Here is a 115,950-nt window from a genome sequence, read left to right on the forward strand (position 1 = left end):
AACATTTAATATAAAAATAGTAAATTTGGGTGGGCCAGGTCAAAGCAGAATGCTATTACAGGTTATAGTTTCTTAAGAGGCCTACTCCTCAGTTTAGGTTATGCTGAAAAAATTCCAAGTCAAAAGTTTTACTAGCTGTCATGAACAATGAAAGTTACAGTCTTTAGAAAAGCTTGATAAAGGAACTCCTCACTGTGGGAACAGCTGTTTGTCTAGTCATGTCCAAATAACTTCTAGTAAGTCCAGAACCTGTGAAATTACACTTCCAAGCTTAATTGTATGTAAACAGTTGGACAGGATAAAAATTGTGCTTGAAATTAAAGAAGCTAAAGAAATAATTCAGGATTGTTTCAAGTTTGTGTTTATGTCATGCTACTTTTATTTTCATTTATGACTTAGATAATAGATGCGGTGGTATAGGGTTTTGAGGGCCAAAATTTTAATATGGGGCAACAGTATGCTAAACATTATTTTAAAGTGCAAATAGCTTTTAATAGCTGTCACCCTTGCCACAGTTTGGGGAATAGTTTTGGAAATAATACACATTTCTATAGAAGAGTATGTTGTAGAAGAACTTAGATGGGAAGGGACCCCTTGAACTCACCTGGTCCAAACCACTGCTTGAAGTGATTAGATCAAAGTTAGATTGGGTTGCTTATGGCTTTATCTGTAGTTCAAATTAATATTTCCAAGGGTGGAGAATGTACAACCTCTTATGACAATCTCCCTCATGCATAATTTTTTCCATTTATTTTTGTCTGATCACTGTGAATCAGTATTATAGAACAATTACAATGGCAGTGTAAAATAAGTTACTATACTTTTAAAGGCAAGTGGTATTCTTATCACTATATCCATACATTATGTAAAATAGAACAATAGAACCATTTTGTGTATGTTTCTTTTGAATTCCAGTAGGACTCTTGATAGCTAAAATTTGTAAATGCATAGAGTCTTGCTTAAATAAAAACAATTTTTTTTTAAAAAGTATAATGTTTAATGACATGGAAAGTTGATGAATATTTGTTAAATCTTATTCAAGCTAAATTAGCAAATCAAGTAATATAATCTAGTTGAGGTTTGTCTGAAAAAAATAAAGAAATATTTGTTTTTTACTGTTCTTTTTTTTTTTTTTCCCTCCCTGTTTTTCCAGGCAAAAAAGCAGTGGCAGACAGTAAGTATTAAATACCTAATATCTTCTTGTCTTTTCAAATAAGTGTAATAAAAATTAGCTCAGCACATTCTGTGTAAGTTTGGGGGATATGTTTAAAGACTACTTCCAAATATGTTGTTTTGATTGCATAAATGGTTTTATAACAGTAGTAGTAGTAACATCTGCAAAAGTGCACAGAGGCTATCTCTATCTTAAATTGTCCTTTGCATAGGTTTTAGCAGTAGAATGAAAGTTGTATGCCGTGATTGCAGGGAGGAATTCTTTAAGTAACAATAACAACCATTTAATGGAATTGCATGAATCATCACTATCTCAAGAGTTGCTGCTATTTTACCTGTCAAGAGACAATTAAGGTCAAACTTGTATTTTGAATTTTTATTTTTAGGTCTTCTATAATGTTTAGGTATTTGTGGATGTTTGTTTTCTGACATCATATTGGAATTTTAATTTTTCACAAGTTGCTATATCTCAGTTTAACTTTTTACACCACGTTAGATAGCCCATTTGCTCCAGTTTACTTTGTGTACAGAAATATTACTGACGCTTTAAAACGTGTAATTAGTGAAAAACACTGCCCAGTAGACTTAAGGATAATAACATAAGAGTAGAGTTTTGCCTATAGTGCTTTAAAACTTGTGAAAGAGGATTTTTAGTACTGGCAAAGTGTAGGTATGTAGTTTGAGGGGTTTGCTTTTATTTGACAGGGCAGCTGAATGTGCCAGTTCTAGTGCTCAGATGTAGGTACAGTTGTCCTAGGTTCTGAAACTACATTTCTGAATCGATTTGCTCTACTCTTTGAACAGTCTAAATTGTGTCTTTGTTTCAGAGTCCTCTGGTGCTGGCCATCATTAAAGACCTCTTCTGGGAGTATGAATTTGGTGATTAGTCATCTTTACTGTAAATGAAGCAAGTTACAACCATAGGGAAGATAATTCTAAAACTGTATCTGATCCATCTGGTGTAATTAGAGAAAGAATAAATCCATTGAGCAAAAAGGAATTAAACATGTTGGACAAAAATGATGGAGTTTATTGCAGCATAATTTTTACAATAAGCATTTTTTGTGTCTACCATTCTTCTAAGTTCCATGTTAAATTGTTTCAATAGTACTTTGAAAAAGCTCAGATTTCTCTAGCTATACTTAATAGAATTAGCCAACATTTATTAAAATAGCATCAAGCTTCTCTGTTATTTTTTTCCTATGGATACTTTTCTTGGCTAAAACTTTTAAGACTTCATTTACTTTCAAAGTGTCATTTAATAGTGTGCAAAGTGTGAGGACTTAATTCACAGCTTTTTGTCAACTTGTGGTGCAATAATTAAAGTACAAGAAGTTCTTTTAAAAACCTTCCCTTTTTAAAAGAGTTCTTAGTTCTGCAAGGTTTAAGAGCAGAAGTTGTGTTCTTATTGAAACACCATACAAAATGTTTGCAGATGTTTTTAAAAAGCACATCAGTGATAGCTTTTTTTTTTTTTTTAAATATTCAGTGGAGCTAAGGAATTACTCTGAGAGGTTCTACCTTTGGTCACAAATTCTGCAAAATAATAACATGCCCACATTGTGTGAGAAAATTGATGTTATGTGGGCCCTCACCTGCCATTTGAGCTTATGAAAGTCTCAGAACCTAAAGGAAATAATGAAATTGTGCATTGTGGCAGCAGTTAATATGGACATGTAATTGACTTCAAAGAAGTCAGCTTCCTGAAAATTCAGATGTATGTATTACTAGGATGGGTTGTCAGTGTTTATTGCAGATAGCTGCTGTTAGAATACCAGCTACAGTGTTACTTTATTTCAGTGACTCTAGGAACCTCTATTATCTTATAAAAGTCAGTTTTCAGAACTGTACACACCAAGTTCTACACCATGGATGCATAGTGTATAAAATCAAAATTTTGCTTTGTGTCATGTTTGTTTAAATTTAGCCTAATCTACTTTTGAGAGGATTAAGCGGCTTAAGTAATTTTAATGACTTAATGCTTACGTACATCTTTTTAATTACTTCATTGAAACATCTTAAATCTTTCAGCTTGATTAAAATGTGCTTTCTAATCTCTCAGACTGCAGTATTTGGCCATAAGTTAAATATTTTGTATTTGAATAGTCAGAAGTTTGACAACCTAACCTGCTCATAGTACCCATTCTAAATGTTGTGTTGCCTTGAATTTCTTCAAAATGTATGCTTCTGCTTAATAGCTATAGACACTATGAGTAGAGTAACATTACCAGTCAGATTTCTCTGAGAGCTTCTTTTAAAAAACACATACAGCATTATTTAGTTTAGAAAGATGACATCTGTCTTTCCTGCCTTCTTGACGTTTCCACCTTGCAGTTCCTTGTTGTTGCATCTATCTTTGATACATTTGAGATGATTATTTTATCACTTTAGGAACTTCTATATGGGTTTTTCAGTGTTTCCTCACTGCAGAAAGAACTCACTATTTGTTTCTTTACATAAAACAAAAGCATACAGAAGAAGGGGAAAAGAAAATAAAAACCAGAAGAAAGTGGAGCCTCAAATGAACAGATACTAAATCAGTGGTGATTACAGGGTGGATTCAAGTTGTGGTATAGTTAATAAGTGGTTCAGATTGAAAATTTATGCCAGGTGAGGAACTATATGTGTATTTGTAATGCAAATTTATGATCACTAAGTTACAGTTCCTAAGATGCTACACACACTTTAAATGACCTGCTTTAGGAATTTTCTAATTACAGAGCTAAGGAAAACAAGCTATGGAAAAAAACATTAATCACTGCAGGAATTGCCACACTTTATCTAGAACCTAGCACACTGGGGCTGAGCTATACCCACATGCTGTCTGATATCCTGCACGTTAATTGAAAAGCAAGGGGGAGCTTCTGCTAACCTGCCTGTGGAGCACAGTTAACTGCACTTCTAGGTAAATTTTACCTACTTCAACTCTTACTGCTTGACATCTGACTTACTTGAGTTTCTAGTAGGGACTTATCTTAAGTACATCTGGGCAGTAATGTCTGAGTTATGAAAGCTACTGAAATATCTGCAACTGGTTATTCCATTAGAGTATCTCTGTCAGAAATTTATGTGACGGTTGCAGAAAAGTGCCATTTCTTACAGTGAAGTGTGGGAAGAGTAATCACGGTTATTTTGCAGCACTAACATCTGGAGTGTAGTCCTAGGTAGAGAGGCATTGCAAAGGAGTGCCCTTGAAATGAATACTCTTCATTTTAGATATGCCTTTTTTTCTAAATTTAGCTAGGGTGATTGCTAAAGCTAAGTGTAAAAAGTTTTTCCTGTTCCAGGTAAGTGTCTATATAGATGAGCCTCAGGTCCCGAACAAACCCATTTTCTATGCAAATTACTATTTAAGATCCAGATCTTAATCCTAGGAGGTAATACTCACCATGATTCACAATTAGACACTAGCAGGGGAAATGCTTACTACTCATTGACAGATCATGCTGTTTTCATTTACCTGCTGCCTCTTTATATTGCTGATGTTTCTAAAACAAAAGGATTACATTTAAACTTTGTGTAGTAAAATAGTTCAGCATTGTTCGTAAGTTCATTAGTTGGCTGTGATCAGACATCAGCAATAAAAACTCTGATTTTTTTTCTATCTTTGTAGTGTTAATGGAACAAGAAGTTCCAGCAGGGCTTGAAGAGCCTCATCCAATTACTGCATCACCATTTTGGCCATTTGGGGTATTTTTTGTGTGTTTGGGGTGTTTTTGTTTGTCTTTGGCTTGGTGGGTGCTTTTTTGGTTTGGGTTTTTGTTTTGGGGTGTTCTTCATTTTTGTTTGGGTTTTTTATCAATGCACAACATGAAAGCAGCAGTAGGAAGATCTATTAATAATGACAGTGCTAATGAATAATAAAGATGTGGTCTCGTTACAGTACAAGTACTTCTGTATTTGCCCCTCTATGCTGGGACTTACTTATGGCCAGGATTTCTCATTGATCATTGTCAGATGTCCTACAGTTAGAAATCTGAGTATTGCATGCTAATAAAGTATTAGATTGCTGTAGGGGAGCAGCAAAATACAGTCAGAGCCAAGGAAACATTAGTCACAGGGCCCAACCTACTTAACCTATTGGCTAATGTGGATAAAAATACCCCAAATGTGTATTCATGATAATTGGGAGGATGAGTAAAGTTGCAGGAAGTGATCTAAAGTAACTAAAACAGCTGAACTAGTTTCCTCTGTATCTGAATCATGATAGCGAAACACTGTTTGTAGTACAAATGCAGCCTGATACAGAGCTAGTATCTCTACGTATTGTACTTTCAGACCCCAAGGAAGGAAAACTATCAGGTGGTTGTTAGACACAGGTGATTGTGTGTGACATCACCACCAGATGGCTGAAACGAAACTAACTGAGGAAATCAACACCTGAAATCTCTATTGTTTCATTCACGGAAATCTGTAAAGCCACTTGGAAGGAAAGAATAGTAAAGGGAAATTCCCTTAGGCATTAAGTATGTTAACAATTCAGTAAATGGAGAAACAAGAGGTGACAAGATAGTGCTTGAACAGCAAACACTTCATACTGTAATTCCATGACCTTTAGCAACTAACATTTAGCAGTTAATATTCTCTTTGTAAAGCTATGTGACTGATTTGGTAATTTATGAAGAATGTGTAAACAAGAAATTCCTGTAGTCTGCTCCACTGCTGCAGGCAAACTACTTGGAAACAGTTACTCTCCCCTAACTCAAACTGACCAGCACAAGAATTGGTTATTTGAAAGTTTTAATTAATTTCTGCTAAGGGTCTGTGGTTTAATAGTGCAAGTACTCTGGCAGCTGCACTAGCTTGTGGAGTTTCAACACTATACCAGTGCTTGCTCCTTACATCTCTGCCAATACAACTATTTGTGAATCCAGTTGGACAATTTTTCTTCTTTCCAGGGGGTTTTCTCCTCTAAAAGGGCAAAACAAGCACTCAGGGTTTGTTTTGTTGGTTGATTTTTTTGGTTGATGTGTTGGTTTTTTTTTCTGTTCTAATTTGGATTCATCTGATCCTGTGTACAGCAAAGCTACTTTCTAACTTGCATTACAGCATAAGAGCGTTACTTTTTTGGTGAGTGGGGACAGAAAAATCAGAATTTCTGGCTTCCCCTTTAGTCACTCAGCTTTTCTAAGCCATCTTCTACTTAATTTCATGCAGGTTTCCTTCTCATACCCAGCTATGCACATGATCAAAGTATTGTCTCCCGTAAGAACTGTCATCACTGTCAACACTCACAGGAATAAAAAGAATACAGGACTCCACCCTGTATACAAATCAGAAATGTCAGCTTGTGCTGCAGCAAAAAGGCAGAGCTTTGCTTCCTTCCTCTGTGACAGCACATCACTTTCTCAAGTTTATAGTATCAATTAATTGAAACAAAGGAACAAGTAGGGAATAGGGAGAACAATTACACCACAATATCCTAATGCTCAATACTTGCAGGAAGAATACTTCTAGTAATAAAGGACACATTTGATAGTGGTTCTTAAAATTAAATTACATTATTGGTTATTATCAAATGAAAATACACTTTTAGTTTTTATGACCTTCAAAAACCTAAAATAACTTCTCAAAATTCATGAGACCTTTAGATATTTTATATTTGTATCATCACAGTAACTTCAGCTATCTGCTGGAACAGACAATAGAGATTTCTTCAGAGCTAGTGAAGTGTGTTTGCTAGGAAATGATAATGGGGATTATGTGGGTGGTAGAACCAACAGCAGTATACTGAATGAATCCCATCTGTGATGACTGCTTCTGCCTACACAGATTTTTCCTGCAGTATCAGTTGTAGTCTTCATCTCTTGTTTTAACCTGTTGCGTTTAGCATACTTTTGATATAAGAATTGTTGCAATTAAGGAAGAATTTTTTAGGTATGAAGTAGAAACTGGTTTTGGGAGGTATTTCATATGGAATGCTACATAAACAAGCAAAATGGAAACAACTAAACCAAATACAACCAGAGTATTATGAGAGGGAAAAGGAAGGATTAATAAAGTGAATTAGAATGTGAACAAGCATATGATACAGGATCAAGGAGACAAGGAAGGGTCCCCTTTTTTGGAAGGGTCTAACCAAAAGGATTTCCACCTCCATAATCAACTCCATTATTTATCTTGAGCATGTATATATATATAACAGTCTCAAGCTATACTTTTTTTACAGCATTATTGACTCTTTACTCCTTTCAGGTACCTTCTAATGTAATGTACTCAAACTGTGTCTTATACCTGACATTACAGTTATCTCTTTAAATACTCTTTATTTTGTATTCCACATACTCTATCATATACAGCTTGAAAATTCATTTGGCCCCAGCTAAGATCTCAAGACACTTCTTTAATCTGCAAAAATTTAAAGGATGCATTTCTTTCAGCAAGCTAAGGATTAGAGTCGAGCCAATTCTACAAAGGGTCTGACTCTTGTTTCAGTAAACACCAAGACATAAATACTTTTCATACTTTTGATTTAGTTAATACTTTTGGAGTAATGCAACTAGGAAAGGAATCTTGGTAAAAATATTTTTACTTTGCTTTCAAATTATGTATTCTTACTACAGCTAACTCTCACACCTTTTAAAATCAAGACTAGTAACTTAAACATGTATTCAGGCCTGTGTAGGATATAAACAGAAGACATGGAAAAAAATTTGTAGAACTTCTACATAGCAAGTGGAAGTTATTTTACCCTGGGCTGAAGTTTGTCCATTAATAAAACAGATACAGGGTTTGAGCGTGAGACATAAGCAACAGACAAATCTTTAAACCAGCATCTAATCATCCCTAAGGGAGTTGGTTATTACTGCATGTACTCCTCCAAGATGAACACCTTTCCAGGCTTTCAAATCGTACATTCAGCTGCATATTATGATACCTTCTTTGAATCGTCAACCTGAAAGATTCTAAACACATTCTGGTGATATGTTTTCTACTGTCACTATTTCTAGGGCTTTCCACAGAGTATTTTTCAATAGAATTCCATCAATGCTGTATTCAATTCTCTCTTTATGGTTACATTCTTCTGTTTATGCAGTTAAGAATTGCAATAACCTTTGTTGTAGGACCCTAAGAGTAACATTTATTCAGAAATATGTTTCTGGAAAGAAATTTTGAGGTAAGGTATTTGGGGCAAAATCAACTTATCTCAATGTTCGCAGGACTAGAACAGCATTACTTTACCTGGAAAAGCAATATTTATACAAACAGCTAGAAAGGATGAATCTCAAATATTAGTGAGGCATGAATCCAGTTATTTTGATTTGTAACATGGAAAAAAAAAATCATTGCAGATGTCTTGGATTACATCTGCTGGTCAGATTACCTGAGTGCAGCTGCTCTTCTATAAAAAAGCACTATTAAAAAAGTGTGTGCAAGATAAAACCCTCAGATTCACAATAAACTATGTACACCTGTATAGAGGACAGCCATGATTTGACAGTTTTTGGTAATCAAAAAGTCGCAAAAATCACCTAGGGCATTAGCAGAAACCATGTCTTGTTTCATGGGTGTAACTTTTATTTAAAGAGATTCAATACTCTTACTGTATCTTTGGAGGAAATGTACCTTCTGTAAAATACATGGTAAGTACACACACACAAAATGGGTAAAGAATGTTATTTCCAATACTGTAGTCTTAATGTAGTTATTTTAATACTAAATAGAAACAAATCATTTTTTTTTAAATACACATTTAATTTAGACTACAGGTAAGTGTTCTTTGTCCCAGAGACACTTTTTTCTCTCCAATCCTCCTTTGCACACTACCTTTTCTCTATAATTGCAGAAATCCACCTTTTAGCGTATCCCAGACTTCAGAATCAAGCAGAATAATTTTCTAATCTCCCTTCCAAGCTGTAATTCTTCAAGTTCACCCATTACCAGGTAGAACAGCACAAAGTGGGAGCCCCATTACATTATATCCTCTGCATATTTTTTTCTTAATTAGAGCTACGTACCTCAAGTAAGCTAACCAAGAAAAAGGCATTCTAGACCAAGACACATTTCAAATTAGGAATTGCTGGGTGTGAACATGGGAATAATACAAATTTAACATGGAAACAAACCTGCATCTGATCCAACACTAAACATAAGAAAGTAGATTGTTTTCAGTTACAGTAAATAAATTCGTTGCCCAGCTTAAACACAGGAGTGATGGTTAACAAAAAAATTGAAGATTAGCCACCCACAATTTTTGTAGCATGGGCTAAAACCCAAGCATCTGTTACAGAATTCTGCATTACACCCTTAGCTGAAATATTTGAAATCACTTCATATAAAAATTGTTAAAAACATTTGCATACTTGATTTGCTTAAACGTGGCTGAAATACTCAAGAGGAGTGATGTTTTAAGATGACTGGACTTACCTTAAAAGATGACTCATCCCTCTTCCCCTCAAACTTTAGCTAAGTGGTACACCCAAAGCAAAGTGGCATATGAAAAAAAGTGTGAGGAACGGACTTGCCAGTCTATCCCTCACTAATTAATGTTTCAACAACCCATCATCCAGGTAGTCACAGATAATTCCACTCATCATGGGTATATTGAAAATTTAAGAAAATAGATTTTTGTAAAGAAACATCTTGAGAGCCCACATGGTTTTAAACCTAAAGGTACAAGCAGAGAAGCTCTCCCAGGACATCTAAGCTTTTGTGTTCTCTCTTCGAATAAGACTTAATAATTTCATCCTGAGAAGTTACACAGAACAAGATTTTTCCATCTGTAAAAATCATGCCATGTAATCTGTCTTACAGAGCTGTATCTTCTGTAACTAGCAAATAGTAACTACCTATTACGAGAGCATATAGCAACACATTTCAATTGAGACCACAGCATCCTCCACTAAATACACTCTTGTGTTGGATTAAGCATATATTTCTTCATGTTTAAAGAAATGACATCTCTAGTCCACAAAGCACAGAACTGAAACACATAATGCATCAGACAGTCAAATTCCCAGCAGTGTACACAGCTCTGCTATATACAGCTCAGATGGCTTCACTCCTGCTTTAATTATTATACTCCTTTTCAGAATGATGCACTGAATGGACAGTGCTATGGAAACTTTAGAACATGAGTCATCTAGTCCAGCATACATTACTTTAGAATATTACAAGGTAGTGATGAAAAAGTATCTTTCTTCTCTTCACATGTCTCAAATACTGTATACAAAACAGACATCAAAGCATTTCCTTTAGATTACTATTTCTGGTTTATCTGAACAGGTCTAGTGGGGTTTAAAATACATTGGCTATATATGAATTGAAACATGGCGGTACATGACTATTTTTCAGTATGAATTCCTTATTGTTGCAGTCTTAGGAAGTCACCTTGATTCTGGAAGGAGGTCACATAAGGTCACAGTAACTAATTAAAATACCTTTCCTTTAAATATACACAGATCCTTCATGCAATATTTCACTGAAGATTTTAGACTGTGAAACTCTCCTTGAAATACTTACTGTTTTTATAATCTTATGTCTGTATCATCTGTTACCTAGCACTGCAACTGCACGTTTACTGCCTGGCAAACTAGAAGTACTTCATGACCAACCTTCTAAAATCACTTACCTACTCAAGGCCAGTTCCTCCTGCATTACAGCAAATGCAAAATGTAATTTTTGGAGGAATGTTTTATCTTTTAAATCCACTTACCCATTTAGAAAGGATACATGTTAAAAAATCTTTTGTAATACACATACATGCATCCCTCCCTGTCCCCCTTCCCCCACCCCCCACCCCAAAAAAAAAAAAGCTTTGTAGAGATTTTATTCAGCTATTTGTGAGGAAATGCATCCTAACTGCAGACACCCAAAAGTCTGATCTCTAATCTAAGCTAGTCATCCAGGCTCCATCTTAAATCAATAGAAAGATAGGCACCTTCAAAGACTTGAAAGAGATTTAGATAGTGGGAGGAGTATCTCAGCATGGAATGGATTGCCTGTGCAGCTGCTCCTCTCCCTTCCCATCCCAGTTTATCTACAGAAGGAGCCTACAAGACTGGTAAAGAATATGTGTGCAACTTCTAGATTACTAAAATAGGATAAGATGGATCCCACCCTGAATGTTTGACCTCTGCCCTGTTTCTGGCTATAAATAGGAATACTGGTTATTTAAAATAATACCACATGAAAAGAAAGTGTGTTAAATTAATTCAACACTTTCCTGTGACACCTCCAAAGCCTGAAAACATTTTCTTATGTTCAGAAAAGCATCATAATAAGTTACTGCAAAACTTCAATCTCAGAGCATATGAAAGATTACTTCTGCCCCCCCTTCTGTCTATGCATGAAAAAGGAGAGATTCAGACCTAGTAGTTTAAAAAAAAACTTTCAAATACATTTGAAAATTTTGCTAGAAGATACTTAAAATTTTAACGCAAGTAATAATTGGGATTTCATCAGAAGCACTCCTGAAAATCTCATTAGTCTCCCACCTGTATCTTTGGGAATATCTGCTTGCCCTCAGAATAACATTGTGCATGATCAAATAAGAGGCCTGGTGATATTAACTGCAGTTAATAACCCTTTTTCAAAGTAAATCTATAAAGATTCTTCTATAGGAGAAGCAATGTTACCACATTTGTTAAATACTGGTTGGGTTTTTTTGTTCCCTAATTTCTGTGGGAAATTAGGAAAGGAAGAGACAAGTGGTTGTTGTTTTTGGGGGTTTGGGGAGGGGGGGGGGGTGTTTGGTTTGGGATTTTTATTTTTGTTTGAAGGGAAGCAGCAATAGGAGTAAAAACAGACTTGCATATAAAGTACATATTCTATCCTTTGAAGACATTTCCTCTCAATCCACAGTATCCAGTCTGTCTGGTTGCTGCCTTAGCTGAACCTGCATTTGCCAAAAGCAAGGCAAAGCTGACACTCTTATACTAGAGGCCATGATTCCAACAGAGGCATTGCATGGAGGAGTGCCTTCCTTCCCAGTAGGATGTGTCTACACCACATTCTCCTACTTTTCATTGTCAGCATTCCTGCTCTTGGAATAGAAAAGCAACAGTGGGGTAATATTTACAGTAATTTAGGTTTTATTACCCATCACTGAAAACAAGGAGAAGTCAGCTACATAAAGTATACCTGCAAAAAAAAATCCTAGACCATCATTTAAAAATTGCTGGCAAAATAATTAGCTGGGTAATAAGACTGTAATTTTTAAAGTACATGTGTTACAAAAGGTGCACAATACCTTTGTTAAAAATCAGAAATTCACCATAAATAGTAAGAGGACAAGGAAATTTCAATTCACTGCCATTATTTTGTTCAGTAGCGTATGAACTTGTTCGGGTTTGGGTTTGTTTGGTTTTTTTTTTCCCCTTAGCATACATAACTACCGGCTCTAAAGTATCAGTCTTGTTTCCAAAGCTGTATGCAAGGTAAAATTACAGTTTACAAGACACTGAGTGTGATCATAGTAGTGTCACTGAGTAGCACTCTGAATAGTACTTGCAAAGTAATTTTGAACCAACAAAGCATAATCTTGTGATGCTAAGAGATTATTTCCACAAGACCAATTTATTAAGTGCAACAGAAGCTTTGACCCATTGCAAAGCTGATACCAGAGCCTACAGATACACTGACAAGGACCTGCAATAAAATCTTAGGCATGCATGTTATTTTAAGAGAACCTACACAATTATGTCATAGAATCTTGTATTAGAAGTTTACATTTAACATACAAAATTCGAGATTAATCTTACTGCTTACCTTCAAGCACTCACACACAAAACCACAAACCCTAAATTCCCCTCAAAAATTTGAGAAGTTGTGATTCTTTTTCACTTCTTGCTGTCACAGTGTGCTACAAATAAAGTAACAAAGACTGGGAAACGGCCATTTACAGAAAGAGTTGAAGCACTGGATGTAGTTTGTAGGTTAGGATTTAAGATTCGACAATATGAAATCTGTCTACAGTACTAACATATGGTGATGTTCTGACTTAACAGTTGAAGTCGATTTTTTTCCAAGCTGACTTTCATCTTGCTGTTGTAGCTCTACAGAATGAGCGACCAGCAGATAAGTAAAACTAAACCTTACTTTCAAGAGCTAATTCCTGAAGTAGTTTGACATCAGGGTCCTGGGAAAAAGCACCTTTTCTCCTGCTGTTATGGGGAGCTTCGTACATAACATTTCACAAATAACGCACGAGTGAAAAGGACAGTAAAATAAGGATGACGCTAAACGTGACGTTATTCTAGCCACAAAGAACAGCTAGGCACCGAAGGGGGCTTCCGTGGACCGAAACAAGCTCTTGGAAAGCGCGCCCACCTCAGTTCCCAGGCTGACCCCACGGGAACACAGCCACCCCCGGGTTCCCGCCCAGCTTCCTCCGCAAGGTCCCGCGCAGCCAGCGTGCAGCGCCCCATTTATCCGTGTCGCAGCGACCAGCTACAGGGGCCGTTCGCCCGCGCAGCAGGGAGTCGGGAAGGGCCGAGCCGCCCTGCGTTCCCCGCATTCCAGGAGCGGAAAACGCCCAGGGCCGCTACCCCTTCTTCCACCTCTGGGGCCCGCGAGCAACCCGTTCCGGGCAGCCCGCCCAGAAGAGGCAACACCCGCCAGAGGCCCGACCCGGGGACAGGGCAGCATAACACCGGGAGCAGAAGACCCCGCCCGGAGTGGAGCCGCAGGAAGAACCGGCGGGACGTAGCCTACGCGAAACACGGCGCTGGGTGGGACAGAGGGCTCCCAAGGCAGGTCCGGGAGAGAACCCACACCCACCACGGTGGTCAGAGGCCCCCACAGCGCCCGAGATCACGTGCAGCAGCCAAGCGCACATCCCTCGCTCCCTCCTCCCCCACCTCCACTTCTCACGCTGACCGTGCGCGCACCGCCCGCCGCCACGCCCCCGGTTCTTCCCGCCTCGGCCAATGGGGCCGTGGCGGCGTTTAACCCCTGGCTGGGCGGCGCGGGCGGAGCGGAGCGGAGCAGGAAGCGCCGAGGGAAGCAGGCAGGGAAGGAGGGCAGGGAGGCCGCCGCCGCCGCGCAGAGGCGGAGAGGAGAGTGGGGGTGGGAGCCCGGCCGCCGCCTTCGCCTCTTCCTTCCGCCCGCCCGCTGTGGGGAGTGAGGCGCGCGGGAGGCACCTGTCACAGCCGCCAGGGTGAGTGCGGCGTCCGCCACGGTGAGAGGCAGCGGCGGCGGCAGAGGCCCGGCACGGCGCGGCGAAAGCCTCGGTGGAGCTGACTGAGGAACAGCAACGGAGATGATGCCGGTGAGTAGGAAGGGGTTGAGTCCGCATCGTCACCTTTGTAGCCTGGCGCCGCTCTGCCGGGCAGTGGGACGCCTTGCCTTTTCCTGCGGGGCCGCTGGCAGCGGATGGTGTGCACGGCGCCGCCGTCATCCTAGCCCGTGTCCCGGCCAGCCGGGGCGGAAGGCGGCGGTGCTGCGTAGGTACCGCCGGTCTGCCTAGCGGGGCTAAGGCTGACCTCCGCCACCGCCACTGTCGTTTGGGGAGGGACAGGACTTACTCCCGCTTCTCTCCTCAAAGGGGGGCAGCAGCCCCTCTTTGCCGGCTGAGTCTCTCTCACCATTGCACCGGCCGTGACAGGTCGAGGGCCACGTTCCCCCGGGCTCTCCCCTCGCGTCTGCCTGTCAGGACTCCTTCCCCGCCCCCCGGCGCCCTCTTGTGCCCACGGCAGTTTCGGCAAGGGACAGAGGGGAGCGCAGGTTTCACTGTGGGGCCGGCGGGAAGACCCCGGCTGCTCGCCGCCGAGGCCCGATGTGAGGCGTGGATGCGTTTTCTGTGTTTGTATGAGTGGGTGTGTGAGTATGTTTGTTGTTTTTTCGGTTTTGTTGGTTCCCCCCCTCCCCCCCTTCCAAACACCGATTCATCGCTGCTCGGGGGCGAAGAAGGGTTAAAGCAGTCCTGGGGCAGGCGGCTCCGGCCTTTCGGCCGGTTGTCAAGCGAGTGCAGACAGGAGCTTCATTGCAGCCTCGCCACCTCTGCGGGCAAGGAGATCTCCCTCTTCGGTTCCAGCCACTTCTTTTATGAAACCGTCGTTTATCGAGGATAAAACCTTTCATTTTCGTGCAAACAAGCTTTATTGTCTAATGTGACAGAATCTCTCTCCGTTTCCTTCCCTTCTCTTTCCCTCCCCCTTTTTGCTGTGGGCTGATGCAGTGGTCAGAGGAGAGTTGTTCTTGATGACTTCCCTTTATGACAGGATCCTCTGAGACCGAGTAATAAACAATTACATTCTTTTTGTTGATTTCTTGCAAACTCTTTTTGATCTCAAATGTTGGGTTATGAGATAGTCCATATAAGGGAGTATATCCTGTGTTTTCTCTAAGTCCAGTAAAATTAGCTTTTTATTTACAATTCCTCTGCAGTGTTTGCCTGTGAAGCACTGCAGCAGAATGCTTCTCAGACTATTAAAGATGTCTTTTACAAAATTTCAGTGCTCTAACTTTGCTTCATGACTGAGAGGAGTAAATAAATACCTCAGATGCAAAATTTCAGATTGAAGAGTACAGATAGCATTTAAAAAACAGATATTATAACAGACTAATATGACATGCTTCTTAACTTCCAACTGCTAGCTACCAAAATACGCTGTTTATACTGTATAAGAATTTCAGTACACTAGGTGTACTAGAAACAAGCAACAAAGTTTACTGAGTTAGAGGCTTGTGCCATAAACATATGGATGCTAGCTTGTGAAAGCAAAACCAAGGTGACTGTCAGCTTTTTCAGCTTCCATTGCAACTTGGGTTATGCTTTACATTCATTAAATTCTTAAGGAAAACCTAGCATGTTAATGACAGTCTAAGTCAGAACAAATGCTTTTGCTTCCCATTACTAAACCATGTGCTGGGTTTCAAGCTAATGCAACAACTGTAGCGCAGTGATTGACTTTTTTTTTTATAAAGGTAATTTTTTACCTATTTGAGTATTTCTACAAGTGTCTTGTGTTAACTTCATGGATGTTTCAATGTAGCAATTGTTTGTGCTTACGAAAAGGTATTAGGAGACTCAAAACTTTTTATTATGTTTTTGAAACACACTTCAAAGCATTTTTGATACTGACAGCTGAATTTTAATAACAACAAATTATCTTGCTGCAGTGGTAGTAATGTTGCAGATTAGAGTTTACTCAGTCTGAATCCTATAATAAATATTTTACTTTTCTGAAGAGCTTTTAGGTGCTGTTATGGACAGAGTATTAGGTAGTCAGGAATATATATATTTAAATGGGCACTGTGAATGGTGCTTTAGTCTTCCAGTTTCACATTGCAGCTTCTTTCTTTCTTTTTTTTTTTTTTTATGGGAAGGATGGTAATATTCAACATAAAATATGGCAATATTCAACAAATATGGCAATATTCAACATAAAATATCAAAATAATGTGAACATATGGCTGTAGAACTGGACTTGAGATTTTGTATTCTGAAAAGAGAAAAGCTAGTGATCCAACTTGTTATGTGAGGGAATTCCTTGAATTCATATTCATAGAAGCTTTTTTCCTTTTTGTTGTTGCTTTATTTTGTTTTCATAATTTAAAAAAGTATATAATAGCAAGAGAAGAGACTTTAGTACTGTTAGATTCAAACTGTTGTAACAAATGGGTATTCATGTTAACAAATTAAAAGGAAAAGTTATCAGACTTTTCTAGATTATTATGACTTGCTTTTATCAGATTTGAAGTAATTTACACCATTTTTGATTTTTTTTTTTTAAATATTCTGTACAATCATTTTAAAGTATGAAGTCATATCTGAAGCACAGAAAATGGACATACTCGTTTTCCTTTTCTGTGTTTTGGTGGTAGTGATTTATTTTTTTTTCCCTGCCGGCCCCGCAGCGAAACCTGCGCTCCCCTCTGTCCCTTGCTGAAACTGCCGTGGGCAGTTTTTTTGTCTGAAAGGTGCTGTGATCAGGATACCTCTCTTCTTTAGCATCCTTTTCATAGAAGTTCACAGAATTACAGAATCACAGAATTGGTCAGGGTTGGAAAGGGCCTCAAAGATCATTGAGTTACAGCCTGTCTGCCGTGGGCAGGGACACCTCACACTAGATCAGGTTTCTCAGAGCCACATCCAGCCTGGCCTTAAAAATTTCCAGGGATGGGGCTTCCACCACCTCCTTGGGCAACCTGTTCCAGTGTCTCACCACCCTCGTGGTGAAGAACTTTCTCCTAACATCCAATCTGAATCTACCCACTTCTAGTTTTGCTCCATTTCCCCTAGTCTTATCACTACCCGACATCCTAAAAAGTCCCTCGCCAGCTTTCCTGTAGACCCCCTTCAGATACTGGAAGGCCACAATAAGGTCTCCTTGGAGCCTTCTCCTCTCCAGACTGAACACCACCAACTCTCAATCTGTCTTCATAGAGCAGGTGCTCCAACTTACACTACTTGTCGCTTACTCTACTTGGCTTTTGAAAAATATGAAAATAATTCTATTCTTGGTCCTGAACATATTAAGCTTCAAGAAGTAATAATGAGGTAAGCTGCACTTTCCTCACCTATTGTTTTTTTTCTTTGCTGACAAGGCACATCCATCATAAACTCTTTCATTGCCTTCAGGATATAGGGACTGACTGTGTGTGATGAGCTTGCGATGCTACACTGAAAATCACCTCTACTAAGGAACTTAATAAAAGAGATGCTTTAAATATGCCTTGAATATAGTGATGTTTTTTTCAGTGGAAATAAAAGTTAGTATCTGTTGCATTCTTAGAATAAAATGTGCAAACCCAGAACTATGGGGTATCCTTTTCAAACAGGAAATCTTTTGGGTTGAAACAGCCACAGCTGTATTTTGTTAGCAAAAATAAATATTGTGGATATAGCTCCTCTTTCAGCTATGTAATCTATAACCTGTTTGGAGAAGCCTAATTGTATTACATGCACACACACACACTCACGCACACACTTTTCTTCTTTTTGTCTTTTATTCTGATGGAAGAAAGATGGAAGAAGGAACTGCTTCAGTTGAGAAAGATGTAACACTTCCTACTTCCTACCTGGATTTCAAGTATATTCTCATACAGCATGTATGAGCTGTAGAGGGATAGAACTATGTAAGGTCTGTACACCATCAATAAAGCAGTAATAGAATGCGATGGTAGATGCTGTGTGATAGACTGACTCTTTTAGAAGGAATAGTTAGTATTTAATATTCCCCTAGCCCCTACTGCTCCAGAGGTTTTCTGGGTTTGTCTTTAACTTAACTGGGAGAAATTATTACCAGTGAGGTTAGAGTCAGCATTTATGTTTTTGGACACATCTAGAAGGAACCTTGTGGAACTTTGTGCAAGGGTTAGAGTCAAAGACTTGTTGGGTACATCTTAGGTGTGTAGGATTGGGTGGTTATGTTTGGTGCTTTAATAGAAGTGTGAGTGGAAGTTTGCGGAGTTATTTGTTTTGTCTAGTTAGTTTTGTGTGGCACTGCAGCGCTTCCACAAAGATGACCATGACTGATGCATATTTTATCTTCAGACAATATACAAGTGGATCTCAAGTGTTACAGTGTGCATTAATGTCTTAATTGCTACATGCATTCCAGACCTATGAAGACAGATGACATGGCTGATAAAATACAAACCGAAGATGTGTATCTGCTGCAGTAGTTATTCTTGAATAAAGCTATCTTCCAGGTGATTTAAGAAAAAGGGGGGGTTGTTGTTTGGTGGTATCTGTTTTTCCCAAGTGAGTACACATTTGTTATGTATTCAGGCTAAAACCTTTCCCCAAAGTCCAAAGTGGGCGTTGCTTCATCCCTAATGTAAAATGAAAATATTTTCAAGCCAGTGTACACTGTTCTTTTCCTTTAGGAAGGCCACCACTAATACAATTCTGAGTTGTAAAGTCTAAAGGAAGATGTGTCACTTTGATACACTTAATATTAGGAATTTTCAGTGATGTTGAGATGTAATATATTGCAATTAATTCAGAGCTGTATAGTTAACAAAAATATTATCATCCTTATTTGCTGAATAAATCTAAACTGACTGTAGAGAATAATTTGCAAGTTTATCAGCCATTATTAGTGAATTACTTATTGCAACAAAGCTTAAAGGCCATTTCATGTATTTTTGGATTGTGTCACTGTTTTTTTAGGATGACAGAATAAGGTGTATTCTGTGAGAAAAATTTGTTCAACGGTTTTATGTCCACAAAAAGTACTATTCATAGGCTTCTCTGAAATAGGATATTTATATCTAACAAATGAGTGGATTCTAATGAAACATACGAGAAAATTTTGAGGTAGAGGATACTCTCAACTTTCTCTTTGTATATTGACATAGATGAGATTGTTGCCTATTGCAGACCTGAGATGGAAAAGGTATTTGACAGAAAAATTCCATTCTCTTAGATTGGTTTATGTTAATCTAATACATCCAAATTTGATGTGATATATATTATAAAAACCTAATGTAGCTTATTCTTTTCCTGATATTAAGATTACATACAGCTGTGGAACAGCTTCCATAATATTAAGCGTTAACCATACTTAAGTTGTGCTTAGTATCAAAGCTCATGTTTAATATCTTTTTAAATGTTCAGGAGTAGGATATATCTAATTTTTATTTTTTTTTTTTGTCTTTATAAGATGGAGGCATCTTGAAAAATAATTGAGGAGGTTTGAAGAAACAAACAAATTATTGTCTAATTGGGGGGGGAAGGTGTCTTACTCCCTTTCCATCCTGACTCACTGTTGGAATTTACAAGTCTTATGTGTTTGCCTAAATTAAAAGCTTAGTATGACTGCACATTAACTGCTAGTACAGGATAGCTCACAATACTTCAACTCTAATTGAATATGCTAGCCTGAATACAGGAGATTTATTCTTGGGCTTGTGTCGTACCTCAGCAAAGTGAGATTTTAAATTTATTTTTTTTTCCCTAAGTTGGTAAATAATATTATTAGGTGATTTCAAAAAGCTTCAAAATAATTTTTCACTTATGAACAGCTTTTCCATCTGTCTGGAATCCTTTGTTTCTATGATCTTTTTAGTTATAAGGGTGTTTTTTTGTGGTGTGTTTTTTTTTTCTAAAAAATACTACAAAATGTTAATTTTAACACTTGAGTTTGGTACATTTTTTTTCTAGTAGTTTGGAAATCTGTCATTAGAATCAAGCTTGGAAACGTGTAATCTCTAATGTATTAGGCAATATATTCATGGAATGCACTCAATAATTTTAACTTTTGAAATATTTTTTTATGATAGCCTGTAATAGAATTATATTGTACAATAATAGACACCATCTTTCAGAAGCAGATTTGTGTGTCAAAAGCAACAGTGCTAACAGGAGGGCAAAGATAATTCTATAATTCAAAGGACAAGCAAGAATATGAACTGCTGAGTGGAGGAAAAGAATAGTCTTGAACATCAATTTTCAGCCACTTCACTTAGATTTTAGGTCACTCCATTCATTTTCTTAAATCTTGCTTAGAAGCAAGTACACGTCACCTTGCTTGCTTTGGAGGGGGTGGGTTTATCGTTGTGGTGCAGTAGGATGTTGGAGCAACTTAATTCCTTTCAGGGCTGAGGTTTCACAATAGGGATGAGATGGGTTAACCATTTCCTGTGGCCAGGGGAAGAGGCTGTTTCCTCTTCCTCGCTGCTCATTCCCACCATTTGCTTTGAATGGGCTGCACTTGATCCGTCTCAGTAAATTGATACAGGGCACTAAAAATGTAAAAAGAAGTTGTGTGCAAAGAATGCTGAAGAGATATATGTGCACATGCATATATATAAGTATATAAATATATTGTACCGGGCTAGTGCATAAATCACCTTACATTGTGACTGTGGTATTGTCTGCGTTGGTACAGAAGGAAGCAAACTGCTTGGCTGACACTGATAACAGAGAAGGGGCCAGGGAAGTAGAATTTCTCCTTTTGGGTATTATTTTTTTATTTTATTATTCAGTTTAGTTTATTGTGGAACTGGAACCCAGACAAAATGTTTTGAACTTTTCTTCTCTGGCAATTTAGCAGGTGAGTATAACAGTGAAATGAAATTGAAGATCTCTGCAGTACAGTAACATTGTTACTTCAGAGCTAAGTTATAGTTTTGCCAGTTTTCACATCTTTATTTGGTATCCAGTAACACTTTACATTTTCCCTGAAAAAGAAGAAAGTAAGGGATATTAAGTTTTCTGGTAGACAATAAATCTTAGTGGCAGTTGCCACACACACACCACCCCCACTTGCGGTATTGCATTCTCTCTGATTTCTGCCCATTATTTCTTCATATGAATGAATGAATATTTCTTCCATATGAGTCTTCTAAGATTCATAGTGTAATTTAGCCTAGTTATTCACTAGTGGAAGTACAGTTAAGTTTTTTTTTTTAGTTCCCAGTTTATTGCTTTGCATAGCAGCAGAATTCTATTTATGTGTGAGACTGTAGTATAAAACTGTTTTATTTAAGGAATTCCAACTTCAGCAGGAAGCAATCTAATCTAAACTTGCATATGTTGCAGACACTGTATTTAACCTTTTACAAAAGGATCTCAGCTTTCAGATGACTAAACTATTGTTTACAAATTGACAATGGAAGAAAATGAGGCTTCAGTTTTGTGTAGGTGATATGGATGTAACTGCAAAGACTGTTGTAGTCCTGCCTCCCTGCTGCCTCCTCTCTTGTATTGACTCTGGTATTTATCTGAATCTGTGCTGAGCTGTTTCAGTATGCGAACTCAGCAGGAAGTTGTTTGCCTTTTTTTCTTTGCCAGGATACTTTTCTGCCAGCTGAGCACACTGAAACCAACTCGGTGTGCTGGAACCAGCACAAGAAAGGGCAGAAATGCGTAGATTGCAGGAAGGATGTAATCATTTTTTTCAGTTTAGATTGTTGGGATTTTTCAGCCTTAAACAACTCTATGGTGGTGAATGAATAGGGTGTGCTATATCTAGGTAATTTTGGTGTGTAGTCCGTGTCCCAGACAGTGAAGAAGGGTAGCTTCCTTACTCTCTGAAACCAAAACAAGGAAATCATGCAGTGCCTGAGGTCTCTGCCAGGTTGATCAAGGAGAATTTCACCAATCCCAAATCTCATGGGTCGCTCCCATGTACACACACAGAGTGCATTGACTAGCATCTGAATTAATTCTGTGTTCTACAGTCCTGGGATACAATTTTTGACACTTCAAGACCAGCAAACCTCATTGTCCTAAAAAAACCCATAATGTGTCTGTCCAGACCTACTAAGGTGAACAGCTGAGAATTGGTGAGAGTTACAGTATTAGATAAAAAAAGGCAGTAGGCAGGGCTGCATTATTAACTCATAGAGAAAAGTGTTGTCTGCATTGCATTGCCTGCATCTTAAAAGGGAAAGAAATAGGGCAGAGTTTGCTGTTACCATTAAGTACAGGCTTACCTGCATGTAAATATTTTCTTTCAATTTATCAAAGAAGCTGGGTTAAGTCTTTGTTTAGAATAACAGATACAGTTTAATGTTTTGAGTTGAATACTTTGAATGCACATTTGCATGAGAAAATCCTTTTCTAATCCTATTTCCTAATGCAATTTAAGTTTGTGATTTAAGGCAGTGCTGCATCTGTTAGCATTCTTACTTCTGAAGGTGATACTTTCAACATAGTTACGGTGTTTTTAACATAGGCTCTTTTTTGTTTTATACCCTTCCCCCCCCCCCCCCCCCCCCCCCCATGCTTACTACTTAGGAGGGGAAAAAAAATAGCTTCAGAAAGTGTATCTAGCTATCTTGTGAAGTTGTAACTAGTGCATTGGTCAAAACCTGACTTGAATCTATCCCATCTAGCCAAACTTAAGGGTCTTCAAATTACTTGAATTCAAAACATTGTCATACAATGTCTTTAATAAATGTTACTAATATGTCTGCCTCTTCCTTTGAAATGGTATAGAATAAGGAGAGGGTATTTGTACATTGTTACGGTTTAATTGTTGTCTGTAATAAAATGGTTGACAGGCTGTTTGCATTTAGAGAGAGAGGAATGGGATTTCTGGAGCATCTATTGTGTGATGATGTGGGCAGCATAGGAAGCTAGTATCTCTAATAAGTTTATACAGTTCAACTAGTGATTACTTGCCTAAAACTCTTGTTACCCACTGACAGCTTAGCTGAATTATTATTTGAGCATCTGAGAAAGTACTGGACCAACAGCGATTTCTTACAAATCCTGTCAAATAATTTTTGTGGTACCTGGGTATGATAGATACTTAGTTTAGTCAAATGCATGCTTAGAAACAGTCAAACAGGGTTCTTAGTATTAAATTTGCTATTCAGATATATTGACAGAGAAGTGGTTTGATTTTTCCTGCTGGTATTTAAAACCAGCAAGTTCTTGGAAATGAAATTTTGAATGACTCTGCAGGCTAATGAATGGGTTAATTACTATTCAGGCTTCAAACAGTTGGACTATGTGTGTACTTTGGGAGATGACTGAATTCTTGAAACAGTCTTATAAAAATAAACTATGAAACTCATCTCTGCATGCAGCTCTGAATGCCTCAGCATGCCTGATGCTTAATTTTCTTACGTACAGCTTTACTGTCCCAAGTTATCTAAATTTTAGAAGATCTAGGCTGTAAGTCTGAATCATGTACTTCTGATAGTGGGGGAAAAAAAAGATCTGTAGTGGTTGACCTCCTTTACACTTCTAAATCATGTCAGGATCAAAGCAATTATTTTAAAATGATGTCACATGGATTGGTGTCTGTTCTGGCACATATCCCTTGGAAACATTTTCAGTCCCTTTTTCTGAATAGCTTCTTTGGTGCAGTGTACTTTTCATTTTATTGTGATTTATCACCAGTTCAGCAAGAGCTTTTTGGATATTGGAATATGCTATGAAAATGCAAGCTTTACATGGAAACATTTCAGATTCAACTTTATTATATGAAGTGTCCCAACCCCCTCTCTCTTCCCCCAAATTCCTGACTGCAGCACAGCACTTTATTTTCCTTTTTTTTTTTTTTTTTCCCAAATCAGATGAAGAGCAGTAGTATATGTTTTTGTAGAACTGATAGGAGAACAGTTGATAAAAGATCTTACATAAACCCCAGCCCCCTACCCATATAGGTATCAGTTTGCCTAAGTGGAAATAAATAAACCTGTTTCATTAATATTATTAATTTTCAGTGACCTGTGAGAAATTTGATTTATTTTTTTTTCCCCTGGATTTTAAATTTTTTTATTTTGCTTTGCCCAATGTGATCCATGGATTTTTGACTGATCCTACTGGAGAAACTGAAAGAAAATAGAGAGCAAGCAAAGAAGCTGTATTTCTTAAACGTTTGTATGTGTGTAAATTGTATGTAAATTCTAGTACAAAAGTCTAGGTCAGTTTTCATGTGGAAGTAATCTTGTCTGTTTAAATTAATTTTCCACAAACGTGCAAGGGCTTAGCTTTATAGTTAACATTTATAGATTAAACAGGAGGAGGAAAGAAGTGAAAATAGTGAGAGGGTAAGATGGGATAGCAAAGAGGAAAAAAGTTCTTAAAAAAAATATGCCTTAATTTAAGGTTAGTGTTATCCTGCATGTGGGATTATAATTTATTGGTTCTGAACTCCCGGTTTTCCTTATCCATTACTCCGCTGTGTATTCTTAGTTGCTCACAATGACCAATTTTAATCCATAGTTTTATGTTAAGTAATTTTGCATTTTGTATTGATATTTCATGTGAAGTTGTGTGCATTGTAGGAAACTATACTTTCAGGTTTACTTTATATTCTTTTTCCTACATCATTCCATGTGGTTTTCAGGAGTTGTGAGCGTCTTCATGTTTAAATGCTTTAGTAGGATCATAGACTGCATTTACCTATTGAATAATTTACATAAACTTTGCTAAATTTATATAAATAAGGTTTGCAAAGTACAAGCTTTGTCACACAGAGCAAGTCCTCATGGAGCATAATGTTTTTTACATTTTGTGTAGGTTTGTAACAAGTTACAGCATGTACATAATACATAATCTCCATTTTGAACATTCAAAACATCTTAAAATTTTGGGGAGAAAAATCCCCTTGTTTCTTTAATTGAGAATTTTGAGGCAGGTAATATATCAAACAACCTGAGGCTGTGGTATACTCATCTCTCTACATATATTCTAGATTTATATTTACCTCCCTAGCAGTAGCAGTTACAAATCAGTCAGCCAGATAACTTCACTGGATCAGATAACATGGAAACAATACATTGACAGTCTACATGAGGGAAAGTAAGGGCTTGCACTGGGTTTCCATTGTTTATATTATTTATCTGATTTAACAAATGACACACAGTTGTTTTCGGTTATTTCAGGAGAGTGGAGGGCAGGACAAAAGGGAAGTTCAGTGACTTGTTTATTTTAGTTCATTTTCTTCTTTTGAAAGAACCTAATTACCCAATAGGGATGGCAGGCTTTAGAGTTGGAACATCCCATACACATCTATCTACATGTACGTGTCATACCTTTCTATTGCAAATAAGGCTTTGATAAGTTCTGAGGGTTTGTTTAGAGGAATTCAGCCATTGGCCATAGTTGGAAGAGTGGCACCATGTGTATTAATATAGGCTCAGCTTTTCCTCTCAAATATTTATTCATGTGATACAGTTTGTTTTTCTAGCAGATAAAGATACAGTCTGGTTTTGGAGAAGAACCAGATTAGATTTTTTTCCATCCTTCTAAAAGCAAAACAACTTTTCCCTTTTAAGAAATATCCTTCAGTTCATAATTTATTTCGGATGCTCTCCATTAGTAGCAAGTCAAAATTTTTAAATCACAGCATTTTATAAATCTGAAATTATTTTGCCAATTATGTTCTCAATAAACCTCTCAACATGATACATGTTTGCTGAGGAGGAAGGAATACTGCATGGGATCAGAGTGGTTTTGTTACAGAATATATTATGTGGGGACTGGACTTTCTGAATGTTGAGGCAGGCTAAATACAGTATCTTGCTAGCTTTTTCATCTTTGTTGATGCTTGTAGGGAAGGATAATATAACAATTCTGTGGCTTTCAAATGAAGCTGAGAACACCTTATTTTCCCTTCCTGCAGTTAGTATGTGAGGTGCTACACAAAAGATCTAGCTCATGACTACATCTCTTAGCTATGGGTTGTTCAGGTTTTGTTGATCTTTAATAGCATGGTTGGATTTTGTTGTTGTTTTGTGGTGCTGTTTTGTGTTGTTTTTTTTAGGAGGGGGTGTTTTGGGGTTGGTTATTTGAGTTTTGTTTGTTTTTACCTCCTTGGGTCACTTGCTCACTCTTTATCTCCATTTTCGCTATTATGGGAATGGATCAGGCTGGAGAATATGCTTTGCTCCAGTAATTGTAGAGTAAGAGCTAAATGCAATGTTGGTGCCACTTCTGTCTGTTCCCCCCTCTGGATCCTGTATAGCGTTGACAGGAATGAAGATAAACATTCACTGTCCCATGACATGAAGAGGCACTCAGAAACATAGTTTACCAGTTTATATTCTCTGCTGCTTGAATTACATCCAGGAAGAAGACAGACTTCACCAAGAATGGAGGAGTATTTAAACTATAGTATTTTTAGGCATAAATACATGGTGGGTTTGTTGTTGTTTGGTTTGCTTTTAAGCTTGTTGGTCATTCTAAAACATTTTCCTGTTTTAAGAAAATGTGTCCTGGGAATGTCTTTTGATAGTTGTTAGGATTATTTGCTCTTGGAACTTCAGCTCATTGTGTTGCTTCCTTCAGCAGGAAAATGACTTCTGTCACTTTTAAGATAATCAGAGCCTTATATATAAATTTAAGATGAATGCTTAGTGTTTGTCATTATTATAACAGCAAACAAAGATTACTATTGCACAAGAGAATAGCAGAACTCACCCACTGCAACCTTGCCTAATTAGGTGAAACTTGATCTAGCCTATCTTGTTCCTGTCACAACTGTGGCCTGTCTTGTTTCTTTAGAACATCTTATCACTGCTCGTCATTACTGCTTGAATTCATATGCCAGTAGATCAAAAATACTCCATTTAAGTAGTTTTTCACTGTAGTTACTGCACAGAAACTTCTGTTAGTTTTTAGGTCTACACAATATTTTTATATCCACTGCTATTCACAACTGTCCACATGAAGAATATTTTAAGGATGGTTCTTCAGAATATTGTAAAAACATCAAAAGAGAAATCTTGGCTACCAGACAAGACTGGACTTAACTCTAAAATCTGGACAAAGGACAGAATTATAAAAAAGAAGGTGGGATTACATTGTTTTTTGTGGGTTTTGTTTGTTTGTTTTTCTCTGAAATTAAGCATTTTGGGATTTCTTTGTAATGCAAATACAGCCTTACAGTGGGTTAGAGTGGGCATATATGGGATTTTTACTTGAAGATCAGAGATGAATGCTTTATATGGGTTTCTTCTGTACGTGAAATGTCTGAAATCTTTAATTTTACTTCGCATAAGTTATTTGACTTTTTAAATTGTTCATGGGGTTTCTTTAATTAATCAAAATTGGAGAACTGAGAGTAAAACAGAACAGCTTTTAGTTTTTTCATCTGCCATTAAAAAAAGAAAGTAATGCACTGGGAAGAGTAATTTTCTATTCCATGTGATTTCCACTTTGATGGAAGGAAAACTCTGCAAATTGCCTGTTGGATCCCAAAGGATGCATTCACTTTTCACTTCTATTTTTGCCAAGCCAGATAACATTACATCTAATACTGAATGGTTGGTATTCCCTGAAAGCAATACACTAAACAATCGTTATTTTGTTAATACTTCCCACTCAGTGGGAGAAGTCTGTGGCAGTTCCTTTTCTTTCACTCTGTTCAAGGTAAGAGTGGAGCTGATTCCAGCTGCAACATTACATATGGGTGTCTTTAGATTTCATAAAAGTTGTTCATTGTTTATAAAATGAAAAAGTGATGCTCAGTGCTGCAAGTCACCTTTATTAATGGACCTTTATTAAAGCACAGTATCTTTAGCAGAAATGCTATAGTGGCTGGTTGGTTTTGTTTTCTGGTTTTGCTTTTTGTTGTTGATGGTGGGTTTTTGTGTTTTGTTGAAAAGCTGTAAATGGAAATAACAAATGCCTGCCTTTGTATCCTGTACTTTTTTGAGGAGATTGTTTTCAATGCAGTAGTTGGGTCAGGCTTTTCTGGAATTCAGTGGATTTTGGATGACTTTGCTGTAGCAGTGGACAAGGTCGAACTGAAGACTATAGAAACACTAGTACCTCCCTTTCCATAGCCTTGGCCAAAATATTTTTAATAGTTTGAGAACATTCAGATAGAAACAGATTGTGATAGAAATTCTGTGGCATGCTTTTGTTGCATGAGGGTTTTGAAGATTAAGTTGTCTTTCAGGAAAATTAACCCAAACCCTCATGCTTAGTCCTGCTCTTCAATTTTGCCTTCTGCTGTCAGTGTGAGCTTTCTTTTAAAGTAACTGGTGGCATTGCTAATCCTTGAACAGGACTTCTCCCCATATCCTGCCCACACAATAAAAGTAAAATACTAATTTTTTGTTTTGTTTTGTTTTAGTGGTCTGTCATCTCATTCCTGAGTCTTTGGGGAAGTATCCTGTTTTGTAGAGTCTGGGGATTTAGAAGGTTTTGTGTGTGCGGTGTATGGGATTTTTGGTTTGGATTTGTGGGTGGTGGTGGTTGTAGTTTTTTTTTAAACCTTTGCTTTTGATGAATATGACTGGAAAGCTGAGATTCTTGAGTAATAATAATCTCTGAGGCTCAGTCATCTTGGATTCATCGAGTTTTGTTTTAATTTATTGCCAGTTTGCCTAAATTAACTGCAAGTTTTACAGCACTACAGTTACATTGTTCTTCAATAACGCATTTTCTGTAATGATTTGGAAAGTAAAACATTTAACAATATTTTAAAGAATACTGTTCATATCAGCTGATGAAACTAAATGCACAGCTAATACTTTAAACCTGTTGTTCAACGCTTGTCATGCATTTGATGTATGACATGCTGGTTACCTTGGCAGTTATGAATGGCTTAGACCTTTCAACATCAGCACTAGGTTGTGTTTGTGGTCCGATACGATGAGATGTGGTTGTGGCGTCACAGCAATTCCTCAGTCCTTTTCACTGGGGACTCTGGGGTCGCACCTGACCCTGCACTGTGGATCTCCATTTAATTCTTTCAACCATTTGGTTTGGAGGACCCTGGGTTGGAGACATGAAGAACAGTAGAAATGTGGGCATCATGTTCATATTTTATTGAAATGGAGCTGTCAGTTTATGGACGAATGGACTTCAGGAAAGGTGACTGCATCAGTCTATGTTTTATTTTGATCTGGAGTGTTACTGTCCCCTGGACTTCTGAATTTTCCTGCTGATTACTAGTGTTGCATGCATTTGTAAATGCAGTATCTACTGCAGTTTTCTAAGAAGACTTTGACAAGATTCCATTGTTTAAGAACTTATCCTATTAATAGGCCTAAACAACTACTAAAATATAGTGAATGGTATTTGCTAGTTTCTAAAATAGATTAGCAATTTCTTTTATTTAATAATCAGCACACATTCAATGTGTCTGCTGGTTTTTATTGGTTTTTCAAGGTGCTTTTGATAAATCCAACTGAAGTTAGATGGGCAGTAATAGATGAGGTTTGTCATCCTAAGATTTACAGGCAAAAAATATTCTAAAAGATAAAGAAATCACCAAGTGTCAGAAAAACTCTGGGACTTCTTCAGAACTCCTTGGTTTGAAGTTCTGTCATTTTTTCTTGGTTGCTACACAGCAAAGGTTCATTTGCAATAGTCCTATAACAGATCAGAGAATACTCATTTGCAAGGTGGAAATATTTACTTCTATATATTGAGTTGTCTGCAGTCTTTTAAAGAGTGAAACAAAGCAAAAGTTCAAAGCCTTGTTCCAGAAAGAAGAAAAATACCTGTTTGTAATATCTGTTGCATGATGGGGAATTGTGTTCAGCAAGAATTTGTCAGTGTACCTAAAATTATCTCTCCATTCTAAAGTCTCTTACATGGCACCTAGTGTCTTGACAGTTCTTTGGTAGAATTACTTGCATCAAGGAGCAACAACAAGATCACTTGCTGTTTATCTAGATGTAGCAATTTAGGAATCAAGCAAACAGATAATACAATGCAGGGATGTTGAACATACTCTGTAGCAAGTGCCAAATTACATTTTCCACCAGAAAACATAACAAGAGGCATGCTTTATAGATTTCTCTAACTTCAGGCTGTGTTGCTTTAATGATGTTAAGTATTGCACTTGGACAGCTTTCCTTTTAAATTAGTAGCTTTATTTGTAATGCATCCTCTTTCACTCTTTTAACTTGTCCCTTTTCAGCTATAGCTGTTCTCAGCTCCTGCTTGCTTTTAACAAACATCTGAATCTAAACAAAGGCATTCCAGTGTTGTGAAAACCAGCAAACAGCTTCTATAAAGATAATGTCTGCAGAGCTGGCAGTGGTTTACTACCATGGATTGACTGTGGCTCCTAATGTAACGAAGTTCAGCCTAAATGTGGTATAGGGTTATGTCTAAATTATTGTGTCACTCTTCTGTTTTAGGGCAGTGTTAGAAACTTCATATTTGTTATGTCAGTTAGGTTTTTTTAGCCCTATTCATATCTTGCACCTCACAGCCAGTAGAACACCCATTGGAGTCTGTGGGTTGGTTGTGTTGTTCACACAATTGAACTTCTACCTGCTATTGTTTCCATTAGGTACTGTTTTCCTAGAGCTTTGGTAGTCTTTCAGTTAACTACTGCAATACCTTTAATTTAATGATCTGTGGATTTACCTTGTTTAGTTGAATATATTTAAACATGTGATGAGAATTGCTGCTTCCTTCCTCTATCAAAAATGTTGGCTTACTTCTCTGCCCTGCAAAAAGCCTACCGCTGAAAGAATAAGACTTCAAATTCCAAATCTACACTTGGTGCTATAGCTTTTTATCTTTCAGTAACAAGAAAATGTGGCAAGTATCCTTTTAGCAAATAAACATTAAGTAGATGTGGGTTTTTTAAATAATCTGAATCCTGTTGAACACCTGCTGTCACATGTAAAAGCTTGTTTACCGAAGAGGGCAAAAGCTGCAGTCCTGAAAGTTCTGAGATGAAATGTCTGTGTTTTTGGTAAGATTTTAAAGCCACTGCATACATGTGGACCATATAAATATGCAGGAAAATCTTGTTCAAGGATTTCTTGTAATGCTGTGCTTCTACGGTTCCACCAAGAGAATTAATTTCATATCCCATCACTAATTCTGTTGGTGTAACTATTGTCTCCTAGTTATTTTTCTATAGACGAGTTGTCTTGTGCAGAACCTGATGAAGGTGGGTCTCAAGATGGGTCAGTTGGACTCTTTTTTTTCTTTCTGTGATTGCAAAATAGAAAGTTAATACCACTAGCTTATGAAAAAAAAATGCATTTGTGAGATAAGTATAGTTGAAACACATTTAAGCAACATTATTTATTCTAAGGTTTGATCAAAACTGCAAATGCTGTCCAAGAATAATACTAGCTTGTTTGTGAGCAACCTTTTATACATTTATCAATAGTGAATTTAATGGTTCTAATATTTGTTAGTAGCCCATAGCTGAGTGCTATACATTTTTGGCATCTGAGACTTGCTCCCAATTTTGTGAATTCTTTTGCAAGCCATATGGAGGAAGTTGGCTTCAAATTTGAAAGTGTAGTAGGAAACGTGCTGTTGGTTTCACAAGTCTGCATTTTGGCAGAAACCTTTACTTATTTTTGTATTCTTTGCAAGTTGAAGTCTGTTGGTTGCACTACCTTTGTGAATTTTACTAATATAGTCAAAAGGCATCACTAGGCTTTAAATTTTGGCCTGAACTCAAAGTTCATAGAGCCTGGATATGAGGAGTCTCGTTTAGAAATACAGAAACTGAATACAGTTATTTCTCACCCCATATGTAGTGATGGGACAAGAGGGAATGAATAGAAGCTTGGGGTGGGTAGGTTTAGACTAGATATTAGGAAGAAATTCTTTACAGTGAAGGTGATGTGACACTGGAACAGGTTGCCTAAGGAGGTTGTGGATGCCCCCTCCCTGGAGGTGGTTCAAGGCTAGGTTGCGTGAGGCCTTAAGTAACCTGGACTAGTGGAAGGTGTTCCTGCCCATGGTGGGGGGGTTGGAATTAGATGGTCTTTAAGGTTCCTTCCAACTCAAACCATTCTACAAAATCTATGGATATGGGAAAGAGGAAAAGATGTAAAGAGAAATAAGTGTCCTGAAGAAAACCACAGTCACTAATAGTAAATTTGCTGTATGTTGTGATGCTGTTATTTGAAATAAGACTTGTATAGCAAGAAATTCTTCAACAGACCTATTTTTCAAAATAATAGCTTTATTCTGAAGGTAAATAATTACTGGAACAAGTGTGCTGGTGAATAACTTGTTTATTAGATGGACTTTAAATGTTTCTTTCTAATACAGGGAAATGAAAAAATTTGATCCTGTTACTGTTTTTCTGGGCTTTACATGTAATAATCAGATTTATTTGTGATTTGTTCTGAAATCTCAACAGTAGAAAGAAATACTTACGACTTGAATCAAGAATGTATCTTTAGATGGCTTTAATTAAAGCAGCTTTGTGATTATAATTTCATAGTTTGGTTTCTTTTAAAATACAGTTGTTTAAAGCTTCACCTGATTAAGTTGAAAATCTTAAAAAGGGACAATGTGCATACTGCAAATAAAATTCTACCTTAGTGTTTGAAATGTACACCAAGTATTTCTGCAGCTGTAGCTGATGCAAGATTTATGTAATGGCATGAATTCCAGGCAAGCAAACTTGCATGAGATAATTGATAACTTTCTCTCGCCATTCTACACACAGAGCTGTGTGTATTTGTATGTCTCATGACCAAAGGGATGATGTTTCACCTCTTCACATTTTCCTTGCATCTAATTTTTTAATTTTTATAGTAACTGAAAAACTCAGTCTTACTCAAAGTTCATATTTGATGATGGGGCTTTGACATTTCAGTAAGATATGAGTTTGGACATTTTGGATGTAATTCTATTGTAATAGCATCTTAAGTATAGCAAGTCCCTGGGACTCCTCAGTCACCAAAACTAAGGATGAAAGTAAATAAAACTTCTTGGGAGATGTTGAGGTCTATACTATGTAACAGGGATTTACTTTGCTGTTTGTTCTCTTCTTGGAGTTGTAGGCACCATTAAGTGCTCTGAAACAGCAAAGCACAAGATCATGAATAGATATTTTGGAACACTTTTTATTAGAGGAAAACACATGGTGAGAAGATAATGCCTTCCAGTTTCCATGAAACAGAAAGAATGAAGTAGGCATTTCTAACAGAAATAAGTTCTGTACTTTAAGTTCATTGTGTGTAAGCCTTTTAATGATAAATATTTGATACATTTGAAATGTCAGATCACCCTTTTTCTGTAAGAGGCATTTTGTGGGGTTTTGTTTTTTCTTACTTTTACACAATGAAATATAGGTTAGCTTATAGAAAAGCAAAGGGAAAATCTACTAAGACTAAATAGCTATGTGTGAATTCAGCCGTATTAAGTATCCAGTAAATTCTTAACTCCTAATCACATGCTTTATAATTCTTAAATTGGCAGAAGTTATTAATATTAAAAGATCTATCATCTGCTCTGCCTTCAATATCAGGTAGGCATTACTATATCTAGATTTGGGCAGTGAGAGCAGTGGATAGCACAAAGGAAAACATTAATTAGTTTTATTTTCTTGGATTTTTTTTCTTAACCTTTTTTTTCTCTGCTTGAATTATCTTACATCTAATCTTTCACAGATGTGATTTTTCTAAATTACTTTGTTGTTGTGGACATGGAGTAGGTTATTTGTAGGAAAAGTAATGAATGTCTCATCCATTTTTGCCAGGAACCCTGGTTTCATTGGAAATGTGGGGTTTAGTTAAAAATTGGTTACATGTAAGGCAAAAAGCTGTCCAAATAATTTACCACCTTCATCCTCAGGACTGGCTGTTTCTCTTTTTCTAATTGAATATGTAACTAGTACTATAAGAAAATAATCTGGAACTTGTTTTAAATTCTAATGTTTCAACATGTCTTGATACAGTACTTGTCTGATTGCTTAAATAATTCAATGTTCTGGGAGTAGGGAGTCCAGGGTACATGGACTGTGTTATGGTATTTACAACATTTATTGTGTCAGCTGTCGGAGTTATTACATTAATTTGAGCATAAGGCAATGGAGGTGTGGGTGTATAATTTATTCTCAAGCATCAGTGTTTCTGGTCTTGGTAGCATGAGATAATAGTTTGGTAAGATTCATTTTTTATCTCACATATACATTGTTAATGAGGACCTAACTAATTGCATACTTGTTCTTTTTAATTTGGGATGTTGGCTGAAGATAAAAAAGTAGTGGTGGTGGGGTTATTGGTTGGTGGATTTTTTTGGTGTGTGTTTGTTTTTGTTTTTTCCAATAAGATTGTAGAAAAATGATAAGGAAAAGACCTCAGGAGTTGGAGTTTTAGCATTCTAGGCTATTTAATAAGAAACAACATGCATAGCTGTCATCTTCTGTTTTCATGGTGGTGGTCTAGTTAGGCAGAGAAGATTTGCATAGAGTACTGATTCTGAGATTGTCCTAGAAGAAGGTCATCTGAAAGCTGAGAAATAAGTGAGATGACAAGAGTAGTTTTGAAGGCAGGTTGTGATGTTGGATATAGCTTAGCTACAGGTTGTAAGGAGGTTAAAAACAAGAGTAAGAAGAAATGAGATTTCATGAAGGTGGATATTCATGGAGGTTTGGTAGCAGAAGCAGTAAAGAGGAACAGAGAGGTAACATTCATTTGTGGGTTGAGAACAATGAGGGAAATGTAAGATTTGGAGCTTCGTACTCATTGTGGAAAAATTACATGATTTAGAAGCCCTGAGGTGACTTATTCATGAATGTTAGGTTGAACTTGTTGTATAACATTGTGTCCAAGTATTAAAAGTTTGGAATGATTGAACTGAGAGTTTATCAAAAGAAATACTACAGTGGTTATGATCTTACTCTTTATACAACTGTTCCTATTTAGGAATCCAATTTAAAAGAGAAACCAAAGGGTTTATCAGTTCTCCTGTGTCCTAATGTTTGCTGAGAATGTTTTTCATAAAGCAAATTTACTTCAGTGGGTGTAGTATATATTTAATGTACATCTTTCACTTGTATTCTTCAGGAGCAGATTTCCAGGCTTTATCAATGCTTCTTTCTAGTTTATCACTATGAAATACCTCTTACTTCCCCATCACAAATAGGGACAGCTATGACACTGACTTGGAAAATTGAATTTATATGACAATATATTAATAATGCTCAGTATTTTGAATCTTCTTCTGTATGTTTCAGACCATTTCACAGCACATTGTTTCAGCTCCTCTGGTATTACTCAGGCAATCTGTTAAAAATAAATCCTTATTTAACCTAGTTTGCATGATGAGTAGTATGACAATAATTGGCTACAGCACCTTGCCCTCCTTATTAGTGAGATACATTTCTTTGGGCTGTTTTGCAGGTGATGTTGTGAGTGACACCCAGCTTTGGAGAAGACAATACTGGTATGCTCTCAGTTGAGAGTAGAAAGTGATATAGTTGAGTTACCTCAGATTTTGACTGGGTCTTGCAAAGGGGACTGAGTTTATATAGTGGTTGAGGTCTGAATTTATGGAGATTTGACTGATATATATGGGATAACTCACGCTTCCAAAGCTTTTCTTTCCTTTTCAGCCTGTTTGCAGATGTGAACAGATAATCTTGAATACAAGAAACAAGTTTCCTGGGCCAGTGTTGTCTTAACAGCAATAAAAAAATAGCAACTTGGGAACCTTGTAGTACTAACTGCATGGTGTTAAGCTGCTCCATTTATCCTTTCATAACAAGATAACAGGTCTTTTAGACAAATTATAGAGTTGGTATGTATCCTGTTATGACCTCAGTAAAGCCAGGGTCTCTTGATATTCTTATAAGGTTTGGGAAACTTGAGTTTTATTTCAAAATTGCTATCAGTTGTTATGGGGAAACTATTTAGAATACTGACATGATAACTCTGTCAGACTGGTGGTGTTTAACTTGCTCAGTTTACTTGATGGGTGGAGTCTAATGGCATGAGATTTAACAAATCTAAGTGCTGGGTTTTACACATTGGCCACAACAACCCCATGCAGTGCTACAGGCTGGGGTCAGAGTGGCTGGAGAGTGGCCTAGCAGAAAAGGACCTGGGGTACTGGTTGATAGTAGGCTGAACATGAGCCAGCAGTGTGCCCAGGTGTCCAAGAAGGCCAATAGCATCTTGGCCTGCATCAGGAATAGTGTGGCCAGCAGGAGCAGGGAGGTCATTCTGCCCCTGTACTCAGCACTGGTTAGGTCACACCTTGAGTCCTGTGTCCAGTTCTGGGCCCCTCAGATTAGGAAAGATGTTAACTTGCTGGAATATGTCCAGAAAAGAGCAACAAAGCTGGTGAGGTGTTTGGAGCACAAGCCCTATAAGGAGAGGCTGAGGGAGCTGGAGTTGCTTAGCCTGGAGTAGAGGAGGCTCAGGGCAGACCTTCTTGCTGTCTACAACTCCCTGAAGGGAGGTTGTGGCCAGGTGGGGGTTGGTTGCTTCTTCCAGGCAGCCAGCACCAGAACAAGAGGAAACAGTCTCAAGCTGCACCAGGGGAGGTTTAGGCTGGACGTTGGGAAGAAGTTCTTCATAGAAAGAGCGATTGCCCATTAGGATGGGCTGTCCAGGGAGGTGGTGGAGTCACTCCATCACTGGAGGTGTTTAAGAGGAGACTGGATAAGGCACTTGGTTCCATGGTTTAGTTGATTAGATTGTGTTGGGTGATAGGTTGGACTTGATTATCTCAAAGGTCTTTTCTATCCTGGTTTATTCTATTCTGTTCTGTTCTATTCTATTCTATTTATTCTGTATTCCTTAAATTTAACTGCAGAGGGAGAACAAAAGGAAGGAAGAAAAAAATATTTTCTGGCTGGAACTAGTGGATTTAAATACTGTCAAAGAAAGCTTTGTCTAGACTAAGAAACTTCTTGCAAAGAGAATCCTGGATTTCTGATTTGGATGGTTCAAGGAAGTGGTGGAATTTCCATCATGAAAGGCTTTTCATAACAGGTTAAACAAGCATCTCTGCAGAGTAGTGTATGTATAGTTAATCCTGCCTGAGGCCAAGAGACTTCATTAGATGACCTCTTAAGGTTTCTGTTGTTTTATGTTCATATATGACTCTTCTTTCTTAAGTTTAAGGTCAAATTCCACTACTAGATTCCACATTGGGTATTTATTCTGTAAAGGATTCCACAGCCACTGAATATCAAGGCTGAATCTTTTACAAGGGAATAATGACATTATGAGCTGTTTACAGCAGGTGGTTACAGGCACTTTCAGTATTATCTGTAGCTGCATTATGTGGCTTCCTCCTAGCTTCTACTGTAGCTTTTACTGCAGCTTCTTTTAATGCTGCTGTTGGAAAAATGTAGTGAATTCTAGTGTATTTACAGTCCTGGACGACTGCTTGTTGTGTTGAAGTGTAGGTATTTGAAAACTGAAGGACACAGTGTATAAACTTGGCAGACTGAGAGAGAGTAGAAACTTTGACTAAAAGAAGTCTGGAGGACTGATGAGGAGACCCAGCACCTGAAGCCTTTGCTTTCTTGGAATTTGTCATGTGCCTGCTTCTAAAGGAGATAGACTGCACTTGTTCAGTGTCTAGCTGTTAGTAATGCACATCTCCAGCTTGGCACATCTGTATGTCCCATATATAAAAGTATGATGAATGGTTGCAAGAATTCCTTATGTAATTGAAGCACAACCTTGTTAAAGAGGAGAGTGCTCATTTAATGAAGAGCTTTTAAATAATTAGCTTGAATCTTTATGGTTAAGTATGTGATGACACATTTTATTTACTGCAAAGATCTGAAAGAACTTTGTTTGCAGACAAAATGACTGATTTTTTCCTATTCTCTAGGGACATCTATTATTGTGGTATCTTTGTCCTTTAAAGATCACATTCTCTCTGTTTGGTCCCCATGAGTGTACAGAATACTATTGTGGCTACAGATGGGAAATTAGAGTGCAGAGAGAGTTGTTAAAAGTATGTTTAATTTTAAGCAGGAGCTTAAGGTCAAGTATCTTTCAGAGGATTTTGTGTAACATAGAAATACTTGTGTTTGAATGCAACCTTTTTTGTTTCATCACCAGAGTCACTCATGAAAAAAAAATGTTATTTCAACATCATTGTATTAGGAGTTTGTTCCTTGGCAGAATGTTTTTTTTGTCTTTCCTTCTTAAAAGCCCCTCAGCTACTGTGTGCTTCCAGCTTTTGCAGTAATTTGCATGAGGACCTACAGAACAAAGCTATTGAGGATACTGTGTAAAGTAGAGGCCCGTGATAGGGGGAATGTAGCAAATGAACATATTATTAATGATCACATAGTATGTATGCACCAAGGGTGTTAGGCTGGGTTAAGCTAATATACACAGTTTTTTGAGTGTTTAACTTTGCAGCAAGTTACACCTGCTAGCATGAAGAGGGATGGGAATGTCTCTGGGTATCTATATTTGTGCACACATTTATTTAGGGTGGAGAAAGGAATTTGAACAGAAGTTTACATTGACCCAGATTAGCAGTAGCTCTTAGTGCTAGGCTTTTTCCTTTACAGATTTCATCCCACTTTTTCATCTATTTCCCTTAATGTCAAGTCATCTTGAATGTTGTTAAGGGGGGAGGAGGGGACGGAAAGTTATTTTCAGTTTTGTGGCTGCTTTCCAACTGGAATAGCTGGGAGCAGTTACTAGAGAAAAAGTAATCTTTTGATGTTATAATTCTGAGTGAAGAGAGCACGCTTAGTACTGCTGTGGGAAGGCTGCATGTGTGATTATGGTGGGGGTAGTACGGATAGAAACGACTTTTCAGAGGGTTTTAGTTGTAGCAAGTATACTAAGCAAATGCAGTCCCTTGAAAAATATAATTTTTTTGCTTCTCTCTTTTTTTTTTTTTTTTTTTTTTTTTTTTTTAAATCTGAGATTTACCAGTTAACCAAATGCTTACAATTCAACCAAATGTAACTAACTGTGTCTTCAGGCTATTTGCCAAAATGACAGTCATCCTGCAAAGGGTTGCCTACCTGTAAAGCTTCAGGTTACTTTGCCAAAGTATTTATCTGTAACATTTAAATGCTATAATTTCAGGCATCAAACACAAAATTTGTTCCTTCCATCCTAGTATTATTTTCAGACAGAACTAAACCACTTCAAGTGTTGTTTTTTTAAAGTCAATTCAATGCACTGTCAAGAAAATTCCACACAAAAGACTAAACTTTGGCAAAGTTACAAGGAACTGAAAACTACTTTGACGGGTTGTGGTAACAAACCATAAACATATGTTTCCATTTTCAGGGGGATTATGAATCTTACCCATAATTTTATTCTTGCCATTTTAAAAAATATTCTGTTTTTTTTTTCCTTTTAGATGATATTAACTGTGTTTCTGAGCAACAATGAACAGATTCTGACAGAAGTTCCAATTACACCAGAAACGACCTGTCGTGATGTAGTAGAGTTCTGCAAAGAGCCTGGAGAAGGAAGCTGCCATCTGGCTGAAGTATGGCGTGGAAATGGTAAGTAAAATCTTCAGTAGAAATTGATTTAAATATATGTACAAATGATAGAAATGGTAAGACTGACTTTTCAATATTAATGATTTCAAATTGTACTTTTTTTTTTCCTAGCAAACTGTTATGCAAAGCATGGCAATTCAGTATCTGTAGAGATGAATGCAATTCTTGACTCTTTTTTTTTTTTTTTTTCCTTCTCTGTTTTCTTCCTCATCCTGGAGTTTTTGGTAAAATGCTCCTTTAATATGTTACTAGCTTCTAGTTCACTTTTTTAAATTGCATAAACCACATATTCAGTATCCTCATTTTAAAGGAAAGGAAAAAATGGGGGGAAGAAAAGGTGGGGAAGAGGATATTTTCACTTCTAGAAGCAGCATATTTAAATGAAAGTATGGAATCTTGGTGATATTTTTCTTACAGTCAGTGGGTACAAACCACAACCTTAATTCTTTCCAATCTTATTTCATCACTCTTGGGCATGTGAATACAACCTGGAATTTAAGAATGAGAATACAAATTTTTTCTTTCCATATCATGAATAGCAGACGTTCTGCAGACAGAATTGTGCCAGAATTTGACACAGTATCTCCAGCTTCTTCATGAACATTTCCTTTCAAAGATATGTCAAGCTCCCTTGGGGCAAGTGGTAGTGCCCATATCCTATTTGTGTTGCAATTTCACACAATAATGGAGTGGGCAGTTCTTTCAGGAAATGACAAAACAGCCCTATTATAAATTCTGGTTTTAGACAGATTCTTGGGTTTGCGTGTAGTACAAGCCCCCAGGTTATAATTCATCAACGTATAGATGTGAGTAGAATTGGTAGACAGGTGAGAATAACAGGCAAGTTCTTATCCCTCAGTTACTAAAATCACCCCTGTTTAAGCTGCTTGTGTAACCTGTTTTGTTTAGTGACTGATAAGGTCATAACTTGATGTTGAATTCTTACATTTTTCATAGAGGGGTGTTGTGGTTTGACCCCAGCTGGCAGCTAAGCACTACACAGCTGCTTGCTCCCCCTGCTTTTGGACAAACACATTTGTCCAGATGCTTTGCAGCTTTTGAGTGTTAGCAATCTAGACTGTTTTCCTCCTGGGGGAACTACTCATTCTCTTTTCTAAACTTTTCTAAGACTGTAAGGGGAAAATGTGCCTTGAGGTAATTCCCTAATTGGGTGGGAGCTCAGAGTTTAGGCAGTAGTGAGAGAGGGAGATGTTAAGCATGTCTGCAGTTTCTAGGAACACAAGATCAGTTCATGCTTAGTTAGAAACTGTCTTTCAGAATAAAACTTGCAGGGTTAAAACTTTATTAAATTGGAACTTATATTACAGAGAGTCTGTGATGCCAAGTGCATCACAGAAATTTCTAAAATGGGTCTGCAGCTTGCATTTAACAGCATTCAAATATCCTTAATGTTTTCCAGTCACTTGTTTGTGAAGGTGTAACATAGATGGCCTTACTTGTTATTCTGCTTTCATGATACTGTGAGGGTGAACCTCTTAAAAAATGCAGAGAATGTTGTCAATTAGCTTCAAAGAGTGACTGGAAACTGGGACGGTGATCCACAGCATCTTTCTGGGACACTTAAACCTTGCAACCCTGGCAAGTGCAAGCACATGTTTTCTGTAATAACTTACAAGATTGAAAAAGTATTTTATCTAAAGCTTAAAGTTTCTATAAAGTGGGAAATAAAACTTACCCAGAAAGCAGGGATGGAGAGACTAAGGCTAAATTTTGGGTACCTACCCTGTGAACCATGTGTCTTTAATCCCATTATTGTCAATGGAGATCTGGATATTAACGTGAATAAAAGACAGAGATCACTGATTTCAGCTAGTTATCTATTTGATTTTGAGCATTGGAGCTCACGCAGTTTTCTGAAATAGACATCTATGTGCAGATAGCTAAGTTTAGGAGCAGAACTCTGCCCAAAGCTTCTACCTGTTGAATGGGCTTGTCAAACTTCAAAGATGTGCTTGTGGCTCCCAAGTTTGTTTTGTTGTTTGTTTGGATTTTTTTAAACTTGCATGAAGAAACTTTCACATATCTAGCTTCCCTGCTGAATACTCAAGGTGATAACCACATAGACCTATTCCATACAAAGTGTGGAACCACAGAGAATGAAAAGCAAAAATTACACACTTGTGCATGTTTCTGGATTTTTCAGGATCTTCTACATACTGGTTTTAAAGTGTCTCTGGCTGGAATTTCAGCACAAGCATTTTGTTTGTTATCCTTAAATGTAAGATATTGTTAAATGCAAGATCTGCATGGTGGTGGCCTCAACTACTTTCCCTAAAGTCTGTTGTACAGGAATTTCTCAGTGAAACAACCTGACTTTTTTTTTTTTTAACAGGAATAAATATGACATATTTTTTGTCAGCTACTCTCAAGGGCTACACTGAACTCTTCCCCTGAAGTTCTCAAAAATAGTTTTGCCTGGAGCAGAATAGAATAGAATAGAATTAACCAGGTTGGAAGAGACCTTTGAGATCATCGAGTCCAACCTATCATTCAACACTATCTAATCAACTAAAACCATGGCACCAAGCACCCCATCCAGTCTCTTCCTAAACACCTCCAGTGATGGTGTGACTCCACCACCTCCTTGGGCAGCCCATCCCAATGGGCAGTCGCTCTTTCTGTGAAGAACTTCCTAACAACTAGCCTAAACCTCCCCTGGCGCAGCTTGAGACTTTGTCCTCTTGTTCCTGTGCTGGTTGCTTGGGAGAAGAGACCAACCCCCACCTGGCTACAACCTCCCTTCAGGTAGTTGTAGTCAGCAAGAAGGTCTGCCCTGAGCCTCCTCTTCTCCAGGCTAAGCAACTCCAGCTCCCTCAGCCTCCTCATAGGGCTTGTGCTCCAAACCCCTCCCCAGCTTTGTTGCCCTTCTCTGGACACATTCCAGCAACTCAACATCTTTCCTAATCTGAGGGGCCCAGAACTGGACACAGGACTCAAGGTGTGGCCTAACCAGTGCTGAGTACAGGGGCAGAATGACCTCCCTACTCCTGCTGGCCACAGAGATCTGGTGTAGTAAAGAAGAGTCCAAACAGTTAAATGCAACAGTTACAACAATAGCCAACTTAAATTATGGTTGAGTGGGAAGTGTGAAGCATTCACAATGAAACTATGACAAGTTGTGCCAGTGGAAAAGTTCTGTGGGTTTTTTTTCTCTCCCATTGCACTCTCTGACCCATAAGCCCTTATCCTTATGAGATGTCTACAAATGTTCTTTCAGAGGACGTTTGGGAAAGTAAAGTTCAAAACTAATACAGACTATCACGGGTTGAACAAACACTCCAGGTTTTGTCACAGACCATAAGTGGTCTATTTTCTTTGTAGTCTAGCCGTGTTGCACAGATGACAAATCAGAGATCTCTGTCCTCTTGTGAAGGTCCCTAACTCCTCTGTCCTACAGGTAGCCACAGCCTCTTAGGTAGCCCAAATGAATAATAGTTTTACTCAAATTCAGAGCAATGAGGCTTGTAAATTGTAGTTTTATCATCGGGGACAAAACCCCTGAAAATTCCTGTACCCAAAATCTTCCCCATTTTCTGAACTATATCAATCTAACAAAATAATGCCTCTTCTAATAATCTTCCTCTTCTGACCATGTATGTATAAATAAATGAGAAATACTTAATTTTATTTTTAGAAGGTGACAGAGGGCATTTGTCTTCTAGAAAAATGTTACTAAAATCCATGGAAATTTGGCTCAAAAAATTATATAGGCTTTCTAGAGTTCAGAGGATTATAATATCTTAGCAATTGGGAAAAGGTGTGCATTTGTTTTTTATGTTAGCTTTTCTTTGCTTTTGTGTGGCAAAAAAAGGGTTGAGAAGCTTCCCAAGACTTGTAAAACACTTTTGGTGGGGTTTGTACTAGAGTTAAAAAACTCATTCTTCTCAGAGCTGCGTGACATAAGCATTTGGTTTATTTGCATTTGATTTTTATATTCCATTCTCTGTTCCTGCTTCTTTTCTGTTTCTTGAGATGCACAATAGTTGAAAAAGTCAATAGCATTTACGCCTGGTATGTGAGTACATTTTGCAGCACCTTGTACTTTGTCAAGTTGAAGCTTCCTCTTTTTGCACAGATTTTTCATGCTACAAGTGAGGGAGAAAAAAGAAAAGGGGAAAAAAAAAACCTAAACCAAAAACTACACAGAATAGTCTTTCATTCCCCAGCTATTGCAAAAGCAGTTCTTAAGGAGGTCAAAAGACAGGTGTGATGCCAGGAACTCCAAAAGAGAATGGATTTCAATCTGTAAATCCACCCAGTACTCAATTAACTTCATTTACATCTGGCATGCCCTTCAGCAGTTGGTATTGGTGTTCCTGAATTTAGTCTTAACATAGAGGCGAGTGACTGTGAAAGAAATAATTGTTTACTACAAGTGTACTATTGCAAACCTGAGGGGGATAAGTCTCATTTCTGATCTTGAAGGGAACTCCCTCATTATGGAGATAATCCATTACTTTGTGTTCTGGTTTCATGTATAGCAGACACTAACATGTTTATTACAAATAGCAGGACAGTTGTAATCAGGATAAAAGCAGATTATGAAGTCTGAAGTTTACATTGTTTTAAATAGTGGATCCACGGTTCCAACAGAGAGGATTTTGCAATTCTCTTCTAAAACATTGATACAGTATCTGTGGTTTAGTCTTTCAGGGTCTTTCAGTCATTTCAGAATACTTTAAAACTAGCTCATCCTCAAAACTTTTCCTTAAAAGTAAAGGTGTCAAGCTTAATTCTCAAAAGTCTTTCAGAATTTTCATCCAACTTTAAATCTAAGGCAGTTTTTGCAATTAATGATGGATATGTGCATATATCATGGTTTTACACTTAGTTATTAATGAAAAATAAGAACTCTAGATAATTTTGAATGTGTTGTTAAGGTATAGGGGTCTAGTCTGTTGGCTATTACTCTGCTCCCATTCTCCTATTTCATCTTCTCTTCATTCTCTTCTATTTAAACTTTAAAATTAGTGTTTGGAATACTGTTGTCAAAACAATCATTGACAAATAGGCCTGAAGCTATGACTACTGGGAAAAGTTTAACTGCAGGTTTTGTTTGCTTTGGGTTTGATTCTTAAAGAGTTAGTATTTCCAGAAAATATCCCGTTATGCTTTCTTAACTTACAGCAAACGTAAGATTCTGTTTTCTTCCTGCAGTTTTTCTGGATTTGAAGGATACAAACTGAAGGAAGGAGTGGGGACTTCTATTCTCATAATGAATTGTGTCAAATATTAATTTCCATTTTCTCTTGCTCTTTCTTTTCTGCATTTGGTTCATGTGGTTCATGCAGTGAATTGTCATTCTTCTGTTCTCAGTTTTGGTGATGATGATGTTGCTGTTACTATTTTAACCTGTTTTCTGTCTAATTTAGGGCAGCATATCCCAAACTGTTTTTTGTGGAAGACTTGCTAAAGCAGTAGGAAATCTTTCCTGTTTCTCTCTATGATCATGTCTGAAAAATATTAGCCTTGGTTCTTCAAGGTACATTATGTAAATGAAATCTTTGATTTTTTTTTTCTTTTTTTTCCCCTGACTCCTAAGATCAGGGCCTTACTTTTAATGGGAGACCAGCCTAACCAGGAGCAATGCTGTAGCCACTCCTCACCATTCCAGGTTTAGCCCAACCCTGTTCAGACATCCAGTTTCTTGGTACTTTGTTATGAAGCTTCAGTTCTTGCTAGGCTTACCTTTTTTTATTTGGGAAAAATCCCTAAAGATTCTTATCTTCTGTGTCCTAAAGTCTCTGAATGAAAACATTTAAGTATTTTTACACTCTATGATCTTTAGAAGACTCATGCTGCAATTTTAGTGGATATGCTTCAAAGCACTTGAAACTTTAGGAGCTGAAAAACCTGAAAATCATGTTTTTAAAATGCCTTTTCAAGCACTGAGTGGTAATAAGCCACTGACCTTACTCTTGTGTGCATAAAAACTATTGACAGTGTTTCTTGGGGTCCACTTGAGTGACAAACAGGAAAAATATATTTGGTTTTGTTTTGTGGGTTTGGGTTTTTTTCCTTTTTGTTTTGTTTTTAAGGAAGACAGATAACCAGTTAGCTGATTAATATAGTTATCTTGTGGCTTAAATGACCCTTCTCCATTGAATGCATGTTGATACAAATATGGCTGAACTGAGTTAATCTCTGTACCTTTTTGATATGACAGATTTTGACAAGATGCTTTATTGTGTTCAATGCATTGTGAATCAAGTAATGAAAAACGTGTTTTTCTTTATGTACTATAATTAAGTATCCCAAGAGTATCAAGATATGTATACATCTATATTGTTCATAATGCATATAAATTTAGATAAAATTCTTTATAGAACCTGTATTTGTGGTGTGGGTTTCCCATGCTTTCCTCAAGGTACTTGTTATATCTTGGAATCATTCTGTTTTCTCATGTCAAATAGGTTAATTACAAAATGGATAGCAAATTGTTAGTGGTGCTTTGCCTGCTGGGAGATAACTGTGGTTTGGGTTTTGAGGGCAGAATGCATTTTGCTTTTAAAAGTGAAGGCGACAAACTCTTTTTGGGTTTCCATCCATTTTGTAGTAATAGTGGTTTGACATGGTGTTGCACATAGGAAAGCTAATTAAATATCTTCTAGTATAACTTCATTCTGATTAGGAGATATCTTCTAATACCATGCTTAGGGAGATTTTCTTTAATGAGAACACTTAAAAATAAATGCAAGTATAATAATGGAAACAGTGAAAACTTTGCTTCTGAAATGTATTTTAATTTTTAAATACTAAATGTATAGGATGCATCCTCTTAGTAATAATATATTTGACCAATTTGGAAGAAATAACTACACTATGAAAATGTTTTACATTTCTTTGGGTGGGAAAAAAAGATGACGTACTGGCGTATAGAACTTACCCTTTATTTGTTGAAAGATTTGACAGTAATTCCACACATACTAGAAGTTAATGTCTCGCACAGTGTATTGGAGTGAGAACACCTGCTCACATTCTTAGGAGATGAAATGTCAATATAATTATAAGGCTTTTAGTGTGAGTGGAAAACTAGAGGATTAAATTGAATGAATTCTTTTAACAATAGAACAAACTATCCATCTTGGTGGTGATGGGGAGCAAGGGTGCAAAAATAAGTGTTAGGATAAAGAATTCCTAAATTAGGGTTTGTAAACACTGGTATTTTTTGAATAGTTTTGCACAGTGGCTATGTACTGCTGTTAGGTAGTGAGCTATGTTACTGTAATGGGCTAGCTTTTAATACAGTGCAACTGTTGTCTCTTGGTGCCTGTTTCTTTGACTTTGCATAAGATAAAATGCATTGGATCGATTTAATTGGTACTAGAAAGGATGATGATTGTTAAAGTTCTATAAAACTTCACTTAACTTAAAATAGTTGTGATAATTTTTTTGTTATTGTACTTTTAGAGCGTCCCATACCATTTGATCACATGATGTATGACCACCTACAGAAATGGGGACCACGCAGGGAAGAGGTGAAATTCTTTCTTCGTCATGAGGAATCACCAGCTGAAAGCAATGAACAGAGTAAGTGCACTTATCCTGTAGTATTGTTACCTAAGTATATTTAAAAGGTTTCTCAAGTGAGCTTGATTATCAGTTTTCAGTGAACTTTAGTACATCGATGTAATACAACTTCCTTATACCAAAACCATTTCAAACCTTCTTCAGTGGCACATTTATTCATGTTCTCAAATTCCCTTCTCTAAAGTAATTTCTACCAGTCTGAGTAATATTTTTGTAGTTAGAGTAGTTTCTATTTTCATGATACTAACCCAGAAAAGTTAGTGGGTATTAGAGGCTTACTGCATTATTTTCGTACAGATGTATTTAATGATGGTGATAATTTGCACCCTGAAAAGTTGTTGGTCTGCTTGGTTCTACAGGAAAAGTGTTTATATAAAACAGTGCCATATTAAGTGGGGCTTTCTTAAAAGACTGGAATAAGAAAAAAAGAAAGATTTCAATTCTCTGATCTAACTTGTATAGACTGTGCTTATTTGTGAAAAGACTCGAGACTCAGTCATCTCCTTTGGGCAATACAAATCTAATGAACGTTGAGAAATTTAAGATACACCTGAAGCTACAGTCTCATGTTCAAGGAAAATGTTGCTTCTAACCATTTATTCAAGGATTTTAAATTAATCATTGACCTATGGATCAATTTGTAGATTGAAGTTCTTTATAAGGCATTAGAAAAGAGCTCTCTACTACATTCATTTATAGTGTATTCAACTGAAGCTACTGCTTCTTGTGGACACAGAAGTAGGGAACTTAAGTAATCACTCTCAGTACATTACCTTTCATGCCATTGTTGCCTAAACACAATTCAGAAAACTAGAGCTGCAAGTCTGTACTTTTAAAAAAGAAAGTTTGTGAAATAAAGGCTTTATTTCTGCTGACTACATTGTGTGTAAAGAATAACCTAGTAAGAAAAAGTTGGAAGTAGAAGAATAAAAATTCACAGCTAAAAGATTTATATAAAAATTCTTGAAAACGAGATTGAAGAATGAAATTTTGTTGACAACTGAATTTTTCACTAAGAGTGATACTATGCTTTTAGGTGGACGTCAAGCCCCAAATCAGAGAAACGGCATAAATATACCTGTGGAGAAACGTACAGAGAATGGGGTATGTAATAATTTATTACCTAAAGATTTTGGACCAATTGCACTCATATATTTTGAAATTCTTGTTTTTCAAGACCTATTATGGTGGGTACTGGTGGAAAATGCATAGATCTTGATCTGTTTTGATTGACTGTTTGGTTTTGTTATAAGGTAAATAGGAGAATATGGGTTTTTCATTAACCACTCTAAATTTTCTGTCTAGAAATTAATTTATGTGATAGGAGAAGCCCCAAGAGTATTACTAAAGTCTGTGTTTTCTAACCTGCCCAACTCCGTATTACTCACCATTTGTGAAGGAAAAAACCAACATTATTCTTTCATCCTGTTATTAGCTGTCCAGACATATTTCTTGATTGATTTCTCTCACTGGTATTGATTCATGACATAACCTCATATGTTAAAACATGAGAATGTATCCATAGATTGGGATGTCTTCAGATGCTGGTACAAAAAGTTCTATACCCAGAGCCACCTCTTTATACTATTTTTATGTACCTAGTTAATTTCTACACTATTTTTTTTTTCATTAAAATATTACTAGGTTTCTAATTTAAAATACATATTGCATTACATAGCCAACTTGTTTGGTGGCTTTCAGTGAATCCTGGCTTGAACATTCTCTTTTACAAGAAAATATGATATTTCTCTTTCAAAACCACAATGGATTAAAAATCTACTCCTGAGTTGAAAGTTAATTTACTTTCTTCTCTCTCTTCCTATCCTCAGTGCTAATGAAAGACTCTACAGAGCATATTATGGTCTCTTTTGCTCTGAGCTGTTCTGCTGCCTTTACTGAGACACTACAGCTATGGCTATATTAAAATATTTTAAAATGTCCAAAGATTTGGGCTCACCACTTCATAGTTGTATTGTCTCTGTGAAGCACTGACAGTTTCCAGATATCTATTGTTTGATAATTGACATCTAAAATTCACATGCAGGCACAAAAAAATAGGCAGCAACGAAGTTGTTCAGTCAGTTTTCAGCTCTTGGCAAATTGTTTTGAGTATGGCATGTGGGCCTAGTGGAGGCAAGTTTTTCACTATTCAAAACAGTTAATCATGTATTGCTTTCTACGTTCCTTTTCTGTAGAGAGCACTAGCTGATATCCACTGCTGCATGGATCCGTTTATCCTGCTTCTATTGTCATATTGACAATGTAGTGAGATCATAGTGCTATAATGTGCTAAGGGAACATAACTCTTTCATGACCTCCACTGATCTATTCCTCCATGTAAGTCATAGCACATACGCTTCATGTGAGATATTATCTTTGGAAATTAGGACTGGTGTGTGCACTATGGCTTTACAGCCTCACTTCTTGGCAGCACTAAAGTTTATGATAGCATGTTTCCTATTTAGGTCAAATTGCTATCAGTTTTTATGAGTAAAGCTCAGACATGGTAACTTGATAACTTTGTGACAGTCAGTATAATTTTTTTAAAGCATCAAATATTTGGTCACAAAAATAAATTTATTAGGGAACTGATAACTTAGATGGATATTTATCAGGTTTAGGAAATTATTAAAACACAAGAAAGACTAAAACCCAATGGGTTTATAGTAGTGTAAACTGTGGTGGGTTTTATTCAAAAAAGATGCAAATTAGGTTTTGAAAGTATGTAAAAATAAGATTTTTTAAATTTTTTTTTTAAATTATTTTTTTCAGTTGTGCCAAGTTTTAAATCAGAGGGGGAGGGGTAAATAGAGGTGGCTTCAGGATCAAGGATTTAATCAGCTTACACTTACGTAATGCATTAGGCTTATTCATTGTTACTGGCATGCTGAATGTTAGACTAGCCCTAAAATAATGCAAACCAATGGAACATTGAAGACAGTTCAAAGCTTACCAAATATTCTGCATTCAGGTATAGTTTTATTATTTGTACTTCTTTAATGATTAAATAATTGATTTTTACTTAATATCTGGATAGAGCTGAAAGTGACAGGCATAGAAAACGTTAAGATGAATGTTTGATTTAATGTTTGCATCAGTAGTCTTGGAAAAGTTGGCTAATCTGGAATTCAATTTGGATAATTTATTAATTGGCATTTTGTTGTATGCAGTAAGACCTTTCTGTTCTTTGAAACATACATGCTTGATCAGCAATTATTTAAACAATTATTAGCTTGAAATCACATTATAGAAATGCTTACATTTCATTAGATGATCTTCCAAATAAAGATTTAATATTAAAAATAGAATAGATAGGTCTTCCTGTAAGTGCTCGTCTGAGAGCTTTACCTTCTGCATAACAAAGTCTAAAGGGAAAGCAGTGCGAGATTTTGTAAGTTGACAAATTCGCTTATTCCTAAGGTGGCTTTGTGGGGTTTGGGTTTTTTTAACAACTTTCATTCATAGAAGTGGAATAATGTTGTAATCACTTTCTGCCACTACCCAAAGGTATGGAGGTAAGACTTACATAATGAAACATTTCCCTTTGCCAGGGTGATTGGACCGTATCTCAAGAGGGATTCTCTTCTCTGAGAATAGCTGCCTCTTCCTCCTATTCCTTTCTCTTGCATGTGTATCTGAGACACTTAGCTTTGGACATAAGTTGTAACAAGTGAAATTCTAATTAAACGTTGGTGAAAATCTTTTGTAATGAGAGTAACCAACAGTGGAACAGACTGTCTGGAGTGTGTGGAATTTCTGTCTGGCTAAATAAAGTCCTAAGCAGTCTGAACTGCTCTGAGCAGGGCTTATTGAACCGGGTGACTTCCAGAAACCATTTGTGCCTGCATTATTTATTCTTTGATTCTGTGGTCAATGGCCATGAAACAATGGTCATATAGTGCCTGGGTCTTACTTTCTTTCAGACGTCCTATCATGATCCTTACTTCATTCCATAGAAGCAACACAATGGTCTGAAAACAGAGACAGAACAAATACAGTTGTAACCACTGGGGGTCAGTGGTAGACAGAAGAGGGACTGGAGAGCTACCCGTTGTGTTGCAGCTACCAGTCATCAATAGGAAAGGTAGATCAGACATGTACTTGAAGGAAGTCCCAGAAAGAGAAATGGCCAGATGATGATGGTTACCTAGATGAAAAGATAATCAGATAACTGAGAAATTTCTTGGGAATGAGAAATCAAGAAAGCAGGTGCAGCTGAAGAGTTAAAAAGAAGTGGGGTACAGGAACATGGTGGAAGTAAAGTGGATTGGATTGAACAGAAGCAGATGAGTATAATGAAAACAGTCTGTACATGAAGACAATACTTGTTTGCTGTAATTGCTTGATTTAAATTATTTTTCTACTCAGTAGTTTGTTTGAATAAAATGTCAGGTTGTGATCTTCTGTATGATTCTGACTTTAACTTATTTTTGCTGTTTCTAATATTAAAATTACTCCCCAATTTAGAGAGACTAATGAGATTTTTTTCCTTGATGATTTTTTTTTTTTTTTCTCCCTTGGCAGAAGCTTCTTAAGTGGAGCTTTTGCCAAGAAATATGAAGTGGAAACCAATTTTATCACCTACTGTGAAATTCGTGGTAGCTGTAGTGAAAAAGAAACTTGCATAGAAAAAGAAAACATCACCATCATCCCAAAGTGGAGAATCACACACCTGTAAAATTTCTTAGCATTGAAGCTGCAACTAATAGGTAAAGCTGAGAATCAGAGTTTTGTGCTGATTCGTTAACAAAAAATGAGCTTCTTTATTTCTAATTATTAAAGTAGATTAAATGAGGCTTTTTGCAAAAATGTTAAAATAGGAAGTCCAAGTGTTCTAGCATCAGGAGACTCTTTGGCTTTCATGCTGGGGGAATTGCTCAGGGAAATTTCATTAACAGGTAATGGTAAGCTTCTATGTGTATGTACACACAAAGGAGTTCTTAACAGTACTGACTTAGGAGAAGGGGATGGTTGCTGACAGAGAGCAGCCAGCCATCTGATGCAGTTAGTCTGTTTATTCCATTTCATCATGACAGCAGTAAAGCTACAGTGCATTTGAATTCCAGTAGTATGGCTTGTTGAATTGTAGGCTTAGAGTTTAGATAGATTTGCATGTGATGCCAAAATCCTTGAGTAGAATTGCATGTCATTCATTAGTTTTGACTATGTGATCTGTACAAGTGCAGCCAGATCAAAACGCATTGAAGTTCAAATACGCTTTTTACAATTAAGTGTTTTAAAATATATCCTAAAAAGCAACTGATAAAGAAGTTTAAAAAATGGCTGAAGGGGGAGGGTGGCTGCAAGTATACTTGCACAGGCAAAGTACTTAAAGATACTGGCTTTCAGCAAAGATACGACAAAATCTAACTGTGAGGAAAAAGGCAAACAGGCCTTCAGCAGACATTGTAACCTCGAGAGATGAGAAATACATTATATGCACTTGCTTGAAGTTTCTCATTTGAAATGTTGAAGGATGAGAGCATAGTCTGGAATAGAAGTTGTTCTTCAAACTTGAGCTGCAAATTCAATATAAGCTTGTAATTATTAAGTACATTCTGTTTGCAGCATTTAACAGTGCACTTTGATAAGGCAGTCATTCACGTAAGACATGTTTTAATCAAATCTGTTTAAAATGAACACATAACTATGTTAAGTCTTGGAAATCTAGATTCTTCCAGGAGTCTCACAGCAATGTCTAGGCAAATAATTCCATTAAAAGGTGATAAAAAGAAATTGAGGTGCAAGAAATTCTAACAGTTTTCAGAGAAAAGGTGGCAGTTTTTTTCTGAAGACCTTTTCTTGTAGGCATCCTGCAGCATTTTGACCATGTAAAAAACCTGGTGACTGCATCAGATCCAAGTTTTCCTAATTTTTTTGCTGCAACATTCCCGGCTGCTTTTGTTAAGGAGAGAAAAATTGTTATAACTGTTACTTATAGTCAAGGGTGTTTCCTTGTCTAATACATACATTCCTGAAACTGCTTTTACCTGTCAGAGAGGGGAACCTTGCTGCCCTTACAAGCAGCCTTCCCCACTGTTAGATTTCTAGTTCAAGCCTCGGGTCAATTTAATAGAGTTTGGATTCTCCTCAGACTGATACATTTCTTCATTAAGTCTGTCTGAAGCATTTTCCAGACAGCTGGCAGTGTCTTCCTCTTCAAAAAAACCAGAAAAACTAATCCAACTAAAGCACTCAAGGGAAAAAAATTAAATTAGGAAGTTAAAAAAAATTACAGTCTAAAGCTAAATTTAATGCATACAAATAGCTTTTGAATTCTTGCTGGACTAGAAATCCCAGTCTCTTCACACCTCAGTCAAAGGTAGTTATGTATGGTAATGTATACATAAGACTAATAACTAACTATGTAATCTCATGGAATAGGGAATTCGGATGGTTTTGACCTCGTACCTCACTCCTAGGCCTCTTTGCAGAATCACATAATTCTTGAATTTGCAATGTTATGAGCAGTATTCTGTGATGTGCTTTTGAATCTCAAATATACTTCAATCCATAATGGACAAGTTACATAGATACTGTTTATGAGAACAATTTGATAAGTTTCACTGTGCTTATTCTGTGATTGTTTTCCTGTCATAAGTTTAATTATGAAAGCACTAGTTTATGACTAAATTATGTCTTAGTGTCTGACCTCATATTTTTTTGAGGAGTCTAAAGATGATTCAACTAATTGGAAACAGGAGACACTCTGGAACCCACTTGAAAAAACACTGCAAAAGGAGTGTTTTCCTCCATACCATCTCATGTATTTCCATAGTTTTCAATCCATGTAACTCTGAATATCAAATATCGATCTAGGTGTCTATGGATATGAGAGAAACTTGCAGTATACAGCCACTTAGACACACTCGTAGTGCACAGGCTTTGTAGTTTTTCTGCTCTCATGAGCAAGCTACAAGGAACAACGATGTGCTTTTCTGGTCTGTAATAGCCAACAGGTGGCTCCTGTTCTGCAGAAGAGGAAATACCTGCACTCCACCATTTACTTAATATTCAGTATTCAGTATCACTAAGGTTGGAAGAGACCTCAAAGATCATCGAGTCCAACCTGTCACCACAGACCTCATGACTAGAGTAGGAAATCTACACCTTTAGAGCAATGGGGACATATCTACAGGTCTGACTTTTCCTCGAGCATAGCTTTGGAGTTTTACAGCAATATACTTAGTTGGAGATGTCCGTGGAAGGGGGGAGGATGCAAAGTCCTGTCCATTTGTTTGTTTAACCTCTAACTGTGGTACTAATTTTCGTGTATTTGTATCGTGAATATTGAGCAATACAATTCACCCTTTTCCTTAGACTTCTAAATAAATGAAGTGTTTGGAGAATTGACACTGCACATAGAGATCCTGAGTTGCTTGGCCCTTATGTAAAGGTGGAATAGTTTAGAATAAAGTACTTCAGTTGACACATGATGTTATACACATTAGCTCATAAAGTAAATGTTTCTTTAAAAGTTAATTTGTTATTTTTCATGAAGTACTGCTGTGCTTTTGCAGTCCTTGCACTGGCACTGTAAACTTCAATGTCTTTTATCACAGTTGTTTGCTTTGCATTAGTATTGTTTTTAGTTAAGCCAAGTATTTTAATACGAAGTTATTGTAAGGAAGATAGGACTTGGCTTTGCCTTTCTTTTTGTAGTTCTTTACAGGAGACAAGAGTCTAAAAATTCAGTGTGTCAGTGCAGAGTTCTAAGAGCTTAATTGTGAAAGCTTGAGAGTTGAACTGTCCCTTTAAACCCTTTTCAGTTCTGAGCAGGAGACCCTTCTAGTACTTGCAAGGCCAGCTGCTCCTTTTTAGGCTACCTTTAGAATTCTCTTTTATGTAGCTGTGTCATCTGCAGATTAGTGTTTCCACTTTTCCACACTCTGTTTTTTCTTGGGCAGTGCTGTTGTGGCCTCCTTTCTCTGACACACCTTTCCACCTTCACTGACTTGTTCATTTAGTTTCCAGTCCATCTAGCCTTTGGACACCTAGCATACCTATTTTCCACCTGCATGTTTTTTGCAGGCAAGTGAACCTTTCCATTTCTCTATTGTCAGTGCAGCTGCCTCCAGATCCAATTGTTGTTAGGTTTGTTCCCCCTCCAGTCTTCCTCAGATCAAAGTGGAGAAAATGAAAGTCCCTCTGGCTAATGTAGGAGCAAGGGAGTTGAACTTGTTTTTCTTCTCATATTCCTTCTGGATGATCTTACTATACAGCTCATACCTTTTCTTGCTTGCTAAAAATAACTCTGTTCCATGTGTCGCTGGAATATTCACTATACTGTATTTGGGCAACGTGTTCTTCAGTCTCCTTATGGAGACACACTTGACTGGATCTCTTGTGCAAGTGCACTGAATTGTGCTTGAATTAGTTTCTTGGAGCAACAAAGAGAGGGGTGAACTTGCATGTAATTTGTGAGTTTGACAAGGTAAATTACAGCTTTTTACCTTTTGGGTTTGTGGGCTTTTTTATCTTCCACAATGTCATAATTTATAGATGCATAAACAATTGTTACTGGGGTTTACTATTTTCTTTAATGTTTAATATTTAAAAATCCTTAGGTGTGTTTTTTTGGCGTGTTGCAGCCTTTGACTTGCTGCTTCCTCAATTATTCTATTGCACACATGCTTTAGCTTTATTGCTGGCTTATGTGTTCATCTTGTTGTATGCAAAGTTTTAGAAAAAGCTGAAGGATGTAGGAAAAAGCATATAGCAAACACTGGAAAGATTATTTGCATAAGATTGTGGTATCTAGTCTGACTGTAGAGTTTGCCTTTTATCTTAGTCAGTCTCTGTTAGTAAAGAAAAACTCTGTTGAATTTCAGGTGGTACTGTTTTCTGTCACTTCAAACAGTAAAATTAAATACAAAAAATAATGATTTTCCTGATCTTTTTGATACTCAGTTTTCACACTAAGTTGGTAATATTACAAAAATAACAAATGGTACTAATAATTCATGTGTTTTTTAAGCTTAATTGTCTGTGTTCTTACATTTTAAATTTAACTTGATAACTGTGAAAGAATTGTGTATTGCTCAACATTTTCCATTGAATATGAAAAGTGCAATGAATCAAGCTGATTGTAGTTGACAGCTGGCTTGATCTTGCCATGATTAGGTCTTTTACTTCTGGCAAAATCCACTAGCCTTTTCCGTTAGCTGATTGCTGATGAATGCAGAGACAAAGCTTGTCATATTGATAAAGAATTTGGGGAAACCTTTATTTCATATGGAATAAGATTTAAAAATATCCTACCTTCTATTGAGTACACTGAGCCAAAAGGTGGTGCAAGAGCTCCTAAGATATTACCAGTTACTGATTTGGCTTGTTTGCAGCAAACAGTTAAAACAATTAGCGTAGACAGAAAGTAACATAAACATGGAGTTGAAACATGTTGAAGCAACGCCAATGTTTACAGCCAATAGGCAATGCTGCAAAATAAAGATGTGCTCTCTTACAATTATGTGGGGAAAGAACAGGCAGGTAATTAATTACTTCTCAAAATTCGTTAGTTTTACTGAAGTCAATAAAGCCATGCTTAAGATTCCTCGAGGTGTTTCAAAGTGTCTGAAAGGACAAGGGAGATGGTAGTATCTTAAATGAGTTTTAGATATTACTTTCCTATATTTCAGAAGTGATTTATAAGCGGTTTATTCTATATGTAGCAGGTACTCAATGTATTCTGAAATCTATTTCTAATTTTGACAATCTATTTTAACATAGTTTGATTTTTCTGAAGTTCTGCCTTTTCTTTGCTGTTCTGTGCAAAATGAAGGACAGCCTCACTTGTGAATTTCTAAGAAAGCAATGTGGGAAACCAGGAAATCTAGAGTCTATGGCTTAACACTGAATAAACTTCAAATGTTTTATTATCAAGAGCGGCTTATTACCATCAGCAAGTTGCTAACAAAGTAGTGTTGTTTATGAGAGATCTTAAGATTTTATCAAATAGATATAATGTGTAATTTTTCAGCAAATTGTGGTACAATTGACATGTGTTTATTCTAAGAAATTTTAATGTATTTGCACAAACAAAATAACAATCTTATTATAAATGTCCAAATAAAGTTACCAGATTGCATTTGTAATGTTAATTTCATGATTATTTGATTACCAGGAGACAGCACATGCTAGGTCTATTTTCCTTTCATTCCTAGTATTCTGGGTGCCTTTTCTGGGTTTAATTATCTTGTTCATTTCCATTAAGCTAAAAAGGGAACATACTAGTGTCATTGGATTCTTTAAAATGGATTTCTGCTATCGGCATATTTCTGACCCAATTAAAAAATGCAAGGCAGAGCTGTGGGATAAAGCCATTAAACTGGAAATAACGTCATCCATGTCAAGATCAGCATAGACTCTATTTTAGTTTAAATAAACCCAGTTATTTTCTTTTGTCTTTTTTTGCAGTGTTGTATGTGTTTTCACATGGTATTTTCAAGTTGTCTTTGTTGTGCTTGGCACTAGGATGAGGTTTTATGGAAAATGTGTTCCAAAATATATTAAAATTCTTAAATTTGATGATATATATGGTTGATATGTTTGAGAAGTGTAAGAAGGTCAGAATCAGCAGTCTTCATCAGGTGTTATGTCCTGTGTTCTCTTGTAGTCCTCAGCACAGGGAGGCTACATACATTTCATATAAAACCTGTTTAATACAGATCTGGTATAATAAACTCCTGTATCTTTCTGTTTTCCTCATCACTACTGTTCTGCTGAGGACAAGTACCTAAAGTGTGGCTGGCTGTTCTCATCAGGGGCCTTTAAAGCTGTGTTACCAGCTGGGCTAGTTAAAGCATCTCCTAAATTATGTTACTTTGAATGAGGCTTCAGGGAGAAAAGTTAGACATGTCTGCTGGGCTTCTGCTGCTCATGTTCAAGTTAGCATGGGAGAATTTGCAAATCTTGTGCTGGACTAAGTGAGCAAAGCAAGACATTCCTTTCTTTCCTGCCATCACAATTTAATAGTTGTGCAGCTGGAGATGTAGCTCTTCCTTGGCTGCAAATGTGGCACAGAGGAAACTGCAGGGGTTGCCCACTTAAGGTGAAGCTCTATGTCAGAGCCCTGATCCTGGTCTGGAGTTCAGTGGCTGGGAAGCCGTCTGGTGTACCTTCTTCATTCTGGGAAGATACTCTGTATGTAATACCCTTTACTCCTTTGGTCCACATGCTTGTATACCTATTCCCAGACATGTCAGTTCTGGTTTTGTCATGTAGTTATATAGATTCATGGAGTATAACAGTTCTACAACAATGAAATCCTTTTGTGGAGGCAAGTTTTGTGTTCCCTCATTGACTCTAGGAAGGAACGGCAACTTACAATTACTGTCATTGTGGAAAACTCAGGCTTTATGTGCAGTAAAACTAGAGTATGTACTTTGCATGTTTGTGTAGGCATCATAAGCCTTCTGAGGTGCAGCTTTTCTGGCCTTTGCTATCCTCCCCTGTTAGGCTAGTGAAGACGGTGTTTTATTTTTCCCATGGCAAAATTGTGTGCTTCATTAGTTGAATCACCCATGGAGGATTTCCCTCTTACAGTTTCCTGCTTCTAATTCAGTACTCAGTTTGTCCTCAATCTGTGTATTTTTTGGAAGATTGGAGTTTTGTTTTTATGGGGGTGTTGTGTTCCCCTACCCCCGGTATCTGTAGCCTTTGATTATGCTAGTGTTTTCCCAGCTTTGATAAAGAGTAGACTTATTAATTTTTTTTCACATTTATTGTGGTAGAGGATATCATTACCTTTACCATCACAAATATTTTTTTCAAGAGAGGAGTTAGGAGAACCTCAGACGAGGACTGTTCTTTGTTTTGGTTTGTTTGGTTGGGGTTTTGTTTGTTAGGGTATTTTTTGTTTGTTTTGTTTTTAGCTAAAAAGACCATTTTGCCAAATTGTTCATTACGTGTGCCACAATTTTAGAGTAGCCGCCTATGTAAAGAATGGTGTGGCTGGGTTGCTGGTGGGGTATGTGCTGCATTATGTTCAGTAGTTGCTTTATACTGGATTGTCAGTAAATTAATGGGAGGTTGAAAGTAGTGGGATACAAGCAGAAAAACTTTCTGGGTAGCCTTTTGGATGACCAAAGTCAGAACCAGCCATTTTTTGCTCCAAGGCAGAAACTAAAACACAGATTTTCTCACTCCTCTGGAGGTGCTTGATTATTTTTTATCTAGGTTATATTGGACCTGCGTAATTGGTGGTTTAACCTCAGAATCATCTGACTGTGACAAGAGAAGGGTGGACTGAAGTACTGAAAGTAGTAAATGAGGAAGTAAGGATAGAGGTGATGGATGTGAATAATAGGAAAAATACTAGAAAATATGTGGCAAAGAGTTCATTGGCCATGATTCATTGTACAGGAACACACATAGGAGAAGGTGGAGCTTGGCCAGTTTCAGGAAGCTTGATGCACTTGAACCCTACACTTTCTAGTGCTGGGTGTTGGGAAGGGAACTCAAGAGTAGTGTGGGAGATGGGTGTGAACACCTATCTTAACAAGAAGGAAGAAATAGATAGGGTAAGTTGATGATGGTGACTCTTGCAAACCTAGAAAAAGATCCAAACAGATAGCATGCAGGAAATCAGTGGTAAGTTCTTGTACTGTTCTGGTGTTCATTTCCAATTAATTGGTTACCTTATGCTTTGTGCTATTTGAGTAACGAAGTGTTCTGTATCACAGAATGATAGGGGTTTGAAGGGATCTCTGAACTAGAGATCATCTAGTCTAACACCCCTGCCAGAGCAGGTTAACCTAGAGCAGGTTGCACAGGACTGCGTCCAGGTGGGCTGTGAATAATTCTACAGATCCTGCCACCTCTCTGGGCAGACCAGTGTTCCACCAACCTCAAAGTAAAGAAGTTTCTCCTCATGTTTAGATGGAACTTCCTGTGTTCAAGTTTGTTGAACACAGGAAGTTACCTCTTGTCACTGGGCACCACTGAAAAAACACTGGCCCCATCCTCCTGACATCCACTCTTTAAGTATTTATAACATTGGTAAAATCCTCCTTCAGTTTTCTCTTCTCCAGGCTGAAAAGCCCCAAGTCCCTCAGCGTTTTTTTTTTGTAAGACAGATATTCTGAACCTAAAGATGAGATTGCCAGTTGTAAAGCTTTTAATAATTGTTGTTTTCCTTTAAAACTCTTATTTCTGAAATCATAACAGTCTCAGGCGTGGGTTTGGTATGTATTTCACGATTATTTTCAAAGTTACTTTCTGTTCTGTACTTTCTATTGCAAACTTAGAAAATTATCCTAAAAAAGTATTTTTGTGGCTGAGACATGGAGGAAAAGAAATTAATAAAATCTGACCACATCCTACTTACAATCTTTTAAAATATATATATATTTTAAAAGATCAGCCTCATGTTTTATTTATTCCAGTATTGACATAATCAGATTTCTCTTAGAAGATAGTTTTTTGATGGGAGTAAAAGCAAAAACCTCTGGAATATGCCCCTATTGCTTGCACATCTTCCCTCTCATACACTTTGCTTGTCAAAGAAGTATTTTGAGTTCAGGTGCAATTTTTCATGTACTGTTGTGGGTTGCCAATGAGTAAGCCTTTTCATAACATCTCAGAAGCATGTGGACTGAGGAGTTTGTGATGATAAACAGAACACCGTTGTGCAAGGGTAGAAAGAGAGGAAGGAGGAACAAGTAAAGGAATTTTCAGAGTGACAAGACTAATGTGTAGAATTCAATATTAAAGGAGGTTCCTTTTCTTAATTAAATGCCTAACTTATGACTTGTTTCGAGGCAGCTTATAAACTGGTTCCCGAACTATTTAATTACTACTCTTCCATTTGTCTCACCTGTCTCAAAAATACTAATCATCAAATGGTAAAATATTAGCTTGTAGTATGGGAGTAATGTCAGAAGCTGAAACTCCAGTTCATTATGAACTCCATCTCTCATCATGACCTTTTAAAGTGCATGCTGAACAAAATAACTACATTTTTTTTAAAGATTCTTGTCAATATTAAGAAATAGGGAATATAGGTGTAAAGTGTTCTTGTCTGTGTGAGACATAGGTAATACTTCCTTAGTTGCCTAATAATGCAGTGCTTGCTCTATAGCATTTCATTTAGCAGTTCATCTCTATGTGTAAATGCTCCTATGAATCAATGAAAAGAAATTTACAGTTCAGCAGAACTGTCTGCTTTGATGTATCACCATGTAGCAAATGAATCTGTGGAATCTGGAGGAGTAGATACTTGTAGTGGCTTTTTAGTACCTCTTTCAGTTTTGTAGGAGGCAGGTTTCTCTTGCTGCAGGAGAAAGGAGGAGGTCTGGACCTTAAATGTGATAGGCTCATGTTTGTTATTAGAGGTGAGTGACTTCATGGGCAAAATTGTTAATAACTAGTATGAACAGCACAAACTTAAGAGTCTGAGAAAACAACAACCTCATTAAAGAACTGTGTAAATGCAGTGCTCTCTTTGCCTGGCATAACCTGAGGTTCTGAAGAAGAACTGAGACTGGCTTTTCTCAGTGGTGGCATTTGCATACAGATTATAAGCAGACTCAACTAATATGAAATGCTCTGAACAAACTGATTGAACTGGATCTTGACAAGAGAAAGATTCAGCGTTTTTCATGCTGTTTGAAAAATGATGCTGTGTTGTTTTGGAGACCTGAAATTACCAACAGTCCAGCTGAAAATAGTTGACTTGGTGTTGAAGAGGAGTTTTGCTTGATCTGCTCACTGCTTTTGCCATGTGGATGAAAAAGAACAAACAGCGAGTGAAGTTACAGGTTTAAAAGTTTGTTTCCTCAGCTGCCTCCTCTTTTCTTTCCTAAGTATAGCATAGTTATTTTAAGTGAAAAGGATATGAGCTGGTACTCAGAGGTAAACATTAAAAGATTTCTCAGAGTCATTGTATTTAAATGGTTAATTATCAGTTTCCTGTGTTTTTGTGCTTTGCCGTGTATAAAAGGTTTTTAGACATTGCACTTCCTAAATAGAACATTTTACAGCAGTTAATAGCTTCTTCAAGGAGAAGCTAATATTTGCATTAATTGCATTAATCTCCTGTATTTTACATAATAAAAAAGTAATGCAGTACTTTTTTCAGGCATTGTGATATATACTTTTAAATATGCTTATTTAAAGCAGTAAAAATTCTGAACTTCTGGATAAAACTGGGTTGTTGTTTCCAGTGTTTTTACAAATCAGTTACTTCTTGTCATTTTGCCTTCCAGGTTACATTTTTCATTTAGAAAATCTGTAATTTTCAGTTATTTAAATGGCTGTTTTACCTTGAAATATGCACAACTCCCATACAGATACCACTTTTTGCATCTGGATATTTTTAACAAGGTTTCTTAGCAGAATGAAATACCTCTGTATTTCTTGGATGGGGTCGTACTAGAAATTAGTACTGGATAGAGAATGAGCTATCAATGTTGTTAACTTAAACTGATGACCAAAGCAGGAAGGAGGGAAGCATTGAGAACACTTTGCATAGTCCAATGCAAGATGTGTGTTTTTGGAAGAGCATATGACTATTGAAAAAATCATGCATATTCACACACACTCATTTTTCACTTTTTAAAATCAGTGATCCAGAGGGAAACTTTCAAGCCCATATTAAGAATTACCTACAGAGGTTTAGGTTTTTGTGCCAGAAGGTCATGCCAAAGGAAGTCAGCAGAGCCTGCACATGTTCTGGGGACAGCATCTGTTTTTAACTTTTGTTTGCTTGTCCCAAGTGAGCACATTTTGGTTTTTGGATGGCACTTGGAAAAGCTTCATTTCTTTCTTACCCAATTAGTGCCATTCAGTCTGTAATTAATAATAAAATGTCTCTCTTTGGCTCACTACCTGGTAGGAACAAGTGTGTGTGAATTATTTGGTGTTAAAAAATAGTGTGTAGGACTTTTGACTGTCATAAGTCATACTAACAAAAAAAAGTTTTCTTTTGTGATTGTTTTGTTTAAGTTATTATGTTTACTAACAAAGTGTTAAAATAGAAAATTAGTGGTTTGGGTGGATTTTGTTCTAGCTCCACTATTCTATATAGCTAACTGTAAATAAATGCATAATTTAGGATTGGGTATTTCGTTGTGGGTTGTTTTTTTTTTTTAATTCTCTGCTATAAATAGTTTTCATTATTGTCAACTATTAAAAGGAGTTTCCATTGTACTATCCAGTAAGAATTACAATTTTGCTCCATCATTTATTCAGTAGGAAATATTCAAACAGGAACAATAACTTTCCCTAAAAATGTTAGTCTGACATGTCTGTATTAGGTGTCCAAAACACAGCCATTTTAAGTTACTGTTTGAATCTGGCTCACTTCAGTGACTGAACTTGAGGTGCATATCTTACCTGAATGCAGAAACACGAAATACTACTGCAGTTCAGGTAGGAAGAAGTTTAAAAATAAAAAAAGGAGCAGTGACTTACTTTAAAGCAAATACTATTTTCCTTTCCTGACTGAAACTTAGAACAGTTTCGTATTATGCATTGATTGGAGAACTGATGCTTAACTAAGTAGGAATTTGATGTAGGAATATGAAACAAGCTATTCAAAGTGGACATGTCAGAAAAAATCACTATAGGACTGCATTGGAAGGTAGTAGGGTGGGCCCAGAAAAGCAGAGCAGCTGAATCAGCTTTCTTCTGGGATCAGGTTTGATCAGATCCATAATCAGATGCTTGATTGATTGAGCTGAGGAGGTGCTTGGTGTAGGGGTCCTTTTATTTTTTTACATCTGTGAAACGTTTAGAATTCACCCCATTTTGTAAACATTAATTTGAAGCAGACTTTTTATCTAGCAATATATAAAAACCATTCTCTTTTCAGCAGCATTGACTATATTGTTGACAGGAAGTGATGTAATTTTAATTTGGTTTTTCCATAGTGTAGTCATGTAGTTTGGTGAAAATACTGAAGTGAATTATTACAATGCAGTAGTCTAGCTTTTACACTGAGATGTTGGGACATTCTGAACTTCCTAGCTTTCCAGCATTAATTTTCCAACACTGGTATTTTCTTTCTGTGCAAATTCTGAAATTGTGGTTATATTGTGCAATTCTAAGGGTTTGGGTTTCTGAGTAGCGAAGCGGGTATTTGGCAAGTGTCAACTTCTGAAATTTGTCTTGTTACACTGCACTCTTTCTTGTGATTGTATAGGAAAAAATATGGTTGAAATGAAGTAAATTAATGTATAGATTTAAATTGTATTTGTTGATAGAACAATGAATATACTGAAACAATGCATTCATTTAAAAAACACATGTACTATTTGGTCTCACACATTGTCACAGCATTCTACAAATTCCAAATAATTTTCAGCAGTTGCCTCTCTAATTCTGTGAATGATTTGTTAATTTTCAAATCCAAAAAGGAATGATAAAGCCCTGTTTAATATCTTGCCTCTTCACTCAAACTTCACACAGTAATTGCTACTTGCTTATGCAAAGGGGACCAATTTTACCTTTCTTCACTTTGTACACACTGTTTTTCACAGATTCTTACCTTTAGAAGTTCTAATCAGCCAGGAAACTTCACCATCTTTGGGTGTGAGCTTAGTGACAGTTTAATGTAAGAGTTCTTACATAGTCTTGTCTTGTGCTAGGTAAATAATGCTAACCACCAGTTAAAGCTGCTTAGGCAGGAACACTGAAAATCCTACTGTTTAAAATCCCTGTTTGTATGTGTGTTCCTATGTGTGCCAGATCCATAGAAGATCTTCATAAAGCAGAGCAAAATGTAGTCGAAGGCCTTTTTTCTCTTGTCTGTTTTGGCTTTTAGCGTTTTCCTCTTTCATCTGCTTTTCCACTTTTTGCTTTTTCTGTTCCTAATATCTGCATGGTCTGTGTCCTTTCTTTCTGCTCTGAGGCTTCTTCTTCTTTCATGAGTGTCCATCATTATTCTTCATCTGAAGACTGTGGGGGACCCTTCAGCCTTCCTCTGAGGAACAGAGGTTTAGCTTCTATTGTCAGAACACTTGATGTACGTAAACACATTAATGTGACATTTTGTGTTCTGCAGGTTGGCAATCCACGTGTTGAGCTCACTCTTTCTGAACTTCAAGATATGGCTGCCCGACAACAGCAGCAGATTGAAAATCAACAGCAAATGTTGGTTGCTAAGGTAATAATGATGTAAGGATCATAACATACAAAATCTCATCAACATACACAAGCATGGATATGGAAAAACACACTAGTTCATTTTACTTAAGTTCAAGGAACAGCTTGAGAAATACCTTGTTTTACCAAGTTAATCTGAACCTAGACAATGTACAACATTTTAGTGTAAGTAACACTAACAACCTTGGCTTGTCAAAGCAAGTCATGTGCCTTTATAAAAATATTGCTAGGTTTTGTCTCTTTTGTGAGGCCTGCGTCATGGCCTATGATAGACCAGGCTTGATTCTAGGCTCATCTTTTAGTAGTTCATTCATTCCAGTATAATAATGGTGTGAGATCAGACTGTGCCCCCTTTGGATATATATTAAGGTATTATGTTTCTGAAGTGTCTGAGATGTAAGAATCTTAAATATGTTTTTGGAGGGGGGGTGGGTTTAATGTTTTTGATATTGTCATGTTCGCCTATCAGTTCTGTTGTTCTTTCTTGATGGAAATCACTCAGAAAGAGAAACATTTTCCTTGTGTGCCCAGCAGAAGGACTGTTATTTAGAAATGGAACGCTATTGTACAGTAGGTCATCTTGCTTAAAATGGTCTGTTGGACATATTTTGCCTTCTTTGAGAAGGTGGATAACAGTGTTGGAAATTTATTTTGCAACAGAAGGAAAAGTGTTGATAATGTCAGAAAACAAATGCCAGAGGATGCTTCACAGATGTATTTTGAGTGTTCAGGCTGCAGTTGTACTTGCACATACATGAAAATTTACTTGGACTGAAAAATCTTGAATGTTTGCTTGAAGACAGATTTTAACTAGAAACAACTTTTTCTGTTTCCTGGAAATAAAAAACTCCATTTTTCTTAGTGATCTTTTCTAGGTTAACTTGTTATTTAACTAAATGGTTCCTCTTGTCTAAAACCTCATTTTGTCAGGAACAGCGTTTGCGTTACCTGAAGCAGCAAGAACGTCGCCAGCAGCAGTCTGTTTCTGAGAGTGAAAAGCTTCAAAAACTTAAAGAACGTGTTGAAACCCAGGAGACAAAGCTGAAAAAAATCCGTGCCATGAGAGGACAAGTGGACTACAGCAAGATCATGAATGGCAATCTGTGTATGTGGAATTTTTAAGTAATTTATTTAATTTACTATTCACTGCATTACTAGCAAGTAATGTTGCATTGTTAGTTAATGTAGCACTTAACCAGGATTTGAGATATAACGTGTGTTTTTTATTTTAAAGAGAGTGTTGTGTTTCTATGAAATTTGTATGTGACATAACTTTTTCTTTGTTTAATATAGTCAGGCATAAAATCAGAATTATTCTCTGTTAGAAAATTCCCTGCACATCAATATTTTTATTAGTGCCTTCTTATCCTGGATTTCAAACCAGTGTGTTTGAAGTTATCAGTACTGGTAGAATAAAAATACTAACAACTTCTGCTTTACTTAGTGGTTTTTTGTTATTTTGATCTTGTTAATTTTAGCAACTGAAATTGAGCATATAAGTGCGATGTTCCAGGAAAAGCAGCAGGAGCTACAGGCTGCAGTGTTGAAAGTGGATCAACTTACTCAGCAACTGGAAGATTTAAGGAAAGGGAAACTGAATGGGTTTCAGTCTTACAATGGACAAATGACAGGACCAGCAGCAGTAGAATTAAAAAAGTTGTATCAAGAGCTACAGGTAAGTAACAGATGCTATTTGGATGATAGCTACAGATATTAAACGATGTCATATTGCTTTTACAAATGGACATTTGGTTCTGTGACTTCTCACAAAATTAATGTATTGGATGCTGTTAATGTGTGAGGTTGTAGTTAGCATATAACCCTCTTTAAAACAGAATTACATTATCTTCACAACTATTTTTGTTTCTCATGCACATAATGACACAAAGCTTGCAAGAGTTCTGAAAAGCATTCCTTAGTTCCTAATACTGAAATGCTGAACATCATCATAATCCAGCATTTGTTTTGATTTCTCTTAAAATGCAGATTTTAAAAAAAATCATGCCAGTACTTTTCTACTTTGCAGCAGTGGATGCAGCACACTCACTTAGATACCATCTTAACTTGGAAACATGACTGGACTATGAATAAAAGTACATTTAAAATTGTGAAAGCATAGCTATGGTGTCTAAGCTGCACTGTGTTCACTGCACTATGTATTGCACTGTAGCTGAAGTACTTTCATAACTGTGTTCCCTGTATCATTATCGTATGTCTTCCTTCAAGAAGACTGGTACATCTGAAGTGTAGTTCTCACATGAGTAATTAAATATCTGATTTACACTGAAATTTTGTCTAGCTTTTATGTTTCAAAGTTATGGAATACTTAATTGCATGCTGATGTGTCAGAATTTAAGCTTTTTTTTAAATTTACTGTTGTATTTGTAGTGATCAAGGGAACACCTATAACATATATTCAATATTTCAACACTAATTTAAATTTCAAAATCAGTCTCTTCCATTTCTTTATATAAGCATGTACAATGTACAAAATAATCCATCACATGTTTTCGTTACTTTGGAATAAATGCTTTTTTCCCTTTCCCCATTTTTACAAGGCGTATCTGCCTCTCAAGTATTTCGCAGTGTAAAGATACTCAATAGAGTAAGATTTCTCTCTTGTGCTTCATACCAATCCCTTCTATATTTATTAAGATACAAATTTGCTTCAAGCTTTTTTTTGCATGTAACATTACCCTGAAAATTGGAACACTGAGACAGTACTGTCAAGAGTTACTGCAGGTATGAAAATATGCCCATGGGAAAGCAAGAGAAATAATTATAAAGTCTGTCATGGTTGATTTAAACTATAAAGGTAATCCATTCCCTAATCTACAGGACCTGTTGTGAAGGTTTCATTTTAATCCCCATGTAGAGAGGAAAATCTGTGCTCAGTCTCTGCACTACCAATTCAGTTAACCTCCCATCCAGACATCAGGAAGTTTCATGTGGCACTGGAAACAGAATAGATAGCATAATTTCTGTTACAAGTTTTATATCACTGGCTTTTATGACAGTCAAACTGCCTCGGTCAAACATAACTTTTAACAAGCATTTTCTATGACTTAATTTTTCACAGTGGCATTCAGTTCTGAAATTTCATTGCACCTAATTCTTCAACCCATTTACAGTACTTAGGATGCAGTCTGCTTGTATTTAATTGGTATAATAGGTATCCACTACTTTATTAGGACATTCTTCTGCTGTTTTCTTTTAAGAGTTGTTCATGGTTACAAATGTTAATTTGACAGGCCATGTGGAAGCATAACACTAGAGACATCAGAACAAGTTGCTGATGCAAGTTGCTTAGGGTTTTTTAACATTTGACAACAGACAGAAGAAAGTAACTGACTGAACAGTTTGTTGTGGTTTGGTTTGTTTTTCAGATTCGTAACAGGCTTAACCAGGAGCAGAACTCCAAGCTTCAGCAGCAGAAAGAGCTCTTAAACAAACGCAATATGGAGGTGGCTATGATGGACAAGCGAATCAATGAGCTGCGTGAACGACTGTACAAGAAAAAAGTTGAGGCACGTCAAAAAGAAAACATTCCTGTAAGATAAACTGTTAAAAGGGCCACACTTTAGTTTATCAAGAACCTATAAGAACTACATAGAATCTCACTTTCTTCCAGCTGAGTAATACAATTACATCTAAAGATCCTATTTTAAAAGTAGCAGGCCTCATAAAACTATTTTAAGGTTTTCCATAGATAGCAAAAAGAGTTAGACAGAATGTGTATCCTTTTTTTGTGGCACAGACCATACGATACTAAAAATTGTAGTAGTTGCTATTTCTAGGAAGGAAAATGTGACACTGGGCTGTGTTTCAAAGCATGAAAGCATAAAAAGTTTGGCACTTATAAAATACTGATCTTCCAATATGGAAAAGTGATAAAAATATAAATGATCTAGTAAAAATGTAAATGGTCTGATAAAGTTGGTCTTAAGAGTTGTCTGGAACTTCGAAATCACTCGCACAGTAGATCATTTGTCTAAGGACTAGGGAGACTGATTCTGGATTTCCATATGTATTCTGAGCTGGAGGTATTGATTAAGGAAAAAACCCACACATAATTGATCATTTAAAAACTCATTTTAGTCCATTTGCTTAAGAAAGGCACAGTGCTAGAGACCTTACACAGATAAAAGTTTCTACAAGAAATGGATGTTCTGTGGCTGAGAAATTTAATTTATGAGGTATTGATTACACCTTTCTCTTTTTTTTTTTTTTTTTTTTTTTTTGGTAGAGGCATGGAGTATTACTTAATTATTATGGTACCTTAGCTACAGTGCATGGCTCCAGATAATTAAAACTAGATTGCCTGTTCATGCACAAATGCCTAGATTAAATGGAAGTTCACATTTCAATTTGTCTGACTTTTTTAGCTGAATCGAATTAATGGAACTTCATCACCCCAGTCATCCTTGAGTGCTTCAGGAAGAGTGGCAGCAGTAGGACCTTACATTCAAGTTCCAAGTGCTGGCACTTATGCTGTGCCAGTAGATCCAGTTAAACCACAGTCTCTCACCATTGCTTCTAGCTCATCACACGGAAGATCAAAATCTGGTAAGCACTTAAGTGTGGTGTTTATTAATACACATGGTTTGGAAAGGAGTAACTTAGGAAACCCACTGTTGGCATAATCTCTATAGTGGAAGACACGAGTTTTACATGCCTTGATAATGTTCTATGAATTGAACATTAGTCATTCAGTATGAGGTGGTTTTGCCTCTTTCCATTATGTTTTTCTTAGGAGACTGAGTGTTTCTTTGACATTTTGCTGGCTAGTACACCACTAAAAGGAACACGTGCTCCTTCACAGATTCTGTATTCTGTCTCTAGTAGCTTTTCAGTTAAGCTGTGTGTTTGTATATAACAAGGACATCAACTTTGACAAACTATATGAAAAAACAGCTATGTACAATGCGTTGTTTTTTGTCAACTAAAACAAAGTTAGTGAATAAGTGAAAAATAATGTTACCTCTCAGAAGGAGACTAAATAGAAAAATAGAATAAATGTATGGGAAGCTTTTTGCTCCGAGACGTGAGAATTTGTGGTGCTCAAAGCATTTCTGAAATGGAATAACCTTAGCATTGATGCTGTTTACTAGTCTCTCCCTTTATTAATGAAGGCGCTGCCCCTCTAGAGTATTCCCCAGAACTTGATGTCTGAATTTGGCTCCCATGTGTCCCATAATTAATAATTACTGTTATCAATAACAATAGTTTACATTGGAAACTGAAGGAAGCAGTTCATTATATTTGTACCTTAAGTGCTGATTGTGGCAAAGCTCACCTCTCTGCTGACATCTGAGCAAAATCAGAATTGTAGAGAAATGGTTAGCTAGAAAAACACGCATGAGGCAAATAAAAATGCACAATGCCATGGGTCTAACCACAGGACTTGGTTTACATGGTCTCCTAGAAGAGATCTAAAACAGAGGTAAGCAATGACCACTAGACCAAAGTTTCTGCAATATTCACATATGTTTCCAGCAAAGCCTGCAGTATGTTTCCAAATAGGAAGAGAGAAGGAAGACATCAACCTGTCTACAGGAAAGAATGACAAATGGCCCCCTTCAGAATACCAGGACAAGACGCAAAACTATACAAACAGAACTTAGAAATCTCAGTGTTTTCTATTGATTGTAGTGATTTAACAATGCCTTTAGTTTAACTGAAAATTTATACAAACTCCATCACTGTGGTTTTATGGAAAAATATTAAGGGGGAAATGACTTAATTGTGGGGTGAAGTGACAGATTTACAACAGTTTTGTTTTCAGATGTGGATTCCTTTTCCACATATGGGAAAGGACAACTCATAACCTTTAAGTTCCCCAACCAAAAATACAGAAGAGATACATAACCACTTCTAGACCTACTGCAGGTTACAAGATCTCTAAATGAGAACTTTCTGATTTCAGAAAAATAGTTGTTCTACCTTAGGGGATTGACACTGTTTATTACTCCTAATGTACTTGAATAAAGACCTGTGAGATAGATTTGTTTATGTGAGGAGAAGCTTATATGCTCTCAGGAAGAAAAGAAAATTACAATTTTTTTTTTCAACTGTCATGCTTTTATTTCTCATTATCTGAGTGTTCCTGTTCTGATTTCTTCATTGTCATTGTTATAATTTTTGCACCACTTTTTTTCTTTCTTTTTCTGTGTAACTGGATCTGCCTTGATGTGTCCGGTAGAAACAGACTGTGGGTGTGTGAAAAAATCTCCAGACACCTGGAAGGTTTCTGATTTAGACATAATAGTGGATCCTATTCTGTCACCTCCCACTTCTCTTCAGTCTGCTGTTCACAATGTCATCCGCCTGGCACCTACTCTCTTTGACACCCAGCACTGTGAGTCCGTAGAAGATCTCTGGCTAGCTAAGAACTCAGTTTTTAATATGGTCATCTGAGCTCTTGCATACAGATGCATATTAAACAGCATCTTTAGAACTTGTGTTGTGGTCTGGCATGCAGAAGATGCTGTTAAAATTTTAAACTACTGGGAAGTTACTTTTCATCTTTGAAGGAAACAGATTTCCAGCAAATTCATCCCTGGAGTACTTGGAATAGGGTACTAGGGATGAGTTTCCTTCATTGAAAAAACTTGAAATTTTCTAATTGTTATTAGAAAATGTATGGCAATCACCAAAACATATTTTAGTGTATCTCAGATTAAATAGATTTATTACACACAGGTTTAGCCTGAGTTAATTTGTGGAAAATGGCCCCAGAGTTGGGATTAAAACCTCACTCTGTCCAAGTCAGTAGCAAGAATGTTGCTAACTTGTTATTGAAATGTTATACTTGCTGTGCACTTCAGTTGCTATAGTAAGTATACTGGATCCAGACCTACAAAAATTTTTAGGTTGCCAGGGAAAACACACAAAACCTTTTGTGTCTGCATGTCTCACTGTCTTGTTTATGTAAATGCAAAATGGACATGACTGGCAGGAGTTGAAATACACCGGATGTTAAGATAGTTCACAGGTGGCAGAGAAAAGGGTACATTTGGAAGAGAAAACTAAGCCATTTGACTGAAGTGGAGTGACTGAGAGCAGGAGCTAGTGAGGGCTTGTCAGAAGGGTGTTGCCATCAGATGGGCAAGAGTGTCTGGGACCTGTTCAGTCTAACCAAAGATAGCAGAAGGCACTGTTTGGCTGCCTCCTCTTGGCACATATTGCGCAGGCTCTGGCACCATACACTGCAGTTGCAGATTGCAACAGTCCCTTAGTTAAGTGCTTGAGATTCAGCTTGGGTTGTGGGAGTACGTGAGAAGTGCACTCATAAAGAACACATGGTAGTTGGCAAGTCTGCCAGGTTGTAATAGGAAGGCCAGGAAGGTGAGAACAGTTACATTCTGATGTTTATGTAAGTAGAATGAAACCGAGAACTTAGAGGAGAGAGAGTCTGAATTTACTTCCAGTTTGTCATCTCAGAATCTGGGGATGAATGTGCTAATAATTGGAATTCAAAGGATTACAAAAAACGTTTGCATAACTGTCTTTCCAATAGAAGACAGTGGGCTTGTGTCTGCAGGTAAGATAATTAAATTCTTGGGGATTTTGGCTGTTTTTCCTCTAAGTGCTTTCTTAATAGCTAAGCTTACGGCAACAATGCTTTCATGTTTCACACGAATCAGTTGTAACACCTTTAATGATCTTCAGAACAAAAGTTTTACTAAACTATATATAACCTTACTGGAGTTATGGAACATCCTCTGTATTCTGTACAGTGCACGTTATTTCAATGGGTACTTGGAAAATTTGCCATTATTTAGGGTCAAAGTATTCAGACAGTCATCTCTTTTAGTCTTGCCCTTGATAACCAGAGGATTAAGAACAAAACCAAACAAAAAACCCCTCATGCAGTTCTTGGCTGTTGCCAGTGCTAAAACCAAGCCTCATTACTTCCTGCACTTTGCAAGTGTGAAAAGTGATTTCTGGACTTTGTACTATGTTCTCAGTGCAAAAACATGCAGGTGTTAAAATTGTTTAAATTACCAACCACCAAAAAAAAACAAAAAACCTCACTCCAAAGTAATTAATTATCTCTCAGAATTTGAACACAGCTGATCTGAATTTGAAAGGTTAATATTAAGGAATGGTCTGCACCTAAAATGAGAAAGTAATTACTGTGGTAGCTTAACTGCAGAGGTATAACTTTTTTCTCGCTTAAAACTGGTATTATTCTAACAAGCTTATAAATAGGTTTATGAGCTAATAGAGTGAATTTGCACTCATATAATGAAAACACTGGGTGGTAATTCTAGAGAAATCTTCAGGTTGTCATTTCCATAGGAAAGAAAAAGGATACTTAAAAAGACGACAATGCTTTTGTATATAGATTGGTCATGTTCGATTGACTGTAATTAGAATGCTTCCATGCTGCTGCTTCTTAGACTATCTATCTGCTCTGCTAGATAGAGGATGGCAAAGAATTCTAGAAGTAGCCTTGCAGATTCTGTTTTCTAGGGGCTTAAAACTGAAAGAAGTAAAGTAAACTTGGCCATTAAATACCTGATTTTCATTTAATGTTGTCTTACTTTGGGGTCCAGAAATCTTCATAAACACAACCCCCATCTCCATTTTAGTTGTTATCCTGTAAAAGAGTGAGTTATGTGCTACATGTCATCCTCGCTGATCCTGAGTACTTCACTAAGATAATTACAGGTAGCAGGGAAGGAGAAATGATCTCTGCTCTCCCTAGAGTAAGAGAAACCTGAGGTTTAATCTTTAAAGGCAAATCAAAGCCTTTGGATCTACCTGGGGATCTATTTAGCTACTATAAAGCAGATCTAATTCTCAAGGTATTTTAACTCTTTTTCTTACTTGGAGGACAGAAACTAAATAGTCTTATGCAGTTGTTAAAGTAACGTATCAACACATCTAGTACTTCGTTACGAATTTGCTGCCTCAGTTTATGTGCAGCTGGACATAATTTTTTGCATATGATGAAGATAAAAGCCCATGACTTGCATCTAGACATTGAGAGCTGAAGTTGTCAGCTGACTTTATAAATTTCATTAAATCTCTGGGGCAATTCTAATCAGGTGAGTATGCTGAAGTAAAAACAAAAGGTAAGTTAGCCACCACTTCCAGCAAAGGAATGTACGCCCCTGTTCCACCTCATTGCTGAAATGAGTTTTTACATCCTGTTATGAGTGAATGCTGGTAACCATAGCTTAGATTTGGAGTTAGTCTACTCAGAGCTTACACAGACCCAAAAGAAATATGTTGATGTAGTGTTTCTGTAAGGACTTTTGTTCTGAACATGTTTGCCTTCTAATAGTAGAATATGCAATGCTCAAATCAAAATTGTAACCATCTTTTTGCTGTAAAAATTTTCAGTCTGATTTGAATGTCAGAGGGTAATGACTGCCATTATTCTATGTGGTGCTTGGGCTTTCAATATTGATTTCTGAATCTACCATTGATAGTGATTTATCTATTTCTAGAATCAAATTAATCCTGTTGGAATATAAGCTGTTCTGTTTCATATGTTGTTTTGCTTGTTTACAGTGGTGATGTGGCTTATCTTAAACACAGTATTTTTGTCTGTTTTAAAGCTAATGATGGAAATTGGCCAATACTTAAACAGAGTTCAGCCCCTGTGGTGAAACCCCCTCACATCTCCAACGCAGACTGGAAAGAATCAAGCATGGATACTGCTTTAAAACAAGGAACTATATCCAGCCAGCCTTTGCCAACTTCAGTGCTAGGAAGCACTGATAAGCTGGTGGGTTTCATCTGTGATGTATTTATAGATGTTTTGCTGAAATTACGAACTTTTGACTTTTGTAGCAGAGCTCCATTCAGTTCCATTCACATTCAGTTTCTCTGCTGCTATTTGTGTTCCTCCTGTTACTTCCTGGTTTTGTCACATTACAATTTTTTATTTCAACTTCAGTAGTTTGTATTCCTTCCTGTTCTTCTACATATCTGCTCCCCTCTTTTCTCTCCCTTTGCATCTCCTAATCATTTCCCCCACCTTCTGATTCTTCTAATTCAAATCTTCATTACTTTTTCATCCCTTGGTGTGGTTTATCACTTTTCCAGTGCACTCAGAAATCTCATCAAAAAAGTCATTAAATCCATCCTTGAACCCACTGGTGGTGTTCTCGTACTTTATGATTTAAGACTGTAATCTTTAAAGAATAAGAACCTTGTCTGTAAATAGTGTTGGTAAACTCTGTTATCACACTGTATGTTATCAAATACATTATCAACTAGATACTGAGATCCAGAACCTAGAACAAGTTATTCAGGCTTTGAAAGTATGCAGATAGCTTTGGGTTCATATTAATGTGTTGTATCTGAAGATGCCTTTAAACAGTGGTCTCTGCCTAATGTATGATCATGTCTTGTGAAAAATTCAGGCACAATCATACCTAGAGATCAAGGAGCACTAATAGGCTCCTTTGCTGTCACATGAGATGATTAGTATGTTTTGCTGAATGAGGAATATTCTTACTCACAAGTATTTTACTTAACTAATGGTATACACACTTCATTATTCTTACATAGGGGCTTGAGCTGGGGAAGGTGCCACCAACAGTTCCTGGTGTAAGCAAGCAGTTGCCTCAAAACTATGGGACGTATCCTAGCCCAGTACCCTTAGGAACAGGCTCTACAAATTCTCTAGAAAGGAGGAAGGATGGCAGCCTGCCCAGACCCGGCACCAGTATAACAAATCGGCAAAGACCTGTCCCACTTCCACCACCAAGCAACGTTCATCAGCCCAGCTCTTCGCAGCAGATTCAGCAGAGGATTTCTGTACCTCCCAGCCCTACATATCAGCCGTCTGGTCCCCCCTTGTTTCCTGGAGGAGATGGCAGGCCAGAACTCCCTTTAACTGTGGCAATCAGACCTTTTCTAGCTGATAAGGGATCAAGGCCTCAGTCTCCCAGAAAAGGGCCACAGACAGTGAACTCCAGTTCCATCTACTCAATGTACCTTCAGCAAGCAACACCACCGAAGAACTATCAACAGGCTGTATATAATACCTTAAATAAATCAGTAAAAGCAGGTAGAATATATTTTATTCTTTCCTTTTGAAATAGGTTGTTAAGATCTACTTATGGATCTTAGTTTACTTGCTGTATCAGTTTGAAAAACTTGTCTAAATCTGTGAGAAAAGCAAAAATAATTTTATGTATGCAGCAGTGTCAGAAAAAGGATACCTTTTTCTGTATCATAATGATAAATGATACATAATGGGATTTTTTGGGGGTGATAAACAAGCATACGTTGTTACCTTTTTTTTAAAACGAGATGCAATTAGAACAGTCTGAATACTCTACCAGTACTTTCAGAAACAAGTTGGAAAACGAGTGTCTAGAGAGTTTTTCTCCTCTTGCTCTTTCCTCATGAAAGAGGAAGAACATTCTGAATCTTGTAAGCAGCATCACCAACAGGTAAGTATTTCTTCTGTTTTGCCAGGTGCCAATATAACTATTTTTTTTTCTTCCTGTATTACTGTCACACAAGTAGCAACAGAGACATATGTGGGTTTTTTGCAAATATATTGTGTAATTTGAGAATAGTTCTTCACTGTTTTTCATCTTTCTGTTCCTCAGTTTATGGAAAACCTGTACTACAATCTGGTTCAACTTCTCCCTCACCCTTGCCATTCCTTCATGGTTCTTTGCCTGCCCAGACTTCCTCACAGCCACAATCTGAGCCTCAGACTGAGGTCTCTGAAAAAGATCAAGAGCTGGAAAATGCTCCACCACCCAGTGAAAACAGCAATGTGGAAAACATTCCTCGTCCTCTCAGTCCTACTAAACTCACACCTATTGTGCATTCACCCCTACGATATCAAAGTGACGCTGACCTTGAAGCTCTGAGAAGAAAATTGGCCAATGCCCCTAGGCCATTAAAGAAGCGTAGTTCTATCACTGAACCAGAAGGCCCAAGTGGACCAAATATACAAAAACTATTGTATCAGCGCTTCAATACGCTTGCTGGAGGAATAGAAAGTGCTCCCTTTTATCAGCCAAGTAATCCACAGGACTTCATAGGCATCTTAGCAGATGTCGATAATGGTAACACTAGTACTAATGGCAATATTGAAGAACCTATTTCTGTGCAACCTACGGTTCCTCTTCCCGATGAGCCACCCCCTTCATCAGATGCTAATGATAATGAATTACCTTCTCCTGCTACTGAGGAACTGATAAGCACTGAAACAACAAATCAAACATCTGAGACAACTGAAGATAACAACAACAATCCTGCTATAGTTCCTTCAACTGAACAGTCACCCAGTCCCACGCCTGAAGTCAATTCTCCCAGTTCTCCAGTAGAAGATGACACTCCTCTGCCACCTGCTGTCCCTCCTCCACTTCCTCCAGTAAGTAACAAAGCAAAAAGAAATTTTTGTGAACTATGGAATTAGCTGGAAGGTGGTAAGCTTCTGTTAAATGTTATGTTTGTGCTTCAAGTTTCATGATACTAAAAGAAAACCAGAGGGGCTTCAAGAACTGATGGATTAGCCTATACTACTGTAGCTGTTTGACAAGGAAAATATCCTTACAGGCAACCGGAAGCTGCATATGTACTTTAGAACTTTTTTAGGGATACACTCTTAAAGAATTATGGAATCTGAAATTCCATTGAAAATATGTTTTTCATTTCCTCAGGCCTACAAAGGAGTCTGTTTGTATGGAACTAAGGGTGAGCTATGCCAATAGAAAGCTTTTTAATTTGAAAGCAACCTGAAGTAACTGTTCTGGACAAGCATAGCCCTGTTCCACTCAGCACAGAGATGCAAGACCAGGGCTAACACCAGCAGCAACACAGCTGACTTGTTTCAGCAGAAATGTTTATTTAATATTTGTCACACAATTTGAACTGCTTTCTAACTACCTCCTTCAGCTGCACCAAAGTCTTCTAAATACTTGTCATTACTGAAACCTACATATGGAGAATTGAAAACAGGGAGGAAACTGAACTTAGTTCTTTGTTGTCAATATGACTCACTTTAACATTGGTTTAAAAGAGTTCTCTCCACTCTGATTCATATAGGGACCTTGTGTTTCTCTTACAATTTGACTGTAGTTTACAGAAGGCCTTGTGTGCATTTTCCATGAGCACAAGTGGGCCAGGATACTTCTGCGAGAATGGAGTATGCTAGCTACAGATGCTGCTCATGCTGCAAGAGGTTTATTTTCCAAACCGAAATAGCCATACTAAATAGGAGCACAAATTAAAATTGATCTTACACTGGTAGAGACCAAAAGCATTCTTATACAAGCTTTATTTTACTTATTTTTTTCTGGAAAGTGACAGGGACACATGTGCATGTTCTGACTACTCTCAAAATGCATTTAAGTGTTTCACATCTTGAGAATGCTGTTTCTGATAACACCAGCTAAAACGTGACAGAAATAGCTTCATGTTCTGTACTTTTCTTTTCCACAGCACAATGTGTAACTTGTCAGTACTGACCTAGAGCAAATACTTTTGCTAATTCAAGGCAAAGATTCCTCTTAGGGTGACATTCAGGCTTAACTGCATCATGCTTTCTAGTTTAAGCAAAAGTTTGAGTGCCTCAGACAATCCACCAGAAACAATTCAGCTCATATTAGATACAGTGAAGATACTGATGCTCAAAGACTGTTCACTTAAGTACTTCATTCGTCATGCTCACTGTCTTTAATTAGAATCTTCTAAATTTTATTGGGATTTTTTTTTTTCATTTTTAAACTACGATGTAGGATACCGAGCATTTTATTTAGAGACTTTGTAATAGGAACATTTGCATAGTTCTATTACCATTTAAGGAAAATGGGATTCCTAATCTAGTTTAAAAGTTGCTGAAACATGTAATTCTTATACAGCTTGAAATTATGCCTTCCAACCTTCATCTCTCCTCAGACAAAACGTACCAACTTGAAGAAACCAAACTCAGAAAGAACAGGCCATGGTTTGAGAGTAAAGTTCAATCCATTGGCCCTTCTCCTTGATGCTTCTTTGGAGGGAGAATTTGATCTTGTACAACGAATCATATATGAGGTGAGCTTCTAAACAACAGCAAGCTCTTTAAAAGTTTAGGGGGGATAAAAAATGCTGAACTAATTTATGTTTTCAATAGGTTGATGATCCCAGTAAACCAAATGATGAAGGAATTACGCCTTTGCATAATGCAGTGTGTGCAGGTCATCACCACATTGTGAAGTTCCTGCTTGATTTTGGTGTAAATGTAAATGCAGCAGATAGCGACGGGTGGTAAGTGTCAAGTTTTTAACCTCAGCATATGAGAGAAACACCATTTTGATGCACATTCAAAATTCAGTCAAGACCTGTTTTGGGAGCAGTTTCTTTCCCCTTTACCCCCAGCAAATGAGCGCTTTTCAGTCTGTAGGTGCTGACAGACTCAAATGCAAGGTTGCACTGTGCTCAACTCATGTGCAAGAATGCTTAAATTGTAAAGCATACAACATTTCGCTTTTACTTAGTGGTATAGTTGCATTTCTTCTTCAGGGGCTGAAATAATTAAATAGTAAATATCAAATAACAGAGGTTAATTAATTTAAGTTTCATCTTCATATAACCTACCATATTTTTGTGTTCTTGAAGGATCTAGCCTTATGGATAGTTATAGCACTTCTGAAGCACCTAAAGGGGATGTGAAACCCCACTATGCTCATCTGTTTCACTCTCATCTTTGTTTCACATTTCAAATACAAATGGAAAATAATACCCTTTTATGCCCAGTAGCTTTGTAAGCTACAAAAATTGACATTTTTGCTAACATTGTATTTCATAGCGTTTGGCTTTACTGAAGTCAAGTAAATCCTGAAATCTGCTCCAGTTGCTTGACAGGTTTGACATAATGCATACATATACTATAATCATAAAAAGCAATTTCCTTTTAAAACAGGCAGGCTGAACTCTATACTGCCAGACAAAATAGTTGAAATACATAGAAGATTTTTCATGTGTATATTTTTGCTCTATTTCAGGACACCCTTGCATTGTGCTGCTTCTTGCAATAGTGTTCATCTGTGTAAACTACTGGTGGAATCTGGGGCAGCTATTTTTGCTTCAACTATAAGTGATATAGAAACTGCTGCAGACAAGTGTGAAGAGATGGAAGAAGGTTATATCCAGTGTTCCCAGTTCTTGTATGGTAAGCTGTGATGCTGCTTTACAAACTTCTCTAGATTTTGTAAAATTCATCCCTTTTTGTTTTTCTGATCAGCATGAAACGTCTGCTTAGGCCCCAGGCTTGACAATACTGTTTATCACCTACATGGTCTTTCAAAATGCTAAGAACAGAATAGTTTTTTCATTATTATGCTGCTCATAGTCCTTCTGTCCTCTGAGTTACTTCACAGGCTCCTCCTAATGTTACAGATTTTTAAAGTTTTAATTGGCTTAATCTCAAGGAAATGCTTCCATGGTGAAGTTTTGATAGTAACAGTGAATTGTCAAGCATCTTGAGAGAGATACTCCAGCCTCCAGCTGTCCACATTTCTAGCAGATCCCATGAAGAAACATAATTAACTTGCAGACTGTATTTCATTACTAAAATACATTTTGCAAGAAAAGTACCTTCATGGGCATATTTGTGCTTTACATCAGAGGATATAAGCTTTATTAAGGCTCTGTGTAAGTGACACTGTGATCTGCAAAAGCCTCAAGTGCTAGTATATAAGGAGCCCTCCTGTAACATACACACAGCAGTTCTATAAAGCTGCTTTGCTCAAACATTTGTAAAACTACTTTTATCCTCATTTGAGTACAAGATTGTAAAGTTTGTATTGCATATATAATAAAGTCCTTATGCTCTATAGTGGTTTAAAATATTCTGTAAAATTGGGTTTTATCATGCAGTTAAATTTCTGAAAGCATTTCATCATGGAAGTGCTGAAAAGTGTTAGTGAACTTTTATTAGTAAGAGAACAATGTTTGGGACCAGTGTCGATACTACACGCCTGAGAGGGAAAAATACAGTATTTTACCATCTATTGTGTTCTTTATTTGTTGTTAAACAGGAGTGCAGGAGAAGTTGGGTGTGATGAATAAAGGTGTGGTGTATGCTCTGTGGGATTATGAAGCCCAGAATAATGATGAGTTGTCATTCCATGAGGGTGATGCCATTACTATTCTAAGACGCAAGGATGACAATGAAACAGAATGGTGGTGGGCTCGCCTCAATGACAAAGAAGGCTACGTGCCTAAAAATCTTCTTGGGGTAAGTTCTGATTCACTTTACCTTCTATTTTTCACTCCTTCCCAAAGTAGCAACAAGATGGATCTTTGGTAAGAATACCCTGTGCATCATCTGGAAACAGTGCTATAAAATAGTGCAGAGCAGATTATCCTTTTTCTCTCTGGCCTCTGCATCATGTGAACAAAAAGGAGAAGCTATGTGTAGGAGATCAGTGCTGGTTTTTGTTTAACAAGTTAATATATTTAATATAGCTTAGTCTTTATCTTTCAGGATTTTTTTTCTTCTCTGTTGCCTAAAATACAGGGCACCTATGTAAATGTAGTGACCCTGTTATGCAGCTCAAAGCTTTAGCCCAGGAAGGTCTTCAACAAGTTTTTTTTAATACCTGTCACAAGATATAGAACATACAGATATGTACAAAGGTAAAACAGGAAGAGCCTTGAAGATGACAATTGCAGGCAAGTCATTGGTGCTGCTCTCAGTCAAACCAAACACTGCTGTCACGAGAGACCAGGCATGTTGGGCTACCAAGTGGAGAAATGAAGATGACAAACTCCGTAAGAAAACCTTACAGAGCAGGAAATAAGCTCTCTCTTGGGCTTGACAAGGAATTCTTGTACTCACATAAAAGCATCCTTTGGTCTAATCTAGGATCTTAAGCTGACTGAAGCAAGTCCTTTTCACAGTAGTAGTTTAGCTGCTGTTTGCAGGAGTAAGTTAGTCCTTGGCCTCCTATTGCTTCTGGTTTAGTTTTTCCAGAAGTTACCGAAGAGCATGCTGTGACTTGCAAAAACCTCAACTCTCAAAACACTTCATCACCCCTTCCTTGTTCATAAGCACCCCTTGGTTATAACTGATTTGACTTAGAATTAACTTGGTTTATCAGCCATGCAAAACCTAACACTTTTTTCTGGTTTTACAGTTATATCCACGAATAAAACCTAGACAGCGAACCCTTGCTTGAAGTCAGTTGTACAACAGTGCAATACTGTGCTGGTAACTGGAAACATACACTGGAGCCGTCATTTTTGATCATTTCACACAGAGAAATAAAACTATGCTGTTTAGTTTTAATGGTGCTTTCTCTTGTTAAATGGACAGCATCCACAGTTTTCAAGATCTGCAGTTTGTAAATGAGGATCGTTTTTATGTGACCCACCACTGATGAGAGCGATACCTCCACTACCAGTTGCACCAACTATCATCTAAAGCAGTGTTTTAAGTTGAAGTTCCATGGTAGGAGCTTTCTTGTGTTAAATGTTCAGAGGTGTCATTTGAAGAGTGGAGATACGCTGTCCAGTTTGCTCTAACCCCACAGTAACTGTCCCACATCAGGATTTTGGACATTTTATTTGATACCAGTGAACATTACATTCTCATTACTGATAACTCCTTGGGTTCTAGGATCTTCACTTATTACATGCATAATTAAGTAGTCACCAAAGCTTGATGAAGGCCAGGATTTTAAGTGGTAACATACTATACACTTAAATCCTAGCCTAGGCAACTCCAACAAAAGCTTTACATAGTCTAGCATCTAGTATTATTTGCATTTAGCATCAAGCTAGAGAAACAACAAAACATTATTTGTACACTTCTCAAAACCCCTGCACCGTATTTCACTTGGTGTTTTATTTTCTCATTCAGCCTACAGCACCAGTGTTACCTCTACTCACATAAAGGTTCCCCTGCTAACCACCTGAGCTTGTCCTTTCTGGACAAAACAGTACTGAACTTGCAGCAGCTTAAGGGATTTGTATGTCTGCATGGATGAAAGTGCAATAGTTGAAAAGGGTAAGAGTTTGGTAAGGGTTATACTGTGTAATCTGAAGTCTGCCTGAGTCACTCTAAAAGAAAATATGAAGGACTGAAGTAGAAAGAGGGTTGTGGAGATGCTAGATCAAGGAGAAGAAAGAAAAAAGGTTCAGAGAAGGATTGAAGAAAGGCTATAGCTTATTTGAGGACAGTTTCTGTGGTTCTTGGCAGCCTCCATCTGTTGCCAAGGCAAGTTATGCAATAACCAATTCCACTACATTGTAGTTTCAAGGGAAAAAACAAAAGGCACTTCACTGGAATTTTAATTGTACATGATTTTATATACCAGAAGTATATTTTGAATTTCCCATTTTAAGTTTTGGCCATATTTCTTGTAACTTTCTCCCACGTAACAGTATGCAATTTGATTAATTCTTCATGTACAAGTTCTGTGTATAATTTATATATCCATTTCTGCAGTGCTGTAACTTGCTTTTACCACAGGTTAGCATTAACTGTATATATTGTGGTGAAAAGTGAAAGGGTATTATTGTTGAAGAATTTGCTACATGAATGTGATGATTTCAAGAGCCTATGATACACTAATTCAGAGAACATGTAAATGTGCACAATAAAGTACTGCTAAGGCATGGCTGCATTCTCCAGTATTTTTATACAGGTGGCTACAGTGGGTTTGCCTTTCATCACAGTCTACCTGAAAAGACTAATTCAAGCTTGCTGTATTCTCTGGTAACTGAAGCTTCCTTGTTGCTTCACCAACTGCACAGAAAATTACTCACCACACCAATTTGGAACCTTCTTACACCAGTATTCTAACTGTGACAAATTAGTAGTTGTCTAGAAAAGCTCTCAAGCTGACTACTGAGCCTTCTGTGTTCAGCGTAAGACAGAGGGCAGAAAGACACTTGGCTCAGCATGTGAAGCCAGAGGATTTATCCCAAGAGTTGAACCAATTAGCACACTTAGAACTAAAATTAGGCTGCTGTTTAACAAAAGTCAGTTTTAGTTCAGAGGAGAGACCACATTAGTCATGATGAAAGAGGTTATATATTGTGAAATCAAGTGGCACCTCAGTTTTTTTAAATAAGTGAATTAATTTATTCATGTTTGTACATTAAATTGTGTACAGTTTCAGACAGTACTACAGTTAGGTTAACAAAAGCTATTTACCAAAAAGAAAATACAAAACTAAAAATTATTTTGGAAGCTTATTTATTACAGAAGTTAAGTTTCAAGGTCATGTAAATCCAGTTTGGTGGTATTTGCTGAAATATTTAGATGTTTAAAATGAAATGTTTTAAAAAACCCTAAGTGATTTCTATAAAATCATATCTAAGGCAGATTTTTATTGTACATGGATCTTAAACATTTGGATAGAAGGAAAAACCTGAGATCTATACCCAAAAGCTATTCTCTGTAGAAGAGACAGACATTTGTTTGCTTTTGGTAGCAAACAGTATATATAGAATTGTTACTATAAAAGTTGTGCTGTACATTAGCTGTAGTGCAGGTCACTTTCATATTAAGTGCCAATACAGGCTTAACAAAATATACAAAGTCTTAAAAGGTGAGGCTGTTTAAAGCATTAATTGTATACATATTGCACACTATAGTGAATACTCATGGTTCAGAAAAATACTCACATTGCATTTGCCAGTTCTTACAGACTGAACCATGCTGGAATGAGGAAGGGTCAAGAACAGCAAATGTTAACAGCTCTCAAATTCACAAGTGAGAGGCAGGTCCATGGAGGATGGTGTCTTCCCTCAAGTGGCCAACAGTGTGCTGTTCTTACTGGTCCCGGGACTCGTAAAGAAGTTTCGTGGCCTATCGGGAAGGCAAAGTGTCACTGTGTTACCTGAAATTCCACTTGGGGCCACCTCACCTCCTTCATATCTCTCTAAAACCTCTTCAATGCAAGCCTTTAAAGTCATCCTCTACTGTTCTTTTGACTACAGCATTTAATAACAGCTAGGCACTTGTTTTAAGACTGTTTTGGGTTACCTTAAATGCAGAACCTGAGGTTACTGAAGATTTCAGATCAACTTATATTTGTCTCTTCTTGTTCAGAAATGACCATTTGTGATCAAAACTGCCTCAGAAAAAGCCATTATTATATTCCATTATAACCATTTTACTCTGTTCTATACTCCTTCTACCCCTTTTGCCTCCTCCCTGCAGAGTTTTGGTGAGGTATTCTGCTTGCCTCAAACTGTAACATCAACCAGCCCCCTGCAAATGAAACAGATGTGCACTCTCTAGGTGCAAGTCCTTTTACATGCTGTTAACAAGGACCTCTGGAGTCTCAGTACACTGACCCGTTATTCAAAACTGAGCTAAACTCTGGTCAGTGGAGGGATGGTGTTCAGCTTATCCACAAAATGCCAGTTGTAGGAGTTGAATGGCTTGTGAAGGATGAATTAGAACAGGTATAAGGAAGTGCTCAAGGCCAGTACCAAGGTGGCATGCACTGTGCTGAACACTGAGCTAAATGCTGGGGTTAGAGATGGCTGGGGAGCTTAGTAACATGATACAGAAGCAAACAGCCACATGCTTGCATTTGCAGACAGCTTATAAATTGCAGTTCAAATCATCAATTGATCAGATTAACTAGTTGGGGTGGTTTTGGGTTTTGTCTCCTGTAATTGACTTACAAAAGTTCAGTATGATTAGTCTTACAGTGTCTAGCAACAAAAGATGGAACAGTATTCTACATGATCCTACTGCACCTCTGTTCCTGCTTTCAAAAAAAAAAAAAAAAATCAACTTTGAACCTTCACAAGGAAGTGAAAATAATAGTTTAGGTGCAAAAAGGTATACTCACCTTCTCCAATGAGTAGCAAAAACCTAAGGAACTTGAAAGTCTGTAATTCCTACTTCTTTCCACCTAACTATACAGGTAAGACCTTGGGCAACCCTTTTTAGTTTATCTTCTTCAGATAACTGAGCATAAAGCTAAAGTGACATTGATAACAACCACCCAGAGCTTCTGTTTTCTTCACAACAAGGCCCTAAAATCCTTAATATGAAAAAAAGACTCACAACACTGCATACTCTTCAGTGCTATTAAGCACCCATGTAAAGATTTTCCTCATTCCTAAATTATGCCTCCTTTGCTTACCTTATGCATAGCTGCCAGCCAGCTTGCTGACAGCTTCTTGTTACAGCTGAGATCTTCAGCAGCTGTAAATTTCATCTGCATGAGCTCCTCTGATCCTGGTACTTTGTACTGCAGAACCATACCTATGGCACGAGTGTTACCTCCTGAAAAAAAGAAACAAAATCTTTAACAACAGGTTTTACCAACCAAGTAACACAACTTCTCACTAATAAGCATGTTGGAAGAAAACCATCTCATCACTTAATTCAAAGCACTATCAACTGCAGGTGGACTAACAGCTGCTGCACCAGAGGTGGTCATGACCATAGCCAGCAATGGAAATGTGCAGACTCTGGCAATCACTGAGGCAGAGCTTATAGAAGCTATCAAACGAAGCCACTAGCTATGTACACTAAACCCCTCACGTTTCAGTATTACCATTATTTCTTAACTGGGTGCCATAGTTTCATACTGTAGCCTGCAGTTTGTAAACTGAATGAGTAGTGTCCAGATACAGTAATACAAAGTCTGACATGGAAGATAAAAGTTCCTCCAAACCTGGCAAAGGTGGGGAAAGATTCTTACACAAGACTAGACAGTGACTGGCAACAGCATTTACTTCCTGAAGGAAGTCCACTCCAAAGGACATTGCCCTGACAAGAGCATGATTTCAAGATGTTTGTATCTCTTTTCCTCTAGCTGCATTGAGACTAAAATAAACCAGCACAAAGATATAGAAATTAAACAACTGCTTCCGATACCACACTTCATTGGCATAATTTCCTGAAGCAGCAGGGCCCAGGCTGAGCCCCAGTACAGCACCACCACACACGGAAGCACACTTTCTTGGCAAAGTTCTTTTTAAAAGCATCTGCATGATAGGGCTCCTGGAGGCCATTACTGCAATATCCAAGAAGCGAAACAAAACAATCTCAGTCTAAGCGATTTCAGGAAAACCCCACAAGCAGTGTTTATTACGTACGATAAACTAAAATCCAGCTTCATCACTTGCTGCCCTGCATCTATCTGGTCAGATTAACAGATAAAAGAACTACTTAAACCAGTGGAAATCAAACACCTACAGCCCTGACCGGTTTGCCCAGGCCTGGCATTCCAGGACATTACTGACTCAGGCAGAACATGCCTTACACAACAAAAAGTCGTATTTCTTTTAAAGATATGCAAACACAAGCCATCAATTAAGTTTTATTTATTCAGTACAAGGCCTTAATGGAGAGGACAAGAAGCATATTACTCATTTCTGGTGTACACAATTCAGCACACCTCTGTTGAAATAGTCGTGTGCTCCATTAAAGATAGCATTTCTCATCTTGTCTCTTCCAGCATGTGGTCTAAAAAAAGGCTTTGAGTGTTTTCGTCCTCCTCCAGAAAGTACAAAACATTCATTCTCAGTTTATTAAATAGATGGGAATAAACAGACACATGTCAATTTGAACATAACTAAGTTGAACAGCTATAGATCAAGCAGAACAACAGCACAGCAGAGGAAGAAAGATGGGAAGGGGCCATGACAACATGCTAAGGTGAGTCATGCTCAAACTGGCGATACCTTCAGTAATATGCTGGCTCTCCAGAAGGCTGGTGTAAGTGTGAGTATCTTTTTCTACCATCAGGATGGAAGGCAGGCAGGCAAAAAGATAAGCAGTCAGAAAAGTAGTGAATAACGAACTGCAGGAGCATTAAGTAACTCAGCAACACGTCTGGTTCATTTGAATACCAAGGTAAGTTTATTAGAATTAACATGCTGTACTGCCTGAGTATTGCACAGACAGACTGGCTGATTTGAAAATTCCAGCAGTGACAGAGGTGGTGACAGAGAACAATTACTTAAATTCCTGACCTTGTTTGTTCTCATTTCAGTGAAATCATACTCAAGTTCATCCTGAAATACTCTAAAAGCTGGTAAGAGATGAGGCAGTAAGCAGCTGCCCTGGTTCAGATGTTACCGGTTTCATTTGGCCACCCCTTCATCTTGAATTAAATTAAGAAAGCATAGTTCAAGAATCTGTTTTCTCCCCATAGTTTCTCTTTCACTGTCCTCCAAGTTGCTGGTACCAGTAGAAGAGAAATCACAGCTGAATTCTAGACTGGAAGTCACCAAAGACCTTCCTATGAGCTTTTCATCAATAGATGTTTAAGTTTAGCCAAGAGAAAGGATCAGAACAATGACCACCTTTACTCAGATGTATTGAGAATCTCTCCCATTCTATAGCTGTAAGGCAATTTTTCAGTTCTTACATCTTTCCCAAAATCCCAGCAGGCACATGGACAGGGTTTCTTCACACGCTGCACTCTATATTCTGAGAGCAGATGTAACTACATAGTTACATCTAAGTTACCAGTAACACAGAAATACACTGTCTAGCTCAAACAATTACAACTTCATGTGTTTTTTCTTAATTGCTATTCAAATGAAAAATTTACCTCCAGGAGTAAATCCTTCAGTGAGTATCTGAACAGTTGAAATCTGTATAATTTCAATTTCATAGTGGCTGTCTCCATCCAAAACCAGGTATCTACATAACAGAAGAAAAACTTCCATTATTTTTTTTCCTACAATACCAAGTTCAAATCAAAGGGAAAAAAAACCATACTGGTCTCAGCAACTCGCTGTTTATATAGTCTTTGGGGTAGAAGCAGAGAGAAATCAAGCAGGAAAAATTGCTTTTCACTGAAAACAAACAACCACAAACCCCTGCAGTTCATTTTTCCAGGAGACCCTTTCAAACTATTAAAAACATTCTTCAGAAGTTCTGAAGAACAGAAGAGTCTAAATTGTTCCATCCAACAACAGAGTAGGGATGACCAAAGTAATGCTTTGGCTACAATGTTAAACGACATGCTGCAGTGTTAAGAGTCATTCCGAAACGTGCTTTTTTCAGGGGCTAGATTTTTCCCTGCTCCTTCTTCCTATGATCCCTCTATCAGCTGGCAAAGCCACAGTATTCCAGTGGCACTGAGAGACATTAGCAGTGAGTAGAGTTCCACTGTTCCAGTGCATTCTGATCTACATTGCCAGTGAATTCAAACTTACTTCGATAATGTTGTATCTATCCTTGCAGTGTGATTACACTCCCCAGTATCCTCACAGCATGTTACTCTTGCATTAGGTATTACATAATATAGCTGCAAGCACAATATAGTTTACATGAGCCATTTCTATCCATCTTTCTCACCTCTGATTGTTGGAAAGTCGACAAACCATGAGCTCAGATTTACCAGATGTTCCCAGAGTCACAAAGAATGTAGCACCTGTAAAGAAATGGTTTAGTATTCCAATGCAACACTTAGGAAGGAACAATCAGGTATCAAAAAGGGTAGCTAAGTTTTACTTAATTACACCTAATACACTAGGTTAGGTGAATTAAGGAACTAATTGAAATGTAAAACTGAGTAACATCAGAACACTTGACTATAAAAAGCTGATCTTTAATTATCATGTTCTGAATCACAGGACTTTTCACAACTGCTATGTAATTTCTCTCCCATGTTGTAGAAATACAGATGATACCCAAAACAAATCTTAAAACTGAGAACAGATCTGGAGATGGCAAAACCAGGCTGCTGAAGACCCAATCTTGTCACCATTATACAAACTACTGTTTCAGTATTCAAAAAATGTCAGTCAGAAGACTCTTAGCAGCAGAATGTGACCTTAAGCTCTATGCTTAATAAACAGTAAAGATACCTCTTTTTCATTACTGTAGGCTAGCTGTGTCTTACTCTGAGGTCAATGAACTTCAGTTTTCATGTTATGTTTCTTCCTGCACAAAACAGTCCCTTTGACATTGGGAAAGTCATCTTAGCTAGTGAAGTGATTCATAACTTAAAGCAGGCTACACGCCTAACCGCTTCATTTCCTCCCTGCCTCATGCTCCCTGTATTACCTAATCCAAATACTGCTGGTCTGGGAAATGAAAAAAATAGCAGTGTACAGTCCTGCCAGAGAATCTGTAATCCATCTGCATGATCTGAACCACACAGCCTGCTTCACAACTTTACACAGTCTCACTGGCCTCTCTGCACAGATCCCCAGTCTGCTGCTAGAATGAGACAAAGACAACAGCATCAAAGCGGCACAGGACATAACCACCATCTCGCCGACCAAGATCTGTGGCTTTACAGTAAATAAGGAACAACTTCAGATTTTAACTGCAGTGCATGACAAACTTTACAAAAAGCCTTCAGTTAAAAATACATTATTTAAAAACTCATCTACACCCTCAAATCATTCTCCACTCTGCAGTTGTGGGTTACAGGGGTGCATAGTCCTTTTTGAACTTAGAATCCCCTAGGAACATTCACACTAATGGGACATGGTTTGGCTTACCTGTCATACACATGAGCATCATGCTGAGAGCCCATCAAAAGGCACTGAACAATCACAGAATATTTTAAAACCGAAGACTCAGCTTTCTTAATATAAGTGGAACCAAACTGCTATATTGCATGTAGCTTTAATGCTATGCAAAATTGAGAACTCATGACAATCTTCTCTAAACCATAGCTGTAGGCCATAGTCAAGATCAAAGCTCACAGATGAAGTATGAAACAAGCACTGTCTCTTGGTAGCAAATACTAAAATATTCTCTATTGTAAACCATTTTGCATCCTTATTTAATGTGACAGGAATATGGGTAAAAGAGGCATTATTTTAAGAATAAACAAATTGCACACACCTGTTCTCAGAGGTGTTAGAAATTATTTTGTCTTTAATTAAACAAGAAAGCAAAAAGTTCCCTCTAAGTAAACTGATAACGCAGATTACTAACTGGCATTAAGAAACAGAACAATGAACCAGTACTTAAAGGAGACAACTGCAGCTTTTTTGACAAGAAGCATTACTCCTGTTGTTGATTACATTTGTTTAAGTCAGCCCTTGAATAAATACAAATGAGTTCAAGCCACACACACATCCAGTCCTTACCATTCATGAGCACTTTAAGCTGTTTGTCGTAGAACTCTGTTTCTTTCTGAGAGATGAGAGCACACTCAGCACACTGGCGCACAGGGTCCACAAAGCACATGCGAGGCAGAGGCACTTTTTTACTGCAGCACTTGTCACAGAAACACTTCCCACATCTTCGGCAGTGATGCTAAGCACGAGAGAACATTCTGTTTATTTACAAAGGGAACTATTGTGGAATAATTTTATAAAAGTAACTGTGTTAACTCTCCTCCTTCCCAAGAAACAGAACAGTTTCTCAGGTGTGAAACACACAAGCTGAGGAACAGGCAAAGGAAATTTAACTCTCGAATGGTAGAAATCTCTGAACACTAAGGACTGAGTATAGTATCAACAGCACTACAAGTCTTCGGTGGCACTCTGTGAGCATGCTTCTAAAGAAGACCAGACAAGACACTGAAAGGGTTTCTCCAGTAAATCTTTCACCTTACTGTCAATAAAAACACAGGTAGTTTCTAGGTCCCTTCCTATTTCCACGGAAAGATCTTAGGAAACTTCAACCGGAGATCCTATTCCTCTACCTTAAAACTTGAGGATAAGTTTCTCCCATGGAGAAAGACAAGAATCTTCATCTTTTACCAGCTAGTATAGTACAGATCTAATGAACTTGTGAAATCAGAACTGGTAGTGCAATGTGTTTCACAGCTACTGGATCTGTAACAAGTAGCTTGGCTCCATATCACTATCAGGGTGTGACAGCCCCAGCAGGTCTTCCTGATGCAAGTTCTTGTGTCAGAACAAGTATTCCCAGGTAAGCAAGAACTGATCTGTAGCTTAAAGCAAGTTTGAACAGCTTGATACAAGGAACTGGTACACTGCAGTTTTGGGCAGTGTTAGGCTTTCCTTCCAATTATGCAAAATTCTCCAGAGTGCCTATTTCCCAGGGTTACCTCCATTTACTTCCCAAAGCTAACAAAAGTAAAACATAGCATCCTAATGAATTAGTGTTTCTTAAGCAAAACACAAGCCAATCAACCACTATACTCCTAACCCTTTCAACTAAATGGTAAAACAAGAACTAGAAGAACGTACACTCCATGACTGAAGGTACTGTATTACACATTGAGCAACAGGAAGAATTTCAGAGAGAATTAAAACAAAAAGGACCTTTCCTCAAAAAAGAAAGAAAACCGCTTCAAGTTACATCAGACTCGTATGCTAATCTACTGAAATCATCTACAATTTTAAATCAAGTACGTTTGTATTCATACATGGCAACAGTTAATGCTTTATATCTCATTGATTTCTCTTACCTTTCTTGTTATGAAGTCAAATTTTGTATCACACTGCATACATCTTGGGCACTAGAAAACAGGACAAATTAAGATTAACTTACAAGATTTCTAAACCTTTAATCCTACTACTATACACAGAGACTGAGCTTTATGTTGTAGTTTACATTCTTTTCTAAGAAGAAGCACACCCAACAAATTTCCACTGTTCCCCTTTTAACCATGGATAGCTTTCATTTAGTACTGATGTAGTAAAGTAACATCATCCCCATTTGCAGGACAAAAAAAGCTACTAAACTCATTTCCCTAAGGAAAAGTGCACCCTGCCAGCAGTCAAAACTACATTTCAGGAGTACTTATCACACTTAATTATGTTTGGCTATCCAGACAGTCACATATTCCAGAGTCGTCTATATATATCAATTGTCATCCTTACCATACTACACTGTAATGCTCTGCTCAGTCTCTAAAACCTTGTTTACATATTTCAGTGCTCTCAATACTTAGACATTTTTGAAACATGCTACATGATAGTGGCTTGGAAGAACATTAACTACGACATCATTTTTATTCCAGCTACAAAATGTCATGTCCTGAAATACCTCTTGCCTAAAACAAGCTTACACCCACGCTTCTCAACACAACAAACCAAAAAAAGTGCTATTAAGAAATTGAAGAAGTTTCACTCTTGCAACTACATAGTCTTTAAGGGGTAACAGTTTTGATTTTCTGAACTCCCAGCAGCAATCAGTGATTGTTAGATAATTAAAATTTTCTGTATAGAAAGTCCTATACCAAAGAGCTGGATTTTTCACCAAGATGCTATGTTTTAATCCACCATATCAAAATACACTCTTCAAGGTTCACAGTGCAATTATTGCTAGATTTACTTACAAATACTAATGCAAAATTATGCCCAACATCCAGATCAGAACAACATGATTAGAACCTGTAGTCAGTTTTATAGCTCTAGAAACCAAAACTCCTCAAGCCAGACTATCTCACCTTAGAAGACTACAGCACCTTAAACCCATGCCCTAAGATAAGCAGGTGCTATTTGCTAAGCACAGAGCAATCTCTGTTTGCCTTTAATTAACACATTTCAATACTTAACCCTATAGATTTCTTCAGGTTTCAACAGCTTTTGTCATCTGTTTCAGGGACTATTCCTTCAGCAGATACTCAGTCACTGTCATAAGTTGAACAACTATAGCCACAAAAATATGGCAGCAGCTAAAGTAAAAATTCTCTAGAAACTTTTCACATTCTTCTGAAGCAGAAGATTGGTAATAATTTTCAGTAGTTCATATGAAGCATTCTGATGTCTAAACATAAGGTTTACAAACAGAACATAGCTAGCTACTTGCAGTATTTTCTACTATCAGCTGTGTGTTTCTAAACCCCACACAAGATAACTAGAGGTGTTCCTTTATTGTTTCCAGTAACACTGAATTAAAGCATCCAGCCACCTCTTCTCACAATGGCTGTAGAAAAGCTCATTCTAACATGCACTGATGAACAACCTTCAGCATAAAACAACTTCAGCATTCCCCAGGTTCCCTCTCTATCAAGTAGTACTTTACAGCTAACATCACATCTTAATCTACACTGACCTGGATTTGATGTCTTAATTTTTGAGAGGTGTAGCCTAATAGCCTGTCTAGGAGCTCAACCTGGCAAGAAATTTGCTATAGTATGAATTTACCAGGAGTCAATTAATTTTCTTAATGCAAAAGTGAGGGTTTTTTGGTCACAAATTAGAAAGCACAAGCCACAAAAACTGGGGGGGGGGGGGGAGAGGAGGATGGGGCAGGGAGAATATGCTTTTTTAAATACTGCCCTAAACAGATTTCATACACAATGTTATGTTAAACATACAAGCTGCTTTTCAGGAAAGAACAAAGTTGTCCATCCTCTTATTTAATACAAACTCTGTAGAAAGTATTTCTTAGTTCCAGACCTATCATGGTAACACTGCCTGCCATATAAAGCAGTCATAAATAAACCACAAGTCAAATGGTACCAGGCATCTGAGAAAGGGATTTTCCTACAAAAGTGTTCTTACACAAGTAGGCTGGATGCTTTAAGTAACCAGAATTAAGTGAACCCATTTGTGTAACATCAACTTCTACTTTGCCTGGGAAGAGATCTCTGCTGAAGAGCATCTTGAAAGGTGAATTATTCCTACTCACCCATATGCTGACATAGAGAGAAGAGTACTGAATTACCCTTCACTGCTTGAAGGGGTTTAAAATCACATTTATAGAGAAGGCAGCATGATGGTTCCAGAGTTATTTTTCCTGGTTTCAAGATGCAGGCTTTTTTAACAATAGTGCAAAACTGGTGTTTTGGTCAAGTGGAAACAAAAATATACGGATAAGAGATGAAATAAAAATGCACATCACAAGCACGTTTATTTGACACACAACACACCACTGTGCTATCAGACTGCTTCATATAGCAAGAGGAAAATGGAAGAACATCTAAGCAGATGTTGAACCTTGTTATTAATTTTGAAATACTGAGAGCTTGTTCATTGCCAATAGAGTGGAACTTCTCACACCTTTGCTGAAGTGTGGTAACAAATTTGCATATTACTGTGGATTCAGCCAGAGATGAAAATACTACGGATGGACAGGAAGCTATAGTTACACTTCACATGCTTTATTTGCATATACAATTACAAAATTATTCAAGACGTGATGCAAGGCATATATACCTGGTTGAGCTTGTTAACACAGTGAACTTCTGCAGATGTGAAAGTTCACAAACTTGTCAAATCGCACCTCATAACCAGTTGATGCCGGAGTGGAAACCACCACAATGCAAACACACAGCAGGCTGAGTTTACGATGCTTTCTGGCATGGCAAGCTGCACAATTTGCAAGCAGTCTGAGTGCAGCAGCCCTGTCACAACTAGTGCCAACTCTCAAAGCCTAAGCAGTCAGAGGACCGAGATACCCGAAGCTCAGTTCCCTCCCACAGGGATGCAGGAGCCCTAGGGAATCACTGTCACCACATCTGTAAGCTCCTCTTGCACATCCCAGCTCTGAGGCACACAGAGTTCCTCAGCCACATAAAGATCTGCTACGCAGCTGGGAGTCACAAGGTTTGGTCACTTCTGCACTCAAACATACAAATTTTACTTATTTTCTAGTCCAAGATTTCCTTAGTAGGAAGATCACTAGTTAAGCTCTGATGATGGTTAACAAAAAAATTCAGGGTTAGACAAGGCACGTGAAGTGATCAACATTTTAAGCTCCATTTCAAGTTTGCAAACGCATTCAAAACCTTTGCCTGTAATACACGTCCTCTCCATATCAAATACCACCCAGTCTGATCCAAAGGCAACATTCAGTTACAAATCAACACCACCAGCCTATGGACTAAAAGGCTACAGGGGAAAGTTGAACTTTAAGGAGAATAAATACCTGCTGTACAATTGTAATATAAAATGAAAACTTCAGAACACACGTCAGACTGATATTTAAGAATTAAGTCTGTATATTTTAGGTACATCTACAAATATAGCATAAAGAAATCGTCAAAACAATCTTCAGCTGAATTACAGTGGTGCTTTGTATTGGAATGAGTCAGATGTACCTTGGGTTTTGTTTGTTTTTTAACAAAACCAGTCTCCTGTAATTAAGGACTACTGAAATATAAAAATACATTTCAGCAGGTCAGGGGGGAAAAAACCTAATTTCCATTTAACTGTTATGTAAATTATATCCAATGACAGTGATGTCATGAATCAGGTTTCCAGGTGGTCCAGGTCCATGCACACAGGGCACAGCAAAGTCACCAATGCAGCAAAAGCAGACCCATGCAGCACAAAGGGAAAACAACTTGCACAACTGCTCAGACTGCGCTACAAGCTCACACGCCCCATCTGCAACACACCCAGTGCATCACACTATCTACAGCGACAGCTGGGTGGGAGTCCCAAGAGCCAAGCAACAGTATTTTCAATGACTCTCAGCTCCAGTCACAGAAAATTTTGTCTTGTTCACACTTCATAAAAGACAGATAACCAGCTGCTACTGATGACAAGGAGGATTATTTTAAAAAATAGCTAAATAAAAATCCCCTAAGTACGAAAGAGAGTAACTTGAGAAAACTCACAAGATACTTTAACAGGTTACTTGTTTAAAGATAAGTCACTTTCCAATAAAGGGCTGTTATTTTGGACAAAACCAGTAACTGACCGTGCACCTTGTGACAGTAGCGGTTAGTCTGTGTTGCAGAAGCCTTGCAGGCAGACTGAGTCTCCAGAACTACTACTTTTACACAGAACCTTTTGCCTGAAGAGATACAAGGTAGGGGGGAAATGTTCTTCCTCGTTCCTAACCAAGGAGGACATAGTGTTCCCATACAAAACAGACCAACCACGTAAGTATCTGGCAAAGAACAGCTTTGTTTAATGACTCCCTGCTTAAACTCCTACTGGCTCACCTAAACTAAATCTTCATTCCAGACACATTTAAATGCACTGGCATGCAGTCACACCACAGAAAGCTGGCAATAAATAAGCAATTGATTCTAAGTTGTATTGGCATCTAGCTGTAGGGACCGTAAATAAATAATGCATATTACATGAAATCTAATACAACATCATTTACTTGAAAAGTGTTTGAAAGGAAAGTTGACTGAATTAGCCTAAGCTATTCAGTACTTAACTCTGTAAAGATCCACACTGCGAGGCTGAGGGGCTGTTCTAACTCAGCTTTATTGCCTTAATACTTTGTATTGACTTCTTTTTTTTTTTAATCAACGTGGTCTTCAGAATTGCCTTTATAAGCATTTAAAGGGAATGCTTCACTATTAACGCTGCATAGCTCGCTACACTTTTAACTCATTAAGCTCCACGCTAATTTTGGTGACATGGCCACACGTCCCTGCAGAACACGTGACGTTCCCACCCTTTTCAGTCCATTGATCTAAGCAAAACAAAAAACCTTAGTTCACAACTGAAAAATCGCAACACGGAGATCCCCTCCCCTGCCATGAGGCGAGGGGAGCCGAGCCAAGCCCTCCTGGCGGACGCTCCGCAGCACCGGGCGGGCTCGACAAGCGGGTGAGCCCCCGAAGTGGCGACTAACGCTGACCCTGCGGCACCCGGCACCCCCTGAGCTAAAAAGGGTCCCGCAGCCGCCCACCACCACCGCCGTGCCTCGACCGGCAGGGACGGAGATGGGAGACAGGCGCCAGGAAGCCAAGCCCCACAAGAAAGAGGAAGAAGACAAATCGCAAGCGCTCTGTTCCCGGCACCTCGGACCGGTCGCGGTGTGTGCCGGCCAGCGGGGGGACAGGAGCCTTCGAAGCGGCGCGGACCGAGCGGGCACCGGGAAGCCGCTGGGGCGCGCAAGCCGGGGCAGAAAAGCTCCCCCGAGGAAAGAAAGCGCGGCGCCGCGCCCCGCCCACTACCGATACCTCCTTGTCAGGCACCCAGGGCGGCTCGTCCAAGCCGAAGGGGCTGCGGGCAGAGCGGTGCTCGGGCACCATGCGCAGCCCGCTGGGCGAGCGCACCAGCTTCTTGGCATCACGGGCCTCGCAACCCGACATCTTCCCCCTCAAACCTGGCCACCGCTACACTCTCCCAAGAGACTGGCAGCGTCGCCACCCAATAACCGCCTAGACCCTTCGGGACGGGCACGGGGCAAGGCCAATGGAAAGCAGCGGGCCGCCACGCCCCGCTCACCCGCTCCACGAGACCAATAGAATGCCGGCTCCGGACTTCCCAGCCAATCCTGTGTCTCCTGAGGGTTCAGGCTGTCATGCTGTTCCTTCCCCACCCCTGTGGGCGCTGGAAGGCGCACGCGCGACGGAAATTGCCGGCCCCGCAACCCGGAAAGGAAGTGCGGGCGCGCCCCAGTCACGGACCAAAGTTCCGCGTTCGCGGAAGCGTGATAACCAATCAACGAGCAGTGCCGCGCAATGGGCGGGCTAGGCTGGCCGCGGCTTCGAGGAGCTGCTCTGCAAAGGCTGCGCAGCTGGTGGGACAGTGTGTGCCCTCCGTGTCCTCCCGAGTACCTTGTGCTACCTCCGGCACTTGGCGAACGCCCCTCTCCTCCGGCGCTTCCCAACCAGTCCCGCGGAACAGATTGCTACTGGAGAGACAAGTGTCCTCTTTGAGGACTTTTGATTGGCTTGCGGCTAGCGATGTCGAAGGTAAGCCGCTCGCCGATTGGCTGTGGCCTGTACTGGCGGGTGGTTCGTCACGGGAGCGAGGGCGGTGTGGCGGCTTAGGCGCCAAGCCCCCAAGCCGCCGAACTGGGAGGTGCTCCTCTGCCGGTGTCCTTCCGCTGCCAGCCACCTTCTGAGCCGCATAGAGGGCGTGAGGGTGCATCCCGTGAGGGTGCATCCCGTGAGGGTGCATCCCGTGAGGGTGCTGGCTGTGGTAAGGAGGCTTCTGCCTGGGCTGGGGGCTGCGAGGCTGATGTTACGGCAGGGCCCGTTCGGCTGCTCTGCTCCCCCTCAGCCGTCCTGCACCGCGCTACCCTCCGACGAACGGACCGTAGAAGGGTGTTGCCGCTCACCGTGCTCTGTGGCAAGATGGGCAGTGATTGACCTGGACAGCTTCTGTCGGTGCCTTGTCCATGGATGCTCCGGACTTTCTAGTGATTAGGTCTTGGTGATTTTCTTCCCTTCCCCAGTGCCTCAGACAGTGGCTGCGATGGGACGGCTTCGTTACAGTGGAATCCGCAATATGGTTTGGAGTCCGTAGGGTCGAAGGTCGTCATAATCGAGATTAATCTCAGTAAGTTTCGACGTCTGTCTCTTGTCAGCACGTTGCTGTAAATAGATGTTGCCTCGAACCAGCTTCTGCATATCCGCTGTTACCAGGATCCATGGCAACCTATCCTCCCTCATGTTAAAAAAAGTTTGTCCTTTAAGTCATATATTTTATGTAACCCTTATGTGTCTGCTACCAATTCTTCTTTATGATGATCTAAAAAAAATAGTAGCAAATCCCTTAGTACCCTTGTAGGCAGCTATCCTGGTTTAGGTCAAAACATTAAAAAGACTATTTAATGTTATAAGAAATGAATTGAATCTAATGTTTGAATGCTAAATCTGCCATTGGCTAATCAGAAGATAAGTGACTATCCAATGTATGAGTACTCCTGGATCATTCCAAATTGCACATGCTTAAGATTCTTTCTCTATTTGCAAGTGACTAGCTCGTGTAAAGAGTGGCAGGATGGCAAGGACTGATCCAACGCATTTGTGAGCTTCAGTCCAGAGCAAAAGTACTATGCAAAATTACAAGCAATTAAAATTACTACTAATTCTTAACTGCAGTATTATTAGTTGAACCTATTAAATGTATATGTGAGGAGATTTCTGCCAACAAGCTGAATCAGTGTTGTTTTTTCTAAGACAACTGATAAATCAATTGATAAGGGATAAAAAAGACTGTTCCTGCAAAGTTTTCATGTTGATTTAAGCTTATTCTTTTTTGCATGTTTATCTGACAAAGGCCACTTTAATAACAGGTAATTTGCCCCAGTGCTGTATCAGGAAATGGACTGGAACCAGTTTGACTTGAACCCTAAAGTAATTGCTGCCCTTAAGAAAGGTAACTTAATTTACCAATGTCTCCCTAGTAGATATGTCACCGTCATGTCTTCCTGTACATAGTTGTGTGTTTGTGGGCAAAGGGGTACATCTGTACACTAACACTGTAGAACTACAATTGGGTATTTCATAAGCAAGTTTTTTGAGTAATCAGAAGCCATGGCTTTTCCCCATCTCCAATCATAATTTCCAAACAATTTTATAGCCTGTGTTGATACATTGAAAGTAACTGTTGCCTGTCTAGCTACAGGAAAGCAGTGTAGATAAAATTCAATTAAATAACTGGTAGAAAGTGGGAAAACCTTTGTGCATAAGACAAAAGTATTTATAAAACTTCTTCTAATTTCAGCTGACATAAAATCAGTCAAAGAGATTTTAAATCTCTCTGGTGCAGACTTGCAAAGGCTGACGAAATTGTCCAGTGCGGATATACAGTGCTTACTGAAAACAGTCTCTTACACACTGAGGAGAAACAGTATGCTTACAGGTAATACAGTCAATCTAGGGGGGAAGTTATATTTAAATCTTAAAATACTGTAATTGTGAGAAAAGAAATTTCACCTCCTCATTGACACAGTAATGTGATTCTGAAAATGAAAAGGTGAGTGGTTTTGCTATGCTGTAGTAAATTATTTAACTTTCCTAAGGACAGCTCCTCTGAGACCGTGGAGGTGGATGGGTGTCAGTTGTTCAGGATCAAGCCTGCCTGGAACAGGACAAAATGATTCTCCAATCTGGAGGACTTGGATGAGAGGGAAAAATGCTCCCCTCTCCCTTTTGGACTAAGACTAGGTTTAAAACTTACTTGATCATATTATAAGATGATTTGATAGAAACACCTCATTCCAAACCAAGCAAGACCTAATACTCCTCCAGTAAAAATGCTTCATTGCAGCTCTGTACTTAGAATTTATTTCTTGGTGATTTGCATAATACCTTCAGGCTTTGGCCAGATGCTTGGAAGGCAGTTTCATAGTCTGCTATAGCCTTCCATCTCCATAATTGCTGTGTTTGAACTTTGCTGGCAATACTTTCCCAGAGTGTAGCTTTCCATAGAGACTCCTTAGAAGCAGAGAAAGGTAACAGTTTGAGGCTCATTGTAAACTGTCAGTTTCTGAACAGGCACTCAGTAGGTCCTTTGGGAAACTGGAGGTGGGGAATACCAAGCTGAATTAGAAAAATTTCTTATCAAGAAAGAAGAGTCCTCTGTAGAGCTAAACCTGCTGTACAGTCTCTATTTTGTGTCATTGTATGACAGAAAGATACTAAATGAATCTGCTTTCCTTTTTAATTTTCCCCTTTATTTTTAACCATTTTAAAACAAAATCTTGATCCCTGCAGCACTTCAGCTCTACCAAGATAAAGATCATCTCACCTCTCAACACCAGAAGCTAAGCCTAGGATGTTCAGTGCTAGATTCTTTGTTAAAAGGTGGCATTCCTTTAGTTGGAATCACAGAACTTGCCGGGGAAAGTTCTGCTGGGAAGACTCAGATTAGTTTACAACTGTGCCTTTGTGTGCAGTATCCATATAAATATGGTGGACTGGAGTCTGGTAAGTACTGAACAGTAAGTATTGATTAATTTGTCATTTTGGGGAATATATACTGCCTTCAAGAACATTGTGAGTGCATTTAGGTAGCTGCCTGTATTCACTGCATGTCTTGCCCTTCTGCAGTAGCATTAGCAGTAAGCTAGTTACTAGTAAAGTGTCTTTATAGAGGAAAGCATAATCTGCACAGGCCCTGCTTCACAACATCATTTCATACAAAATTACTATTGGCTGTTGTTTACCTGCCTGCCACTGTGGGTTAAACTAGACACATACATGAAAACTAGGCAGTATATGAAAAATAGTGCTGCCATAAGTACTTACTGACTTACTGGGTAATGGCTTCAGATGTTTTTCCACAAGCATCTCTGGCCTATGGTTTATATTCCCCAGTTGGGGGTTTCAAATAATATTTAGTTTGCTAGCAATAATTACTGACTAAAATTGATGGAGATGTAATTGAAGAATGCTACTGTTGTTCTCTATCTGCAAATTTGCTGGGTTTGCCAAAGTATATAGGATTATTCTTTGGTTAGAATATGTGTTTTTTTTAATCACATTCATCTTACTCTTAATTTAAGTATTATATACTGTTTTAGAAAGAGAGGAAACTTGTGTCCCTTCTGAGATTTCAAGGTCCTGGTATTCTGCTTTAGGTGTGTTTTGGCTGTGATCTTGCAGCACTATGTTTAATTTGGCAGCACAGTGGTTTGTTGTGGGGGAATTTAATTATTTCTTATACTGTATCCACCCATGTGGAAAAATCATGGAACATCCAAATGAATATCTTGTTTAAAGGACAGTAATTAGTCTGTGGTTTACATAACTTTGCTCTAAGTTACATCATTAATCAGAGAAGCAGCATATGTATTTTGTTGATTTCCTTCATATGTTACTGCTAACTGCTGCAAATAGTTTGCATGCAAATAAACTTTTCATTCACACCCCTGCATTTCTCCCTGTGTATGTTGGAAAAAAGGAACAAACCAGAACATGGTACAGAAGGTGGTGCCCGACATCTTAATGGCACTCTTGTCTCTTGTACCAGGCAAAAATCTTCCTTGTAGGCTACAAAATGGCAAAGCTTTTCATCATTTGAAGATGTGTCTTGTTCCTTATGCGCTTAGCACTTGATTCTATTATGCTTCATCACTTCTGTGTTCCCCATCTGCTCGCTGTTTCACAGAAGATAGGGTAGAATGGCCACCCTATCAGTGCTCTTGTGAGAAAACCAGGGCATTGCAGAAGGGCTGAGAGAACAGAACTGTCGAGAATTTCAAAGGCATGAAAGGTAGAAATATCCTGCTGCAGGAGCAGGAGAGCTAAGGCAGTGGTGAAATCCTAATTCTTGCACTTTTTAAACTCTCGGAGTGGTGTCTTGCCATATGTTAAACTGCATACAGTCACAGCAGCAGATACTGGCATAACTTAGAAAACAAAACTTGGTTTCTCTGCAGTCTGTAAATAGATTGTGTGGAGTCTGTTACAAGAAACACAAGAATTAAAAGTTTATGTTAAATATGAGAAGTTTTATTCTTCAGGAAACTGGAGGAGAACAACCTTTAGCAACTGTTACTGAAGTCTGGAACTATCAATGGAAGACTGATCTCAGTGCTAAAACTTTGCTCATGATTTTAAATTATAGTGGGTTGGTGGAGTTGTTTTAGTGCCAGAAACTTCTTTTAGGTGGTGAAGCTGAAATACATTTCTCTAGATGGTATAGATATATTGTGTGTTTGTTTCATTTGACTTATCTTGTTTACAATTCTCAGTGCAAGGAGGGTGGCAGCAAACAGAAAGTGGGACATCCCTTGCCTCAAGGTTATCTTTTTGCCATCCTAAGAATGTCAGTTATGGTCCATCACGTGTTGGCTGAATGTATTTTATATGCCCATATTCATGAGGAATACATGAATATAATGTGGCAAATTCATATCTATAGTAGAATTCTGAATGAGGAAAAACACTTGCTACCGTTTCTGGGTAACAAGCTGGTTTGGTGTGTGTAACCCTCTAAGTATTAGCTGATAATTTTGGCTAGTTGCAATGACCGTAATTCTTTTGTTTTTTTAAACCGCAATATATGCAGTATTTTCTTTATTTCCCCAGTTTCTGTGTGGTTAATTTTCTCTGCAATAGAGAAACTAGAAACCACAGTAAAAATAGAGGTATCACTCACAGTAGTGTGATGGAAATATAATGCATTTTGTCTAATCTGCTGTTTTCAGGAAGAGTTAATTAGGCTGAGGTTGCATGAGTGATCCTCTTTAAACTGCTTTACTAACTGTGGCAGTAAGTACTCTCCATATGTAGATTTAAAACAAGAAACTTGAAAACAGTGAGTGAAATTAATCAATATACTGTCAGTACTGGATTTGTCTGAGTTGGTTCATTTTCTTCATAGAATAGTGGCTGTATTTTGCATTTCTGACCAAAACGGACCTCTGCAGCATTGCTCTATTTATGATACTCATTATCACCCAGGTTAGATGGTCAGGTCTTGAAGCTGTGCAAAATGAGTGTCACCTAGTGGAGAGTGCAGAAATACAATTGTGTCAGGAGGCACAGAGAAAAAGGACCTGGAAACTACAAGAAGGTCACAGGAGTGTTTTTTCTGTTGTTCATCATTGATTCAGTAACATTTCCAGGTACATCCATCCATCTTTTGAGTGTAGAGTGCATGGCTTTGTTTTCGTGCCATTAACAAGCCTGGTTGTAACAGCAGAGGTGGTTTCCTTGACTGTAGGAGCTGTCTACATTTGTACAGAAGATGCATTCCCAAGTAAACGTTTGCAGCAGCTCATAGACCAACAACACAAGCTGCGTGCAGATGTCCCAGCTGAAATCATACAGAAGATCAAATTTGGAAACAGTATTTTTGTGGAGCATGCAGCAGACCTGGTAAGTAGTAGCACAAATTAAGAATGTGTAATCATTGCACTGTAATCCAGTAACCACAGGGTTGTTTGGTGCTTTTTTCTTATATAGGAAACCTTTCAGATTTGCTGCTGGAGAACTGTTGATTACAGTGGTTTATTATGAAATAGATTAAAAGATAAGCATTAGTATTTTTGTTAGAATAAATAATGTATTAGATTTTTCTGAGTAATTATGCTTATTAAAATGTAGTAGATAAACCTATTTGCTACTAGTTTTGCTGCAGCTTCTAAGGAGAGATCTTCATGGACTTTGGAGACTAGATATATATGTGCAAAAGGCAATGTGCTCCTGAGTAACTTGCAGTGTAATACCAGAGCTGTTAAACTGCAGATTAAGCAGATGGGAGGAAAGGGTACAAAAAAAGGTGTCTCAGATAGGTCCTGGCACAACATAACCAGAGCATTGCAGCTGTCTTGCCCCTCTGCTGGTCAGACATCATGGTAGATGTGGCAGTTTAGGCTGGGTGCCTCCTGTTACTGCCGCACAAGTTACACCTCTGGTGTTCTGAGTGTCCAACCCAGTAGGTGGACACAGGAAAGAGTGGATTTCTACCCATAAATCCTGAGCTCTATAAATTTGTCTACAAAGTCATTCTCTTCCTCTTTCTTCCCTCTCTGCTCCCGTGGGAGATGCTCCCTGTTGGGTAACAGTGCAGGAATATCTTTATGGCCTCTTAGGCCTGTGTAGGCCTGATGTCAGGAGGAGAAGGGGGAGGTAGTCTCAGACCTGGCCAGCCTGAGACTAGCCTAGCAGAAAGGGGGGGGAAGAAAGAGCCCTGGGGGTTTTGGGTATACCCTTAGGTGGGGAGAAGGGAAATGTTGGGGACCTTGGGGTGTGCTGTAAGGGACTCTGTATGCTTTGGGTTATCCTTGCCACTATGCTTTGCAATTTCTGTAAAACACCAATTGCCTTTTCCATTTAAACTTTCCACAGCTATTCAATCCATTTGTGTGAGTGTCATTCTTTTGTCCCTCTTGGGGCAACAGAGGATCTGTCCTTCCTCAAACTGAGACAGTAGAACTGGAGAGGAAAGGTGCAGACTTCATTACTGTATTCTTACCTTGTGGACCCATGTTTTTCTTGTTTTGTTGTGGGCTTTTTTCTTAAGAAGCCATGAATAAGATCTTTATGGCTCAAACATCAGAAATCCTGCTTTCTCTAAGGCTTGAAAGTACCACTTGTTAAATCATTCCAGTTGTTGGGCCTTTTTTATTTGTAGTTGGCAAGTGTAAGAAGATCTTGTACATTAACACACTTGTTGGATGTGTGGTCCAGGCAGCAGCTATCTTTTCTGTGTCCCTTACATTGGAAATCTTAATTGAAGTTCTGGAAGTTTCTGAAGTTTCAGGAAGCTACAGAGTATGTTATTGAAAAAGGAGAGACTCACCCTGTAGTAGTATGGATGCCTCTCTAAAATAAAAGTAAACCACTCTCTAGAAGTGGTTACTAGTGAGACTGACAGATCCACAGACTCGCTTTATGACTAGAAACTCCGTCAGCTTGCATTTCAGCAATTACCCTGTTAAGTCACTGTCATGATTTTACAAGCAGAGTTATTTGAGCTGTTGTCATGGTGACCATTTGTATTCCGTGCCAGGATGCCTTTCACAACTGCATCACTAAAAGGATCTCGCTGCTGCTCACGAGAGGCATGGTGCGGCTGGTGGTCATCGACTCTATCGCTGCCTTGTTTCGATGCGAGTTCGGCGTCTCGGATTCTGTTACGAAGGCTCGCTATCTGCAGACGTTTGGAGCACAGCTTCACAGCTTAAGCACTAAGTTCAGGACTCCAATAATGTGCATTAATCAGGTATGACATCTAAATTGCTTCTCACTGTATAGAGACCACTTAATAAATGGCTAGGGCAGGACAGGGAAAATCTGTGCATGCAGATTTCTTGATGTTGTGTTTAACACAGTCAACTAGTTGAATATTAACAGCTGGTGGCAACTTAAGCTTCCTTGAACTGATGTACTTTAGTAAATTCTCACTTCTCAAAGTTTAAGAACATCATTTAAGTTTTTATAAACTGTTAATGCTCTCAAAGGTTGTCCACTAAAGCTAACCAAAATAGGTATGTATAGTAACTGCACAAAGCATGGAACTAAATTAAGAAGTCTTTCTTAACGGTAATTTCAAATGTCATTGCCAGCAGGATTGCTCTGGGTGCTCTGCATGTGCAGTGTTACTCCACACAGAAGACAGTGAAACTCCAGGGACTTGGCTGCATTTCTTTGTAGCTCAGCATTTTGAGTAACTGCTGAGATTACTAAAGCATTAGAATGCACAGAAGCTGACTCAAGCTGAACAAAAAAAGGTCACGATGATGCTAGTCAAAAAGAGTAGTCTAGGCAAGACACTGCTTCTGCCCTGTGGAAGCAACATTCCACTGCTCGTAGCCTAATTGCAAATTAGGAGCACGTGAATGCTGGAGATGAAGCATTCAACCTTGCACTGTGATCTGAGAAAGCACTAACTAAATGTGCAGGCAGGGCACCATTGGGAACCTTCCTTTCTGGAAGGCCCTTCCATCAAGTGAGTAAGTACTCAGCCCTGAGGTTTCATCACAGCAGAAGAAAAGGGGTAGGGAGAAAAGCTGAGCTTGAGAAATCACAGAGAAGAATTTTATATCAGGAAGAAAGGGGTTCTGGAAACATCAAGTCAACTGTTGTTCAATTTGCTTCTGTTCCACAGAAGTTCTGGAACTACAGAATGGGCAGTGTGTAAACCCTGCTACTATAACTGGAAGGGAATGTGTTGGAATTCATACACAGCAGTAATCTGAACAGCTTTCAGGGGTGCAGAATCTTTATTTTCAGTAAGATTCCGACGGAGGAGGATTTAGATTTCAGCCTCAAGTTAATTCTCATTTTTTCATGAACTTTTTCTTGCATAATCATAGAATCATTAAGGTTGGAAAAGACCTCTAAGATCATCAAGTCCAACTGTCAACCTACCCTGACCACTAAACCATGTCCCAAAGTGCCATATCTGCACTTTTTTTTACCACTTCCAGTACATTTTTTGAACACTTCCAGTGATGGTGACTCCACCACTTCCCTGGGCAGCTTATTCTAATGCCTGACCACTCTTTCAGTAATGAAATATTTCCTAATATCTTATGTAACCCTTCCCTGGTGCAACTTGAGGCAATTTCCTCTTGTCCTGTCACTTGAGAGAAGAGACCAACACCTACCTCACTGCAACCTCAGATAGTTGTAGAGGGCAGTAAGGTCTCCCTTCAGTATCCCCTTTTCCAGACTAAATCCCAGCTGCCTTCCCACGATGGGAGTTTTACATCAGTGCTGACTCACAATAATTGAGGTCACTGAATGACAGCAGCCTGGCCATTTGCTACCAAAGAGTCCTTCAGGACTGTGTGCTAAGGAAGGTGATGTCATGTCTGTGGTTACAGAAATAAGTTGTGATTATAGCAGCATTAAGGAAAATGGTGGCTCTGAAGTAAACCATTCTGTACATTATATTTAGAGAAGTGCTTATAATTTAATTTGCTGCAGTTTGTGATGAACTTGTGTGGAAGAATCGTTAAAAACAGATGACGTCAGGATGTGTAGATTTTTCTAGTCTTCAGTCATTAAGCAGGCCTTCAGAGGTGGTGAAATCATTGAGAACAATGGAGGCAGTCCGGCTTCTGTACCATTTATCTGAGTCCATCATCAGTAAATTTGCAGAGGACACCAAGCTGGGGCCAGGAGTTGATCTGCTGGAGGGTAGAGAGGCTCTGCAGAGGGACCTCGACAGGCTGGGCAGATGGGCAGAGTCCAACGGCATGAGATTGAACACATCCACGTGCCGGGTTCTGCACACTGGCCACAACAACCCCATGCAGAGCTACAGGCTGGGGTCAGAGTGGCTGGAGAGTGGCCAGGCAGGAGAGGGACCTGGGGGTGCTGGTTGATGATAGGCTGAACTTGAGCCTGCAGTGTGCCCAGGCAGCCAAGAGGGCCAATGGCATCCTGGCCTGCATCAGGAACAGTGTGGCCAGCAGGAGCAGGGAGGTCATTCTGCCCCTGTACACTGCACTGGTTAGGCCGCACCTCGAGTCCTGTGTCCAGTTCTGGGCCCCTCAGTTTAGGAAGGAGGTTGACTTGCTGGAGCGTGTCCAGAGAAGGGCAGCAAAGTTGGTGAGGGGTTTGGAACATAAGCCCTACGAGGAGAGACTGAGGGAGCTGGGGTTGCTTAGCCTGGAGAAGAGGAGGCTTAGGGGTGACCTTATTGCTCTCTACAACTACCTGAAGAGAGTTTGTAGACTGGCGGATATTGGTCTCTTCTCCCAGGCAACCAGCACCAGTACAAGAAGACACAGTCTCAGGCTGCACCAGGGGAGGTTTAGGCTGGAGGTTAGGAAGAAGTTCTATACAGAGAGAGTAATTTGCCATTGGAATGGGCTGCCTGGGGAGGTGGTGGAGTCACCATCACTGGAGGTGTTCAGGAGGAGACTTGATAGGGTGCTTGATTGCATGGTTTAGTTGATTAGGTGGTGTTGGATGATAGGTTGGACGTGATGATCTTGAAGGTCTCTTCCAACCTGGTTTATTCTATTCTATCTGCAGACACAGCCTTGGAACAGTCCAGGTGGGGACTGTTTGCTTTGTTGTTTGTTTTTTTTAAGAAATGAAGCATCTGGCAGTAGTCAAATTCATATAAGCTGTAGCCACCTAAATAACTGTAGTGCTTTAAACTGAGCTAATACTTCACAACTCCCTCTTAGTTCTACTTCAAAGAATAAGGGTTGGCTTCATATGCAACCCAACAAACTTGGATTTTCCTGGCTTCATTCCCCTCCCTGCCCTTCTGCTTGCTAAGAACAAATGCGTAACTACAAGTCAACTGCAAGTGTCCTTTTTCTTGCTTTAGGTGACGGATGCAGTGAGCGAGTCAGAAGCTGCTCTGTGTGGTTGCAGGTAAGTCATGTGCACAGGAAGGTCACACACAGAGCACTGAACTACTCTGCTTTTTATAGCTCCTGTATAAACTACCAGAGCATGTTAAGAGCAGCAGTGCAGTTGCCCAGCAATGCTGTATTTTTGCTGGAGATCAGCAGTAACTCATGTGCTGTAAAGTGGAAGAAACTGTCATACACACTTACGTGGTAATCCCTAATCAGCAGGTTAGGGGGAAAAATTCCCTGGAGTTCTTGGCTGGTGTACTTGCTTACACAAGAGTATTTTTGCATCTCTTCTTGTCTCTGTTAAAACTGTGCATTTTCTGTCTGCTTGAAAAAAATGTAGCAACAAAACCTCATTGGTTGGTTTTGTTGGTTACTTAAGAACAAAAAAAGGAGCATCTTTTAACACCAAGGTATTAACAGGATTCAAACATGCATACTTGTTTGAATGCTAACTGTAATCTTGATTCCCTAGATAAGCTAGGTGCACATAACTGTATTTGAAAGCAGTTAGTTGTGGCCTCCAGATTCAGAAGCTGATTCAGAACAAGGATAAGGTTCAGGTATTTCCCCCCTGGTATCTTGGAATTCTATTAGTGGAGAGATTTCACTTCTTTGTAGGAACAAAAACTTGGTTTTAGCTTTGGGTTTCAAGTGGCATGTCTGCAGTGCTCTATCTACACAACATTTCTAGGTACACCTAGGTATCCCTGCAATCCAGGGATATCAGTTACACAATCCACATATTCCAAAGTTCAACCATTTCTCTTGCTATTTTGCTATTGCAAGAGGAAACCTGTCAAGGCAGAGGTGGGTATCAGCATGGCTGTAGTTGGAAGAATGACTGAATTACTCTGTATGGGAGCACTTCTCTTCCAGTTGTTACCTTGCAGTAAGAGAGAAGCTAGTGCAAGGGTTTGTGAGTAGACCCTGGGATCTCTGTCTGTAAATACAGAAATGGTAGATCATTTCCTCCAGTGCAATTTTGTTACAACAGAAGGTATTTGATACTAAATCCATACATGCAGCAATCTTCTAATACTTTTTTTCATAGTCTAGTGGATAACAGAGTCATTCCAGCACTTGGAATAAGCTGGGCAAATCAACTGCTCATGAGACTGATGGTCAGCCGAGTGTTACAGCCTGAACAATCATCTGGAGCTGCATCTCACCACGCTGGAAGTGTGAGGACTTTAAGAGTAGTTTTCGCTCCCCATCTCCCTTTGTCCTTTTGCTACTACACAGTAAAATTGGAAGGTGTAAAAGGAATAAAATAATTCCTTTACATATTGAAGCATCTTCATCCAAAAAATTGTACCAAAACTACCTTGCTTCAGGAAGAATGACCAGTAAAGGCAAATCCTTCTGAGCACAGAGAGACAGACAAAGAAGTGGTGATATGACCACATTAAGCCTTGTCTACATTGTGAAAGATCTTTTTATACTTGTTTGTCTGGTCACCAGCTTGTCCTCACAATGGGAGTCTTCTGAAGGAGAGTGAAGCTGTGGGCAGGGGGAGGCTGCACAACAAAGTGTGATGTGGCAATCCCCATGTTAAGGGAGGCTTGATTGCTGATTTCGTTTCAGAGCATGCTACTCGAGGCACAGCATTTACGGCAATTGTGTACTTCTCTGGTTCCAGGCCCCAAGGGAGTCAGGGTGAACCATTTAATAGTGCCTGCTAGTGCTTCTGGCCCTCAGGCTGCTGTTACCTGGAAGCATTCTATCTGTAGGGCCTCGGAAGCAGCACAAAGAAGCTACCTTATTTTAAAACCACTTGTTATTAATACTAGGATCAATAATAAATTAGCAGAAAAATATTTAACATGGTGCTGCAAGAATTAAAATTTTACTTGTTTTGTACCAGGTGGACAGCTCTAGCTTTATAGAACTTCTACAGGTGGTTGGGTTTTTTAAAGTGGTTCTTTTCACGCTTTCTGTTCCCTTCCATGCACAGCAAAAATCTCTGTAGCCTCTTCCATTAAAAAAAATACCAAACTACATCCCTCCTCTCCCAGCCCCTTGCTCTGTTTGCCCATGGCTGAAGCTCTCTAACCAGGTGGTTTCAGAGCCAGGGCTCTATTTGTATTCTTCCCAACATGCTGTACAGCTCTGTGTTCTGCTGGAATTGAACAGCATTCTTCATCGGCTTCCGGAGCGCTCACTGTTGTATCTTCTGTCCTTACCATAGTCTCTTTGCTAAGCTGTGCTTCTGAAGATTACCTCTAGCTGTTTTCATCCTTCCATGGAGCTGTTACTCTTCTCAGGGTTGTTAGAGCTGTGCACTTACTGTTTCTTTGCACTATTTGTCACATCATCTGTTGTGCTCAGCTTACTGCTATGCTATCTGCTTTTTTCTAGTCACTGCTGCAGTCAGTGAGACAGCTAACTGAAGTCACCTTTCAAAAGACCTTACTTGGCCTCTGGTATGTGGGTATGCACCCTTGCCAGTGTATGATGATTACATACTTCCTACGCTCGCAGATTTTCCCCTGTCTCCCTGCTTCCACAAGTTGCCCAAACAAGAAGTCTACCAGGGTGTTAATGTTTTTCTGTCTTTTGGCAGATCAGAACTTCTTGTTCTCCATAGGGTAAACAATAAAACCTTCCATAAATACAGGTTGAGAGGACTGCCTCTTAGTAAAAGTCCAGATATATTGCAGTATGTTCTTCAGGTTTGCTATATTAGTGAAAAATGTAGCTCTTCTACCTTACCTCAGTAATATTCTAAGGAGACAGCAGCCACCTTTTCTTGGGGAAACATGCAGCTGGGTAACAGAAAGGGAAAGTTTTGCCTAGCGTTACATGGGGTGAGCTGGAGCTCTCTGGCAGAAGACCTCTCAAAGTCCCAGAAGAGGAAGTGTGACAGTCTCAAGGAAGTTCAGGAGGGTAACATGCAGTCACACCTTGAAGCTAAAGGGAGCTCCAAGCAAGCAGAAAGAAGAATGAGTTGCTTTCAGTGCCTTCTGAGATATCTTCAGTCATTGGAAGGTGCCTTGTGTAAATAGCATAACAGATTGTCTTTCAGTCTCTTTTCTAAATGTCTTCATTCTCTGTATTTGGAAATGAGCATGGCCTCAGCTGTTTTGTAATAAAAATCAAGCCATGAGGCTTTGAAGTCTTGCTGTACTCGGTCTAAGGGAAAAGTTAGTGCAGTACAGCTCAGAGGCACGGCTCCCTCAGTCTTCCATTCCTTGTGTCCCACGTCTTGTTCCTGTCAATGAAGATAAACTAGTGCAGCATTGGTAACACTCCAATTATTATCTTCCATCCCTTGCCTCTGTATCTGGGACAGGCACTTCAGGCAATATATTGCTCATCATGTTCTACTAGTTTGATTTGTAACAAAAACAAAGCCAGAGATGGGTGTAGCTGGTTAGTGGAAGTCAGTCTAACTCCATCTGAACATTCACCCACAAAAACCTAATCAAAGCCCAGGCTCCAATCCTGGGAGCCTGTCTTCAGAACAGTCTGATACACATCTTAAGCTTGGTTTTGAAGTATTTGGATAGCCCTTTCTGCAACCTGACTGCTTGCAGCAATGAGATGTGCTAAAGAGTCAGCGGTGGGTCTGTAACCCAAGTCCCAGTTTGCTTGATGAAAAGCACTTTTACTAACAAATTCAAGTAACAGCTTACTGTCTCCCTGTCACTGCCCACATTGGTTCTTAACTCTCCAGCTGGAAGCTTAAATCTGAGGAACTGAATGTTCACCTGCAGTTTCTGCCCCTTTCTTTAGTTACTCACATCCCGCCAGAAGTCAAAACTGTTTGTCTGGCATTAGTACAGCTTTGCAGGTGCAAGCCCTCATGAAGACTACACAAACATCTGCCCTCTTTGAAGCCTTGTGTCAAAGTGTTGAGGTATGCTTAAGTTTTAATAAATGCAATTTAAGAAGCTTCCCTTGACACAGCTTTATTCATCTTTGGATTTCACAATTGACACGTGTTTCTATACAGGAAAAAAAGAATGAATTTTTACAAAGAAGATTTACATTCTACACTGCATTAACTCTAGCATCTTTATCCTGTAAGATTACAGTTAAATATTTTTTTACACATTGAAACATTAACACTTGAAAAAGTTTTGAAGTTTCAAATTAATCTTGGGGTCTGTGATGTATTTTAAAGAGCCTTTCCCAAGCAGGGAGATCATACTGGGTTCTGGGAACACTGCTTTGGAAATCTAGAAGCAAAGTAATTTGTGCTTGGTAAAGAATTGACACAACTGACCTATTTGATGGAGTCAAGCACACTACACAGTCTCATTGCAAGTTTCTTGAGGCAGAGACAGTAAATTACTACTGTTTGTTGCAAATAACATTTGTGGAAGTTTGCTTTTCAGCAGTTTTCTGGGGTAAGACAAGCAGGTATGATGCAATTTAAAATTTTACTTACAGACTTGGTAACTTTTCATGTTTGAACTGGGACTTGAGTGTAAGTATAGGGAGCCTCACAACTGATCTGATTTTAAAAGCTACTTCACTGTGCTTGTTTCTGCTGTACACTTTTTAGTCTCTCTCTTTCATTGCCAGTGCAGCCACTGGAGCAGCTTCAAGCTCTCTGATGTAGCTGGAGCATCCCATGAACTTCCAACTACAGTTCTCATGTAAAAGCAGCCGTAAGTAAAGACCAGTTTTGTTACTTCACTGTGAGAATAAACAAATTCTCAACAACTCAGGTCTTTCAACCTCTGTCATCAGATGGTGGCACTGTGGATAGCTTCTTGCTTTGCTGCTTTGGGCTTTAACATAAACCCACCAAAAACTCTGACCATGACAGCTCGGTGTCCCGAGACTGCTGTGAGTGGCTTATTTTAAAAAGTTTAAAAACTAATCAGATGAATATTCTAGATTTCCCTCAGATCTAAGCTACTGGTGGGGGGGAAGTCTACAAATCCCATGTTTACATCAAAGTAAGTAAAGTTACTGGAATTAAAGGGTAAACATCACAGCACCACATCTTTTAACACTTTTTCTCTCAGTACAGGCTGACATAACCTGCAATGCAATTCTCATAGCAGCTTCCAGACAAAATACACGACCTGTGTAACAGAAACTAAAGTAACTTGAACGCATCAAGTATTGTAAACACTTTCAACAAAGCACTGCACACCCCTTTTGCTACAAATTTACAACAGAACCATGCTTTTCCCAGAAGTACTGGATTCAAATGGTACAATTTAAGCACAAATATTTCTCAAACTTAAAACCATTTTAATGTACTACCATTCAGGAGGGCTTGTGAGGGGACGGTGGAGATGGTGTTCTAAGAAAAGGTACAAACTCTAGAGAATGTGTCCAACTGTGTTTCTGTTAAGTGCTATGTTCTATCCCTGCAGTGCTGCAAGCACAAACATCACAGCAGTAGTCCAGATATTCCTCTAGGAGAGAAGCAAATCATGAAGCAGTCACACTTTACAGTAATATTTCACAAAGTCTAAACTCAAGACCAAATACTGCCAATATTCCTAAAGGCTGGCACACAACCAGACAAACCGAAGGGCAGCAGGCACCTTTCCCTCAGTTAACAGTTCCATGTATGACCCTTGCCGACTATGCACCCCAGAAGAACTAGCCACTGTTTGTAGGAGGTTCTAGAGGAACTGGGCTCGCCTGGAGTCCTTATTTTGTTTTTAATGATGTTTCACCCTTACCCTTCTGGGCAAGGACAAATGCATTAAAGACAAAACAGCACTGCTAAGGTTGCAGTTTTCCTAAGGAGATGTCAGTTTTCTGTTTCATCAGCACTGTTGATTCAATTTGGTACTGAAGACACCTAGGAACTACAGGACAGGGTGTTCTGGCTTTACACTTTATGCAGACTGTGACAACTGGAACAAAGGAAATCCCAGAAGAAAATCTTACATAAAAGCCAACTGAGAAGCCCACCTGAAATGTAAATGTATACAAAGCATGTCCTGAATGCAATTCCTTCATGATTCAAACACAAGAAATGCTAACTTGACTCTGTTTTTGTACAAGTTCTTCTCAAACTGCAAAGAGCTCACTGGTTCATAACTATAAAGGCCTGGCTATCATCTATAGCCATTTATAGAAAAATGTCTTGAAATGTGTTTCCTCTCTGAAAAACAAACAAAAAAAACCCTTTTACAGGTAAAAACTGTTTAATAAGCAGTAGCTCAACAACTTCATCTTCCAACACACTTTAAAATACTGTAAAAAGGTTTAAAACATTTAAAAGCACAGTGCTAGTAATGCCACCAACAGTAAGGTCCCGAACAAGAGAACTCCTTCACCATCACCATACCATGGTCTCAGATTTTAAAAACATCATGTACACTAACCTGGCCTGGTCAAATAGTTCATTGC

At 38.3% G+C, this 115,950-nt stretch overlaps 3 protein-coding genes across 7 annotated transcripts; 2 read left to right on the forward strand and 1 right to left on the reverse strand.

Annotated features, from left to right (window-relative positions):
* Positions 1 to 14,095: 14,095 nt before the first annotated feature.
* Positions 14,096 to 84,154, forward strand: PPP1R13B (protein phosphatase 1 regulatory subunit 13B). Of its 4 annotated transcripts, none has more exons than XM_054161778.1 (18): positions 14,096 to 14,383; positions 39,554 to 39,701; positions 47,133 to 47,252; positions 48,289 to 48,356; positions 65,257 to 65,358; positions 66,288 to 66,462; positions 66,836 to 67,032; positions 68,744 to 68,908; positions 69,743 to 69,923; positions 71,560 to 71,715; positions 74,930 to 75,099; positions 75,888 to 76,389; positions 76,940 to 77,715; positions 79,242 to 79,379; positions 79,459 to 79,592; positions 80,330 to 80,496; positions 81,365 to 81,564; positions 82,466 to 84,154. In XM_054161778.1, the coding sequence occupies exons 1-18, from the start codon at positions 14,375 to 14,377 to the stop codon at positions 82,505 to 82,507; spliced, it is 3,450 nt and encodes a 1,149-aa protein (XP_054017753.1). In that variant the 5' UTR covers positions 14,096 to 14,374; the 3' UTR covers positions 82,508 to 84,154. The 4 variants fall into 4 exon arrangements, with proteins under 4 accessions (XP_054017753.1, XP_054017754.1, XP_054017756.1 ...); XM_054161779.1 differs by having other exon boundaries at positions 68,744 to 68,884; XM_054161781.1 differs by lacking the exon at positions 71,560 to 71,715 and having other exon boundaries at positions 68,744 to 68,884.
* A 259-nt stretch (positions 84,155 to 84,413) lies between these two features.
* Positions 84,414 to 98,303, reverse strand: ZFYVE21 (zinc finger FYVE-type containing 21). 2 transcript variants are annotated; one of them, XM_009904840.2, is made up of 8 exons: positions 98,072 to 98,303; positions 92,660 to 92,710; positions 91,368 to 91,536; positions 89,617 to 89,692; positions 88,865 to 88,956; positions 87,990 to 88,043; positions 86,441 to 86,583; positions 84,414 to 85,146 (listed from the first exon to the last, which is right to left on the reverse strand). In XM_009904840.2, the coding sequence occupies exons 1-8, from the start codon at positions 98,201 to 98,203 to the stop codon at positions 85,111 to 85,113; spliced, it is 753 nt and encodes a 250-aa protein (XP_009903142.2). In that variant the 5' UTR covers positions 98,204 to 98,303; the 3' UTR covers positions 84,414 to 85,110. The 2 variants fall into 2 exon arrangements, with proteins under 2 accessions (XP_009903142.2, XP_009903149.1); XM_009904847.2 differs by lacking the exon at positions 87,990 to 88,043 and having other exon boundaries at positions 84,415 to 85,146.
* Positions 98,304 to 100,125: 1,822 nt separating this feature from the next.
* Positions 100,126 to 111,294, forward strand: XRCC3 (X-ray repair cross complementing 3). The gene is made up of 7 exons (XM_009904859.2): positions 100,126 to 100,220; positions 100,569 to 100,706; positions 101,561 to 101,773; positions 104,517 to 104,671; positions 106,308 to 106,520; positions 109,590 to 109,636; positions 110,675 to 111,294. Exons 1-7 carry the CDS (start codon positions 100,166 to 100,168, stop codon positions 110,895 to 110,897), a joined length of 1,044 nt encoding a protein of 347 aa, XP_009903161.1. The 5' UTR covers positions 100,126 to 100,165; the 3' UTR covers positions 110,898 to 111,294.
* Positions 111,295 to 115,950: the final 4,656 nt, after the last annotated feature.

This window comes from Dryobates pubescens, chromosome 5, assembly GCF_014839835.1.
Source record: "Dryobates pubescens isolate bDryPub1 chromosome 5, bDryPub1.pri, whole genome shotgun sequence".
Classification (NCBI taxonomy): Eukaryota; Metazoa; Chordata; class Aves; order Piciformes; family Picidae; genus Dryobates; species Dryobates pubescens.

Excerpts from the sequence above, each read along its gene's own strand:
- PPP1R13B (XM_054161778.1), top strand. Across the intron at positions 79,380-79,458 it reads TACAACGAATCATATATGAG|GTTGATGATCCCAGTAAACC; the intron begins GTGAGCTTCTAA and ends TGTTTTCAATAG. Across the intron at positions 81,565-82,465 it reads TGCCTAAAAATCTTCTTGGG|TTATATCCACGAATAAAACC; the intron begins GTAAGTTCTGAT and ends CTGGTTTTACAG.
- ZFYVE21 (XM_009904840.2), bottom strand. The coding sequence starts at position 98,203 with ATGTCGGGTTGCGAGGCCCGTGATGCCAAGAAGCTGGTGCGCTCGCCC. Across the intron at positions 91,537-92,659 it reads TTGACTTCATAACAAGAAAG|CATCACTGCCGAAGATGTGG; the intron begins GTAAGAGAAATC and ends TCTCGTGCTTAG. Across the intron at positions 88,044-88,864 it reads TGAAGGATTTACTCCTGGAG|AAAAAGATACTCACACTTAC; the intron begins GTAAATTTTTCA and ends TCCTGATGGTAG.
- XRCC3 (XM_009904859.2), top strand. The coding sequence starts at position 100,166 with ATGGACTGGAACCAGTTTGACTTGAACCCTAAAGTAATTGCTGCCCTT. Across the intron at positions 101,774-104,516 it reads ATATGGTGGACTGGAGTCTG|GAGCTGTCTACATTTGTACA; the intron begins GTAAGTACTGAA and ends CCTTGACTGTAG. Across the intron at positions 106,521-109,589 it reads CAATAATGTGCATTAATCAG|GTGACGGATGCAGTGAGCGA; the intron begins GTATGACATCTA and ends TTCTTGCTTTAG.